At 47.8% G+C, this 143385-nt stretch overlaps 6 protein-coding genes across 7 annotated transcripts in view; 1 reads left to right on the forward strand and 5 right to left on the reverse strand.

Moving 5' to 3' along the window:
- Window positions 1-275: 275 nt before the first annotated feature.
- EXOG (exo/endonuclease G) lies at window positions 276-25156 on the reverse strand (the record flags this gene model as incomplete). Of its 2 annotated transcripts, XM_079713660.1 has the most annotated exons (6): window positions 276-856; window positions 11992-12106; window positions 15348-15424; window positions 17150-17289; window positions 23044-23193; window positions 24979-25156. In XM_079713660.1, the coding sequence occupies 6 exons, from the start codon at window positions 25139-25141 to the stop codon at window positions 395-397; spliced, it is 1107 nt and encodes a 368-aa protein (XP_079569786.1). In that variant the 3' UTR covers window positions 276-394. The 2 variants fall into 2 exon arrangements, with proteins under 2 accessions (XP_079569786.1, XP_079569787.1); XM_079713661.1 differs by lacking the exon at window positions 23044-23193 and having other exon boundaries at window positions 24979-25141.
- Window positions 17707-22682, forward strand: LOC307059824 (large ribosomal subunit protein eL29-like; the record flags this gene model as incomplete). Its single annotated transcript, XM_079714058.1, has 3 exons — window positions 17707-17710; window positions 21825-22060; window positions 22388-22682. 3 exons carry the CDS (start codon window positions 17707-17709, stop codon window positions 22640-22642), a joined length of 495 nt encoding a protein of 164 aa, XP_079570184.1. The 3' UTR covers window positions 22643-22682.
- A 13348-nt stretch (window positions 25157-38504) lies between the features above and the next one.
- Window positions 38505-63120, reverse strand: ACVR2B (activin A receptor type 2B; the record flags this gene model as incomplete). Its single annotated transcript, XM_079713950.1, has 11 exons — window positions 38505-38811; window positions 40163-40293; window positions 40388-40526; window positions 41155-41269; window positions 42706-42854; window positions 43180-43323; window positions 43820-43963; window positions 44046-44197; window positions 44352-44461; window positions 44773-44980; window positions 63069-63120. 11 exons carry the CDS (start codon window positions 63118-63120, stop codon window positions 38617-38619), a joined length of 1539 nt encoding a protein of 512 aa, XP_079570076.1. The 3' UTR covers window positions 38505-38616.
- Window positions 63121-73354: 10234 nt separating this feature from the next.
- XYLB (xylulokinase) lies at window positions 73355-116300 on the reverse strand (the record flags this gene model as incomplete). Its single annotated transcript, XM_079712135.1, has 19 exons — window positions 116089-116300; window positions 114774-114856; window positions 111680-111749; window positions 109815-109895; window positions 107374-107460; window positions 106606-106734; window positions 105712-105777; window positions 103961-104033; window positions 101833-101951; window positions 98407-98488; window positions 94662-94702; window positions 93962-94077; window positions 93062-93177; window positions 92336-92409; window positions 87678-87774; window positions 82929-82987; window positions 81354-81441; window positions 78784-78878; window positions 73355-73432 (listed from the first exon to the last, which is right to left on the reverse strand). The coding sequence occupies exons 1-19, from the start codon at window positions 116143-116145 to the stop codon at window positions 73355-73357; spliced, it is 1611 nt and encodes a 536-aa protein (XP_079568261.1). The 5' UTR covers window positions 116146-116300.
- An 11304-nt stretch (window positions 116301-127604) lies between these two features.
- SLC22A13 (solute carrier family 22 member 13) lies at window positions 127605-142374 on the reverse strand (the record flags this gene model as incomplete). Its single annotated transcript, XM_079712616.1, is given in 6 exon segments — window positions 127605-127797; window positions 128044-128119; window positions 128122-128146; window positions 134537-134553; window positions 134556-134918; window positions 142203-142374. Coding segments are annotated over 6 exon segments (846 nt in total).
- Window positions 142375-142984: 610 nt separating this feature from the next.
- OXSR1 (oxidative stress responsive kinase 1) overlaps window positions 142985-143385 on the reverse strand; it is a gene marked incomplete at both ends in the record, with an annotated part of 100545 nt that continues 100144 nt past the window's right edge. Inside the window, one exon of the mRNA XM_079712296.1 lies at window positions 142985-143059. Coding sequence (XP_079568422.1) covers window positions 142985-143059 — 75 coding nt within the window. The remainder of the gene's footprint in view (window positions 143060-143385) is intronic.

Genomic DNA, 143385 nt, shown 5'->3' on the forward strand with positions numbered 1-143385 from the left:
CTAAGACCAGCTCAAGTCCAAGGGAAAGAACACATACAATCTTGGGTTCCAAGAAGGCTGAGCAGATACATCAAAGACACTGTACGATTTGGAGGCAGAAAATATAACGCCTTCACATACAATACATCCAGAGGGACACGCACACAGCGTCATCCCGCAGACACAGCCCTCCTGTTAACTTGACACAAGACCAGCCCGTGAGCTGCAGGCGTTAACAGTTTCCTTAGTTTCCCACGTCAAATAAAATACCAACCAAAACACTTGACATCTTTTGGGGAGAAATTTAGTCTGAAATTTAGGATTCCATCATTTTAAAACAAAGCCACTAAAATACAGGATCTGAAGAGGCCACACCTGCTTCATTACAGATGACATCACGCTTCTGAGATGTGAACTACGAGGGCTTTCTCTCCAGGACTCCTGACTGCTCCTGAGCTTTGAGTTCTTGCAGTTTCTTCTCGTAGCGAGTCATGAAGTCCTCATCAGGTTCAATGCCTGCATTCCGCAAATTTTCCATGACCTTTTCCAGTCTGGGTACTGATCGGGCTCCCTCAATCTTTCTTGTGCTCAGGTACAGAGTGAACTCCCTGAAATCCAGGAGCTTACACGTGTCCACCGAGCAGATGTTCCTGATGTCACTAGTCCTATCCAGATGAGGGAAAAACACCAGACCTGACAACTTCTCCAGCTCCTGCAGGCTCACCTGGAACTCACTTAATTGGGGCTGGAAGCCAATGGCCTTGTTGGGCACCACGAAGGCCCCTAGTGCCAGGGGCTCAGCAGACCTCGGGCTTCTGCGTGCCAGGATCACCTTGTAGAGGTGGGAGGGCACCGCCACATTGTCCTCGCCGATCACCTAAAAGCAAAGCAGCCATATTTGCGATATTAATTTGCACTAGCAGGTCCCAAATTTTTCCTGAAAAGCTTTAAGATGCATTTCTGAAAATGTACTTAAGAACTACCCCACCCCACCCCCAGTGGATTTAAATTCAGCTGCCAAAGGTAATAATAAACCAAGACACAGATTCACAGAGAAGATGAGCATTTAAAAGGTAGATTCTGATCGTCTTTAAAGCAATGCCACCCCAAAGAGCAGGGGTCCCATTCTCTGCTCTGTTTGTAGGACAAAGGAATGCCAGGAGTGGGTCCTGGGTTTTTTAATGGACAAGAAAAGCTGTTGCCTTTTCCTTGTCTCATAATCAGAACTTTTGGGGCTCCTAACATTCAAAGGTCAAAACGGCCAGCTTGGGGAACTCCCAGCTCTAGAAATAAAAATATGGCCCCTGGGCTTCCCTGGTGGCGCAGTGGTTGAGAGTCCGCCTGCCGATGCAGGGGATACGGGTTCGTGCCCCGGTCTGGGAAGATCCCACATGCCGCGGAGCGGCTGGGCCCGTGAGCCATGGCCGCTGAGCCTGCGCGTCCGGAGCCTGTGCTCTGCAACGGGAGTGGCCACAACAGTGAGAGGCCCGCGTACCGCAAAAAAAAAAAAAAAAAAAAAAAAATATGGCCTTAGTTTACCAAATTCACTAGGGAGCTAAACAAACAGCCTTTCAAGAAGCAGCCAGACACACCACATCAGTATTACCATCTCCAGTATCACCTAGACTGTGGTTCATTTTTTAAATTACATTAGGTAAATGTAAATGCTGTTTGCTCAGAGTTCCGTACACTCTTGGGTCTGCTATCAAACACAGAACCCCTGAATGTGTCATCAAATCAAACACTTTGGAAAGGTATCCACACAGCAAAGAAGCCAGAGCCAGGGTCAGGCCTGAAAACAACTTGGCTGCCTGTGTAGGTTGGCTGTAATAATGAAATAACACTGTTATGAAACCTTTTCAAATTTCCTTCCAATTGGCTTAGAAGCCATTATCTGTTTTCTGGAAAAGAAAAAAATGAACGCCCATTTCCTTAATGGTCTCCAATAAAATGACACAATCCAGCTACAATATGCTTGTGGTACTACTGCTCCTCCCGGGCCGGCCCTTCCTTGGCAAGAGGCCTCCCTTCCAGGCCAAACCCACTTGCTGTGGGAGGCCCCGCTGGGAGCCCAGATAAGGCAGAAGGATGAGAGCTACAGAGGATTCTTTTCTGCTTTTCCCAAGCTCCTACCCACATGGCGCACAGCCTAACAACTCCGAGGCCATCTGCTGCCTAACACGCAGGGAAGTCCCACCACCAAGGCCAACTGCAGGGCTGCAGGGAAGACCCATCATTCCACAGGAATGGTCTCTATAACTGTCTTGGAAGTTAGTGAAAGTGGTTGGTCAGGGTGCAGTTTAGAGTAAGGTTTATGAAACTACACAACCTACAGACACAAAATCCCCCGCTGCTGCCCAAGAAGTCTTTTATGCATGCTCTTCAGGACCAAAAAACACACTGAAGGTGAGCTCGATGGAGTACACAACTAGCCCACAGATCACCAAGAGATGTTAACTCAACACTGCGACTCAGAGGTCCTGTGCCCGGCACTGCTGGAAATACTGAAAGGAATAATCTTGAAAGTAAATGCAGCTGGTGCTGCTCTCAAGAAGCTTCCCATCCGGGAGAGAAGTCAACATCCACAGCCTTCACTGCAGGCAGAATGTGGTGAGACGCCGATACAGAGCATCAGCAGCAGCGCTGAGGGGGTGGGTGCAGGGGAAGTCAGGGACCGGAACTGAGGGTGTGGCTGCACCTGAGCCATAGTTTACAAGGTGGGGGGCGGGGGGGTGGTGGCGGTTAAATGGGCTTCAGGTGGTCCAGGCACTAACTAGCTGGGGAGCCAACAGTTAAGCAAATCCTTGGTGCCCCCTGGTGGACATCCTCCATCACTGCAGCACAGATCTCAGACTCCAACTGTCAGGAGACCAGTCACTTGATTACTTTCTCTCCTCATGGACTCTTTGGCTACAAATGAAAACTCTCAAAAATAATTAATTGGGGCTTCCCTGGTGGTGCAGTGGTTGAGAGTCCGCCTGCCAATGCAGGGGACACGGGTTCGAGCCCTGGTCTGGGAAGATCCCACATGCCACGGAGTGGTTAGGCCCGTGAGCCATGGCTGCTGAGTCTGTGCATCTGGAGCCTGTGCTCCGCAACGGGAGAGGCCACAACAGTGAGAGGCCCATGTACCGCAAAAAAAAAAATTAAAAAAATAAATAATTAATTGGTTAGGCCATGTGCTGCCAACCAGAGCTTCTAACCAGGTTTATTAAATTCCAGCCAAAAGTAAAGAAGCTTGACATTTGAAGATTCATGGCTTTACCTCATGGAAATGTACCATTTCTATTAGATTTTCAAAAACTCTCACATAGCTAGAGGACCTCTAATATTACTTTTGAGAAACCTCATGGACACAGAAATTCCTAATAAGAACCACAAAGTGTGACTTCCACCCATGACAGTCTCATAATATTTCAACAAAGGGGGCGTAAAACACTATTCCCAGAAATAAAGAGAATAATGGAAACCTTAGCCACTATCTTCTCTGGTTCAGTCTGCTTTGTTCTCAGGAAGTAAACGTCTTTAATCTGCCTAATATAGGAACCAGTCCTATTTGGAAATTCAGAACCCTCATTGTTTCTTCCTTGAATTTAAAACTTAAAAAAAAATCCTGAAATATTTTAAAGCTATCTTCTTCTCTGTAAACAACTCAACCTACATAATAAATTCTTCCCACTTTCAGGAAAACTGGAAGACTTTCAGAAAATGCTTCTAGAAACTAGGGTACTGAAGCAGAATGGTTCAGCAGATTGAAACCCCACAGACCTGAGGCTTTGCGCAAAGTTGCAATTCACAGCCACTGGTATCTTCTTTTTTCATTCATAAAATGGGTAATAACAATCCCCAAGCAGTCTATCTCATAGAATAGTTCTGAAGATACAAAGACACGTTAAAAAAAAAAAAAAAGATTTTGAAATCTGCAAGGCCTATGTAAAAAAGCTATTTTTGTAGTGGATGTCATTCAAAAGACAAAAATGCAATTGCATTGGTACAAAAGATGGTTCTGCAGAGGGACAGTGGGGAAACATGGGATCAAGCAAAATTAGACCAGTTCAAGGTGGACAATAGGGTTTCAGGAGAAGAAAACAGGTTGGACCCAAATGATGCCCTAAACAAAGGACTCGAGGGCTTAACGTGAACCAAGTTTTTAGTATCAGTAAATCAGCAATAATCCTTTTCATATAACATTTAGGTATAAAAATACTTTACAAAGGAAATCCTTGCTGCTGTTAAATTACCAAACAGCACTCAACTCTTGTCAAGGCTGTAACAAAAGCTGGGAATCACTAGAAAATACAACATATATAACAATCATAAAGCTGGCACTCGCTCGCGACCTGAAATTAGTTTCCGTACGTGCTGGCCTGCGCTTGTTCCCTACTATCCAAGAGACAGAGATGACAATTTGCTCCCCCATCCCACCCCCAACTCCACACACACAGAGCTGGGCCTTCATGCTGACTCAGTGCCAGAAGAGACTGGCCGCAAACAACACCCAGGTTAAGCCTGCCCTCTGTCACGTCATATCTGCAGCAAATGTGCCTTAAGTGAAATAGCAAGCAGCATCGTGAGGAAAAAATATGTACCTGCAAGACTCAGATAGATGTAATGTATCTGGTTACGTTCCCCTGGTAAGACAGAAAAAAAAAAGAAATTCCAAAAATAAAACTGTTGGACCCATCAAGAGATGAAGCCCTTAAAATAAGGGTCATGCCAATCGAGTGAAATTCACAGTGTGATACACAGGGAATCTCTACCTGAGAGGCTGGAGGAACAAAAAGGGAGGGAGTCACAGGGGTGGGGAGTCAACAGGGGTGTGGCAGCCCTGTGTGCTACCTGTAAAGCCTCTGAGGGAGCTCAAACCCTGGGAGACGGTGCTTCTCACACTAGGCACCTGTCCTGCATAGGGGTGGGAGATGCCAACCAGTGAAACAAGCACAACTTCCCAGACTCTCAATTCTACTGGGCAATTTAGGATGGGGGTCAGGAAATATTTAACACATAAAAGAATTTATTTCAATTAAAACAAATAGATATGGAAATGAAGATTGCATAAAGATAAAAGAGGAGATTTCAAAAAAAATTCCTGATCACTACAGCTGATACCTCAAGATCCCTGGAAGCATATTTTCGATTTCCTCCCCCTCCAGGAACTGTGGAAGTTTGGAAAATAAGGCTGTAGAAGGAAAACACAGACTGTTAAGTACTTCTAACATCACCACCACCACCACTACTGAGCTGTCAAATCTGAAGCTCACTTTCCTGCCAGGTCAATTATAATGTTCAGGCCAGGATCTTCAGGTATGTTTTCACTTGTCTTGATTCAATCTTTTCTAGAAATAGGCACATGGATGACCTAAGCTATAATAAAGGGGGTGATTCTGATTAGAGCTGTCAGATGACTCACTCTGATAAAATCACTGCTACCAATCTTCCCTCAGGCTCACATTTACTCAAATCCTATGATGCTGTGATTCTTTCCTACATATTCTAGCAGACGTTTCTACCTGGCTATAAGGAATCCTCCTCTTGGCCCATTTTCTGTTCTTATTTTTGCAGGCTAGCAAATATCACTTGTAACTGCTCTCCACCCACATCATGTTTTACCTCCTGGCCTTAAGCTTCTATATATGAAGAGCACAGCAATCCCTTCACTGTCGACTTTTGAGAGCTTAAAGAACAATACTACGAATGACTGGCAATTCTCATACAAGTAGAGAGACTCACCTTTGGATTTCCCCCTTGACAATTACTAGCAATGTGACTTGGACATGACCCCTCAAAACCTCAATTTCCTTACCTATAAAAGAAGATAACCACTGCTTGTTTGTAAGAGCTGTTTGTGAGGACTGACTGGGATGGCGTGAACAAAGCTACCTACACACCGGGTGGTATATACGGCCCTCGATAAACACCAGCTCATCCGCTTCACTTCCTCCAAAGTAGACACATATATGTAAATTAATACCTCGCTTTTGTTAGCTACATCCTAAAATAAGGTTCAGAGTATAGTTGTAAACAAGAAGTAAATATTGAATGGCTGGATTTAAGAAAACAAAACATGAATTGCCACACATAATTGCAAGATATTCCCCGGGAAACAGGAATTCATGATTCAAATACATATTAATTCCTTGAGAGGAAGAGACCCACCTCGAGGGCTGGGCAATGCTGTGTCCCCTTTCTCAGCATCACTAAAGGACATGGTTTTATCCACAATGATTTTGTTATGAATTGCTAGAAAATAACCTGAATTTTTAGCTGGGCATTCAAGGTTTCTACCACCTGGTGCAAACCTTCCCTTTTATTATTAATTTTTTTCAAGACAACTTTTTATTGAAGTATAGTTGATTTATAATGTTATAATATTGTATTAGTTTCAGGTTTATGGCAAAGTCATTTAGTTTTATACATACACACACATATATATTCTTTTTCAGATTCTTTTCCATTACAGTTATTACTAGGTATTTAAGATATTTAATATAGTTGCCTGTGCCATACAGTAGGTCCTTGTTGTTTATCCTTTCATTTTCGTCTTCTTCCCTATACAAGTGCTCTAATCCAACTGTCTGAGGGACTTACTATTTCTCGGCACACATCCTACCTTTTCCTACCCCTTCCCCTTGCCTAGCTTTGCCTCCCATGTCTGTTTTCCTTAACCAAATTCACCCAAGTTTATACGTGTATATATTTGTACGCATATATATAATATTTTTGGCCCAACTAAATTCCTAAAATGGTGAGCTCTGAGACAATGTTTCCAATTTAATTTACTAAAGGATCCTATTTTGCTTTCATGCTAATAAATATACTAAAGATTTTTAAATTTAAAATTCCACCTGAAGTCAACTTTGATGCCAAATCTAACAAAAGCTATAATAGAAATTGTTAGTGAAAAATATAAATACGTATATAAAAGTAGATGTCACTTTGATATGATTCCAAGAAAGATGAAAAACTACATACCCATCGAGGGATATAGATTCTTACCAACAATTCAACTTTATGTACACACACATAACACACAGTTATCTGCTTCCTTTACGACCAGGGTCTACAAATCGCCTTCTCAAAAAGCACTGGAAGGACTTCCCTGGTGGCGCAGTGGTTGAGAATCCGCCTGCCAATGCAGGGGACACGGGTTTGAGCCCTGGTCTGGGAAGATCCCACATGCCGCGGAGCAACTAAGCCCATGTGCCACAACTACTGAGCCTGTGCTCTAGAGTCTGCGAGCCACAATTACTGAGCCCGCGTACCACAACTACTGAAGCCCACACGCCTAGAGCCCGTGCTCTGCAAGAGAAGCAGCCACAATGAGAAGCACATGTGCAACAAAGAGTAGCCCCATTCACCGCAGCTAGAGAAAAGCCTGCACACAGCAACGAAGACCCAATGCAGCCAAAAATAAATAAATAAAATTAAAAATTTAAAAAGCATAGGGGGCTTCTCTGGTGGCGCAGTGGTTGGGAGTCCGCCTGCCGATGCAGGGGACGCGGGTTCGTGCCCCGGTCCGCGAGGATCCCACATGCCGCGGAGCGGCTGGGCCCGTGAGCCATGGCCGCTGAGCCTGCGCGTCCAGAGCCTGTGCTCCAACGGGAGAGGCTACAACAGTGAGAGGCTCGCGTACCGCAAAAAAAAAAAAAAAAAAAGCATAGGAATATTAAAGATGGAGAAAAAAGGCCTTCCCAACAGTGTGCCACTAAAGGCAATAGAATTCACATACTATATTTTTTGGGGCTCTCTCCACCCACTAAAAATGGCTAAAAATAAATGTGGTGAACATACATGACAAGCCAAACAGTAGGCCGAGTACTCAAGAATCAACTTGTCCAGATCTCGGTTTCTAAATACCAATCCCCATTAAAATGAACCAAGAGATATGGATGATTCCAGAGTTTGCCCAAGATGAGTCTGGAACATCCTGTTATGCCAGAAAGTAGGAAGTGCAGAGAAACTTAGTGGAGTCCTCCTCAATATTACAGGTGTTCAGAGCTTCTGCAAAATCTGAGTACAAGTTATTAAGTAAAAGAACTGATAAAAGTTGTTGACTCAAAGAAATTAAGAGAGAGAGATGACTCCCAGGATGTGAAATAGAGGAAAGAAGGGAGAAAGTAATCAAGAATGTAGTTTGAAGCATGTCATTTACAATTCCATATACAATCCTCCCACATGAGGGATGCTTAAAGATTTGCCAGTGTGAGCATGAATAGGTCCTATTAATTAATATAGACATGGAAAACTAATGATATAGGTTCAGAGGCCCAGAATCTGAAAGAAAAGGCCTAAGACCAATAATTCTTTAAAATAAAAACAAAAAAACAAGACTGTTACTCAAAGTATACTCTTCAGGAAGCTCATCTTGACTGCCCTCACACATTCACCATTACGACACTAATTAGGGTGAGAAGAGCTGACAGGTCTCTTTTAAAACTCTCTTCAAGGCTACTTGAACAAGCCTGAATATCATTCACGGATCAACGATTTAGGAGAAGTAAGGTTAAGTCTTTTTAGTGGCTAGTTTTACATATTCCAGTGTAATAAGAATTCTGGTCTAGAAAAGATATACTAAAAGGTATATACATATATATTTGTTTCATTCTGAATTAACTGCAAATTTAAAATGTGTAAGGATGGCACATGGAACACATGCACACCCTTCACCCAGATTCATCAACTCAACATTTTGCTCAATTCCCTTTATCACTCTCTTTTTCTATTTTTTCCCCTAACCCTTTTGAAAGTAAGTCATAGACACATCTTTCAGGATGCATCTCCTAGGAGCAAAGACATTCACTTACATAATCACAGTACAATGATCAAAATCAGGAAATTTAACACTGATAAAACATAATTATCTAATCCATAGACCTCAAATGTTACCAATTGTCTGAAAAAAGTCTTATTTAGCAACTTTTGTTTTTCTGATCTAGGATCCGATCTAAGATAACACAATGCATTTTGTTTTCAGCCGTTTTAGTCTTTAGTTTTTAGTCTCCATTAACCTGGAACAGTTAATTTCTCAGCCTTTGTCTTTGACAACACTAACATTTTTGAAGAATGTAAGTCAGCCATTTCACGGAATGTCCCTCAGTTGGGGTTTGCCTGATACTTCTGCATGATGAGACTCAACATTATGCATTTTGGGCAGAAATATCACAGAAGTGATACTGTATCCTTAGTGCATCACAGCAGCAAGTACAATTTATCAGTAAGTCCCATACACGCAATATTAACTCTGATCACTCCGTTAAGGCGGGGGGTTCTCTACTGTGAAGTTACCATTTCTTGCTTTGTCATCAATAAGTAATTTGTGGAGGGATTCTTTTAGATTATATAAATGTCCTATTCCTCATAAAACTTCCACTCTCTAGTTTTAACATCCACTGATGATTGTTTGAAACACATTACCATGATGGCTACAAAATGATTTTTCTCTTTCATTCTTACAAACTTATTAGTTGACAGTCCGTGGTACACAGAAGCTTCTCCTTACACCCATGTGTTTACTTATGTATTGATATGGATTCCTATTTATTAGTTCTATAATCCATTTTATTTTGATATCAAATAGTTCCAGACACGTTAAGTTAGAAGTCCATAAAGCTGATTCCTGTGTTCTTCTGACATGACCTCACCATTTGTTTGAGCACTTACTTGCTTCCTGGCACAAGATGTTCCAGTTTGTACTTTCCCTGCACCATCCCTGGAATCAGCTATTTCTGCAAGTGCTGGGTGCTTTCAGCAGGAGGTGGTTTTTTAGAAACCAAGATCTGGTCTCAGGGTACACTCATTGTTAAGAGCATATCACTGCTTCTAGGCGCTTTTAGCAGACTGATAATAAAAATTATATCCGACTTAAGAAAAACTATATACTTCCCACAACAGCATGTGGCCAAAACATATTTAACAGAAATATTCACACACACAAAAAAAAGCTGTTTCGTGAAATGTTCTTAACTACTGGTTAACTGTCCCTTTTAAACCTTGTATACATTTTTCTTCTACTACACAGTAAGCTAGTCATACAAATCTTTCAATTTTATGAAAACAAAGCCCACACAGAACTGTAATTTGATCATTTAAGGTGTAGAATTGAAAGCTGGGAGAACCTATTTTCCAAAAGTAAGAGTAAAGAGGATTTACCAAAGCTCAAGAATAATTAGTATTCGAAAAATAAGAGAACACAGGGAGCTTTAAGGCATTTTTTCCTTCTAGTATTACAAAAAATACGAAAATTAGCAAGTTGATGACAGGAGAGAGATTACTCTGCTTGGAATACTAACTCCGTTGCCACTCCTTCACTCCTACAAGAACCCCTGGAATACTCTGAGGGTGTGAGCACCTGTGTGAACACTTGGAGACTTACACATCACTGCTCATCAGAGCCAGACAGGCTGATAATAAGCCAGTCAAGTAGGACAGAATACACCCTAAAATTGTTTTCGTTTTCCTAACTGTTTCTCAGTTCAATTTTATCACAGACCCCCTTAAGTAACCATGTAACCTAAGCAGCATTTACTAAATATCTACTAGATGTTCCCCCCAAACACACCTCCTCTTTGACTTTCCAGGAAGTCCTTCAATCCCTCTCCTTTCACTGACTCTATCACCTTTCTTCCTCCTCACCTCACTTCATTCCCGACCCTCTGTAGATCTCACAGTACATCAGTTCAGCCACCCTCTTGGCAGAATCCTTTTTTTTGTTGTTGTTAATTGGGGTATAGTCATTTTACAATGTTGTGTTAGTTTCTACTGTACAGTGGAGTTCCCTGTGCTATACAGCAGGTTCTCACTAGTTTTTTTTTTTGTTTTTTTTTTTTGCGGTATGCAGGCCTCTCACTGTTGTGGCCCCTCCCGTTGTGGAGCACAGGCTCCGGACGTGGAGGCCCAGCGGCCATGGCTCACGGGCCCAGCCGCTCCGCGGCATGTGGGATCCTCCCGGACTGGGGCACGAACCCACGTCCCCTGCATCGGCAGGCGGACTCCCAACCACTGCACCACCAGGGAAGCCCTTATCTATTTTATACATATTAGTGTATATATGTCAGTCCCAATATCCCAATTCATCCTACCCTCCTTTTACCCCCTTGGTGTCCATATCTTGGCAGAATCATTAATCTCATAACAGGCATAACAGAAGCTGTCTACAGCTCTCACATCACTAATTATACTCTCTTATATCTTCAATCTCCCCTTCCTTTAGTTCATAAAGTTCTCAAATATCGTGCGTGTAAAAAAAAAACTTCACCTTTTAAAAAAAATCCAAGCATCTAAAAGAAAAGCTTTTCCTCCCATTTACTCAACTAACTGCAATCTGGATGTCTTCCTGAATTTTTTCCTCTTCTTCACCCAAAAAGCGAATCTGTGATGACTCTTTCCTGCATTCCTCTACTCCTCCTCACTCCATCTGCCTGAGTTCAGCCCGTGTCTGTAACGATACCCAAACCCCATAATTCTGCTATTGATCTTAAGTGTCCTGCACTCACACCGTGCTGGAGTCCCCGTGCTTCCCTCCTGACTCAGTTCACTCTTACTCACCCATCAAGATCTAGCTCAAAAATCTCCTCCTTGGGGGACTTCCCTGGTGGTCCAGTGGTTAAGACTCTGTGCTTCCAATGCAGGGGGTAAGGGTTCGATCCCTGGTCAAGAAACTAAGATCCCACATGCAGCGGGGCCAGAAAAAACATCTCCTCCTCTGTGAAGTCTTCCTGACCCCCACAAATAGGGTTGGTCAGTTCGTTCCAACACCACTTCATCTATGCATTTATACATCAGATCACACTTTAACATAATTAACTGATAACATGTCTATTTCCCCTTCTAAACTGTGAGCGCCTTGAAGTCAATGCTTGCTTTATTTAACCCATCATTTTATCCGCTATGCTTAACATTCCAACAGGTGCTCAATACATCCTGGTGAATAAATGAAATTAAAAAGTAGAATAAAGAATGAGATTATAATCTCATGCAAATAACATAAGCTTGAATATTAAAACACGTTCCTACCTGGTAACTAACTGTTTTCCTTCCATTGTTTCCAGTCTGAGGTAAGGTCAGCGGTCCAGATACTATCCAGACATCCTCAAACCTCTCCGTCAGTTCTCGACAGTACATTTCTATTCTGAGAAACAAAGCAAAAAGATGTGTGATATTCTCACACATAAATGTAGAAAAAGCAGTAAACCATACCAAGTCCTTAGGAGAGGTACCAAGAATATTAAATTAGAGAAATCAATGTAAAGAGAATATGGCACAAAACACTATAAGCATATAAGCAATGTTCTTCCCAGTGTGCTTACTGCATGGAAAAACTTTAAAAATACATGCATTTATACAACTACCTACATTTTCCTGTGTGTACATTCAATGTACAGTTTATAACTGAAATTTTGTTTCCTCTCATATTTTTCTATGCCCTAGTTCTCAAATAAACTTTTTTCAAGAATTACATATCATTTCAAAAAGTTGATATATCTTTATGTAACTACTCCTACTGTAGGACAATTGGGTTTATCCTGACATTTCTTAAATAATGCAACATTGTATTAATTCCTTAGAATAAATTTCAAGAGCCAGAATTACTTTATTGAATATTTTAATGATGCTTGATTATATGTAAAACTAGTATTTTTAATGAGATTGTACAAATTTACTCTATAAACTCCAAAATACGACACAGCAGTTTCACAAGAATCTTTACAACACTGGGAATAATCATTTAAAAACTGTTCTTGCTAATTTATTAGATAAAAATGGCAAGTAGTTTTATTTTCTATTTTTATTTTTTTAAATAAATTTATTTATTTTTATTTTTGGCGGTGTTGGGTCTGTTGCTGTGCGTGGGCTTTTCTCTAGTTGTGGCAAGCAGGGGCTACTCTTCGTTGCGGTGCACGGGCTTCTCACTGGGTGGCTTCTCTTGTTGCAGAGCACAGGATCTAGGTGCACGGACTTCAGTAGTTGAGGCACTCGGGCTCAGGAGTTGTGGCTCGTGGACTCTAGAGCACAGGCTCAGTAGTTGTGGCACACAGGGTCACTTGCTCCACGGCATGTGGGATCTTCCCAGAGCAGGGTTCGAACCCGTGTCCCCTGCATTGGCAGGTGGATTCTTAACCACTGCGCCACCAGGGAAGCCCTGGCAAGTAGTTTTAATATGCACTTTGTTATACTGCAGTTGGAAGCAATTTATGAGAGGTAACAATGCATGATATCATTCCTCAGTTTCTGTATCTAAAAAGTAAAATCAACATTTCATCTTATAGCATATACGCCCAATTAAAAGTAAAGTTTTGGGCTTCCCTGGTGGCGCAGTGGTTGAGAGTCCGCCTGCCGATGCAGGGGACACGGGTTTGTGCCCCGGTCCGGGAAGATCCCATATGCCGCGGAGCGGCTGGGCCCGTGAGCCATGGCTGCTGAGCCTGTGCGTCTGGAGCCCGTGCTCCGCAACGGGAGAGGCCACAACCGTGAGAGGCCCGTGTACCACAAAAAAAAAAAAAAAAAAAAAAAGTAAAGTTTTCCTCCAAAAAACATATCTCTTGAAAAAGGAAAATGTTAAATGCTTCCGAAGGTATGTAATCAGTCAGAATATGGAAAGAAAACTCTATAGGACAAACATCCCAGATCTTCAACCAATAATTTGCGGGGGCAGGAAGAAGAGGAGAAGCCTACAGATTAAAACGGACTGAAGAGATATATTACCCAAATCTATGTGTGGACTGTGTTAGAATCAATCAAAAAAAAAAAAAAAAAAAAAAGGTAAAAACCGGCAGGGAAATTTGAACACTGATTATAAAATTGTTAATAAGGAATTACTGAATTACTGTTACATTTTTAGGGGCAATGGCAGTACTGTGGTTATATTTTTAAAGAATTCTTATCTTCTAAAAATATATATCAAAATATTTGTGGATAAAATAATACATCTGTGACCTGCTTAAAATAATCTGCGTGGGGGAAAGGAGGGTATGTAGATGAAACAAATGTGGGCCATGACTGATAATTGTTGAAGTCTTTTTTAGTGTGGGGTGCTCTCTTCATTATTTCAAACCACACAGTAATGTCTGGGGAAAATGCAATAGCATGAAATATTTGTACCAGTTTTAAATGCTTAAAAGATCCCCTGAAAGAACTGCATGAAAGCATCAGAAAAATACAGAATGCCCAGATGATTTTATACAGTAGTCCCCGCATCCACAGAGAATACGTTCCAAGACCCTCAGTGAATTTCTGAAACTGCAGACAGTGCCAAATCCTATATACACTATGTTTTTTCCTATACATATATACTTATGATAAAGTTTAATTTATAAATTAGGTATAGTAAGAGATTAACACAATAACTAATAATAAAATAGAACAATTATAACAATATACTGTAATAAAAGTTATATGGGTGTGGTCTCTCTCTCTCAAAATATCTTATTGTACAAATTTAATGACTTTTCCATCTAAACTAAGCACTTATGCTTAGTGGCCATAACTTTGGCAGCTCGAGATGCAACAGCAAAACTAGCATGAGTTTCTTTTTTCTTCTTCACAGTTTCACAGATAGAAGATTCCTTTTTACCACAGATCACAACCATCTCAGCATACAATTTTTTTTCTTTCTTAAGTCAACAACTTTTACCTTTTCACTTAAGGGAAGCACTTTACAGCTTCTCTTCAGCAAATCCAAGTTGCCAGCATCACTACTCTTGCGTTTGCGGGCCATTATTAAGTAAAGTAAGGGTTACTTGAACACAAGCACTATGAAAGCGAGACAATTACTGACCAATGCGGGGAATACGCTGTACAAAGGGAGGATTCACATCCCCGGGAGGACACGGCAGGAGGCGCTAGATTTTATCAGGTTACTCAGCAACGTGCCAATTTAAAACTTATGAATTGTTAATTTTTGGAATTTGCCACTTAATATTTTTGGACTGTGGATGATGAGTAACAAACAGCAAAAAGCAAAACCATGGATAATGGGGGACTACTGTAGACAGCTTCTATCAAAAACTGGTAATGGTTATGTTCAACGGTACCAAAACTGTTCTTAAAAAGCTCAGCAACTCTTTAAATACAAGTGGAGAAAATACAGTATCCTCTGCCTATAAACACAGTGTTCTACTGCCTCAGTAGTAATATTTTTAGTAGTTTCTTCCAGAACTTGACTTCTGACCAGAGGAAACATGACCAAAATGGCTAGCTATGTTTTGAAGTCTATACTTCCAAATCTAGCAAAGAAAACTAGTCCAAAATATTTATCTTCAGTAGTTTTAACATTTGAAAAAACAAAGGCAGAAACAGGTGCTAGGCACACATTCTCCTGTCACATCACTCATCTCCCACAGAATCACATTTTAAAAACTCTCACCCCTCACCTGTTCCAATAACCAGCATTATTATCAAAATTCTGAGGCACGATATTAGAAAGGTAAAAGGTTTCAGCCATGGCTTTCTGTGAAAAGAAATAAAAATAGTAACTTGCACTGAAATACCCTTCCCTTTGAGAGAGATTTTACAAAGCAGAGATAACCAGTTCCTTATTCATACCTTAGCTCCAGGCAATTACAGCAACTATCTGTTTAGATAAATGAAAGCCACAGCTACTCCATGACAGAAAGCTCAATAATAATTATTCAGAATAAGGACTATAACAAAAGAAGTAGTTTGGTGTGCTGCTTTTCTTCACAATCTATAAAATTCAAACCAATAATGTAGACTCTATGAACGAAAAATTTCCAGTATAAAGCTAAAAGGTGAATTCTAGTGCTAAGCCTCTGGCAGAGGGTTTCTCAACAAAGGGCAGCTTTCAAGAGCACAGTAGTATTTAAGTAGTACAGTGCAAACACATTAGTTCAAGAGTGGCACAAAAAAGTCCTAATCTTCTGAATTTCTAGCCACCATGTGTTCATTCCTCTCACACTTCTGACCTGTAAACCCAAGGCTCTGTCATTGGATCTCCTTTCATTGATCTACACTGCCAAGGCCACCAAATACCCTCTTGTCAAACCGTGGTTCTCAGCCTTGGATGCACATTGAAATAACCTAGGGAGCTTCAAAAATATCGATGCCTAGGTCCCAACCCCTAGAATTTCTGATTTAACTGCTCTGGCTTACAGGTCTGGGCATCAGGATTTTTTAAAACTTCCCAAGGTAGTTACAATGAGTATCCAAGGTTAAGAACCACTATCTTAATGATAATAATCACCAATTCATGCAATAAATGCCAATGTCAGAAAAGACATTTCTCGCCTTTTTTTGGCAGAGAAATTATCCTAAATTAAAGGAGGCTAGAGAGACATGACAACTAAATGTAATATGTGATTCATGATTAGATACTGAATCCAAAAAAAAGTTGTAAAGGACATAATTGGGAAAATTTGGCAAATCTGAATGAGAACTGTATACTGGATATTATTGTACAAATATACAAAAATACACTTGCACACATTTCTTGGTATAATGATACACTTGACATATATTCAAATATCCTCATCTTTAGACAATACAATCTCCCAAGCAATCTACTTAGGCATGAAGTGTTACAATGTCTGCAATTCACTGTCCATGGTTTAAAAAAATGCATATATAAAATATATGCATCAAAATGTTTTTGCTGTACTATCCTCAACTTTTCTACAAGTCAAAATATTTTTCCTGTGTTCTTTTTTCAGCTTTTCTACAGGTCTGAAATTTTTCAAGATAAAAATGAGTGAGTAGCTTTAGTTCCTATTGGCTTTCCAATTCCCTTTTGCATAGCATTTAGTTTTCCTCAACCTGTTTAAAAATGTCTGAGCATCGGGCTTCCCTGGTGGCGCAGTGGTTGAGAGTCTGCCTGCCGGTGCAGGGGACACGGGTTCGTGCCCCGGTTGGGGAAGATCCCACATGCCGCGGAGCGGCTGGGCCCGTGAGCCATGGCCGCTGGGCCTGCATATCCGGAGCCTGTGCTCTGCAACGGGAGAGGCCACAACAGTGAGAGGCCCACGTACCGCAAAAAAAAAAAAAAAAAAAGTCTGAGCATCTGAGCAAAGAAAGGAAGTGAAGTCAGGAAGAAAAATACAAAATAGGGTATGAAAATTCTCAAGTGTTAGGGTTTGGCTCCTAGGTTTTTAATTTCCAAGTCCCACGGTACACATAATACCAGACCTGTGTTCCCATCCCTCCCAAAAAATATGCCTACAGATGAGAATTTGTTATCTCCTGCTGGAGCCATGTGGCCTCGTGACCACCCACTGCCAACATAGTCCTCGTTGAAGGCACTGAAGGTTGGAGGGACGCTGGGATCTGGCTTGAATTTACAATGTTTTCTGTCTGCATCACCTGAAGAAAAACACACAAAATGGTAAGTTACCAGTGGACAAATATCCCTCAAGATTCTCTAAGCAAGGCAAGCTGCTTGCTGCTGGCTGGTATCTCTTTGAGCAGCTAGTACTTAGTGACAGCACGCATATCTCAAGTTCCTGGGATAGTTCGGCTACTTCACCTGAATTTAGCAAGGACTAGTCCAGGAAAGAATGTTTTTCATACAGTGCAGCTATCTCATCTCATATACTTTTGTTTCTGGCCTTTCAAGTTAAGTGGAAAAATCCCTTGGATAGTATCTATGTAAAAGCAATGACCAATCAAGTAGCTGAGCTGTATAAAAAGCTTAGTTACTAAATACACTCTTGCTTTTTAAAAAAGACCCCCACGGGGACTTCCTTGGAGGTCCAATGGCTAAGACTCCGTGTGGGGGGCATGGGTGCGATCCCTGCTCGGCAAATTAAGATCCCACATGCCGCGTGGCACGGCCAAAAAAAAAAAAGGCCCCCATGTACTGTATGTTGTACAACGGTATTTGACAAGTTTATACGTACTGAAATAACGGATATATATAGACACAAAACAATTTGTTCTGGGCAGGCACAGCCTAGAGGAGGGAGAGAGTGCCTCTGATATCTTGCTTATTGCCTCTTAAGCCATGACAAAACAAACATTTAGGTTATGAGATCAATCCAGAAACTCCTGACACAAAATATCTGAGCACCACACGGGAGAGACAAAATCTCAATCTTACTTATATTCTGATACCTTCAGCATAGTTTGCCACCGTGGACATGAGCGAATCCTAGAGACAAAATCTCAATTTTACTTATATTCTGATACCTTCAGAATAGTTTGCCACCGTGGACATCAGCGAATCCTAACACTATGTTTTCCACTGTCATTAGGACAGGCCTTGTTAAACTATAAAAATTATGAGGACAAATGGAATATACTCAGGCTGCTTCTCAAAAAAGTGTAAAATGATTAATGAAGTTACTGATTCTAATGTCATTTCATTCAATCAAGAAAAAAATTAAATTATCAGACCCCAAGGTTCAGAGTAAAGTATCTAATGTCTAGCTTAGAATCACCCCATATAAAAAATAATAACTGTAAACAGAGAATTCCTAGTAAACTTCTGTAAGTGTCATTACCATTGGAATCGCTTCCTGGTATGTCTGGTTTTCTTTATCTGGTGCTCACTGCCCTTGAAAAATCATTTGGGGGTGGGGGGGGACTTCCCTGGTGGCGCAGTGGTTAAGAATCCGCCTGCCAATGCAGGGGACACGGATTCGAGCCCTGGTCCGGGAAGATCCCACATGCTGCGGAGCAACTAAGTCCATGCGCCACAACTACTGAGCCTGCGCTCTAGAGCCCGAGAGCCACAACTACTGAGCCCGTGCGCCTAGAGCCCATGCTCCGCAACAAGAGAAGCCACCGCAATGAGAAGCCCGTGCACCGCAACGAAGAGTAGCCCCCGCTCACCACAACTAGAGAAAGCCCACATGCAACAACAAAGACCCAACGCAGCCAAAAATAAATTAAAAAAAAAAAAAAAAGAAAAAGAAAAAGAAAAATCATTTGTGGGAATTTCCAAAATCCTAGGATGAAGATGCCTTCCTGAAGAGAGGATGTAAACTTACTTCTGTCTGGTGTCTGGAGGCATTAGCAGTGGAGGACCACAGTAAAGCAAGCTCAGGGTTTAAGGTTCCTTGATCTGTACAGGCTACATGGCTTTGGGCTACAAGTCTGCATGACAGCCAGTCTGTGGCCTCAACTTCTCTAGAACAAACTTTTTATTTTCCTTTTTGATCCTTGTCTGCTCAGTGCCAAGGCAACCTTCCGTGTAGTTCCCTATGGTGGGCAGGCAAGTAAGTTCTGGTTCACCCATCCCCGAGGGTGCAGCTCTCTGGGGTTCCAGGTTAATGTGGGAAGGGTCTCCTGTAAGATAATCCACCTTGGGTGAGCCCTAGGTCTTGCCTTCAGTCCCCCTCACTCCATAAGGCTGCAAAACCAAAGGCAATGTGGCTTTGGTTTACCAGGTTTACCAGGGCCACCCTTACCCTTCTGGATTCTGGCGTTCCCAAATATTGGCCTGGCAAAGAAAGCTCTACTATCATGTTGCCTCTTCATGTTTTGTTTGTTTGTTTGTTTGTTTTTAAAGCCAGGATCAGAAGCCAGGAATCTGGTTTCTGAGACCTTTTTTTTTTTTTTTTTTTTGCTGCGCTGGGTCTTCGTTGGGGCACATGGGCTTCTCTCTAGTTGCGGTGTACGGGCTCCACTGCGTGTGGGCTTAGCTGCCCCGCGGCATGTAGGATCTTAGTTCCCCAACCAGGGATCAAACCTGGTTCCCCTGCATTTGAAGGCAGATTCTTAACCACTGGACCACCAGGGAAGTCCCTCTTCACGTTTTTTTTTTAAGTGATTTTTTTTCTATATACTTTTTATATACTGCTAATAACATTTCTTGTTGTTTTTAGCAGGAGAGTTAATCTAAATAACTTAGTCTGTCATATAACTAAAACAGAAGATGCTTTACACTAAAATAAGTAAATCACAGGTATATTGCTTGTTTTCAAATATTAATTAGCTCTATTTTACCTCCTCAAAATTACACAGCTCACGTGATTTACAATATGAAACAGTGCTTTTCTTATACGCCTCTGAAAATGATAACTTAACAGCAAGATAAAATTAGTAAAGCTGAAATTCCATATTGGGAAAATTTTTGTATTTAAAGGAAATTTATCAGTCTTGAGACTAAATCAAGTGAGTTTCTCTTGATGTAAATTCATAATCAATTTCACCTGCTATGATAAAGTTTGGGCTTACATCAGTTTCCTTCTAGCAGCAAGCATATTCCAAGCCTCCTGCTATTCTGCTGGTTAATGTGTACTCTATAAAGGCACACACTCATCTTAATATCAGCATTTTTAATATATTTAAGCATAGCATGCACTGTAAAGCAATGGAGAAATAATTTGTGGGCCATATAGCAAATTAACAGGCAAATAAGAGAATGGGAATAAAACAACTATGACAAAAAGTAATATCATTAATATAAAAAAGAACTCCTACAAAATTCAAAAAAGAATATCCCTGGGACTTCCCTGGTGGTCCAGTGGGTAAGACTCCATGCTCCCAATGCAGGGGGCCCAGGTTCGATCCCTGGTCAGGGAACTAGATCCTGCATGCATGCTGCAACTAAGAGTCTGCATGCTGCAACTAAGAGCCCACATGCCACAACTAAAGATCCTGCATGCCTCAACTAAGACCTGACGCAGCCAAAATAAATAAATAAATAAATATTTTTAAAAAAGAATATCCCTATTGAAAATCGTAAAGAAAAATTCACAAAGAAAGAATAATTCACAAAATATTAACCCTCACTGGTAATCAATAAACGCAAATAAAATCAACTAATAAATTGGTAAAGCTCAATAATGCTCATTAGGTGTGAGGGCTGGGAGAGACAGGACAAATAATGATGGTGGGAGTGTAAATTGAAGTAGGCTACCTAGAAACCAATCTGACATTGAATAGCAAGATCTGGTCATCTTAATTACAGGAACACACCAAGAAACTTGAGGACACGTGAACAGGCTCACACACCTGCCTGCCTCTCCAGTCTCATTTCACATCACGTTCTCCCTTGCTCCAGCCACACTGGCCTTCTTTGAGTCCCATAACCGAACCAAACTCTTCACATTGGGGCCTTTAAAGATGCAACTGTGCTTCTCTTTCCCTGCCTGGAACGCTCTTCTCCATACCCCCGCTGCCCACCCAACTCCTCTGCCTGAGTGACTGCCATCCACTCTTCAGGCCACTTTCTCAAAGCCTCACTAATCAGCATCAGGTTCTCCTGTTATCTCTCATCGTATTCTTTACTGTTCCTTAATTATACTATCCCAACTTGCAATCATTTTTCCTTCAGAACAGTTATTGCCAACTGTAATTATAAATTTATGATTATTTGATAGGTCCACCCACCCCCTCCCCAATTCAAAGTGCCTTGGGGGTAGAGACCATCTACTCTGGTCACTGATATAACCCCAAAGCTCAGCACAGTGCCATGCACAAGTAGGCACTTAAAAAGCATTTGTGGGGCTTCCCTGGTGGCGCAGTGGTTGAGAGTCCGCCTGCCGATGCAGGGAACACGGGTTCGTGCCCTGGTCCGGGAGGATCCCACATGCTGTGGAGCGGCTGGGCCCGTGAGCCATGGCCGCTGGGCCTGCGCATCCAGAGCCTGTGCTCCGCAACGGGAGAGGCCGCAACAGCGAGAGGCCCGCGTACCGTGGGAAAAAAAAAAAAAGCATTTGTGGGCTTCCCTGGTGGCGCAGTAGTTGAGAGTCCGCCTGTCGATGCAGGGGACACAGGTTCATGCCCCAGTCTGGGAAGATCCCACATGCTGTGGAGCGGCTGGGCCCGTGAGCCATGGCAGCTGAGCCTGCGCATCCGGAGCCTGTGCTCCGCAACGGGAGAGGCCACAACAGCGAGAGGCCCGCGTACCGCGCAAAAAAAAAAAAAAAAAAAAAAGCATTTGTGGGCAGACCCCAGTGCAGACCTGGCCAAGTCCAAGAACCACACCATGCACAACCAGTCCCAAAAGCAGCACAGAAACGGCATCAAGGAACCCCGATCACAATATGACTCTCTTAAGGGGGAGGACCCCAAGTTCCCGAGGAACATGCGCTTTGCCAAGAAGCACAACAAGAAGGGCCTGAAGAAGATGCAGGCCAACAACGCCAAGGCCATAAGTGCACGTGCTGAGGCTATAAAGGCTCTCGTAAAGGGACTTCCCTGGTGGCGAAGAGGTTAAGAATCTGCCTGCCAATGCAGGGGACAAGGGTTCGAGCCCGTGTCCGGGAAGATCCCACATGCCGCAGAGCAACTAAGCCCGTGTGCCACAACTACTGAACCTGTGCTCTAGAGCCCGCGAGCCACAAGTACTGAGCCCGCTAGCTTAGAGTCCATGCTCCACAACAAGAGAAGCCACCACAATGATGAGTAGCCCCCGCTCGCCACAACTAAAGAAAGCCTGCGCGCAGCAACAAAGACCCAACACAGCCAAAAATAAATAATAAATAAATTAACTTAAAAAAAAAAAAAAAAGGCTCTCATAAAGCCCAAGGAGGTCAAGCCCAAGATCCCAACAGGCGGCAGCCGCAAGCTCAGTCAACTTGCCTACATTGCTCACCCCAAGCTTGGGAAACGTGCTCATGCCCACATCGCCAAGGATTTCAGGCTCTGCCGGCCAAAGTCCCAGGCCAAGGCTCAAACCAAGGCCAAGGCTGTAGGTGCAGCTGCTGCTCCAGCTCTAGCTCAGGCTCCCAAAGGTGCCCAGAACCCCACAAAGGCTCTGGAGTAGAGACCTTTGTCTGCCAATGTGAGGACAGAAGGACTGGTGTGACCCCTGGCTGCTGTCTGCACGGGGCTGGTGTCTTCCTGTGCTATTTGTACAAATAAACCTGAGGCAGGAAAAAAAAAAAAAGCATTTGTGGACGTAATGAATGAGTGGTGCTCATTGCAACAATATTTATGACAAAGCCTCCAATTCATGTGTCAAGATACAGATCCTCTCAACCCGAGACAGCCTGGAAGGGTCTAGGGTGCCCTGGTTGCAGGCAGGGTCCATTATCTAGTGAGCCATACAAACACCATCATTTTCTAAATGTGCTGTAAAGTAGAAATGGTTGAAATTATTAATAATCCTCCTTGTTTTAAATTTGGAAACGTCTTTCGTCAACGCCTTTGCTTCTAACCACCTACCCGTTATCTTGCTCTTGGATATATGTTCAAGAACCCATCTAGGCACCCGCTTTGACTGATCATAAGACAAGGCGTGGTTAGTGTAGCACCTCGTCTCTGTTCCAGTTAAAGGGAATCCAAATTGTTCTAAGAGAGCCCTTTCTGAAGAACCTAAAAATGAAAAACATGGGAAAAAATAACAGTTAGTGACTATTACTAGGAATAAAAAATTATAAGGAAGGGGGTAAGACAAAGGACTGACTCAACAATTTAATCAACCAGGTGATCTCATTTTTGCAATTACTTATAAAGAAAAGAGACAGTAGGCAAAATACTGGTTTTGCCTATAATCAGTTGTATAGTTCTATCCAGATAAACTGTAGCTATTTCATTAACTGTTCTTTTTTTTAATTAAAAAAATTTTTTTTTAACTTTTCCAATTTATTTTCTAATTTATTTATTTTCTTATTGATTGATTGATTGCTGTGTTGGGTCTTCTTTCCTGCCCGCGGGCTTTCTCTAGTTGCAGTGAGGTGCGCAGGCTTCTCAATGAGGTGGCTTCTCTTGTTGCTAGAGCGCAGGCTCAGTAGTTGTGGCACACAGGATTAGCTGCCCCGCGGCATGTGGGATCTTCTTCGACCAGGGCTACGAACCCGTGTCCCCGGCATTGGCAGGCGGATTCTTAACCACTGTGCCACCAGGGAAGTACCTCATTAACTGTTAAATAAGGACCTGATCTTGCTGGTCTTTCACATCAAATTTTCAAATCTCTGCCCCACAAAGTACAGAGTATACAAAAGCAGCAAAGGAAAAACTCCTGTCATTACTAGTCACTGATATGATTGAATGCGAGACAGCCTACCTACTCATTATGTTCTAAGAGTTAATGTGGGGACAAAAGCACAGCCTTTAAAATTTTTTTAAAAGACCATCGTTCAGGGGCTTCCCTGGTGATGCAGTGGTTTAGAGTCCGCCTGCCAATGCAGGGGACACGGGTTCAAGCCCTGGTCCGGGAAGATCCCACATGCCGTGGAGCAACTAAGCCCGTGCGCCCCAGCTGCTGAGCCTGTGACCCCGCGTGCTACAACTACTGAAGCCCGTGAGCCTAGAGCCGGTGCTCTGCAACAAGAGAAGCCACCGCAGTGAGAAGTCCGCGCACCGCAACGAAAAGGAGCCCCCGCTCGCCGCAACTAGAGAAAGCCCGTGTGGAGGAACGAAGGCCCAAAGCAGCCAAAAAAAAAACCATCGTTCATTGACACTCTTCCTCAATGTTCTGGTACTGAAGCAGAGATGTGTGCTGCAGCAAGACAGTGGTAAAACTGGTATTGCTTCTCCTAGTGGGAGAAACCAAGCACGCACGGAACAGGGAGTCGGTTTCTAAATAATTCTCTCTTGATGCGCTCTCCAGGCTTCAACCCACCAGAGTTGCTCTCTTCCCAAATGCCAAGTATCAGGAGGAGCGAGTTAAATTAATGTATCCGAGACAGAAAGAAACGAACATGAGCTCATTTACTTTGTCAAATATAAGGTACACCTGGTAACCTGCGGATTTACATACTTTGAAGAAAGGCCAGCAGGTATTCTTCATTTGAACTACGATAAATTGAGGGCAGTTAACTGATCTGCTAAAACTATGTGTTCATTCGTTCATTCATCCACACGTACTGGATGCCAATTATGTACCAGGTACCGGGCTGGTGGAGAACAAAACTGACACCGTCGGAGCGCTTATGGAGCTAACAATCTAGGGGAGGACATACGGGGTAGTAGATCCCCAGGGGGAAGGAAGTACACGGAGCAGGCAGGTGAGACGCAACGCGGAGAGAGGAAGCCGAGTCGGGAGACCGCACGGCAGACGACCAAGGGCCTGGCGAGTGGAGATAGCGCGCGTCCACGGTTACGGCTCCTGCCCGAGGTAGCAGCCCGGGCCCGAGACCTGGGGGCCCACACACTCACCGTCCGGCTCCCTCACCGCCAACGCTGGCTCAGCGTCCTGACTCCGGAGGAACTGCACGACAGTTAGCCCGGTTCCCACAGCGCCCGCGACGGCTCCAGCCACGAAGCCACTCAAAAAGCGTCGGGAGCCTCGGAAGCGGGATGCAAAAGTCTTCGCGGCCATCTTGCCCGAGACGCTAGCCTTTTGCCTTAGCGCATGCGCACTCCAGGTCAGCCGCCTGAAAGCCAGTCCCAACCGCGGGACCAAGACACGCATGCGCTACCCGGAGTTGCTGGCCCTGAGCCTCTCAGGAGACGCCGGAGGGCAGAGCGCAAGCGCGCGCCCCCTGGTGACAAACCTGGAGGCCCAGGCGCGTCCCGGCTACACCCCTAGTACCCTGGACCGGGAGATGGGTGAGAGCATGACGCCTTGAAGGCTCAGTATGTGCACATACAGTCCTGAGAAGAAAATACTCTTAGTCCCGTTTAATAGGTGAGTAAACCACTTGCGCATGCTTACGCTAAGGTCCTCAGAACCGAGATTCCAACTTAGGTCTGATTCTAAAACCTGTGCCACATTGGATGTCCTCATGACACGTGGCTTTGAAATCGCATGGTACACAAATCGTAACTTCTGAAGATAGCTTTGCATCTCCTAAAGAGTTTCTTGACAAGACAGTACTCCATGGTGGTTTAGGACCCTGAATCAGAGCACAGGGGTTTGGATCCCCACTCAACCACTTTCTACCTTTCTGTTTCCTCTTTTTAAAACGGGAATAATAATAGTAATAATAATAATACTTATTAGACCATAGGGTTCTTGTGAGGATTAAAGGAGATTAACCATGTAAAGCATTTAGGGAAGAACCTGGGGCATGTCGTTAAGTGCTCTGTTAATATTAGCAATTTTTATTTAGGCAGCTCTACTTTATCTTGATAGAATATGAAATCCGGATTGCTGAATGCCTGCTGTCAAAGGAAGGATATATGTTTTTTTTTTTTTTGCTGTACGCGGGCCTCTCACTGTTGTGGCCTCTCCCGTTGCTGAGCACAGGCTCCGGACGCGCAGGCTCAGCGGCCATGGCTCACGGGCCCAGCCGCTCCGCAGCATGTGGGATCTTCCCAGACCGGGGCACAAACCCGTGTCCCCTGCATCGGCAGGCGGACTCTCAACCACTGCGCCACCAGGGAAGCCCAAGGATATATGTTTTATGCACTCCCACTCACAAATAAATAGGTCTTCTTCATTTTGCAGCATAATCTCCAGCATTCCATGTGGATTTAGTTCACTAAGCAGGAGGCCATTTCTAACAACCAACTTAAATGTATACGTTGTTTTGGGCTTCCCTGGTGGCGCAGTGGTTGAGAGTCCGCCTGCCGATGCAGGGGACACGGCTTCGTGCCCCGGTGCGGGAGGATCCCACATGCCGCGGAGCGGCTGGGCCCGTGAGCCATGGCCGCTGAGCCTGCGCGTCCGGAGCCTGTGCTCCGCAACGGGAGAGGCCACAGCAGGGAGAGGCCCGCGTACCGCAAAAAAAAAAAAAATGTATACGTTGTTTTGACAGCTTCATGGCTCCATGCGCCCTCCCAGGAATACCTGTCATGAAGTCATTTTGTATGATCCCCAGGGCTTCTGACACTAACTGGTTGAGCTAAGTCAACCAGAGTCTTCCTAAGGAGTTTCGATCTGGAACTTTCTCCAGATAGCAAAGCTGTGACATATGGAACTCCCGCTCTGTCTACAGCCTTTTTCTTGCTAAGTAGACAAAGAGTAGATGCATCTGGTCTTGCACAGAACACCAGTGGAACAAATGCTGAGACACGGGTGAAGGCGTGCCATGCTGACCCCAGCTTCCAAGGCTCCTGAAGAAGCCCAGACACATCCTGCCTTTACCCAAGGCTTGGCTGGCCACTTGCCCCAGGATCCTTCCAGCAAAGCCCCCTTTTTGTTTAATGGTGTCTGGCATGTGCAGTCAAGAGTCCAGACAAATACAACCAGGCAACACTGTTATCTGTAGGTTTCAAAGCTGCTTTGACAGCTTCCATCAGAATTTACTAAATACATACATTCACTTAAGAGGTAGTTCTTAAGGCCCTCCTAAGTGCCATGCACTGTGCTAAGCACCAGAAAGAGAGAGAAATGGTGGGTGACTCTTCCTCTCCCACATCCTGTACTTGGAAACAACAGTGAACCCCACACTGGGCCCCAAGAGTCAAGAATTAGAAGTAAAGGCTGCCTGACTCTGGGTAGGGTACCTCCTCTGGGCCTGTTTGTCCACCTTTAAAATGAAGGACCAGTAGTTTTAAAACTATCATCAGGGGAACCCTAGTATTCCATAGGGGTGCTTGAGAATTAAGGGAAGGAGTGGGAGGGCAGGCTGAATGGCCCCTGAGCCCTCTTCTACTTGCTAACTTGGGCAAGCCCGCTTTTATGAACCGGCTCTGTGTCCAATTTTTTTTTTTTTAACTGAAAGAATCCCTTTGCTGAAGAGAAAGCAACCAGATGGTCCCTGCAGTCCGACCTTCCAGTGTTGCTAGCGCTAAGGTCTTCGTTCAAAAATGTTAGCCTTTTGTCTTCCTCTCCTTCTCATCAAGGGCACTAATAAAAGGTGAACTTTCTAACTCTGAGAGGACAAAATGGATCAAAAACTGGACAACTGGTTCCTAAATAGAGGGCCCCTTCATCAAAAATTGTTCCAAAGAGATCCAAGCAGGTTATTTAATCTTCATAATAAACAGTGAATAAAAAGGCATTGACACCACCAGGAGGATTCAAAGCAATTGTTTCTCCACTTAGCAAATATTAGTCAGAGGCCAAAAAAAATCTTTTATATTACTGCAGAAAGCAGTGAGGTGATTTCTGCGTCTTTCCTGTTTTATTAGGTAGTAGAGACTATAATTATTTTATTAGCAGGGAACCATGTTTTCATCTAGTGAGGTAACTCAGGAGCTCCCAAATGGGAGATCTGGCTTGCTGATTCAGATCTGGGGTGGTGCTCCATCACTGTATTTTTTTAACAGCTCAGCAAGTGACCCAGCTACTCAGCCATGTTTGGAAATGGCAGCGCTTGTATTCTCAGTAGTCCTGAATATAACTTATTTTCTAGGTTTCTTTGCTGCACTTACAAAAATATTGCTCAGGGTTGTCTGCAAAGTATAGGATTGGGGAGCAGGGTTGTGTGTGTGGGGTTCTTGGGGATTTGGAAAATAACACCCCTGTCCTGCAGGAACATACCCAAAGTCCCAGGACAGTCCATTAAGGAGAAGCCCACAGTGTCTCCAACTAAGTCCCGAGCTTCTGAAGGGCAGAACTGGAGACCTGTGCTTAGTCCACCCACAGGACCTTGGCAGCCTAGGTATCGGCCATTAACTGCATGTCGTCCAAGCAGGAATTCACGGAGGTGCTCAAGTTGGCCCTGTAAGTGGGAGAACACAACCCCCTGCCATGTGATTAAGAGAGACAACAGGACTTTTTTATTATTATTATTATTTTATTTTCATATACAAAAAGATAAAACTTGAAACAGTTCTAGATTTTTCCTCCTATCTGTTGGGGTGTGGCTGCTTCTTCACACAGGGGGAAAAAACTACATTCACATCGGTTTATTTGAGGACCCAGTGCAGAGTTCAAGCAGCAAAACCCCAACTTAGCAGATCTAATTCCAAACTTGACACTCATTTCTAAAATTACCACAGTAAAAAGGAACAAAGATCCACTGCAAATGAATGAACTATGATACAATGTTCTCTCCAAAATGTCTTCATTTTGCAACTGTAATTACATGGATGTCTGCTTTAGGCCATTTTAGATGTGTGCGGGTGTATAATATATATGTGTGTGTGTGTTTTATATATATATATATATATATATATATATACACACATATATATATATATATATATATATATATATATATATATATAAATCAGCACACTTTTCAAATCCAGACAGGGTAACAGCAACAAGCTTAACTCTGTGTGTGTGTATATATATATATATATAATAATTTTTTTTAAACATGATACTTTAGTATAACTTTTGTTAATTCAGTAGTACAATCTATTTCTGTTCTACAAAATTTTTATTTTATAGCTACAAGAGTGAAACGTGACCTATTACATTTACATCTCACATATCCTGGCATACAAACAGTACTTACTGAATTTGAGCCAAAAACTAGAAGTCTTTAGTTTTAGCACTTGAAGAGCTTCTTCACTTCTACAGGCTTAAATCATATCCTAGTCACATTTCCAGAGTTTTCAAATGATTCATCATTGTAAACCGCAAGAAACAGGTGAATCCAAACTTTTAATTACAGCTTTATATACAAGTTAGATAACACAGCTCAAAAAGACTTTGCTATCCATCCTAAACCCAACACACACATTCTCCACTAAGTTATTAGACAAGTCTTAGGATTTTCCTTCTTTTCCTTGCAAATACTACACACATTTAGAAGGAGCTGGTAAAACTGACATTTAAGATGGCAAATGAGAGGTGACATCTGTTGGTTCCAGAATTGGTCCTGCAAATGTTGTACTCTGCTGTGTTCTTTAACTGTGTGTCTGTTACATGCAGAAGCTCTTTTCACAAGAATTGACATCAAACTCAATGTAAGTTAAATTTACAGTACTGTATGAAGTTCTTTAGATTCAAGGACAAATGTGGAAAAAATATTAACACGTGAAAAATTCGGCCTTTGATGCTACCATTAAGATCATGTCAAATTCATAAGCAGATTCTTTTGTACAGTTGAAAAACGGCATTGTGTGGATTTGTGGCGTGGAACTGAAATCTAGAAGTATGTTTCTCATCTGCGGTAACCCTCACCCCCAATTCTCAAGTACCACCCAATTCTCTTTGCATTTTTACAGAATTCCAGGGGAAAAAAAAAAAAAGGGAGGAAAAAGACGCTGGCATTTTAACAACTCCTCCCCTCACAGGAGGTCTTCACACTCTCAGATGAGGTCTCCTAAGAATCTCTGTACGGTCACTGGCTCTCAGATGGCGTTTGACAATGACTTGGACACTTTGCAAATCAAATCCCAGATGTTGCCTAACCTTTCCTACTCTCATCTCTGTCATTGCTGGTAAAATTTCGATGAGCGTGTTTTTCCCTTATGGAGAAATTATTTGGCTCAACATACACTTAACTCGTGGCAGGGCTCTGAGAAAACCCCAGGTGGGCTAAAGCCCTTGTAGAGACTGAAGTAAACAGCGCCTGAACAGAGTAGAGACCGAACACTTCGAGGGCTGAGTTGGGACCCAGTGGGGACACACTGACCCTGGTGTCCCACGGTCAGCAGGCCAGGCCAGGTGGGCAGCCCACACTCGTAGGGCTGAGTTACCACTTAAATGTTGGTCTGCCATCTATGCCCCGGCGACAAAAATTCAGATGTGGTGACTGCTGGTTAATTAAACTTTCTGAACTGGTAAAAAAGGCTCTTTAAAAAATATATATATATTTATTTAAAATACATCAAAATGACAAACAGCCATAACCCGCAAGGCCTAATTTCACAGCAACATATGCTACAGACATCTTCCCGAAATGCACTGTGGTGGAGAGGGGGCGGGGGTTTTCAATCCTGCCATTTAAGGGAATGTTCTTCATTTGAGCTTTAGTGACTGGAAATGTGTTACAAAGAGCTCATTTTGGGAACTCGTTTGTGTACAAGGCCAACCAGTTGAATCACTCTGCCTATTCAGACAGCAGAATACTGAAAATGGCAGAATTCAAAGTGGAGCGCGGAAAGCACCCTTCAGATGGCACTCGAGACCCATCCCACCGCAGGGCCATGAAGAGCTTGCCAGAAGCCCCTTCTGCAATCCTTGGGAAGAGTTTTACTTTAAAACAAATAAGTACCCATACTCGGCAGGGTTCCTGCGTGTGTATGTCACGAGCCTGCAGTTTCGAGAGGACCCAGATGGTGACACTGTTCAACACAAGGTCTGAGGTAACTGGTTCTTAACACACCTGGAGCACAGAACTGCATCCAGAAAATACAGCTGGGAAAAAGGAAAAAGCTGGGGTTTCGGGCTAGAAAAGACAAGTAGAAAAAAGCTTACAGCAGTTGCTTTTGGGGGGAGGCAGGCGACAAAAACAAAGGCACAACAGAATTACATTCCAAGACATGTGGCTGGAGAGCAGAGAAATGTTCTTTGATGGGGAACAGGAAAAAGGCGGATGGTTGGTGCCCAGAGTGCTCCTGGATCTGCCGAAACTCAATGCATTCAAGTATAAAAGGGGGAGCGTAAAACTTTACTCTCGATCAGACCGAATAAAAGCACAGCTGGTTTCACATGACACAGTAGGGACTCTCCTGACAATTTTGTCCCAATCAGAACACCTCCGAACGCAGCAGCTGAAGCCAGCAGGCAGGGGCTGGGGAACAGGCCTTCAGCCATTACGGCTACAGAGTATGAGCTACATGACTCTATACTTGAGTACAGATGAGTATACATGATGTATACTTCCTATACATCCCCAACAAAAAGGCTTACTCAATAACCATCCCCTCTCTACCCAAAAAATCAAAAGGCTAACATGAAGACTGCCTTCCAGATTATGGCAGTGATGCTGACCTTTGTAGGAAGAGCAGGAAAACCTTGTAGATACTGGGAAAATGCCCTGCTGGTAGAGGATTCTGAGCCTCCCCCACAGGCTCCTGGCTTACTCGCTAGACTAAAGTGGCGAGCCAACGCAGCCCCTCTCGCCTCCAAACAGCCCTCACAGGGAAGATAACATGTGGCTGGCAGCTCTCCGTATAATCTGATCACCATGTCCACACACCACCCTCCCCCTTTCCGAATAATTACTCCATTGGGAATTCTGTCCTGAAAACTGGATAATTTGGTCCTAGATAAGTCAGTCTGGCAGATTTCTCCAATCACCAAATCCTCTTTTCACATGTTCGTAGCCTGAATCTTATTCTAGTCCCAACCCACCCCAATCTGCACCCATGCAATTTCTGTTCCCCAAAACACCTTCACACTACTACACCCATGAGAGTAACTTAGAAACTAATTATTCACCTCAGAACCCTTTGTTCAAAAGAAACCTCAGGAGGAAGCACGACTGTGAAGCACACTGCAGGCTCCACTTGCCTCTCCCAGCCCCTCTCCTCCAGGTCTGCAAGGAGCACCCCTGTCCTGCACAGACTGTCCCACACAGACAGCCACGAGTGGAGTTTTGGTCAAACGAGACCCAAAGATGGTCTGTAATCTGCCAGTGTATCAACGAGAATCCGCAGGAGCACTAAGTGACAGCGCCACACCACTTACACTCCAGTGTATGTTTATCTTGAAAGGTAAAGCTCATTACTCTGATGAGAAAATCATTCTTATTCGAAACTCACTAGACTTTATAAAAATAATCTGTGGTATAAAACAATCTCCACACTGTGCAGAAGAAATCTGTCAGGTGATATAACTAAATATATATGTAGTGCTATAGATTTTTTAAAGTAAAATTTCAAGTGTTGTAACTCTATTATATAACCTATACTTTTATTTACAATGCTACCTAACAACATTCCAATGCAAACATGATTCGGAGAATCAGGGAATGAGCCCACGCCCAACCAACAGCAGAAATTCCCAGGACTCAAGACGGAACTCATCCATTTGCAAAAAACCCATCCTCACCTGCGTGAAAAGCATTAGCTAATGCGTTGTATTTTTTATAACTGTCAGCTTAAAAATGTAAACTTTGCAAATGAATGAAACGCTTTTCTGTAGATGTCCAGAAGAAACCACGTTTGTAGAATCCACTGCATACACACATGTCCGTGTGTATATTTCTTTAGTGTCCTGTAACTGGCTTGCAGTAGTTCTCAGAATTGTCTAGGCCCCAGACAATCCAAAGACACTCCTGGAGAAGAAAGGGCAGCACAGGGCCCATCTCCACATGCTGGCGTTTAGAGAATATGCATTTTAATTCATGAGGAGAAAACACTTGTGTTATCGCTACAAGCTGCCATAGGAGCAAATAAAATATCACTGCTTTTGGCACTACAGGGATACATGGAGTACCACAATCAAAAAGTCCTGCTTCATTCATACCTGGAAGATACCGTCACAAAAATGTAAAAGCTTGGTAAAAATTGTAAAAATTTAAATAGTGGTAAATCCTTTAAGTTCAAAATCTTGTCCAAACCAAAGTTTACAGTGGACCCAAAATAAGTTTAAAATAGGAATATTCAAAATATCCCACTAGATAATTTGGACTTTTACTTGATGATAATGTATAGGTCTCCTGGACCCACTACAGTCGTCCCTCTGTATGGGGGAGGAGTGTGGCAGGGGGATGGGAATCCAAAATCCACTGAGGCAGAGGCCTCTTACATAAAATGGTGTAGCATTTGCATATAACCTCCACAGCTCCTCCCCTATACTTGAAATCACCTCTAGGTTACTTATAATACCAAACACAATATAAATACTATGTAAATAGTTGTAAATACAATGTAAATACTATGTAAAGAGTTGCCAGTAGGTGGCAAATTCAAGTTTTGATTTTTGGAACTTTCTGTAATTTTTTCCCCCCAAATATTTTTGATACAAGGTGGTTAAACCCGCGAATGAGGAGCCCGTGGATGCAGAGGGCCGACTGTAATTGTTTTTAGTGTGGCTGAGTCAAATAAATTAATTTCCAAGGGAGAGGGTGCATTTGAAACTTCAATTTCTTTTTGCTACAAAACTAAAATCATCTTTTAAAACTTCCCCAAGCCTCCTAAAGGTCTGGGATACATTCATACATGAATTGCTGGTTACAAATTAACTGTCAGGAATCTTACTTAAAGAACTATGCCTATAACCCTGAATTCATTGTTTACAAATCTAGAGTGAGAAAATAAACAAACAGTTCATCAACTGAATTACTGGGTCTGTTTCTTTGCCTAAAACATCACTCCTGATTGAGACTTAAACTCATCATTACTAGGCTGAACACATTAGCTGCTGAGCATTTTATTAGTTCAGCTTTTGTAAACAGCCATTGACCTAGGAGAATTCAAATCACCCAAAAGAGGAGAAAAAGCCATCTTGTCCTCTTTCCTTTTCTGGCTGCTTGCGGGAGGGCGGGGGGGTGCGTGTAGAGAGTCAATTCCCTGTGCTTCTTGGAAAAATGTGGTCTGAGGGCCCCTGAACTGTGAACCAGGCAGGGCTGGCCATCTCTCCAAAGATTCAGAACCCAACCGGCCATTGAAATAGCTGGGACTGACACACTGAGTAAACGGAGTTCTGGAAAACGCTTTCCAACTTAGATATTTTTCTAGTGAGCCAAGTTCTCCGGAATAATGCCTGGCTGTTCAACTTCTAGTACCACTTCTAAAAACTTACATACATACGCTCACTAGATTACTAAAAAAACATCAAATCCTTGTATTACCAATAGATGCTGGGAACTTCACACTGCATTCTAAAAAGAGGCAGAATTCCATTTGCAAGAGGGTCATCTAGTCCTCCCACCCTGGATGGAACAGCTGCCTCCCTGCCCTCATGGCTCAGAGCACAGGGGCCACATGATGGGCTTTCTGCGCCACACATAGCACATGGTGGACCCTCAATACACGGCTGGGCTTGCCACCAAGGAAACACCACACATGCAACCCAAGCACCCAGTGCAGAGGGGCAGGGCAGCAGCCAGCAAGAACGGGGCCAACTGGAGAGAAAGGGGACACAGAACTGCAGGGTCACCTGCTCAGCTCCCTAAAGCATGACAGGAGGGTTAGCCTGGCCCCAGGGGCAGGGGAAGGACCACCTCAGTGGCCTGGAGATGGCAGATCTTTCCCTTGGCTGAGAACGTGTGAACTGGGGGCTCAAGAATCCTGAGGATGTTCGAGGCTGGACAAGGTCCTTCGTGTTCTGGACACGTGCCACCACATCCAGACAGAGTGAATCCTGAGTCAGAAGCAGCTGGCGCACACAGGGAAGCTTCCCCAGCAGGACTGACCCCTCCGGGCACCTACTGAAAGCCAACAGGACAGGAAGGCCATCTGAACACCAGGCTGATGGCGCTCACCACATTTATGCACAGCTGGGTCTCCCTTCCTCCTAAGAAGGGTCCATTCTCAGCCCTCACACCCCAAGTAATCAACCAAAGAAGGACTCCTGATAGGGACCAACGGCCCCAGGCAAAAGCCCAGCTTATGCCAGCCCCAGCACGAGCTAACGACTACATCCATGGCCTTCTCTGGCTGCCCGTCATGAAGAGTCCTCTGCAGGACACTGTGGCATGGTGGCCTTGGTCCCCACGTGTCTCCTCCCTCCCATGCTCACTCCTGGATCTCTCTGGCTCAGGAGATCTCCCCACAGTGATCAAACAGAACACACTCTCCCCCAAGTCCACCCCACAGCCAGAAGCCTGCCCGGACGACAGTACACTAGGAAGAAAGGGGCAGGGATCCCGGGCCACTTCTGTCCCCTGACTTGGCCACCCTCTCACCCTGGATGAGGCAGGGAAAGCAATATCAGACTCCCTCCCTGCCCCCCGGTCTTCCAGAGAGCTTGGCGGGTGGCGGGGGTGGGGGGTGCGGGGAATGTAGCAGTGATCTGAGCTCGCTGGAAGTGGAGGCTACAAGAAATCTTTGTGAAGAAGAGCACAGGCAGAGGCCCCCAACCCCATCGACACAAATCAGAGCTCTGGATGGTTGACTCCCCGGAGAAGAAGACATGACAGTAAACGTAACTTTATCAGAGGCGTAAGACCCACCCAGGTCCCAGCAGCATGCCCGGGAGAGAGATGCCCACCTTCTCCTGGCCACGAGCAGTCAGGGACACTCAGCCTAGCACGCGGGGAAAGGGCCGCCGGAAGCCCTCTGCCCGGCCACACCACGCGGGGCCATCTCTGGACACTTCATTCTGGTGCCAAGGCCCCAAAGGGAGTGACAGTGGCTGAGCACTGGGTCAGCAAAGTGGGAGTGCCCCCAGACAAAAGGCCTGCCCTGTCCGTCCTGCATCCTGCCCCGCAGGTCCCACAGCAGGGCCAAAACGTGCTCCCAGAAGAATCAAGCCAGCACACAAAAGAAAAACTGCCCAGAGGAAATCTAAAACCAAACAGAGGCTGGCGGTTAGTGTTCCACACTGGCTGGGATCAGGGATCTAATCATTCCTATGGTAAATTAGCTACATTTGTTACTGGTTTATTCTATTAGTTTCTTCTGAGGGTTGAAAAGTAGAGACTCCCAGCACTGCCTAAGGAGAAAGCTGGAGAAATCAGATATGGCACTTTTCAATAAATTATTTTAAAGCTTCTGAAAGACGTAAGTGGAAAAGAAAAGCAACTGCTGTAAGGCCTGTTTTTCTGTTAAAAATTATTCCGAGGGAAGAAAAATACCACAGCAAAAAATAGCTTAAAAAGGAAAAGTCAGAAGACAAATAACTTACCAAAAAACAAAAACCTGTCCCTGTGGCCACCTTGGCCAGCCCACATTTTGACCCATGAAGCAAAAACTGAGCTCTGAGAGGGAAGCAAACTCGTCTCCTACCACACCCCGTGCCCAAACACGCAGAGGAGGACACGGCCCAGGGGGCCAGAACCCCCGCGGCAGTGCACTGAGCCCTCACCACCAAGCCGTGCCGTCACAGACCGGCCCCGAGCAGTGCGGACCCAGAGGCCTACAGATCAATTCCGCTGTCACTGCTGCCAATGAGCTTAAGAAATTAAGTCTGGAGTAAAATTACCTCACGTGGGTCTAAAGGCTACAGTTTTGCCAAGTTAAAGTGGGGTCACCTGTCATCCTGAACAATGACCAATCAAGTCGAGGGAAACACTTGAACTTCCAAGTAACTCAGGAGGAGGCTCCCCCCTCCCCTTCTCACGCCAGTCAACCTCTCCCCATCGCCCACCAACTCGCCTACCCGCAAGGTGAAGAGATCCAGTTTTTAAATAAAATGGTCTAAAGAAACGGGAAGGAAAAGTCTTCACAAATAAGAGTGATGAATGCCCAGACTTGGCCCAGACAGCCAACCTACAGTTGGTGACAATTATTTACAAGGGGGTGTTATCAAAGAAAAATGGTAGCACTCCCTAGAAGACTCACAACTTTTCTTCTTTTTCTCTATTTCTTTTAAACTTTGTCATAAAAGCCAACTTACATTAAAATATACTTACTACAAGACAACACAACTAATAAAATATATAATAAAACTTACACAAGTAGAAAATTCTGAGGTATTTCTGGTTTGAGGTGGTCTGTGGTCGTGAAGTTTTAATTCTCTTACTCTTCAAAATTTAAACCTCGGAAGCCACATAGCAAAGCGTGTGTGGATGTGTGGATGTGTGTGTTTTGTTTTTTTAAAAAATTTGCATGTTTCATAAATTAAAAAAAAATTCAAATGTTGAAACAGCAGCATTAGGAACATTCACTGACGAGAGCAAGGTTATGGCAAAACAGAGAAACTGTTTTTTGAATATGCACCTCTTTAAAGGGTCTGGAGAAAGCTGTGTTCACGAGCCACAGAAAGGGACAATAACGTCACCACACAGGGCAGAGCCAGCACTGCAGGACTCCGGGGGTCTCCAGAAAGGCAGGCCTTCTTGGCAGGCCCAACCCAGGAAACTCTCCCGCCCTGGCTGTGCAGAGCGCCCCCTGTGGCCATTTCCCTGAACTGCTCCAGGAGGAAGCATTGTACATATTTCAACTTTTCCTCATTAAAGATATTTACAGTATCATGTCTTATGAAGAATGTACTCACTAAACCGTGATTTATACCCTTACCTAACCTTAAAATCAGGGCAGAAAAAATGTTTCGTCCTATGCCCAAGCCCAAGTGTGTGGAAAAAACTGGTCAGGGCCAACAGATGGGTCAGAGCCACACCTGATTTCAGACTTTCTCCAAACCCTGCTCTTACCGTTAACGCTTGGCCTCCACACGCTCCCTCCCCTCGATTCCTGGTTACCTGAGAAGTAGTCTCATAGCAAAGGATGTTGCTCCGAACGTGCCCGGGTCCAGTGTAGCTCTGCACCAAACCCCACCCCCAGCTGTCCTCCCCTCCAACTCCGGTCCAAACCATCCTCATCCTCAGCCCAGTTTTTCCTCGGTCAGGACAACACCCGTTAATCCGTGAAAGACACATCTGCTGTTTCTTAAACTCACTGTCTAAAAAGGGAGAAAAACACAGTAAAAGGCGGGGTGGGGGTGGGGTGGGGTGGGGGGTGGAGGACGAGGGCAGAGGGAAACTCCTCTTTTGAGGAAGATGTGTTCTTATGTAACAGTCTTCAAAGGTTCCTCTAGGTAGAGTTTGCAGCATTAAGTTTCCTAAGACAGGAGATGGGTTTCTTTGTGTCACAGATTCTGAGACAACAAACAAAGAGAAAGAGGGAAAAATGAACCCCGACGGGCGGGAGGTGGCCGAGGCTCTTCAGCACGGCGCTGGTTCTGCATTCACAGCTCAGCACCTCAGCGCCTGCTGACGTGTCCGCTGTTTGCGATACAGTAGAGCAATGTGCTGGTAAAAACTGATCCAATCCAAAAAATAATATTAATAATAATAATAATAATAATTATAATAATAATAAAAAGTCAAGGTAAAATAGCAGCTGCATTTTACGTGTTTGTTGGTATTACGGGATTTCCAAAACAAAACACAACTTTTTTTTTTTTCCTTTCCTCTTCAGATCCACTGAGTCTGGAGATCCACTCACGTCCTGGGCTTAGATGCTCGACTCCTTCGGGGGCAGGTCCACATTGGTGACGGAGGTCACCAGGGAGACAAGACAGTCCGAGGTAGTGCCATTGACAGACCTCCGGATCAGGGACACCCGCTCCTCCACACAGCCCGCGGACAGACGAGCCTCTGCGTCGTGGTCCCAGCACTCCTCGATGGTCACGCAGAGCTGGGCCAGGCCCTGCACACCAGCGGGAGAGAGGAAACAGATGCCCTTGCCGGTGGCCCTCACTGAGGACAAGCAAACCTGACAGTGTTCCTGAGGACCGGGGAGAGCCACGAGCCCACCTGCAGGGGTCTGAAGGAGACTCCCCTTCCGACAGTCGCCAGACTGAGGCCACGGGCCTCCTCCACAGCGCTGCAAAGGGTCCACTGAACCTCAACGTGGGAAGCAGGGCAACCCAGGGCCCGCCGGGGGTAGACACGGCTGCTGCCGCGGAGCAGTGATATTCAAACGAAATCTTATTAGGCCAAGCCCAAACCACATAAGGGCCCAAAGTGCAGTCACAGTGGGAAAAGAGGAAGGCTTCATCCCACCCTGTCCCCCACAGCCCTGGACACCTCCCCAGAGTCCAGGGAACGTGGCGCGACACCCTGTACTGGAACCAACTGTATGCAGCTGGGAAAGGCAGCAGGATGGGCAAAATGCCCACACCCTGGAGCAATCCGGCCTGCTCAGCACCAGGACACACTCAGACCTCTCTGGATCTGCTCCCCATCAGGGAACTGGACTGGCAACCCCAGTTTCTCTGCCCTGGGAGACTGAGGAGGTCTGAGGCAGAAGGTAAGTTCCTGGCCCAGCTTCCTTCTCCTGATGCCTAAGTTTTCTCCATTTGTGGCTCTGGGCTCCAGGGAGCAGCATGGCAGCTGAACTTGGCCTCCACAGCTCGACCTCAGACCATATGGTGAGAGCGCTAGCTCCCACTGGCCCCAAGGGTGCCCCTCTTCTGAATTAACCCTGGGGTAGCAGGGGAAAGGACTCAGTGGAGCTGGAGGCAAATATCCTTCCAAGAAAGGTAATGATTTACATAGCTGGGGTCTTTTGTACGGTATATTCAGACTGGAGGGGCCCAGAGGCCACAGAGCTAAGCCATATTAAGCACTTACGTGATAGGTGTCCTGCCTGGTGATGTATGGTAACTCCTTAAATCTATTACTACCCTGAGGAGACAAAGGCTCAGAGAAATAAAGCAATTTGCCGGAAGTCACCCAGCTACTGACCGGCAGATCCAGGATTCCAACCCACATGTGTCAGGCCCAGGGCCAGTGGGCTCCACTGCACCAGTGCTCCACGGGGGCAACCAGGGCTCCGACGGAGCTGTCAGGCCCCATTGCTCTCTGCGGCCAAAACCAGAGCCGCCTCCCTGCAGAGCACTAACCTCCCCAGACGCTCCCCTGGTGGAAGGGAGGCACTGCACTAAGTGGCCTCTGACCAGGCAGGGGTGGAGGGGCTGTCCCGCTGCCTGAGGCCCCTCTCTCTGACCCTGCCACACATGGGAGGGGCTGCCCTCTCTGCCCCCAAGGCCCCTCACCGGGTGTTTCAGCCAGTGATCCTTGATGGCAGGCCGCATCTTCTTGTGCACGACCACCTCCTGCAGCTCCTCCAGTGACGGGTGCTGGCCAATCTCTTCCTCAAAAGGCAGCATGTACTCATCCACAGGCCCTGGGGGCAGAGAGAGAGCCCGGCGGGGTCACCCTAACACCCAACCACACACACACCCCACACCCAGAATGCTCAGGGCTCCCGTCCCGCTCACCATCGGCAGCTTTGCAGCGGGACACGAGCTCCCACAGCACCAGGCCCATGGCGTACATGTCGATGCGCAAAAAGGCATCTCTCTGGAAGTTGATGGCTCCCTCGAGCACCTCAGGGGCCATGTACCGCCGTGTGCCCACCTGCACGGGGACAGGGGAGGGTCTGTGGTCACCAACCACGCACAAATGCACTCACAGCTGGACACAGGAGCTACAGCCACGTGCAGAGCAGGGCCATCAACAGTGACGGCCGTCTCTGACGCACCACATCCCCGGGGGGCCCCGGGGTCACGAAGTAATGACGACTGTAAAGTGTCATTCGAGACAGCAGTCATCTACCATGAACTGCTGCCTCCATCAGCACCACAAGGGGCCACACAGATGATGTGTACTTCACTGAGACGCACGCCGAAAGCAAAAGGGGGAGAATACTTTAAGATAGTAATAGCCGTTGTTTTAGGATGATTTGCTTAGGCTTAACCTTAGGTTACTTTTTCTAGGTTTCTGGTTTGGATTCTCAGTATACTCTTGTTTATCTTATTTTTATCTTGTTTAATAATTACAACTGAAAAAGGAAGGGAAGTCTGTTTCTCACTGGCTGGCCCAGGAGACCACACCACCCTCCAGGCCTCGCTCTCTCCACTGGTGAAATGAGAGCGTTGCTCCTGGAGTTCTCAGACAGCTCTGAGCTTCCCCCTGCCAGCTGAGCCCCAGAAGGGCAGCGTCCACCCCTGTGCCCCCACGTCTCGCACCCCCTGAGGCTCGTCACCTGCCCATGAGTGTCCCCCGGAGGTTTCCCTGGCTCAAACCGAACAGCCAGGCCAAAGTCAGCCAGCACGGCCGTGAGGTCACTCTTCAGCAATACATTCTTGCTCTTAAAGTCCCTGTGGAGACAGTGGACTGAGACAGAGTCGAACATGTGGTCCAACTGACCCTCCTCCTGGCTTCCCACCTTGACTCCCAGAGACCCCAGGCCAGGCCATCCCACCCGTGGGGAGCAGGGTCTGCGCCAGGGTGGAGTTCCACGAAGCCACACGGGCAGGCAGCTTTAGGACGCCTCCCTCCACTGGTGTGAGAACCCAGAACTGCACTCCCGCCAGAGCTGCAACACCGACCCCAGCCTGGTGCCCAGCATCGAAGGCCAGCCCTCACGTTCTTAGAGGGCTTGAGGAGGGGGCATAGCAGCCAGGGATGCGAGTTTTCCGGGAAGAATTTACACTATTTGGGATGTGAGTGAAAAGAGAAGTTTCAGTGAACTGGCCTGGGTTCTGAGCAGGCCCCCGAGGCTCGAGCCGCTACGGGAGCGGCGGAGCAGGTGCTGAGGTTGCGCTCAGCCCAGCCCCTCCCTAGCAGGTCCTCAATCTCCCCGCGCCTGTCTCAGCCTTGCTGTGAGGGCTAAACCGATGGAGGAATGTTTAGGGCCACCCCTGGCACACTTACTATGCACTACCGTTAGGTGGAACCATATGGAAGAGTCGACATTCAACCGTTTTTGACCTACAACAATGGCAATTTCATACAGTCAACCTCCTATGTCATTCATGTTATTACCATCGGGGCCCTTCAGCTTTGAACCCTGGAATTCGAGGCTCACTCCCTCCCTCACAGCCACAGAACCACACTACACTAGGTCTACTTCTCTGCGCCACTGTTCCTTCACCTGTAAGACAGGCAGAGAAAAACAGTACCTATCTCACAGGGCAGTAATGAGGCTGAAATGACTTGGTGTTTCTAAGTGCTTAGAGCAGTGCCTGCCACTGTGATGAGGAGGTAGCACAGTGGCTCTCAAAGCACCATCCAAGGACCCCAGTGAATCCCTGAGACTGTTTCAGGGGATCTGCAAGGTCAGCATTCTTTTCATAATAATCTGTCATTTGCCTTTTTTGAAGCTCATTCTCCCAGAGTATAGAGTTTTCCAGAGGCTACACACACATGTCATCACTCTGACAGTTAATGGAATATGTGTGCTCTAATACAGCAAATATCAACAGACATAATAACCCACAAGAGTGTAAAGGGATCCTAACCAAAAAGTTTGAGACCTGCTAAATCAACTCTCAGTCAGCAGTCGGCACTTCCTCCTGCGGCCACTGGAGGGCACCAGAGAACTGACTTGCGAGGCCACAGCCTGCAGGGGACACCGGCAGAAGGCCGGGGAAGAGTCAGGTGGGCCCAGGGTTTTGTGCGGTTGCCTCTGACACACCACGGAGCAGCTAACCACGTTTATGAAACTGAGACCCCCCCAGGCCCTGCTCTCACCCTCCAACCCTCTCTGCAGCTCCAGGCCAAGCGCAGAGAGGGCAACTACTAACCCAGGTACCTGTGGGCAATAGACGGTTTGTGGCCCTCGCCACGGCACCAGGGCACATCCTCGTGCAGGTATGAGAGGCCTCTTGACATTGTCTCTGCCACGTGACACAGTTCATTCCATGTGATGATGTTCCCCTTGAGGTAATCCGTGAGGGAGCCCTAGAGGGAACAGCACAGACTCTGGGCACAGGAGGACAGGATCCAGCCCAGCCCCGGGAGGGCCATCTCCATGGACCATTGGCTGGGCTTCCCACCCCCGACCCCGGGATGCTGGAATTCATGAGGCCAGGAGGGGTTGGGAAGGGGGTGTCGTCAGAGAGTGATAATCATGAAGTCACTGCTCCCATTCGTAAGAACTGATCCCAGGGCGAGGGGTTCTTATTGCAGACCCTCATGTCCACACCCATGACGGGCGACCTCAGGGGAAGGCCAGTGGGGCCCACGGTCACCTCCCGTGGGAGCAGGGTCCACAAGGTGTGCTCACCTTGTCGTGGAAGGCCGTGATGAGCCACAGCTCCACCTCCAGGTTTGAGCCTCGCTTCTCAGCGGCAATGAACTGCAGCAGATTCTCATGCTTCATGCCAGGTGTGCTGAAGATCTCCCGTTCACTCTGCCACGACTGCTTGTCCTGAGGCAGGGATGCGGCTGAACCCCACCGCAGCCACGCCACCCTGCAGCTTCCCACTACCCCCAACCTCAGCCTCCGTAAGGGAGGTGGAGCAGGACTGAGCCGGGCCCAGGACCACAGACCAACAGTGACCCTGAGATCACTAAGGCCAGCACCTGATTTACAAAGGGGGCCACTGAGATCCAGAGACAGAATTGAGGAGCCCAGGACCACCCAACCAGTGAGAAGCAGAGCAGGCCTGGCTTTGCCAAGTGTCCCAGGCAACTGCTAGGGGTAGCCTGGTGTCTAGGGCCTCTAAGCAGAACCTGATGGCAAAACAAAACCCTGAAAACCAGACTGGATTGAGGTTTTGCACATCAATGCTTTGCAAAGCCCTACCCTAGGCCCATGGTGAACGTCACCACCCCCAATGGGGCCCACTCCTCTCTCATTCCAGCTGTACAGGATGTGGACTGCCCTGGGGCAGAGAGCTTGGGCCCCGCAGGCACACACGCACCTGGAGTGGGAAGATCTTGACAGCCACGAAGTCGTTCATGAGCTGTGCCTTCCAGACACAGCCAAAGCGCCCCCGAGCCTTGATCTCCAGCAGCTGCAGTGGCTTCAGGCCCACCAGAGGGGATGGGGGTGGAGGTCCAGGGTCCTGGGGGGATCGAGGGCTTAACAGGATCTGGCCTGGCCTCCCCACCTCTACCCTGCCCGGCCCCAAGCCAGCCCCATCTCACCTCATGGATGTCCACGTGGCCATAGGGGGGCTTGCGATGCCGGTACATCCAGAATGCCAGCAGGACAATGAGGGAGAGGCCCCCGATGGGCAGCAGCGAGTAGGCCAGCACAGTGAGCAGGGTAGGGGCTGTCGGAGGTGGCTCGTACGTGACTGGGGGACACACGGAGCCCGGCGTCACACAGCCCGCCTACCCGCACACCTCCAGGGCCAGACCAGAGAGCCCTGTGGCTACTCCCCACCCCACGGAGGAGCCGAGCGTTCGGTGGGGGGCCTAGGCCGGCCCACATCGCTCCCCCAACCTCACCTTCCGGGCCGCCTGCCTCGGGCAGGTGGGTGAAGCGCTCGTTGCAGAAGTTGCCTTCGCAGCAGCAGAAGTACACCTGGGGGTTCTCCTCGGTGGCCACGCACTCCTGCCTGGAGGAATAGTTTCCCATCCGCTCCTCAGGTGAGGGACAGACTCCCCGGGGTAGCCCAGCCAAACCCCTCCCCACAGAGGACCCCACAGGGAACCAGGCGGGGGGCGGGGGGAGAGTGTGAGCCCACTTCCCCTAAAGTGGGACCCAGGATCAGGAGGGACAACAGAGGGTGGACATGCACCCAGAGCCCTCCTGGGGACCTCGCAACGGGGGCAGGGACCCAGCACCACCCCTGCTCGCCCAGGCTACCACGAGAGCCCGTGTGTCCCTGCCTCAGCTCCAGACACCCAGCCCCAGGGGCACTGGCACCTGTCGTAGCAGTTGAAATCGTCCAGCCAGCAGCCCTTCTTGACGAGCTCGATGGTGCCTGAGCTGTTGCGCCAGGAGGCGTAGCAGTGCAGCCGCTTGTCCTGCTCGCCCTCGCAGCGCTCCAGGCCGCTCTGGTTGGTGCGCTCGAGCTCCCAGTTGGCGTTGTAATAGATGCACTCCCGCGTCTCAGCCTCCCCGCGCCCGGAACCTGTGCCCGGGGGAGAGAGCTGCTGCCGAGTAGCCCCAGGCCCACGAGGGAGGCAGGGGGCCAGACTGACAGCCAGATGCACAGTGGGGGGCTCCTGGGTGGGGAGGGCTGCTTCCCTGCAGCAGCAGCAATGAATGGAGGGGCCCTCTAAACCCCAAGGCACGGTCAGAATCACTGTGTCATCCGGGTGGGGCGGGAGGGTGGTGCTAAAAATGCACATCCCTGGGACGTCCCTGGTGGCGCAGTGGCTAAGACTCCACGCTCCCAGTGCAGGGGGCCCGGGTTCTATCCCTGGTCAGGGAACCAGATCCCACATGCATGCCGCAACCAAGAGTTCACATGCCACAACTAAGGAGCCCACGTGCTGCAACTAAGGAGCCTGCCTGCTGCAACTAAGACCCCGCCCAACCAAATAAACTTTTTTTAAAAATGCATATTCCTGGGCCCTGCCCAGACCCATCCATTTGGAGTGGGGGCAGGATCTACGTTTTTTGTTTTTTGGGTTTTTTAAAATTTTATTCATTTATTTATTTGGTTGCGCCGGGTCTTAGTTGCAGCAGGCAGGCTCCTTAGCTGTGGCATGAGAACTCTTAGTTGCAGCATGCATGTGGGATCTAGTTCCCTGACCAAGGATCGAACCCGGGCCCCCTGCATTGGGAGCACGGAGTCTTAACCACTGCGCCACTAGGGAAGTCCCTGGATCTATGTTTTTAACCACCCCCCCTCTGTCTCGGGTGGTTCTGATGCAGACCTCAGGGACCACGTCTGAGAAACTAGGAGGGCGGCTTCCTGCCGCTGTCTCTGCCTTGTCTCAGAGCAGCTCCACTAGTGAGAGGCAGGGCTGAGGGGATGGGGTGGATCTCGGAGACCAAAGGCTAAGTGAGCACCAGCGGCAGGGCCTAGGCTGGTGCCGACAATGCCCACAGGCTCCTGCCCACCTGCAGCAGCATTCGGCGGCTGTGCTCTGCAAAGTCCCCAGTCCAGAGGGCTCAGGGGCCCCACTGCATCCATAGCAGCAATTCTAGTGGGGTTCCCGGGAGACTTGACCTGTGGGGCAGACCCCCAAGCTGGGCTTCTGGGCTTAGCACAAGTTACCACCTCTGGCTGCAAGATGCTCCCAACTTTCTCCTTTGTATTTTGGCTCTTCTCTCTCTACTTCCACAGGCCTTTGTGCTTCTTCCATCACCTAATTTATCACCCTTGACTAATTGCCTGTTGTTGTTTAAAGGATTATTTCAGACATTCAAAAAGTATAAAAATAATGTAACCAGGGCTTCCCTGGTGGTGCAGTGGTTGAGAGTCCGCCTGCCGATGCAGGGGACACGGGTTCGTGCCCCGGTCCGGGAAGATCCCACATGCCGCGGAGCAGCTGGGCCCGTGAGGCATGGCCGCTGAGCCTGCGCGTCCGGAGCCTGTGCTCCGCAGCGGGAGAGGCCACAACAGTGAGAGGCCCGTGCACCGCAAAAAAAGGCAAAAAAAAAAAAAAAAAAAAGTAACCAAAGATAACTCCCCAGAGAAAATAACATAATGAACACTCATGTAAGAAACAAAACAGGGACTTCCCTGGTGGCGCAGTGGTTGGGAATCCGCCTGCCAATGCAGGGGACACGGGTTTGATCCCTGGTCGGGGAAGATCCCACATGCCACTGAGCAACTAAGCCTGTGCGCCACAACTACTGAGCCTGCGCTCTAGAGCCCGCGAGCCACAACTGCTGAGACTGCGTGCCACAACTGCTGAAGCCTGTGCATCTGGAGACCATGCTCCCCAACGGGAGAGACCACCGTGATGAGAAGCCCGCGCAGCACAACGAAGAGTGGCCCCTGCTCGCCGCAGCTAGAGAGCCCACACGCAGCAACGAAGGCCCAACACAGCCAAAAATAAAAAAAAGAAATAATTTTTTAAAAAAAGAAAGAAAGAGACAAATCATTACAAATGTGCCTGACAACTGCTTTTTAAATGTCAGGCTTCCCCCACAGGACTGCAAAGCTGATGCTTTAACTGCAGAAGCCTTTACTGTCTTGAGTGCTAGAACCAGTTCCAGACACAGACCGGATAGATGGATGGATGTATGGAAGGAAGGAAGGACCAACGGTCAGACAGAAGGACAGAGTTATCTCCTGGCTACAGCAGGATCCTGAAGGGAGGGGAAAACAGGAGGGGTGGCCTCAGCCTGAAGCCCAAGCCCTAGGGTCTTCAGGGGAGCTTCCATCTCTGCTCAGACAACAAGCCCCTGCCCCCTATATAAGGCAAGGAGCCCGAACAAGAGAGGCCACCAGACATCAGGAATGGCCCAAGGCTGGCCCAGCTCCTCTCTCCAAGCTGCTGATCAGGCAGAGACCCCTCTGGCCACTACCGTGTGGCCAGGACCCAGGTGGTCAGGGCTGGGAAGTCCAAATCTCAAGGCTCCAGGTAGGACCCAAGGGTTCAGGATGATACTGGACCCCCACCTGACAAGATCCTCCTACAGACCAACTGGAAACAAAAGGTGCCCTTGACCCCATTCAAGTCCTGGTTCTGATGCTTACTGGCAAGTGATCCAGCCACCCGTGCCTCCGTTTCCCCACTCATGAAAAGGGGATGATAACAGAACCTACTTGGCTGTTCCAAGAGCGAGATGAGTTAATGCATTTTAACGCTGGTTAGCACAATGCCTGGCATGTTGGCTGTTATATTAGAGCCTGACACGCCCTGCTGCCTATGCCATTTTGTCACAGCACAAGCCCCCTGCCCTGTCAGGTTGGGAGTGTGCATACCCAACCTGCAAGAGCTTTGCATTCAGAGCCCCAGGGGGACCAGGGGAGACTTGGAGACTCCATGCCCCCCCTCACCACACCCAGGCTCTGCTGCCAGCTGGAGAGGGATTCCCCCTCCTCCCTGGCACTCCGCTTCTGCACACACTCAGCTATTTATAGCCTCTGGCAACAATCCAACCACAAGGCCGCCTCCGCCTTTTAACAGACACAGGGTTCCTGCCCACACTCACAGAGCCGGGGACCCCTGCAGAGGAGGCTCCCTGATCCCAGCCCACTCGCCCATCCCGGCAGCGAGGAAGCTGTGCCCCCTCTCACGTGCTGCCTCAGAGCCCTGCGGGGAACCCCCCAGACGCCTGGGCAAGGGGCTCACTCTACCCCTGAGCGCCAGCCAACCCAACCGGTAGCCTCCAAAGGAACCAGGTATACAAGTGTCAGTGTCCCCAGCAGGCAGTCCTTATGTTCCAAAGGGCCTACACCTCGGCAGAAAGATGCCCCCAGTGCTCCCCTAGCCCCCAGTCCAAACAGAACAGAGAAACCCCGCTCCTGGACACGCACCACCACCAAAAGAAAGAATACATGCAGATTCCACTCAGAACCCACATTCCAGGAGCGGGATGAACCTAAATGATGGGCTTTGACACTTGAGGTCTATTTCCCAGGCCAGCTGACTTTGGATGTACCCAACTTGCACTGGGGAGACAAGGGGGGAAAATCCAGTGGGGAGAGGAAGAGGGATGAAGAGGTGAGGCAGAGCTTTGGTGGGAGGGTTTGGAGCTAGAGGGGCCACGCCTCCCCTGGGGTCCCCCGAGCTCTGGCCTTGGGATGCGTCTAGCTCAGCCAACATCTCCCAGAGGTAGCGCGGACCCCAGTAGCCAGTGGGCCACTGCACCCTGCCCCTGGCTCCTGGAGGCCCCTCGGCAGCCCCCGCCTCCCTGTGGGCGCAGCCCACCTACACTGTAGAGTGGTGAGAATGTGATGCCAGCCGCCACCACATCCACCTCAGGCCCCTTGCACCAGCGCACCCCCCCAGGAGCCGCCACGCCTGAGAGGGGGCCGCGCAAGGCGAGCCCGGCCTTCTCCCTCATGATCCAGCCTCTAGGTCTGCCCAGAGAGGAGGGGCAGCCCCTGCCACACACAGTGGCCAGGCTTTCTTCCCGGGAGGCCCTGCTTCAGGCTCCCCAGCCCTGCCCCCTCAGGGGGTCCTGCCATCAGCTGAGCACCTGCTGTCCCCGCAGGTTCCTCCAGAGGAGCCAAGGGTCCTGAAGGTGAGGGCTCCCTGCCACAGTGTCTGTATCCAAGTTTATGACTCCACCTCCCCCAATCCATGCAGGAGCATCTTCACCATCTTCCCACGACCAGAGTGAGGATGGCCCATGTTGGGGGGTTCAAGGGAACCTAAATGGAGGTGAGGGGGTGGGCGAAGGGGAGGGTTAGAGCACGAGAGAGATAGACATAGACACACACACACACACACACACACGTGCATGGACACGCAATGGTGGAATGGCACATACATACAAGAGGCAGAAAAGAACCCTAAACGTGCCTACGTTTATCTTTGAACTTCTTTCACACAAGAGGATAACTCTACCCAAGCTATTTATTAAGTGTCAAAACCAGGTTTTGAAACCAGGCAGCCTGGCTCTAGAGTACATGCCTGTTACATGCTCTGTGACGCCTTTATTCTCGGTGCTACAGAACAGTCCACTGTATGGCCTGACCACAACCTAAGTGTCCATCCTCCTGTTGGACCTTTAGGTCATTTACAACATTTGCTGACTTAAGCACTGCCACTGTAAACCCTCCTGAATCCTCTTTTGCATGTTTTCCGGTGCTCATGAGCGTGCATTTCTCTAGGAAATACAGCCACACGTTAGAGACATGGGACATAAGGATGGGCATCTCCAACTCACTGGATACAGTCACACTGGTCTCCCAAGTGGATGTACCAATTTATGTGCCCAACAAACTCCAGCCCCACTGACCCGCACCGTCAGCCCCTGATGTGTGCTCACCTGGTCAGGGTGAAATCATACATCATGGTTTTGATCCACATTTCCTGATTGCTTGTGAGAATGATCATGTTTGTGTTCACCAGTCCCTTCTGAGAACTGCCTGTTCGCATCCATTCCCATTTTTCTGCTGGGCTGCTTCTCCTTTGGGTTATAGAAATTTTTAACATATTCCAATAAAACTTTTCTTCCTATATAGTAACCCCCTTCATTTGTTTGCTCTTTGCCAGAAAGTCTACTTTATGTGACACTAACATAGCTATATGACATTTCTTGTAGTATTTTCCCAGTTTATCTTTTTCCAACTTTTATTTTAAGTCTTTCTGTATCTTTTTTTATCCCAACTCAATCTAATACTATCTTTGATCCTAGAATTGACTCCTGTTACATTTATGATTACCACTATGTTTAAATTTGTTTTTTCTCTACTGCTACCACCTTGGATTATCTTTTTAAATTCCATTATTTCAGCCACTCTGGTCTGGAAGTAATGCACCCTATTTCCATCCTATTATAAGCTAGCCTTTAAGTTTTAATATGTACATTTATGCTAAAAGCCTGAAGTTAATCAACATCTCTTCCATCCCTCATTGGAACTTAATTGTTCTAACTCCAATTACCTCCTTCCAACTTACATTAAATTAGTTTAACATATCTGTGTTCCACATTTAATCAATTGTTCTTCTTATCCGCCTCCCAAAGCAGATATTATTTGTGTTTTATAAAGTCAGCATTTTCTTTTTTTTTTTTAATTTAATTTAATTTTATTTTTGGCTGCATTGGGTCTTTGTTGCTGCGAGCAGGCTTTTCTCTGGTTGCAGTGAGCGGGGGCTACTCTTCGTTGCGGTGCGTGGGCTTCTCACTGCAGTGGCTTCTCTTGTTGCAGAGCACGGGCTCTAGGCGTGCAGGCTTCAGTAGTTGTGGCACACAGGCTCAGTAGTTGTGGCTCGCGGGCTCTAGAGCGCAGGCTCAGTAGTTGTGGCGCACGGGCTTAGTTGCTCTGTGGCATGTGGGATCTTCCCACACCAGGGTTCGAACCTGTGTCCCCTGCATTGGCAGGCGGATTCTTAACTACTGCACCACCAGGGAAGCCCAACATTTTCTTATTAGTCCATACATTCTCCAGCTTGTCTGCTCACCCTTCCTAGAAGGAAGATCTCCACTCTTCCTTCTAGGACCGCTGTCCTTCCTGAAGAACATCTTCCTTCAGTAAAGATCTTTTGGTACAGGAGCCTTCGTTCATCTTTCTGAAAATGTTAGTTTGTTCCTTTTCCTCACTGACAGTTTAGAAGAACGTAAGCTTTTAGGTTGAGTTATTTTCTCTCAGCATTTTGAAAATATTATTCCAGTGTCTTCTGGCTTCCACCATTATTGCTGAAACGTCTATTAGTTTAACCTTGTACATACTCTGTCTTTTCCGTCTGGCTGCTTTCTTAGATCTGCTTCTTGCAGTTTCACTATGAGCTATGTGTCTAAGTCCATGTTTAAATTTCTTTGTACTGCTTGGAAGAATATGATTTTAATCTGATGATTCATGTCTTTCATCAATTCTGAAAAATTCTTGGCTTTTATCAATTTGAATATTGCATCTCCCTATTCTATGATTCTGAAATTCCTATTACAAGTATCAGACCATTCCCAGTCTCTTAACTCTGCTTTCGTATTTTTCAATTCTGTGTCTAAGCACCATTACAGATAATTCCACAGGTCTAAATTCCAATTCATTTATTTTCTCTTTAGCTGGGTCTAATCTGCTGTTTAGTTCTTCTATTTAATTTATAAATTCAATTAATCTATTTTTTTATTTCTAGAAGTTCTATTTTTTTTTTTCTGGCTGCATTGGGTCTCCACTGCTGCGTGTGGGCTTTCTCTAGTTGTGGCGAGTGGGGGCTACTCTTCTTTGCAGTGTGCAGGCTTCTCACTGTGGTGGCTTCTCTTGCTGCGGAGCACAGGCTCTAGGGCACGCAGGCTTCAGTAGTTGTGGCACGCAGGCTCAGTAGTTGTGGCTCACATACTTAGTTGCTCCGCGGAATGTGGTATATCTCCCCGGATAGGGATCGAACCCAGGTCCCCTGCACTGGCAGGCAGATTCCTATCCACTGCGCCACCAGGGAAGTCCCTAGAAGTTTTATTTTTAAAAAAACCTTCTTGGTCAATTTTGATACTTCTGTTCTTTGTCATACTTCCAAATCCCTCACTTCTAATTCCATAATTTAACTTCCTGAACATCTATTTCTGCCACTTGTTACTTCTGATGATTTCACTCATGGTATCTTGTTTCCCTGTGTGTTTTGGAATTTTGGATTCTGTTTTTGGATACAGAGCTTGTGTTCAGTGGGGGCCTTTTCTGTGGGAATAAAAAGTGAAGCCAAGTTTGAGGGGGCAAACTTCCAGAGATAATTTATATTTTTGCTTCTGCCAAATTCTGCCAAATTCTCTAGGACATTACCAATCTGGAATCCCTTTAATTACTTAACTCCCAGGAAACACAGATGGTATAAACTCCAACTCCAAGCTCATGGAAGCACAGATCTATGGTTACAAATTCTCAAGTGAAACTACCCACCCCCCACCAACCAACAATTTTATTATCTATTCCCTTTATCAGCAAAAGAATGTTCCCTCTAGTCCATACTTTCACTGAATGAATAACGCTGTGGAAGTCTTATCATGTGAGAGCCTCAGTCTCAATTCCACATCTTATCTCCTGTGCCTCACACACTGCTACTAAACCCACATCTCTAAATTATGGAGAGAGGCAAAGTCCTGCAGGAAAAAGCAGCTTTAACCAGTGAAGCAGTACAGCTCTAGCTTCCAGCCCACTCCTGCTTGTCCCTTACTTTGTTATACATGCAATCATGCATATACATTTAAAAAGGATATTTGTTATACTTTATCCAGCATTTCTATGTGTCTTGTATGAAGAGGTTTTTCAGCTGTTTTGTTCACTATTATTGCCAGAAATGGAAGTTCAGGAGCAATCTCCAAAGGTGACGAAAGGAGCTCTATCAGCCTAGGAACAAGGAATCAAGCTAGGTCACCTCAAGTCACTTCCAACCTCGAACTTTGTAAATGATTCCTTGGCACCATCCACGGAACAAGGTGTGGGTCCAGGGCCATTCTCTGAAACACCTGCCTTTCTCCAGGGCCCATCATTCCTGAAGGACAGTGGTGAGAGAGCTTCCAGGTAAAGGGCAAGGATTATACACAAATGTTATCTTTGCTCTCTCCTGTAACCCCACTAAAACCACAGCAAAGAAAAGGTTTTTAAGGCATAAACCCATAAGGACAAAAAGAACAGCAAAGCACCACAGAAATGAAGTTCTGAAGTTGGAAAGCAAATATACACAAGTGGCCACTGATCACACAGACTCCTAATCTGGCTGTGGAGAAAGCTGAGAAGCAACATGATTTCTACCATCTAACATCTTCATCCCACTTCAGAGTTTGTCTTCTTTTGGCTCCCCCTCACCTCTACATCTTTGGGGTCCCAACCCAAAAAGAGGGGCTCACTATACCCACCCTCTCTTTAGAACTCCAATTCCTGTCTTCCTAGCCCAAGGCTATCAAATGCAAGGCTCAGTTTCTCAGTTGCCCGTATGGAACTGAAAACAGAGTCAAATGTAAAAGTCACCACCCAGGGCCTCTGTTCTCACACACATCCTGGACTGGTAGGTGTCAGCATTGAGAGATAGCTGTACAATGCTTTCAACCAGAGGTGTTTGCTCAGTTTGTCCATCTTTTCAGGTGCCTTCAGAAAAAAATGGTCCTGATCATCAAAAGAGGAAATCTCCATAGCTACTTTTAACCCAGGTTTTAGATATATTTTCAGGACCATATATAATACACAAAGGGGATACTTCTACACAAACACAACAACTGAGATACCAGTGTAGAGATAAGACTACCCAGAGAAAGTGTTAATCGAGAAGAACACTGACCCCAAAGCAGAGCCCTGAAAAAAGTAACTTCCATTCCAAAGTGTAATTCAAGAGGAAAGTTCACTTTCAGCCAACTTTATTATTTCAGACTCTTATGAACTGAATTGTGTCCCCCTCCAAAATTCATAATCACTGATGTGACTGTCCTAGGAAATAAGGTCTCTAAAGTGGCAATTAAGGCCAATAAGGCCATATGGGTGGGGCCCTAACCTAACAAGACTGATGTCCTTATAAGAAGAAGAAGAGACACCGGGAGTGTACACACCCAGAGAGAAGGCTGCGTGAGGACACAGCAAGAAGGCAGCTATCTGCAAGCCAAGGAGAAAGGACTCACCAAGAACCAATCCTGACAGCACCTTGGTCTTGGACTTCAAGCCTCCAGAACTGTGAAAACTAATTTCTGTTCTGTAAGCCACCCAGTCCGTGGTATTCCACGGTATAGAAGCCTAAGCCGATTAATACACAGACAGTGCACATCACCTGTACAATGTGGGAAAGCTGACTGGGACATCATTTACACTGCAAACAGTACCCTTAACCCACTTCCACCTAACTCCACGAGCAGGGCCTGACATGTGAGCTTACACAAGGAATCCCAGTAAAATGGTAGTGAAAGAGTAGAGAGCACGCTGAAGAAGGGACTAGGAAAGCAGGGGCTTTGGAGAACAAGTCATCTCAAATTGTCTTCTTTAATTCTTCAGCCAGTCAAGGCAGAAGATCATGCAAGGGAACAAGGCACACGCTCAGCCAGGAATTGAAGCTCACCAGAACCCTTTCTGGTGTGAAAAGCCTCTCACCAGACTCTAAAATAATTCTTTTACAAGCTTCTCTCATACCTCCTACCACCATTATGATCACACGTGACATCAGGATCCTTCCATGCCCAGAGCCTGTCAAACGCACAGGGTGCACCAGTAGAGCCCTGCTCCCCACAACCTTCAGCAAGAGCCTCAGTCTGAGAGGTGGGGGCAGCATGGAGCCTAGCTAGTGAGCACACACAGACACACACATGCACATCCAGCCCAAACCCAGACCATATCCTGGCTAGTCCACTGCCACCTCCCCTTTGTCGGCACAGTAACCAGGAGCCTCAGACACGGGAAGCAGCCTCTCTGGCGCTCCTCAGATACCAGGTCAGTGGAAGTGAGCACCCTCCCTGTCCGGGCACCCTTCATCAGGTGGGCTATTTCCAACCTCTATAATCTAACATTACACAGGACACACACACCACTACCATCACCACCATCACCACGACACAGTATAACCATGTATAATCGTTTCTCGATATCTATCAAAATTTAAAATACATATGTCCTGGGGCTTCCCTGGCGGCACGGTGGTTAAGAATCCGCCTGCCAATGCAGGGGACATGGGTTCGAGCCCTGGTCCGGGAAGATCCCACATGCCGCGAAGCAACTAAGCCCGTGCGCCACAACTACTGAGCCTGCGCTCTAGAGCCTGCAAGCCACAACTATGGAAGCCCGCATGCCACAACGCACCTAGAGCCTGTGCTCCGCAACAAGAGAAGCCACGGCAATGAGAAGCCCACGCACTGCGATGAAGAGTAGCCCCCGCTCACCTCAACTAGAGGAAGTCCAAGCACAGCAATGAAGACCCAGCGCAGCCAAAAATAAATAAATAAAAGTAAATAAATAAATAAAAAGACTGAGGTAGATCCATATACATTAAAAAGATTGCCAGAACAGATCTCTGAGTTTAAAAAGCCATGACAGAGACTTCCCTGGCAGTCCAGTGGTTAAGACTCTGCGCTTCCAATGCAGGGTTCATGGGTTCAACCTCTGGTTGGGGGAACTAAGATCCCACATGCCACACGGCACAGCTAAAGAAAAAAGGCCATGACATGCGAGAACACGGACGCAAGTCACAAAACATGGTGAGCATAAGATGGACATAAAGCAGTTCATCCTGTAACGTTCCATTCATTTAAAGCACAATGACAGGCCAAAATAACGTATGCCGTTAGAAGTCGAGATAGTGGTTACCCTTAGGGGTTTAGGGGTAGAGACTGGAATGGAGCAAGAGAGGGCTTGCTTGGGGAGAGGCCGGTAACTTTCTGATTCTCGATCTGGATGCTGATTACATCAGCATATTCAGTTTGTGAAAATTCCTCAAGCTGTCACTTATGATAATTACACTATCCTATACATATTTTATATGTCAGTTAAGTGTTTGAAAAAGAGTAATACCATTTTAGGTTAAAAAAAAAAGCTTTATTTCTCTAAGTACTTCTATAGATACATATGTCAAACGTCTAGAAGATATCCACCAACCTGAGAAGGCTCACTTCTGGAGGAGGACTCAGCGGACCAGACTGGTAAAAGAGACACCGGTTTTATCTGTAATATCTAAATTTCTGCAACTGAATCCATGTGTATTACTTGTAAAACTAAAAATTAATAAAATTTTAAATGGGAAAAGAAGTTATGGCCAATGTGACCACCACTCAACTATATGCCAGGGTGGCTAACCAGGAGACCCCTGGATGAGGGCAGACTTGGGAGTGGTTTTTCAGGGTAGGGGAGACAGGACCGCATTGCCCTGGCTCTCCTCCCCCACGCAGTCCTGCAGGACCCACTCTCAGGTAGCGGGTTCACAGGAGGGGCCGGCCAGGTGGGAAGGGAAACCCGAATTCACCTAACTTTTCTGCCCCTCTATTTTCTAAGCCCCAGCAGCAGATGAACCCTGATCCCCTCTGCCCTCAGGGTACAAAGGGCTCTACTTATGAGACCTGGACCACAGGGCTCTCCTCTAACTCCCACCCACACTCCCACCCAAGCCAGCAGTTCCAAGGAAGGCCCTGGTCTGCCTGGCTTGTGAGCACCTGAAGGGAATGTAAAACTTGGGTAAGAAGGAAATTCCCAAACAGGATATAAAGTAAGGGTTTCTTAACCCATGATTGCCAGCCCAAGGCTCTGAGAACTCATGCATGCTTTCTGAATCAATGAGGGGGAAGGGGGAAGGAGGGCTGTCAATGACACTGGACGTCAAGAGGCATTGTCCTCATACCTAAAAACACTGTGCACCACTACGCAAGCCAGAAGGAAAAAACATCTTGGCATCAACACTCAAGAGCGTCAGCTTCCAAGTCAGCCTCCTGTTTTCACTGGTTCAGGTCTAGGAGGTAAGCAGGGGCCCCTCCCTCTCCTCAGATGGACAGACAACAGCTGTCTGGTCACATCTTCCGAAATGCTGGGCCCAAGCCCCAGGAAGCAGCCTCCTCCATCCTCCAGCCAAGGGCTTGGGTTTCCAAGCAGCCTTCCTTTTCCTTCCCCAGAACTAATTTTAGCCTCCTTGGTTGTCAGAGTGGAACTGAAATAGTCGGCAGAGAAACGTTTGCAAACAAGAACATGCGCTCAACTCACAGAACGCCTCGCTCCAGCCCAGAAACCAGGCAGAGGAGAAGTCCCACTGAGTGGCAGGCCCAGCCCCTAGAAGGGCCCTGGGAGGAGGACTCACATGCGCCCACTGGGGCACGCTTCCTTTCCAATCCCCCCGTCCCAGCAATCACGTGCCCATGAATGAAAACACCCAGCTAGGGCTGCCAGTCCCTGAGAGAGTTTGAAAAAGGAGCATGTATGTGTACAGCCAGACTGGGATAACCAGGGCAAAGCATGGGGCTGTCCAAATGCGGGAAGCCATGACTGATCCTGGGCCAGGGGAGGCACAGCTGACCCCCAAACAATCTCAGCCTGCATTACCAGTTGGTTTCCAGTACCTACCATTGTCTCAGACAAAAACAGCACTGAGAAACTTTAAAAACAGACTCAGAAGAGGGCAGCGGCCTCTACTCTCCCCCATCCCCGCCCCCACTCAACCACCTAGGCATCCAGGAGCAGCACCACCAGGACCTCAAGGCCCAGGCACCTCTGGGGCTGGGATGGCAGGCCTCTGAGTCTGGTGGAGAAAGGCCAAAAAGGAAGCCCCAAACAAGGGGGTGGGTGTCTATTCAGGAACAAAGAACAGGTGACAGAATGGAAGGGAAGGGAAAAAAAATAAAGAATTCTGAGATGGCAACAAAGTCCACTTTGGAAAGACTCCAAAAGAGATGGAAGCAGAGTCTCAACCCCAGCAAACAAACAAACAAACAAAAAAACTTTAAAATAAGCACTTCACACACCAGCGACATGGAGAACTTGGAAACTGAAGCTTTTGGGAGTGCTTCCTCCTACTCTAAGAAGCGTCTGTAATCCGTTGCCAGTTCAGCAAACTGTGTTTTGCCGAGTTCAAGATCAGAGAGGAGACCCCATAAAGCTCCCCAGCCGAGCCACGAGTAGGTTGGGGAGGAGCGGAGGACGAACACGGGCTGCCAGCCTGCCAAGCACAACCAACAGGCTCCGGTAGAGATCAACCCCCGGGTCTGGGCCCGCGCGGTGCGGGCGCAGTCCCGTCTCCCGCAGTGCAGTCCACCGCACCTCCCCGCGGCCCGGGTGGAGCCGCGCACCCGTACCTTTGGGGAGAGGCGGCGCCCCCGCCCCAGGGTCCACGGGCTCAGAGCTCCAGGCCCAGGGCGGCGCCGCCTCCCCAGGGCGCCCGGCGGCCAGCCCGCTTGCTGGGCTCGCCGGGGAGGGCATGCCCGGCGCTCCGCTAGGCCCACGTCGGCTGCCAGGTGCGCGCACAGGGGCGCCGCGCGGCGCAGAGGCCCCGGCCCCTCAGGCGAGGCGCGCCGCGAAGCTGGCGGCGCGGTCAGGGTGGTGGGCGGGGGCGGCAGGCAGGCTGCCCGGCCACCCACAATCGCCGCCTCCCTGAAACCCGAACCACTTCTGAGAAAACTCAAGGACGCCAGGATTCTTTCCTCGGTGGCCAGCAGGACTCCCGAACCACGAGTTCGAACCAAACCCTGAGGCTGAAGCAGGAATCTCCTAGGCTTTGAGAATCCAACCTCCCACCCTGAATCCGATGGGGGGGGTGTGTGCGGCGGTGGGTGGTATTAGCCATTAACCCCACCGCCCACAACTCTCTCTCCCTTTAAAGGCATGAGAACATTCTAGATCAGGTTCTCAACCAGGTGATCTGTGCCCCCTCCACTCAGAGCATTTTCGTTTTTCGCGATTGGAAGTGCTATTAGCATTTAGAGGGTAGAGGCCAAGGGACACTGCTAAACATCCTACAATGCACAAGATGCCCTCCACCCCCCCCCACACACACCAAAGAATCATGGGGTCCAAATTGTCAACAGCGTCAAGGTTTAGAAACGCTGCTCTAGAATGAGGTCTACCCAGCCAGGATCCTGCCTGAGGGCTGTCTACCCAGTGTCATTCTCAAAAGTATTACCCAGACCAGCTCACCCCGACCTAAGCCCCCAGATCCCAGGCCCTGGTAACAGGTCAGTATCTGCAAGTAGATCTAAACTCTGACCTGATGTCTCTTGGTCCTCACTTGCACTACCCTAAGCTCCCAGGTAGGAATACACAGGCACTCAGGGGAGGGCTTCCTGAAGGAAGGGGCGGGGATGGGGGGTGGGGGGGTGGATCAGGGGTGGCATGTGAACACTGCGCAGGGTCACAAAAAGCAGAAGTAAAGGAGAAGTCATGCCCAGTGGCTAGAACAGGGTAGGTAGAGGCAGCAGTGTGGGAACTTGCCCAGTGCACAGCCCCTGGCCAGGACTGGTACAATGGGCAGGGCAGCCAGGGCAGACAGGCCTTCATGGAGTCCAATTCAGGGGGCTGTAATTAGCTGGTATCAGTACAAACAGCGAGTGTGCACAAAGTATGCGCATACTCTCACATGGGTTCTCTTTCTTATTTGCATTTATTTTCTGGGGGGGAAGGGTCCACAGCTTTCATCAGATTTTCAAAGGGGCCCATGGTGTAGGATGGGCACTCCTCACTGGGCTCCCTAGAAAGGAATTTCCTTAGGCGAAGTGCCAGGGGAAGTCCAGGTGCTATTTGGGAATGGAGATGCCCAGAAAGACCCTGCAGAGTAGTGCACCACAGCAGCCCACCCAAGCTGTGGGAGGCCATGGGGTTCCAGATCTTATGTCTTCACCCAGGTGGAGAGCCAGGGAGTCCGGGTGAGTTTCTTACATCATCTACCTTGGAAGCATCTCTTAAGAGCTGAGGAGGGTGCCCACTCCTCCCAAAGGGCAGCCCAGCCAGCCAGACAGGGCAGAGTCTGGAATTCTTAGCAGGTACAAGGACAGGTAGCAGAGGACACCCTTCCCCGGGGAAGGGCACCAACAGCCCATGACTCTGTGGTCCGTGTCCTTGACACCTACCACTACACTGGGCCTGAGGGTCACTTCACTCATTCCACACACAATTCTCCGCTGAGGAAATGGACAGTATCTTTGAGTCAGATAGAAGCCCACCTATGAGGACAGCTTGGAGCAGTCAAGGCCTGTACTTCCCACTGTGACAGACAGGAATCAGTTCCTCCTCCCCAGCCAGTGGCTCCTGACATTTCACTCAGAACACTCTCCAACCCACAGGCCCTGATCTAAACCCCAAGTACAGAGACAGATGTCAGGAGTTCTTACGGGATACATAGATGTGTGTTTGGGATATCCACTGCAAGGCAAGAGCCAAATGACTTGTTTCCCAAGGACACTGGGCCAGGCACAGAATACAGAAGACGTGCAAAACTAACTAACACTGATCTTGTAACAAGTACCCTGTACCATTATTGCAGCATCAATTCTGCCTTTTCTTTTAGGCCTGCACCATCCAATACGGTAGCCACTAGCCAAATGAGACTACTGAGCATCTGAAATGTGCAAAGTCTGAATTGAGATGTTCTGTAAGTATAAAATACACAGTGGATTTTTATGACAGTACAAAAATTGGAGAATGTCTGTTTTAATGTTGATTACAAGTTGAAATGATTATTTTATATACATTAGGTTAAATAAAATATACCATTAAAGTTTATTTGACCTTGTCACGGACTGAATGCGTCCCCTCAAAATTCGTACGTTGAAACCCTAATGCCCAATGTGATGGTATTTGGAGATGGGGCCTTTGCAAAGGGTTAGACTGGTTCATGAGGGTGGAGCCCCCATGATGGGGTTAGTGGAAGAGGAAAAAAAACCCCACAATCCCCTCACCTCCCCACCCCAAGCACCAGGTAAGCCCATGTGAGGATGCAGTGAGAAGGCAGCCATCTGCAAGCCAGGAAGAGGACCCTCACCAAAACCTGACCACGCTGGCACACTGACCTCAGACTTCCAGCCTCCAGACTGTGAGAAAATAAGTTGTTGTTTAAGTCACACACTCAGCCCAAGGAGACTAAGACACACCTGTTTCTTTTTCCTTTTATTAACATAACTACCAGAAAAATTTAAAGTTATATGTGTGGTTCACACTATATTTCCGTTGGACAGTGCTGTTCTAGATCTTCCTTCTACAAGGGCACTGTGTGCTGCGGGGGGGGGGGGTGTACTTCTAAACAGCAAGCCAGGAACTTGAAGGAAGGGTATCAAGGAAGTCAAAGGAACAGGAGGGCCAGCTCTGCTCCTACCTGGGCCTGTCGAGGCTCTTCCCATAGTTCTTCACAAGTCAGGGCAGTGGCCACCAAAGGACTAGCTGGTGTCACCACTAGAAACACCCAGTGACCCCCACTTTCCTCCAGGGCAGGAACACAGGTTGGTGGACTCTGTCCTAACTCTGGCTGCCCCACGTTGCAAGATGCACTGCTGAGCACTGCCCAAGCCAGGGAAGAGGAGGGAAATACAGTCCTTCCAGGGGCCCAATCCCACCCTGCCCCGCATAATCAGGGAGGGACCTGAGACTGGCCAAGCCAGACAGAGATAATTAGGGACAGGGTTTTGGTCTGAGGCTGTCCTTGTCCTGGGAGGAGGCCCCCTCTGCAGACATGGTCTTGGAAAAGCCCAGCACCTCCAGGAGGGATCCACAGACAGTCAGGTGAGCTGCTGCGTGCCTAGTAAGTCGTCTGGCTGCAGCCCTTCCCTCTAGAGGCCGATGCCTCCCTTTCACTTCAGAGATCTCATTCTTGGGGAAAAGCAGCTCAAAGCAGCACTTAAAAGGCAGAGAAAGGAACAGGTTCAACACCACCAACTCCCAGCATCTACGACACAGGAAACAGCTCCAAAAGATCCATGACACCCCTTCCATATTGTGCCCAGGTACCAATAACGGGTCTCTATCCTCTGGTCGCTGCACTCAGGCTACGCAGCTCCAAAGCCTCACTCGGAGAACTCACTTGCCTTCGGTGCAGACAGCTAAACCCTGCTACACTGCAAAGGAGGCGCGTAGAGTGGGAGTGGGGATGAGTTGGAGATGCGCGTTCCCCACCCACGCAGCAGCCGGGGGATCCCAGCCCCGCCCCTGCACGCCCGACCCCGCCCTTCGCGGGTTTCCCAGACTCTACGCTGCTGCCACCGCGGGCGTCTGGGGACCCGCGCTGCATGTGTAATGGGGGCTGGGAACAAAGACGCGCAGGACCAGGCTCCCGGGCTGCCGCACACCGGCCTCTGAGACCACCCCGGGCTGCTCCCTGGAGCTTTAATTGCGCGGCTCCCCACGCTTCCCAAGGCTGCCCGGAGCCGTCCGAAGCCGAGCGCGGAGCCCGTCCCTGCGCGCACACTGGAGTAGGGCGCGTCCCAGCACCGCTAGAAGAGGAAAATCAGTGCTTCGGCCTGGGGGAAAAGCGGTCTCCCAGCGGAACTCCGCGTTTATACACCCGCAACCACACACCCTCAAACACCCGCACGCGAGCCAAGAGCTGGCCGCGAGGGTCACCCACCCCCGCCACGTGCTTCCCGGAGGCCAGAACGAACAGGGACCTGTTGGTTTGTCTTCTCGCCCCACCTCCCCTCCCAGGAGCCCAAAACAAAGCAGTCCCTCGGGGTGGCCGCACCTCGCGTCTCGGGGCGCCGCAGGGAAAGCGGGCGCAGGTAGGAGCTGGCGCCAACGGCGCGCCTCCGGGGTAATACCACGCAGACGCTGGTGGGATGGGGTGCAAGGGACTCCTCCGGGCTGTGTGAAGCGGCCCGCGTCGCTTCGCTACACCTAGTGGCTCTGAGGGTCAAGCAATCCTGCCCCCAGCCGCTGCTGCACCTACAGTCCCGCTACCCCCCGTATTAGATCTGCCCGCCCCGCTTGGCCACCCTCCTCATGCTTGGGATTTTCTCTCACGCTCCCTCGGTTCCACGCACCCGTGTAGCCTGAACCCCGACCCTGGGGTCGCCTCCGCGAACCGGAGCCCTGCAGGCCGCCGCACAGGCAAGATCATCTCCCCAAGATCAGCGAGCAGGGCGCCCCGCGCGCCCCCCGTCCCCGCCCCGGGAGATGCAAGCTGGGTGCAGGTGGCGCGGCGAGGAGGCCGCGGGCCCGCCCTTTGTTGGTAAACACCGCACGGCGCCAGAAGCCGCCCCGCGCCCCCCACGCCGCGCCCCGTCCTTACCGGCGCACAGCGATCCCCAGAGGAGGGCGAGGGCCGCCCAGGGCGCCGTCATGTTCCGCGGCGCCGCCCCGCGGACACCCGGAGCCCGCGGGCAGGGCCGCGCGGCGCTCCCGGGGCGCGCAGGGCCCGGCGGCGGCTGCGCTCTTCTTCCCCCTCCCTCCTTCGGTCTTGTTCCCCGCGCGCTTCCCGAGCCTTCGTCCCCGGGCAGCGTGCAGGCTCCAAGGGCCGGACGGCGGGGCCGGGCTCAGGGCCACTGCGGACGACGCAGGCTTCGGCCCGGGCTCCGGGGCGACGCGGGGGCCGGGGGGCGGCGGCGGGGCGCAGGCCGGGGCGCGCCCGACTCAGGCATAGCGCGGCGGGGCTGGGCCCGGGTCCGGGGCGTAGGGGCCGAGTCCGGAGGGGCCATGAACGGGGGGAGGGGTGGGGGGAGGGGAGCTGAACTGAGTCCAAAATGGCTCCTGAGCCGCGGCCGCGGAGCCGAGCCAGCGGGGAAACCCGGATGTTGGATACAAAGAGGCGGGCGAGCTGGGAGGGGAGCGGGGGGAGGCGGGCCCTCCGGCCGCGTGGTCCGCGCCCCCCTCAGGGGCGGGGCCCCAGAGAAACAACAACACGGAGGCCCCGCCCCACGCCCGCGCCGTGCCCGAGGCGCGTGCAAACCGCAGGACTGGTGGGCGAGGCAGGGCGAGCTGGCAGAGATCGCGGTTTGGGCCCGTGACTCCGGGACCCCGGGACCGCGGGACCCCGGGACCCCAGGGCCGCGGCACCGGGATTCTTGCTTCGCGCGCTGGATGGAGCCCAAACTCCCGAACGCAGCCTGCCATGCGACCCCTGAGTGCTGGGCCGCCCCCGGACTCTGGCCTGAATTCCCCTCTGCGCCACCGTTTCCCCACTTGAGATGGGGGTCACAGTGAACCACAGGAGTCGTGTCTTTATTGATGGGTGAACTACTCGGCAGAAAAAAAGTCTGATTTCTCTGAAATGACAAGGTCCCCCACGTCTGCAACCCAACCCCCCGCCCACACACACACAAAGGCACAGCTGGGGATCTTGGAATTGGACCCATCCAAGTGAGAGAGGGTGCGAGCCCCGCCCCGCAGAGCAGCAGCAGGTGGAAAAAGGCCTCTAGCAACTTGCTTCTTTACCCTTACCCCAAATGTTCTAAGCACTGCCACCCACCTGCCCTCCCCACCCCTGCACTCTTCACCTTCAAAACTTCTCAGTTGCCTCTGGTCCCCGCAGTTGAACTTGTCTAGCGAATGTCTCGGCTATCCTCTTCACTCCCCAGCTTCCTCCTTGGGGGCCTGTTGTTCTCTGTCTCAGATTCCTCCATCCTTACCACAATCAGAGCTTGGAGAGGCCATGCTGAGGCTCCCAGCTCAAGAGGGAAAGCCCCCTCACAGCTCGGGGATGAGGCGCAGAACCCTCGGATACAGAAATTGTCCTCCCGCCTCTCCTGATTTGCCACAGCCTCTCTCAGAGCAGAGCAAGAGCGGCCAGGCAGGAGGTGGTGCCTGGAAGTCTGAGTTGTTTCACTTCTGAGCCTCAGTTTCCTTCTACAGAAAGTGAGGAGGGGACGTCCCTGGTGGTCCAGTGGCTAAGATGCCGCGCTCCCAATGCAGGGGGCCCAGGTTCAATCCCTGGCCACCGAACTAGAGCCCATATGCCGTAACTAAGAGTTCACATGCCGCAACTAAAAAGATCCCGCACGCCACAACTAAAGATTCCACATGCCACAACTAAGACCCAGCACAGCTAAATAAAAAAGTATTTTTTAAAAAAAGTGAGGAGGCTAAATAAATAAGGGGGGAAATGTGAGGAGGCTAGATTCCTTCCATGCTTTGCATTATTTTAAATAGCAGGAATCTTATTCAAACGAAATCTTATGTAAAACTCCACCTTGCAGAATGTTTATTGCCTTGATTGAAGTTGAAACGAGGGTCCACCACCCCCAGTTTCCACAGCACCAGGAACACCTCAAGGACCACACTTTGGAGTCACTGGTAAGACTATAGGAGGCTATACTGACAGACGCATGATGGCAAGGAAAGCAACTATGTCTTTTCTAGGGAAGATAAGTCACTGCTTCCTTCCTACTGGAAGGTAGCGACTATAATCCGTGTGCCAACAATTAAATTGGCTGGTTCTTCTCTTCTACTTCACATCAAGTCGGGTATCACAATAAAGGCTCAGGGTGGTCCAACTTGCCAACACATCTGTGTCTCCCACCCTGACATCTCTGGGAACTCCAAATTTGTATAACCAACTCCCTACTTGACATCTCTATTGGGCAGCCTATCAGGTATCTCGAAATTGCCCTAGCTAAAGCAGAGTTCCTCGTTTACCCCATAAAGCTACTCCTCCAGTTGTCCCTGTCTGAATCAATGGCATAACCAGCCAATTGCTCAAATTGAAAATTTGTGTCATTTTTGATCCCTCCCATATTCAGTCCATCAGCAAGTTGGTTTTAAAAAACACACCCATGGGCTTCAGGAAGCCACAGGAGGATTTGAAGAAGGGGCGAAATGTGAAGGGAGTTCCTTTTTTTTTGCGGTACGCGGGCCTCTCACTGTTGTGGCCTCTCTCGTTGCGGAGCACAGGCTCCGGACGCGCAGGCTCAGCGGCCATGGCTCACGGGCCCAGCCGCTCCGCGGCATGTGGGATTTTGCCGGGTCGGGGCACGAACCCGTGTCCCCTGCATTGGCAGGCGGACTCTCAACCACTGCGCCACCAGGGAAGCCCGTGAGTTCCCTTTTAAAAGATCATTTCAGTTGCTATGTAGAAGATGTATTTTAGCCAGGTGAGAATGAAAGCAGGTGACAAGTCACGATCGCTTTCAGTTCACTGCTGTTGCAGTGGTCCACATGTGAGATGCTGGGCGGTGATAGTATATATGGAAGAGAACTGGCTTGATGCTGGATGTGTTGGGGTTTTTTTGTTTGTTTTTTTAAATTTATTTTTGGTTACGTTGGGTCTTTGTTGCTGTGCATGGGCTTTCTCTAGTTGCTACGAGCGGGGGCTACTCTGCAATGTGGTGCACGGGCTTCTCATTGCGGTGGCGTCTCTTGTTGCAGAGCACGGGCTCTGGGCGCACGGGCTTCAGTAGTTGCAGCATGCAGGCTCAGTAGTTGTGGCTCGCGGACTCTGGAGCGCAGGCTCAGTAATTGTGGCGCACGAGCTTAGTTGCTCTGCAGCATGTGGGATCCTCCTCGACCAGCGATTGAACCCGTGTCCCCTGCATTGGCAAGTGGATTCTTAACCATTGTGCCACCAGGGAAGTCTGATAAACTCTTAAAGTAACCACAATTTTTGTCATTTTATTTGGAGACCTCTTCACTTAAATACACAGAATTGGCCCCAGCCTCTCTCAGCTCCTGAAAGGCCCTTGGTTAGAGATATGCCACAGTGGGTAATTATGAGAAATACAGGGCGATATACATTAGTATATATTAGTGGGTAATTTAGGTACAGCAATGCATTAAACAATTTTAGGGGGTACCATTAATAGGATGGGTGCATGGCTTTTTTGGCAATACAATTCCCCCAAAACGTATCCATTTATTTCCAATCTGTCCCATGTGCCGTCAACATCAAAAGTTATTTCCCAGACATTTCAAACTGTTTTCTTTTCTTCCTTGCCCCCATAGTTCTTCTTCCCACCCTCTCTCTTAACTTAATGGTGGCTACCTTGAGGTCAACTAAATTAATTGTCTTGGATGGAAAGGTAACTGTCTATAACTCTCAAAACAGATTAGGTTATGCTGTGCTAATGGAAAATCCCCAAACCCCAGTGGCTCAAAACAACAAAATTTATTTCTCACTCATACTGCGTGTCCACTGGGGGTCACCAAGCAAGCTGTACTCATTATAATAACTTAGGGGCACAGGCTAATGGAGGCAACATTTTGATACGTGCTTCTTTACTGCAGAGATAGGGGAAGGAGAACCTGGTAAATTACATCCAAGCTCTTAAAACTTCTACCAGATTCCGAGAAGATGGGGGGCTAGGTTGGTGGCTGCATAGCTTTTGAATCTTCCAAAATTCTCACAGAGCAACTACATAGAAGAAAAAAAAAAACCCAGAAAATCCATGTACATTTACAATAAAACTAGGTGACAAGGTTTCCCCCAAAACACCAAAATACAAGCAAATGGAGACAACTACAAACTATCAACAGCAATAAAAGATTCATGGACTAGCATCTGTACAAGGGGAAGCTGAGGAACAGGGTGGAAGAGGTACCTGGGAAAAACAGAATCCCAAAATAGCTAAGAGATATTCATTGGAAAGCATGGCTCAATAACTTTAGAACAGTAGGTGAAACTAGGAGGGTTTTTCTCCAATGCAACAGCAAGTGAATGCAAAGGGACTCTGGTAAGAATAGAAAGAGCTAGAACAGTCTGTCCCTGTGAACTCTTAAAACTGACCAGCCAAGCCTCCCTTTTAGGTCAGGCTCCTCCAAGGAGGAGAAACTTCTGGAAGTGGAACCAAAATCAAGCTGGATAAGATGTTTTACTTCCAGCCATCATGTAGTAGCTGGAATGGTATTTGCCCTTTGGAGCCGTAACAAGAAAACTGGACAAAATATAGGAGGCAACTATTTATTTCTGGACCTTGTACAATCCTCTAATCCCTGGGGGGCGGGGGGGGAAAGACAGTCAAAGTGAGGCTTATGAATGCCCCTGCTTTCTGCCTGGAGACAAATTCCAGTCCACAATGCAGGAAGTGCATCCCAAGCAGAGCCTGGCAACCTTGTCGAGTTGGGGACAGAGAGAGAGGTTGGAACTCGGGAGATGGGGAAGGCTGCAGCAAACTGAAGGGCAGAGTCCAGAGTGGAGGGAGCTGCAGAGAGAAAGCTGGAGGTCTTGCAGAGGAGTCTCCTTGGGACTTTTGCTGAATTCTAGGTTTCACATACATAGAATGAAAACTCCATGAGGTGAGGGAAGCAAGCAAGCAAGCTGAATAGCTCCAAGACTGGCACAGGATAGTTTTTAGTTCTAACCAGCCAAAGTGGAAAGTCCTCACTGAACACCCAGGACACTGAGAGTAAAGACTCAGAGGGTTACTCCATGGCAGTGGAGCTAAACTAGCCCTAGAATCAAGGCTACTGTAAGCCCACACTACCAAGCCTTGAAATGATCAAGCTGATCTATAAGTAACCTAAATACCTACCAGACAACAGGCCAACACTTTTTAAAGGAATTTAACAAATCTGGCACTGTATAATAAAAAAATTTAATTAAAAAAATTTTTAATTACTAGATATGAGAGGAGACAGGAAAATATGACCCATCAGGAGAAAAATCAGTCAATAGAAACAGAAATGACATAGATGATGTCATTATCAGTCAAGGATTTTTTTAAAGCTATTATAAATATGCTGAAAGATTTCTGGGAAAAGTGAACGTAATGAAGAGAGAATATATCTCAGAAATGGACTTTCTAGAGAGAAAATAACTAGTGTCTTTCTAAAAAAAGATTAATTAGGTGGAATTGTCATTTTTTTCCTAATGCGTGATCTCATCTTCATTACTTCTTTTTTGTTCACTAGTTTATTATTATTACTGCTTTTTGAGTTGTATTTTTAATTCATTTAACTCTTACACTTTTATTTGTATCAATGTTACTGCATTTTAAAGCTATACTTCACCTATCACTGCTTTAATTATATCCCAGAGATTTCATTATGTCTTTTTTTTTTTTTTTGGCTGCACCACGCGGCTTGCAGGATCTTACTTCCCTGACTAGGGATCGAACCCAGGTCCTGGCAGTGAAAGCACTGAGTCCTAACCACTGGACCGCCAGGGAATTTGTTTTTTTTTTTTTTTTTTTTGCGGTACGCGGGCCTCTCACTGTTGTGGCCTCTCCCGTTGCGGAGCACAGGCTCCGGACACGCAGGCTCAGTGGTCATGGCTCACGGGCCCAGCCACTCCGCGGCATGTGGAATCTTCCCGGACCGGGGCACAAACCCGTGTCCCCTGCATCGGCAGGCGGACTCTCAACCACTGTGCCACCAGGGAAGCCCGCTCAATCATTTTTTTAGACACTCTGTAATTTTGGTTTATAGTTTCCCTTTGCCCTAGTACTTTCATAGAAAGTATGGATGGGACTTTAAAAAATATTTTATTAATTTCTCATTCTATTCTATTATGATTAAAGAAGATGGTATTATTTCTGTTTTGTGGAAATTATAGAAGTTTTCTCTGTGGTATATAGCAAATGTTCATTTTTTTGGTGAGTGAGAATAATAGGTATATTCTCTATTATTTATTTATTACTCCTTATTATAAGGTGCAAAGTAATCTCTTCAGAAGACATATAGATTCTGTTGGAATCTACAGGTGGGAATCAAAGAATTTCATTTAAAGCTGACAAGCCAAATCATTGAGACTGTAACATTCATAACTCGTATATCTTCACTGTGAATCGTGGCTTTTAGCATTACAGTGTCCTTCTTTGTCTTGTCTTTTTCCCGAATTCTACCTTGTCAGATATTGAAATTGTAAGCTTTGCTTTTTATAATTTGTATTTGCCTGGTATATTTTTGTTCACCCCTTTACTTTTTAGCCTTTCTGGATCACTTATTTTAGGTGTGTCTCTTGTAAATAATAGACGGTAAGATGTTAGTTTGTAAGCCAAGCTGAACTTTTTTTTAAATGATGAGTTTTCATTTACTAATACGACTCGTATGCTCGTCCTTATTACAGTCACTCTGTATATGATGCTACATTTACTCCCTTTTTCCTTATTTAAGCGTTGATATTTGGTTTGTCAACTTGAAATGGTATTCTTTGACTTGCACATATTGCCTTTGCAACAGAGCTCTTTGTACTGTCTTTTTCCTTCTTTTTGATTTATTTAGTTATGTTACTTCTACTGTGTCAAAGCACATGCCATTTGATACTCTTCTTCCACCCTTATCCCCACTTTCATGTTGGTCTTAGATCTAAAACTATTCAAGGCTCACTATGAGTCCTTTTGCTGAAGTTTCCCCAATTATCTCCTAGCTGGATGAAGCTTGTTTTAGTAGAATCCTAAGGGGGTTATGAGTACAATATTTCCTGAGCTCTTTTTAAACATCCTTGATACTTAAAGGGCAGCTTAGCTGGACACAAAACAATTGGTTCATATTTTTTCTTTGAGTTTCTTGAAAATGTTGCTCCATTGCTACTTGCTTTTTGAAAAGTTTGTTGCCAACCTCATCTTTCCTGTGTAAGAGACTAGGCCTTTTGGCCTAGAGAATATTCCCCCTCACCTTCAAAGTGTAATAGTTTGCTAGGATGTGTCTCAGTTGATCATTCTGGGTCAATTTTCCAAGTAACAAGATAGGCCCTTTCAAGATATAGATTCAGGAACTTCCCTGGTGGTCCAGTGGCTAAGACTCCACGCTCCCAATGCAGGGGGCCCAAGTTCTATCCCTAGTCAGAACATGCCGCAACTAAGACCAAACGCAGCCAAATAAATAAATAAATAAACATACTTTAAAAAAAGATATGGATTCAGGTCTTTTGTTTTCAGGAATTTCTCTTGGGTTAGTTTTAAATATTAACTCTGCTCCATTGTCTTATATTTTTGCTTCAAGAGCTCCAACTTTAACTGTGTTAGTTTTTCTTTGCCTGTCTTCTTTGTCTATCATTTTCTTTCTGGGCCTTTCCAGCTCTTCCTTTATATTGTTTTTGCTGTCTTAGCTTTTTAAATTCCTATCTTCTATATGCTTTATGGTACTTGCAGTCGTTCCTATTTTCATTTGGGTATGTTGTAATGTAGTCTTCATTATCTAGGGTGATTTTACCTTTTTGTTCAAATTCTTTCCCAAGTTTGGTCAGTTCTCTTTCCATATACGCTGTTGCTTTTTCATTTTTACTCTGAGTTTCTGAATTTCTGATCTGTGGTATTCTTTCACATCCACCATTGTTTTTTATTTTAAAGTTCATGTTGGAGGGTTGTTATAGTTTACCCTCTTTGTTCCTTTTTATTTGGTGTATTTCATTAGCTTGAAAAGTTATGATTCTCACTTTGTTTTCTTCCGTATTTGTATAAATAGTGAGTTCCTTTTTCTATTTATGTTGACGTCCTTGTAATAATGGGCAACTCTATGGGGGCAGGGGTAAAATGGGGAATGGATTGAGTGGCTTTCTGTTTCTTGATAGAAAAGAGACCTTTTACTGTTGGCCAATAATGTAATTTCTTTAATAAGTAATGTCTAGGTGGTGGTGGTGGGGAGAGTTGTCTGTTTTCTTCTGAATCTTTTTTTTTTTTTTTTGGTGGTATCGGGTCTTAGTCGCAGCCTGTAGGATCCTTCATTGTGGCACGTGGGCTTCTCCCTAGTTGTGGCGTGCGGGCTCTAGAGTATGCAGGCTCAGTAGTTATGGTGCAAGGGCTCTAGAGTGCACAGGCTCAGTAGTTGTGGCGCACGGGCTTAGTTGCCCCGTGGCATGTGGGATCTTAGTTCCCTGACCAGGGATCAAACCCACATCCCCTGCATTGGAAGGCGGATTTTTAACCACTGGACCACCATGGAAGTTCCTCTTCTGAATCTTTGACCTGCTGTTGATAGGCTGTTATCTTCAACTTCTTATTTCCCTTTTTAAGCCCGAAAGGGACACCACTCCCTTTCAAGATGACTTCATCTTTCTCACAAGTGATATCTCTGGTCCTACTTATTTTCTAAACCCCTTCCCTTGACTTCCCACTAGGGTAGTCTCTGTCTCTGCTCTGATACACTAGGTCTCAAAGCTGTTGCAGCATTTTTCTACTCTGGGTGAGATCACAAGTAGTTTGGTTTAACTGAAGTCCCAATATAGGTGTGGGCCTGCAGCAGAAGAAAAATCTGGAGGATTTTGCAGGAGGCAGACTTTCTATGGAGGCTTCTGCAATAATTTGAGCAAGGAATGAAGTAAAACAGGGAGGGATGGAGAGAAAGGAACTGCTTTAAGAGTTACCAAAGGAATAACAAAAACCACTTGGTGACTGATTTGATGTGGGAAAGCAGATATCTGAGTTCTGGGTTTGGGTTCCTGAATAAATGAATGAATGAATGGTTGGTGGTGCCAATTCACTGAAACAGGAACTCTGGAGGAGGAGGTTTGGGGAGGGGCAAGGGAAGATAAGCGGAGTCTGGGGCTTCCCTGGTGGCACAGTGGTTAAGAATCTGCCTGCCAATGCAGGGGACACGGGTTTGAGCCCTGGTCCGGGAAAATCCCACATGCCACAGAGCAACTAAGCCCGTGCACAACAACTACTGAGCTTGCGCTCTAGAGCCCGTGAGCCACAACTCCTGAGCCCATGTGCCACAACTACTGAAGCCCGCGTGCCTAGAGCCCGTGCTCCACAAGAAGAGAAGCCACCGCAATGAGAAGCCCACTCACCACAACAAAGAGCAGCCCCCACTCTCCACAACTAGAGAAAGCTCAAGCGTGGCAACAAAGACCCGAAGCAGCCAAAAATAAATAAATTAAAATAAATAAAAATTTTAAAAAATGACTCAAAATTAAAAAAAAAAAAAAAAGGATAAGTGGAGTCTGAAGTACCCCTGTGAGAATGCTGGCTGACTCCAAGGAGAGTTCTGGCTGGAAACATAGAGCTGGGTGTTATTAGTATATAAGTAGCAGTTGAAGCCCAAGGCTAGATGAAATCATCCAACAAGAGAGGACAAAACTGGAGGGAGAGAGGAATGAGAACAGAGATTTGGGGCCCAGCAATCATTAAGGAGTAGACAGAGCAGAAGTAACAGTAAAGAAGAAAGAATGAATGATAGATCAGGAAAGTAGGAGAAAAGTTGGAGAGTATAGCTATCAGAAAGAAGACAAGGAGAAAAATAATTACTGCAATGGATTAAGACATATAAAGTATGTTAAATGTATCCTATTGATACTAAAAATCTAGTTGCTGTTAGAGGATGCTTGGCAATCAACTCATCATCCTGAAAACTAGTGAATAAAGAGGAAAGAATCTATTTATTTTGCTTTGTCTCTCCCATTCTGCTGATTTAGGTCCCGAAAGGGGAGAAGTCACAATTTTTATTGGACATATCCCAGGCTCAGTGTTATCTTGCCTCCTGGGATAAAAGAGAGGAAGAGAGATGCTTTCCTGCCCTGGGCACAAGGGCACAGGGACACAAGCTGTGTTCAGGAGCATGTGCTAAGGTGGGCTTTAAGGTGGTCCTGGGCAGGCTGGAGCACCGCAAGGAGTCAGGTGGGCAGGCAGAGCTGCTTAGAACAGGGAAGAGGTTCCCTGCTGTCCAACGCCACGTCTCCAAGTGGAATGAGTGAGACTGGGCCTGTGGAATTCACTCCGGAGGCCCCCGGGTCTGGGTCAGGATTCTCTGCTCAAGCATGGCATACCGCTGGAGGAGGGCGTCATAGACCTGGAGGGGTGGAAAGAGCAGTTTAGGATGGCAAAGGGAAGGTGCTCTTACATCTCTTTGCAACTTGCAATTTAAAAAATTCTACATCCCATGTACTTGCAATTTAAATTTTTTGCGGGCAGAAAAAAGAAAGTGTCAATTCACAAAAGAGGAAATGCTAGTAGTTCTCAAACCTATAGTTTAAGATCTTTAAAAAATGCAAATTATGACAAGAAACCAGTTTTTGTCATCAAATCTACAAAATTTTTAAAAATTCTGATGAAGGTACCTGGAAATGGCTGTTTCATTGCACAGTTGGTAGAAGTTGGTGGTGCAACCCTTTTGTAAATCAATTCAACTTTATATTTGTATTAAGGGGCTTGAAAGTGCCCATTGCTTTTGACCTAGTTATTCTACTTCTGCAAAGCTCTCCTAAGGAAGTAATCCTAAGTGTAGGGTGCTAGGCCCACCAAAGGTCCTCTTAGACACCACTAAACGTTCAGACTCATAAGACTACCATGGGCCACACCTTGGCCCTCAAAAGGATACACTGGAGAAACACGCGTGTTGGCACAGTGGCTGCAGGAGACCATGAACAGTTTGCACAGGTGTCCAGGAAAGGGTATCTCTGCCTCCCTTCCTTCTTCCCTCCTTGCCCCCCAGGTTACAGCTCAGGTGCAAGGAGATGAAATCCACATCTTACAGGTGCAAGAACCACCCTGGCTTTGAAACCTCACGCCCCACAGGAGTATCCCTTGTTAACAACTCCATAGACAAGAGCCATGCCCGTGAGAAGTCACTGCACTCAGGGAGCCCTAAGTATGACTTCCCCTTAGGTATTTATGTTTTCCCATTCCAGATGCAGTTTCCTAACTCAAGGCCATTTTGACATAGCAATGTTGCCTGGTAACACTGTTGACATTCCACTTTTATTGAGTCTCAAAGGAAGCAGAGCTAGAACATTAACCAAAAGTCAAATTCTCATGCAGAATAGGCAAAGGTTTTGTTAACCCTTTACCCACATAGGGTTAATTATAATAATTGAAAAACTAGAAGCAACTGCTCTAAGACATGGAAAATGCTCGAGAAAATATGGTTCATTAGCCAGATAGAATATTATGCAGTCATTAAAAATAACATGGGGCTTCCCTGGTGGTGCAGTGGTTGGGAGTCCGCCTGCCGGTGCGGGGGACGCGGGTTCGTGCCCTGGTCCGGGAGGATCCCGTGTGCCGCGGAGCGGCTGGGCCCGTGGGCCGTGGCCGCTGGGCCTGCGCGTCCGGAGCCTGTGCTTCGCAGCGGGAGAGGCTGCAGCAGTGAGAGGCCCGTGTACCGCAAAAAAAAAATTAAATAAAATAAATAATAATAACATGTATGTCCCTGTGCACCTCTGCAAATTGCATGATGATTAGTGTCAGTCCATTCTGGGTGCTATAACAAAAATACCATAGATTGAGTAGCTTATAAACAACAGAAACTTGTTTATCACACTTTTGGAGGCTGGGAAGTCCAAGATCAAGATGCCAGTAGATTCTGTCTGGTGAGAGCCTGATTCCTAGACAGTCATCTTCTTGTTGTGTCCTCACATGGGGGAAAGGGCCAGAGATCCCTCTGGGGTCTCTTTTGTAATGACACTAATCCCATCCTGAGTGCTCCAGCCTCATGACCTAATCACATTCATAAATTCCCACCTCCTAATACCATCACTTTGGGGGTAAAGATTTCAATTCATGAATTTTTTAAATTAATTTTTAAAAAACCCAGTGGAGGCTAACACAACATTGTAAAGCAAACATACTCCAATAAAAATTAATTTAAAAAAATGAATTTTGGAGAAGTCCAAACAGTCTGTAGCAATTAGGAATTTATTTTTTTATGTGCCATTATCTCCCATTATATCCCAAACACACAAGAGATGGTGTGTTTGGATTCCTAGAGCTTAGCATAGTGCTAGGCACACAGTAAGAACTTAATAAATAGCTGTTAAATAAATGACTATGTGCAAACCAAAAAAAAAAAAAGTATTTATACCTTTAAGAATATAAATTCTTAGCATAGTAAAAGTTTGTAGTAAAGAAATGTTTTAAAAAAATGGTAATAATATAACATGTAAAGATGTCAAACATGAATATTTATGACAATGTAAACACAAATAATATAATAAATTGTACACTGTGAAAAAGAAAAGAATATAAATACTTACACTGTAATGTAGAATTTTTAAAGCAGGCTATAAAATTATATATACAGTGTGCTATGTAATAAAATAAAACCAAAACCAAAACCAAAACCAAAACCAAAAAACCAACAAGGGAAAAAGGACCAGAAAGAAACACAATCCCACATTCTTCCTCTTCATTCTTTTTGTTTAAAGCTGTTTTCATCTGTAGCTCTGTAAGCCTTGCACTTTAGGTCAGCACATGTGGTCTTACAGACAAGCAACACAAGGCTGGCCAAGGGACCCAGATTTCCTTGGGACTCACATATACCACCAGGAGGTCATGCCAATCCCATTCCTTCTTAATTTGGTTTAATTGGCTCCAAAGTCAAGGCCTTTAGTAACTGATTATGCAACTAGGGCCTACCCTTGGTGCAGTTGGAGCAGCTCTGCCTGTGAACTCAGACCTAAGAGGGCTGTGACATTCTCTCCAAGGAGGAAATTGTAACATTCAGTAGAGCCTACAGGGAAAACACTCTTACTGTTTTGAGTTTCCACTTGAGCACACAGGTGCCACAGAAAGCAAACAGGATGTTGTCCTGCTCTCAAGGTATTTACAATCCAGTCCTCAAATAGGTCACTTATGCCAACAATCACAGACTGTCCCTTCTTGCCACCTGGTGTTGAGAAGGATTCCGAGGTTACACTTGGGTTTAATGGTAAAGAGTTCCATGAGCTATTAGTGACTTTGGTCATGGGCAAGCCAGGGAGAGTGGCGGTACACACACACTGAGTATCTCCCTCCTGTAATGAGGCAGCTACAGCTGTTTGTTGCCCTAAAGCTTACCCTCACTACCTTCTTCCTTGCTGGCCTCCTTCTAGAGAGGATGAAAGAGCCAGACTCCACTTCAGCCTTTCTTACAACCAAGGTTGACAGTATAACCAAGTGGTAGTCTCCTGGGGGAGTTGAGGGAAACAGACCAGTATGTTTCTCCCTGAAAAGCAGGAGTGTGTGAGGAGAGACTCCTTGCCTAATGCCACACTCTGATTTCTGCCTATGAATACAGTTGAGGGGGAACGTGATGTTAGGAGAAGCTGCATACATCCTGTGGCCATGTGGAGCATACCTAGTACAGCACTATCCAATACGTAGCCACAAGCCACATGCGGTCCTGAGCGCTTGAAATGTGACGGGTGCTATCAGTAGGAAATGCACACCAGATTTCAAATCTCAGCCAAAACAAAAAAAAAAGTAAACTATCACATTAGCAACTTTTCTTATTGATTACATGTTGAAATGACAATATTTTGGACATATTGGGTTAAATTAAATACATTAAAATTAGCTACTTATTTTACTTTTTTTTTCAAAATGAGACTACTAGAAAATTTAAATGACATATGTGGCTCTCATGATGTTCTCACTGTCCACTGCTGATCTGGAGAACTTCGGAAAACCTCACCGGTAGCCCTGACACTGTTGAACCACTGAACCAACACGGCAACACCGTCAGACTTCCTGTTGTATAGTAAACCCATGATAGGGACTTCCCTGGTTGTCCCGTGGTTAAAACTTCGAGCTTCCACTGCAGGGGTCGCAGGTTCAATCCCTGGCTGGGGAGCTAATTAAGATCCCGCATGCCGCGAGGCATGGCCAAAAAAATAAATAAATAAATAAAGCCATGATAGGCAAGGATTCTCCTTAACCCTCACAATTAGCAGGTTAAAAGTAGACCAGACAGATGTCCCCACTTCCCAGATGAAGAACCAGAGGTTCAGAGATGAGGAGTGCAACTCTAGGTCATGTGAAGGTCACACGGAGAGGGAGAGGCACAATAAGAATGAGAACCCAAAGGCCCTTTATCTCAAGGTAGGATCTTTCTACTTCATTGAACTCCCTCTTAAACAGAAGGGCACACAACAGAAAGTAATAGAAGCCTGGGCAGACCCATGTGTGTGGGTTATCTAGTCACCTGGATAGCATGAGCTTCTGCTTCCAAGATAAGCTGCAAGACAATTCTCCAGGGTGTTTCTATATGTCTTGTGACAGCTTTTGTTCCAGACTATCTTTTTAAGGGTGTCTGTATAGCAAACAGCCTTGGAAGATAGGGAGAGGGAAAATTTGTTTGCTGACCAGGATGATAAAGATGTCTCCTTTGGACAGGTTTGCTCGCAGCTCCTTTATAATGAGCAGGGTCCCTCATTTGTGACACAGACACAGTGTGTGCACAGTATCCACCTGGGTCCACTCCACACCGCCCGATGGCACTTCAGGGCCAAGAAGAACTGATGCAAACATGAAGCTTATGCTGCCTGCTGTACTGTGAGTAATAAAGCCCTCTGTCTGTGTCACCCCCTGCTCCTGGACTGCAAGAACCTTCTGCAAACAGGAAGGGTGGTGAAATGGATGCTATGGCATACCACCCGGATTGCCCTGCAGGAACAGAGAACTTATTCTCTCAGCCCTCAGCTGACAGCCTCCTTTGTGGATTGCTCTGGCTATAGAGAGCTGCCTTACCCCATCCTGGGGTGGCCTGCATGCAATAACTGATTGACGTGGGGTATAAAGGCCCGTCCCCCTCATCACAACTGGGTAAAACTCGAAAGAGTCATCCCAGCTTCAGAACTTCCTATAGGATTGACTGAGGGCTCCACTGAGATCGCTCACTTCCTGCCTCTGCCCAGCCCTGCCTCTTCCTTTTTCCTTCAACAGATGCAGATCCCAAGAGTGCCCCCTAATAAATCTCCTGCATCCTAATCAACAACTCAGGGTCTGCTTTCCAGGGAACCCAACCTGTAACAAGTGGGGTCTGCCTTCCCTCTGACTGAGCGACCACACAGTTGTCTTGGATCCAGATTTCAGATCTGAATGGTAGAAACCCAGCACGTCTTATGCTTAAGTGACAGAGTCTTTCAGTGGCCTCTGTAACCCTGTGAATTAGAAGGGCGCACCCCAAGGCATCTGAGCAAGGAAGATATGCCCAGTGAGCCATCTGATCCCTGGGGCTATAAGATCAGCCGTATCTCTGAATCTCAGAGACAACCTGTCTTCTTTTGCTCTGTTTCCTTGACAATTAAAAAAAAAAAGTAGATTTCCCCTTTAGTTGAGCACATCAGCTATCATGTAGGTGATAAAGAAAAACTTACCTTTTGGAAAAAAGAACGTAGTTGATTTTCACGACGCAAATGCCACGAATGAACTCTGATGGTCTCTTACCTGAGACGCTCCCGGGGTTGGGGCAGCAGCTAATCTGGGATTTGGGGCTAACTTCACAACCTCTGAAAAGGGCACATCTGTTCCAGCTGCAAGGCCTAGAAGGGAAAGCTCATTTCACGTCACTGCATGTTGCAAATGAAGGCGTTACCCAGAAATAGCATTTTATCTCTGGAGTGATAAAATGTTCTAAAACTGGATTATGGTGATGGTTGTACAACTCAGTAAAGTTAACTAAAAATCACTGAACTGTACGCTTAAGTATGGGTGATTTTTATGTTATATAAATTGGGCCTCCATAAAACCATCTTTGAAAAAAAGAGAGAAAGAGAAGAAAAGTTTCAAGTGCAGGCCTCTTCTCAGCAGGGCCTTCTTTGTCTGAAGCATATGTCGGGAGGCAGCTAACCTCTGACCCCTGACAGAGGGGAGGGTCCGCCCGCCTCTCCTCCCTCACGCGGCTCCACTCTCCGCAACGCTCACTGCATTCCAGCCACCCCAACTGCTCTCAATTCCTTCTGCTCAGAGCCTTTTCATTGTGTGGAATGTTCTTCTCTCTTCTCAGAAAAGCTGCCGCTAGGAACATCTCTTCCAGCCCTCAGCACCATCCGCTTTCCTCAGGGCACATCTCACTACTTCTGCCACAGATTTGTTTAAGGTCCGTGCCTTCTCGAGCAGGAAGCTCTCAGAGGCCAGGACTGGGTCTCCACTGGAGCCCTGGTGCCTGGCACACTGCCCACATACAGGAGGCACTCAATAAATGCCCACCAAGCCAAAGAGTGGCAGGGCTGGAAAAGAGAGAAGGTTGTCATAGGTGGGCAGGAAACAGTAAGGGATTTCCAGGCAATTAAAGGAGAAGTATCAGACTGAAGGGAAACTCAAGACCACCCAGAGGGGAGGAGGGCCCACTGAAGATGTGAGGCCCAGTTTTCTCTCTGAAGAATGCTGGAATATCCCAGCCCAGAGCTGTGTGGATGAGGGGACACAGGGGGGGTGGGGTAGCCACCAGAGAGACTACTTGAAAGACTCCTGTCCCCCACTACTCACTCACAGACTGGCTTTGCATGACTGGCTTTCATCCCTGGACCCAGCTGGAGAGAATGGATGTCCACATAAAGTGGGAACTGGTGTGCTAGGACCTAGCTCAGGTTTTAGTTTTGGAGGGCAGAGCAGGGCAGTACCTCCAGGTAATGTCTGACAACTAAATAGGCATGGAAAAGGAAAAATAAGAAAGAAACACAGCACAGCACAGCAGCGGAGGCCCCAAACGGTAGTTCCTTTTCTGCTTCGGCAAAAGGAGGAGTATAAAGTAAACCCCAGACTCCTCATGGGCAACGCTGAAGGCTGGAAGCTTATGGAATGGTGTTTTCAAAGTCCCGAGGAAAATATTTTAGAGTCCTTTGTCCAGCCAAGGTAGCGTTCTTTGGGCGGGTGAAACCAAGCCCTTGCTGGACATGCAAGCCCTCAGAAAATTATCACCTACTGAATTTCCTCTTAATTATGTATTCTGGCTGTATATTCCAACAAAACTAGCATAGAAATGAAGGAAAAAGAAACAGCAGAGAGTCAAAAAAAAAAAAAAAAAAGACAAACTCATACGTAAGTGCAAATAAAAGCCAACATGTTGTAAAGTTTGATTAAAAACATAACAGCCTAGAAATAAACTTCCCGTTCCCTGGTGGCCTAGTGGTTAGGACTCTATGCTTTCACTGCTGTGGCCTGGGTTCAATCCCTGGTCGGAGAACTGAGATCCTGCAAGCCGTAAGAAAAAAAGAAAGAAAGAAAGAAAGAAATTGCCCAATGATCTTGATACAAGCGGTGGCACAAGGTAGGGCAAGGTGGATAGAGTGGAGAGGGAGGGGAATGAAAGAGTAGGAGTTTAATTATTAAGAGAAGGCTATGGTCCCTGATTAATTCTCAATGTTGAAAGAAAACATACAAGTTTAAATAGGTGTGTTAAAAAGTTAAGGATAAATGTGTGAAGAATGCAACCGCTAGAGGGAAAGGACAAAGCCCTTGAGTTACATGGGTGGCCAGAGGAGTGGCCTGAGCAGGCAGAGGACAGGGCAAGTCGACCACATGGGTGGAAGAACACCCTCGTGGGCCTGTGCTGCTCCCGCAGTTTCAGGGAGGCCTCCATCAGAGCCTTGGTTCCCCACTACCCCCAAGGAGCTGTCCAGGGTCCTGGACTGCTTGGCTCTGAAGCCTCCGCCTTTGTCTCAACTTCTGCTCTTGTTGAAAAGACGGCTCTGGACTTTATCTACCCCTTCCTGCCCACCAGCTGTCCAGACCCATGCCCAAGTGCCCTCAACCAATGTCCCTGGGCTGAGTCTGACTCTGACCAGGCCTCATTTAGTTAGGACCCTGCCTCTCTTTCCCAGTTTAAGTAAAGCACAAAGGAACAGGGTTTTGGGTTGGTTCCCCCCTGCTGGGAGGGGAGGAAAGTGAATCTAAAGACCCCAAGCCTCCCATGTCCCTAAAGACTGGGAACATCCCAATCTCCCCTTTCCACTGTCCTCAGCCCAGCCAGTGCCCCAACCGCTTCCAGAGGCATCTGGCGCCATCCATTGACCTACCATGGAAAGCTCGGTAAGCAGAGCCCACACAGGCTGAGTTGGCTGTGTCTATGACATACACTGGGGTGCCAAACACATCTGCCAGCACCTGGGAAGGACAGAAGTTCTTACTGTGGTGAGTCATTCCTCAGAGGGAGCATGCACACAGACATGCATTTTCTGGGCTCTCTTTTCTAATATGTCTTCTGATACCTTCCATTCCACCTCTACTGCCTTAAAGGAAGTACACTTGGCCATGCCGCCCTGGTGATAATAGGGTCAGGGTGGCCTGGGAGAAGTCTCTAGTGAAGGGCCACAGCTCTCTGGGTTGTCCCTGCATTGTTTAACCACTTTATCAAAGATGAGGAGGAAGATTTAGTATGCTTAGCAACAAACCATCAAGGTGGAGATGGCTAGGTCTCAGACTAATATTAACAAGGCCAAACAAACCCAAACTAACAAATGCATGTCTTATAGGAATAAAGATAAAGTCTTCCATGTAGGTCCCCAAAATAAATTGCATAAATTTAGAATAGAGGATGTGTACTAAGGGGGGCTCACATGGAAAAGACGTGGGGGTTTTAGTTAACCAGAGGTATTGTTGATGCCCCATCTGGATCCCCTTGCTGGACCGGTGTGCACCCTCACCCAGATGCTGTGAGTGTTGGCTGCTAATGGCTCACAGCCGCCCCTCCTCAGAAGAATTGCTCTTTACTGAACAGAGGCTGCCTCTCACAGGAGGTTATTCGTATCTCTTCCCACGACAGCCAGTTGGCCCTCTTACCCCAGGGTGGAAGCAAGTCTGCGGCATAGTTCATGGACCATATCTCCCCACGGGATGGAGCTGAAGCTGACTCCAACCAAAACCACATCCTTGCCTATCCTCCTTCCCCTGCCCTACCTGGATCCCTCGCTCCCTTTCTCCTGGGAGCACTCTCCCAACAAATCACTCGTAGAATAATTTCCATTGCAGGCTCTGCTTCTAGAGAATCTTACCTAAGACAGGTATACGATTGTACAAGTCAACAGTTGATTCAGTTACTCCAACAGCTAAGGCAGCCTCGGGCTATACCCCAAAATTCTCAGTCCCAATAAGACAGTAACAGCCCCATGATTTGGGGCTAACAGCTTGATTGTCAGATATCTGCAGGTTGATTCTACTTTGGGTCATATATGTCTAGCATAATGAAGGACCAGAAAGACAGTGACAAATCCTGGCAACTGTATTATAAGAGGAATGGCTGGGAAAATCAGAGATGTTTAAATTGGAAGGGGGAAACCTTGAGGAAGATAAGAACATTGGCATTAGATGTCAGAAGGTTTGCCATGAAGGACAGGCACTTTCTGTGTGACTCCAGAGGCCAGTGCTGGTATCAGAGAGTGGAGTTGTACAGGGCAGTGGTTTTCACTTGAGCGTAAGATAGAATCTGCCTGCCATGTGTGCTGTAAAGAGCTGGCTTCCTGGGAAAGAATGAGCTGTAAGCTCCCCATCCCTGCAGGAGTGGGAACAGAGGCAGTGTTACTGCTGAGTGTCTGGCTCTTAGAAGTATTAGACGTGGAAGAGGCCCTAGCTCAGGGCTTGCTACCGGCACTTACCTGCAAGATGTCTCTGTTGTGAGATGCTCCTCCAGTGGCCAAAATCTTTGTCTTAGGCACTGTAAGGAAAAAGAAAACAAAAAACAAAAAACGGCTGTGACAATTCCCCCAAGGCAGAAAAGGCTGTTTTCCAGAGTTCTTCTACCACAAAGAGCTAGTGTCAGGCCAATGCCTCTTGCTTATCACACAGGACTGCGGGGGAGATCTAAAGCTGGTTCTGTCCACGCATGTCCAACATGAAACCTGCTTGTGAGGCTGCTTCCTCATCCACCTCTTGGGGATGCAACTGAAGAGGGTACACAGGACGGTTCTAAGGTTCTGGCAATGTTCTATTTCTTAACCAGAGTGCTCTGTGAACAGGTGTTTGATTTATTAATATGTTTCACAATTAGCTGTATGAAGCATATATTCTACTGTATGCATATTTTTCACAGTAAAAAATAATAAACCACAGTCTAGTAAAAGACATATAGTTCCACTTCGGGTTAAAATGTAGATGGTCAAGAAAGAACATCCCCTGTGCTGTGACAAGGAGAGAATGCTGAATAAACAAACAAAAACATATTTTTATTTAACGCTATCAAAAAGTTGTAAATGCAGGGACTTCCGGCGGTCCAGTGGTTAAGACTCCGCGCTTCCACTATAGGGAGCACATGTTCGATCCCTGGTCAACTGGGGATCCCGCATGCCACGTGGCCAAAAAAAAAAAGTTGTAAATGCAAAGAAGTATAAATAAATTAAATCCTAGAATGAGATGAGCCCTTAAGCGCTAACTTGCTGTACCTGCAGTACAAGACAGATGGCACAGTGATCCTCCAGAGGCACATGAACTTAGCCAGGACAGAAAAACCGGCCAAGCATTAGGTGGTGTCATTGTGGGAGAGGCGTCCCAAAGGCAGAGCTAGTCCTCCTCACCCCCACCTCTCCCCCATGGACCGTGTAAGTGGTGATGAAGAAGCTGGGGGCAGGGCAGAAAAACAGAGAGCTCTGTGATCTCATAGTGCTTAGATCCCTATATTCCTGTGTCACGGGACTCTTTTACAATGAAGAGGCATTCATTTATTATGCAGGTATTTAAAAACAAATAAATGTTATAAGGCTCTGCTGCCACTTCTCAGCCTCTCCCATCTTCACCCTCAGCCATTAAGAGAGTACCCGGGGACTTCCCTGGTGGTGCAGTGTTTAAGAATCCACCTGCCAATGCAGGGGACACGGGTTCGAGCCCTGGTCCAGGAAGATCCCACATGCTGCGGAGCAACTAAGCCCGTGGGCCACAACTACTAAGCCTGCACGCTAATGCCTGTGAACCACAACTACTGAAGCCCACGTGCCTAGAGCCCGTGCTCTGCAACAAGAGAAGCCACCGCAATGAGAAGCCCGTGCACCGCAATGAAGAGCAGCCCCCACTCGCCGCAACTAGAGAAAGCCTGCACGCAGCAACAAAGACCCAACGCAGCCAAAAATAAATAAATAAATAAATAAATAAATAATTTTAAAAAAGAGAGTGTACCTGGGCTGGGAAAAGGGGAAGGAATGTCAGCGGCTAAGGAGACAATCCAGGACATGGGAAGATGTTCCAGTGTGATTCCATGTTGGAAAATCAAAACATGCTCCATTCACGACTGCAAGAAAAGTCAGCTGGGCATGATGTAAAGCACCATGAAGACTTTGACACACTTTTAGGTTTATATGTCCTCTTTGTAGGTACCAAGGGAATAGGACTCTGGCTTTATAAAAAATAAACTCATAATGGAGACTGGAAGAAAACGGTCCTAGATGGCAGGAGTGGCTGGGGAGAGGGGATGGGATTATAGGTAGTTTTCTTTCCTTCATTTTCCAAACTTGCTATTATAAGGTTTTTCTGCTCTTATAAGTTAACCTAAACAAAATGAAATATACATCGAAATATAAGCTGAAAAGGGACGATGGCTTTAGCCCCGCCCAGCTGGGTGCATATGTCTCACGGTGCCCAAACATCAAGAAAGTGATCATTCCTTAAAGAAAGCAGAGGTAACCCTGTGGTTCAGAACCCAGAGTCTGGAACCAGACTGGCTTGGTTCAGAAGCTCTGAGGTGATGTAACACTCTGAGTCTTGGTCTCCTACTTTGTGAAGCAGGAGTAATACTGGTACCCACCCCAGAGACACTGTTGTTAATAAACATAATGTGCTCAGGAACCAGGCTGGGCACACAGTAGGTGCTCAATAAATGTTGGCAGCTATTATTATCATGATCATCAGTGTTACTTCAAATGTCTTTTTATTCTTCTTAGATGTTATTAAAACGAGATTATGACAGTTCAGGAATGAAACTCTAGGGAATTCCCTCGTGGTCCAGTGGTTAGGACTCTGTGCTTTCACTGACAGGACCTGGGGTTCAATCCCTGGTCGGGGAACTAAGATCCCATGATCTCAGACTTCCCTGGTGGCAGAGTGGTTAAGAATCCTCCTGCCAATGCAGGGGACACGGGTTCGAGCCCTGGTCCGGGAAGATCCCACAAGCCGTGGAGCAACTAAGCCCGTGAGCCACAACTACTGAGCCTGCTCTCTAGAGCCCATGAGCCACAACTACTGAGCCCGCGTGCCACAACTACTGAAGACGGTGCACCTAGAGCCCGTGCTCTGCAACAAGAAGCCACCGCAATGAGAAACCTGTGCACTGCAACGAAGAGTAGCCCCCACTCACCACAAATAGAGAAAGCCCGCGCGCAGCAACGAAGACCCAACGCAGCCAAAAATAAATAAATAAATTTATTTTTTTAAAAAAAGATCCCACGATGCCACAAGCCATGCAGCCACTGGGAGCATGATGCCTACAGTTCGTGCAGCCCTTTTGCCCTTTTAGGTTCAAGCGCATTCATTCATGTGATCTTGTTTGAGAGGAACCCAGCAGAGCTGGCAGGACAGGTTTGATTCGGCCCTTAAGCTTGCTAAGAGGATAAGTAACCTTATGCTGTTTTGCACAAGAATCGCTTCAGAGGCTGGGAACGATGACGTGATCACACTAGCCCCCTGGAGCCCAGGAGGGCCCCTCCGCCCTCACTGCTTCTCCCCTCACGCTGGGCCGGTGGAGACAGCCCCCCAGCCGCCCAAAGTGCCCCCTCCTGACGACCGGAAAACCCTTCCTGCCAGTCATTCACGCCCACCTCAGCACCATCTCTGCCCTGCTAACCTGGGCTCGCTTCTCAGGGACCTTGGAAGCCTTTGGAGACCTTTGGGGAATTTCTTTTTACACTCTGGGTGGGGGGGATGGAGAGGAGTGGGACTGTTTATAAAGTTCATTCTATTTAAAAATTTTTGTTGAACTATAACATACATCCTAACAAATGTACATACATACCATAAGCTGACAGCTTGACACATTTTCACAACTAAACACACCTGTGTAACCTAAGAAACAGAGCCTCACCCAGCACCCCAGAGGCCCTCCATGCCCCACGAAAGGTAACTACTAACGATCCAGACTTCCAACAACAGCAGATAGTTTTGTTTGCTTTTGAATCTGATGTCCACGGAATCTGCCACGCGTATTTTGGGTTTGGCTTCTTTTGCTCAGCGTTTTCATTTGTGAGATTCATCCATTTTGTTGCGCGTGGCTAAGGCTGGTTCATTTTCATTTCTGTGTAGGATCATGTCGCCTGAACACCCCACAAGGCATCTATCTTACCATCGATGGGCACTGTGTTGTTTCCAGCATGGGGTGCTAAGCACAGGGCCACTGGCAGTGTCCTCCTGCACGTCTTTAGTGAACACATGTCCACATCTCTCTCTCGCATCCACCGGGAAGTGAAGCTGCTGGGTGGACGTGTATGCAGCTTTAGTAGATGCTGCCTAACACGTTTTCAAAAAGGTTTACCTAGTGCTTATTTTTGAAGTATCCTTTTACTTATTTGGTTCAAAGGCATAAAACATATACTACATAGGATTGTCCGTAAAAGTATCATGAGGAGGCCTTCAAGCTAAGAGGATTCAGGGGTTTTCTACCTTCTCTTGACCACAGCTGGCCCAGAGGGACAATACATCTTGGAAATCTGGACTCTCTGGTCGGCGGGTCCAACCTCCTTCAGACGCGCCCCCTGCCCCCCGCCAGACCACTGCAGCGCCATCCAAAAGGGGAACTTGCTGACCTCCTAAAGCTGCCCACACTCCACAGCTCACGTTCTCAGACGTCCCTTCCTTCCCCGTGGGCCTCCCCTGGCCCTGGCTCTGCCCTCCCCATTGCAGGTCTCTCAGTTCTGACAGTGGCTCTACGTCCCCTCTCTTCCCTGTTCAAGCTGAAATGCCCAGAGCTGTGCCCCACAGGCAGACGGGGCCTGCCCAGGCTAGAAGGTGTAGGTCCAGTGATGGCCCCAGCCCAGACCTTTCCCACCTGCGTTGCCCACGTCCTCGGGATCCAGAGCTTAGGACATTTAGTCTGCAGGTTGGAGCTTAGGGTTACAGAAGGATCTCCCTCCCAAGTCCTATAGCTCCTGGCCAAGGAGGTGAGGCTCCTGGGGACGGAGCAGAGATGCAGGAACAACCTGCCTCCTAGTCTATGCCTGTCCACAGTGCCAGTTGATCGCTTTCTCACCCCACCACCAGGAGCCAGGCTCCATGTCCCTCCTGCATGAACAAGGCCCTTGTAATGGAGCCTTAACAGACACTGTCCACTAGGCCTGGCCTGAAGGCCAGGAAGGGTCTCAAGCACCTCAGGGTATGAGCAGAACCCTTAGCGCCCACCCCAGAACACAGCCCGCCAGCAGCTCACTTACTGACTCGATAGCCCAGGCCCTCAGCATGAATCTTCTTGGCCATGAACTGTCCTTCGATCAGTGCTCGAATCTCCACGTCCCAGGGGAATGCTGAGACCTGATTCCAGGAGAAAGTGGGCAGAGTGAAGAACTCTCATTGTCCACTCACTGTGTGTATGTGTGTGTGTCTGTGTGTATGTGTGTGGTGTGTATGTATGTGGTGTATGCGTGTGTGTGGTGTGTTTTTAACAGTAGCCCAGATTCAGAGCTCATGACTCAGGCCTCCACTGGAGCTCACCCATAGTTGTGCTCTTGAACCACTAACTTGTTTGTCACACACTCACACGCACACACACGTGCTCACGGCCTCCCGCGTGTATCACTTTGGGGAGTCAGAGGATGGGAGAGCTCAGTTTCAGGCTGCCGAGGGGTCCAGTTCTGCCTCTGCCATTCAGCTCTATGACCTTGAATAAGTTAATGTAAATCTTACTGAGCCTCATTTTCTTTCTTTTTTTTTTTTAACATCTTTATTGGACTATAATTGTTTACAATGGTGTGTTAGTTTCTGTTGTATAACAAAGTGAATCAGCTATACATATACATATATCCCCATACCTCCTCCCTCTTGAGTCTCTCATCTTCTTTCTTAACAGAACTGAGGTAATGGGAGCATCTATGTTTCAGGGTTGTTAAAAAGCAGATAGCAGAGCCTGGTCAATGTAGCTGATGCTCAGGAAGGGAGAGCTTGTGCTGAGAACCCACCACTGTGGCGCGCCCTTTGCCCTTCCAGCTAAAGCTGAATGGCACCAACTCCAGCCTCACCCTGCTCCCCAGCCCCTGAGACCAGCGACTGACGCACCGCTCCCTCCCTCAGGAACTGCTCCAACCCAACTCACCTACTTTCAGTTCCTAAACTTCTCCCTCTGCCAGGACTCTGCCCAAGCTTCCCATGTGGGATCCCTCTCATCCTTCAAGTCTGCACCTAAAGGCCACCTCCTCAGGGAGGCCCACCTGGTCACCCTATCCAAGGCAAGTCCCTGGCACACGCCCTGCTTTCCCCTACGTCACTTTGTTCCTTCCCATCTGAGCCACATCACACACCGTAATCATGTGTGTGTTCGTTTACCTGTTTATATCCTCCTAGACACTGGGCTCCGTGGAGCAGGGACCCTGTTTGTCTTGTTTGCACCAATCATACATATCTGTTGATTGAAGAAATGATCGAAGAAAACTCCCTTCTTGATAAACCCAGATAGATTTACACAAAAGAGAACAGGCATGTCTTCTTTCTATGAGCAACAGAAACCAAACTGACCCCCACCAGAAGACTGAGATGAACTCCCTATACTTTAGACAAAGCTTTCCATCTACAATACAATATGTAATGCCATCATCGGCATATAATCCAACACCAACTCTGTTACACTTATTAGACAGAGTGACTTACTGAAATTCCCCAGACACCTTTTAGGATCAGAAAAGTCTCTCAGGTCCAATCCAAAATGTGGTGATGACTCTGGTAACCATCTCACAGAAAAGTCAATTCCAAGCAGCAAGTATCAACCAAATCCCTCCTGGGAAAGGTCACGTGGTGGAGGGCAAATAAAATAGTGGCTTTAGGGCCAGAAAGGACTGGGTTTGACCGCCTCCACCACCTAGGCCCTGGTGCCTTGGGTGAGATATTCAGTTTCTCCATCTGTAAAGGGGATGAAAATACCTAATTCACAGAGTTGCTTTGAGAGGTAAATGAGGAAGATAAAGAAACCCACATACATAGTGCCTGGAACTAAACTGTGCTCAATAAACATCAGCAAATGTTAGTGTCTCCTGTGCCAGAGGCTCTTTCAATCAGGAGGAAATTCATCATCTGGAGATGGGAGGTGTAGGATAAGGCTCACCAAGGAAACAGGCTCCAAGATGCTTAATGACAATCAGTGGGAGCACACGTTAGCTCAGGGAGAACCCTTAGGTGTTCCACATTCCTCTCTGTGAGAAAGTACAGCATCTGTCTTATATCTTGCTGATGCCCCAGCATCGAGAGTACACCCTAGCACATCAAAAGTATTGTTTTATTATGACAAACCCACAGTCAACATAATACTCAACAGTGAAACGGTGAAAGCCTTCCCACTAAATTCAGGAACAAGATAAGGATGCCCACTCTCACTATGTCTATTCAACATAGTATTGGAAGTCCTAACCACAGCAATCGGACAAGAAAAAGAAATAAAACTGGAAGGGAAGAGGTAAAACTGTCACTATTTGCAGATGACATGATACTTTATATAGAGAACCCTAAAGACTCCACACAAAAACTATTAGAACTAATAAATGAATTCAGCATGGTAGGAGGATACAAGTTTGTTGGTTTTTTGGGGGTTTTTTTTGGCTGCACCAGGTCTTAGGTGCAGCACGCAGGATCTTCATTGCTGCATGCAGGATCTTTAGTTGCAGCATGTGGAATCTAGTTCCCTGACCAGGGATCAAACCTGGGCCCCCTGCATTGGGAGCAAGGAGTCTTAGCCACTGGACCACCAGGGAAGTCCCAGGATACAAGATTAATACATAGAAATCTGCTACACTAATAATGAAATATCAGAAAGAGAAAGTAAACGAACAATCCCATTTAAAATGGCATAAAAAATAGAACCTAGGAATAAATTTAACCAAGGAGCTTAAAGACCTATATGCTGAGAACTATAAAACATTACTAAAGGAAAACAAAGATGATTCAAAGAAATGGAAAGATATCCCATGCTTTTGGATTGGAAGAATTAACATTGTTAAAATGGCCATACTACCCAAAGCAATCTACAGATTTAATGCAATCCCTATCAAAATACCCATAACATCTTTTCACAAAACTAGAACAGTCTCAAAATTTATATGGAACCACAAAACACCCAAAATTGCCAAAACAATTTTGAGGGAAAAGAACAAGGGTGGAAGTATAACCCTTCGGACTTCAGACTATACTACAAAGCTACAGTAAAAGAGCATGGTATTGGCACAAAAACAGATATATAGATCAATGGAACAGAATAGAGAGCTCAGAAATAAACCTACGCACCTACAGTAAATTAATCCATGACAAATGAGGCAAGAATATACAATGGAGAAAAGATAGTCTCTTCAACAAGTGGTGTTGGGAAAGCTAGACAGCCATATGTAAATCAATGAAGTTAGAACACTGCCTCACACCATACACAAAAATAAACTCAAAATGGCTTACAGACCTAAATATAAGACATGACGCCATAAAACTCCTAGAAGAGAACATAGGCAAAATATTCTCTGACATAAATCATACCAATGTTTTCTCAGCTTGGTCTCCCAAGGCAAAAGAAATAAAAGCAAAAATAAACAAAGGGGATCTAATCAAACTTAAAAGCTTTTGCACAGCACAGAAAACCATCAACAAAATGAAAAGACAACCTGTGGACTGGGAGAAAATATTTACAGATGATGAGACTGACAAGAGGTTAATATTCAAAATATACAAACAGCTCATACAACTCAATATTGAAAAAACAAACACCCAATCAAAAAATGGGTAGAAGACCTAAATAGGCATTTTTCCAAAGAATACATACAAATGGCCAACAGACACATGAAAAGATGCTCAACATCACTAATTATCACACCAGTCAGAATGGCCATCATCAAAAAGTCAACAAATAATAAATGCTAGAGAGGGTGTGGAGAAAAGGGAATCCTCCTACTGTTGCTGGGAATGTAAATTGGTGCAGCCACTATGAAGAACAGTATGGAGGGTCCTTAAAAAACTAAAAATAGAGCTACCATATGATCCAGCAATCCCACTCCTGGGCATATACCAGGGAAAACTGTAATTGGAAAAAATACGTGAAGCCCCAACGTTCATGGCAGCATTATTTACAATAGCCAAGACATGGAAACAATCCAAGTGCCCATCAGCAGATGACTGGCTTAAGAAGATATGGTATATATACAACAGAATATATATTTTTAAAAATATCTTTTGGCCACGCCACACGGCATATGGGATCTTATTCCCCAACCAAGGATCGAACCCATGCACAACCGCATTGGAAGCCGAGAGTCTTAACCACTGGACCCAGGTAAGTCCCTATACAACAGAGTATTAGCCATAAAAAAGAATGAAATGTTGCCATTTGCAGCAACATGGATGGACCTAGAGAGTGGTATACTTAGTGAAGTAAGTCAGAGAAAGATAAATATCATATGATATCATTTATATGAGGAATCTAAAAATACAAATGAATCTATATACAAAACAGAAACAGACTTGCAGACATAGAAAACAAACTAATGGTTACTGGCGGGGGAGGGTGGTGGCAAATTAGGAGTATGGGATTAGATACAAACTACTTACTATATATAAAATAGATAAGCAACAAGGATTTACAGTGTAGCACAGGGAATTATATTCAATATCTTGTAATAATTTATGATGGAATATAGTCTGAAAAAAAACTGAATCATTTTGCTGTACATCTGAAGCCAACACAATATTGTAAATCAACAATATTTCAATTTAAAGAAAAAAATTTTAAATACTTGTTTTATCAATGGCTGAGTAAATGAATGAGGTCCCTAAAACTAGCATAATTTGATAGGCATTTGTTAAATAGTCAAAAATGGAGCCATTGTAGCTCCAATACCAATAACACACGTACCTCATGGTTTTCTGCACTAAACCTATGACGCCCAATAATTTCAGGGGTGATCTCCATTACATCAAAATAAAAACCTGAAACAAGACCAGGAAGAGATTAGTTGTCAGTGGTCAAAAACAAACGATCAGCTTCTCAATAGCCTTAGAAAAAAGCAGGGTGAAATGACCCTATATCCCTGTTCCCCATGACCCCCTATTCCCTGGAGACCTGTGAATAGTCTCAGGTCCTTCTCTCCAGCAGGACGGAGGGCGAATGGAAAGGCCTAGGCTAGCTTTTCGTGGAGACAGCTCTTTCAGCTCTCATGTGGCCGCCCAGGCCAGGAGACAGCTAGCTGTCCAACTAACCCTAAAATACCAGCATGGGTTTGACCAAGGGAGGCACATCCCCTCCCTGCTCAAAAGGCCTGCCCCAATGCTGGGCACTTCTCCTAACAAGACCTCGTGTCTGGGGCAGAAAGCTGCATGTGGGCATGCACCAGGGCAGAGTAGGCACTGTGGCTGCCATCTCTGATGCTGTCACCAGGGGCTTTGAGGGGCACAGAAGATGCAGCTCTGGCCTGATCTGTCACTCCCCACCTCACTCAGATCATGGGGTCTCACGCTAGTTTTAAGGCCCATGGAGCAGAAGTGCAGACAGTCAGGGCTCCCCTTGGCTTCTCCCTGGCCCTGCCACTCCCCGCAGCAGCTGCTGCCCCCTCACAGACCCAGGCATCCCCAAACAGCCTACCCAGGTTTCCGTTGTTCCCCATCTCTGTGGACTGCAGCGCCTTAGAGAACTCGCTCCAGGAACTGGAAGCCAACTCATCGCGGATCTTCTCTCTCATGAGGGAGCCGTTTTTAAAGCTGCAGAAGTGCACACAACCCTGAGGGAGGGACCTGGTGCTGGCTGACTGTACCCACGGGCTTTGGTGAAGAGTCCCATGTAGAGGGGCTGCAGGTCAGGCTGGACCACAACCCCAGCCAGTGCACAGCAGGGATCTAAGGTTCCTCCTCAGGTATCAGACCCAGCGCATGTCCCTGGGAGTCAGCAGGAAATGCACTTGTCGTGGGCTCTGTTTACAGGGGAGGTTGCCACAAAGGAGCCCCAGGGAGAGACACAGCTGTGGTTTCAGCACGTTGTACCACCTGGACAAGGGGCAGGGCTGGCCAGATTTACTAGACCTACATATTCTCCAGTGGTTCAAGGCTAAAAACCCTCCCTCAGTAGCTTCCAGCAGGTCCCCAAATGCCTGTTTGGAGGGTGCAGAACAGACCCCTTCCATGAGAACTGTCAGGAAGCAGGATGTCCTTGCTACCACTGGTTGAAGGTCCACCATGTGCCAGACATAGCATAACAACACTATGAAGTAACCCTCTTATTCTCCGCATTTTATGAGCAAAGTGTGGCTCAGATATGCTACGGGGTCTGCCTCAGGCCACACAGGACACAGGTGTTGGGGATGGGATCTGTATCTGGGTTTGGGAGAGACTTCAGGTCCTGGGTGCTTCCCCACCCAGCTCTGCTCTCAGCAAGACCCAGTGAGTCCCTGGGGTCTCAGCTGCCCCCAGAGCCTGCGCAGTGGAATGACCTGGGGGGCTCCACATGGTGCCAGACCTGCCCGCACCTCCTCCGCCCCACCCAACCTACCACAGGAGCGCCATGTAGTGCTGGGGGTCAACCGGGTTGCAGAAGATGTGGCCTTCCAGGGTGGGCGTGGGCTCCTGGAGCCAGAGAAATAGGGTGTCGCTGGTGCCCAGGCTGACCTGCAGAGAGACAGGCAGAGGTGAAGCGGCTCCATCTCGCCAGCTCCACACGCCCTGACCCCCATCGCTTCACTCCTCAGGCTGCAGACCTCGGATTAAATGTCACCTCCTCAGAGAAACCTCTGCTGACCCTCCCACACCAAAGTCCAAAGCCAGCTCCCCAGATTCAGGCTCCCATGGATCCTGCGGGCCGATCCTCTAGAACTTACTACAACTACCTCTAACTCGTGGTTTGGGTGACAACGGGTTTCCCACTAGAAGCAGAAGGGTCTGGGTTATGTCTTCATCACCTAGGGAGCTCACAGTCCTCTAGCCCGAGGTCTGACCCTTCTGCCACTGTGCTGACCACGACCGGCCACTGTCAAGGCAGGCAGGGGACCTGTCTGTTCAGCAAAGGCAACTGACCTTCTAAGAGAGGACCTGTGGGCAGGTCCTGGGGCCTGGGTCTCCCAATCCCCTCCCTCAGCTGCCTTTTGACCCTGGAAGCCCCTCTGATAGGCAGCAAAGATGCTGCTGAGACCCAGCACCCTCGTCCCCTGGGGCAGAAAGCTGACCCTGCCTGAGGGAGTGAGTGGTCACCTTACCGCAATGTCACCTTCCTCCAGCCTCATGCCTGCCAGCGATGCTGAGAACGGGAGGGGAGCCTGTGGTTAGCAGGAGGTCACAGGAGAGCCACAAGGCAAACCAGTCACCCCCCACCCCGCCAGATGGGAGTGCAGTCCCCATCTCCCACCCCAGTCCACAAGGTAAGGGAGATGCAGGAACAGGGTGAGCCAAGGGCTCAGGACGCCCCAAGGGCTGAGAGGCTTTCCCCCACCTCAGTGGTATGGAAAGGGGCAAGGTAAGTTGACCGTCCCCTTTATGTGAGGCCCATGACAGTGATGTTTATCTGCCTTCCTCACTGATACGCCCTGGAACTGAAAGAAGGTCTGCCATGTAGCAGCAGGCCTAAACGTTGAGTGAATGAATGAATGAAGGAGAAACGTGGGCAGGAACAGGTGTACTCAAACACTGCTGCTGAGGTACGATCAGCAGAGTGCCAGAGTCCTGGATTCAGGAATCCTACCTCTGAGAGCTTATCCTATAGGCCGCAGGGGTCCCCAGCCCCCTACCGGTCTGCACAGCAGGAGGTGAGTGGTGGGCTAGCGAGCGGAACTTCATCTGCCACTCGCGTTACCGCCTGATCCATCTCCCCCCCAACCCCCGTCCGTGGAAAAACTATCTTCCATGAAACTGGTCCCCGGTGCCAAAAGGGTTGGGGACCGCTGCTATAGGGCCAAGGGACAAGATGATGTTTGCATGGCCTAAACAGTAGAAGCCACGCCTACCTCCATCTCCCAGCCCCATCTGAGGGACACTGGCAAAGTAAATGCCAGAACAATGGAAACCTAAACAACCACTAATGATGTTGCACAAAAATATTGCCTTGGTTGGTTAAAATAAACTGTTTATTAATGGGCATAGGAAAAGAAGGTTGGAAGGATAGCCCTCAAAATTTTAACTGTGGTTATCTCTGGGTTAAGAGATTACGGATGATTGTTTTTTACACCCTTCCTTTGGTTTGTCGGTACTTAAAATTTTTTTCTGCAATGAAGAGGTATCCCTTGTGTATAAGAAAAAAAAGCATAAGACTAATGCATTACTTAAGGCAGCAGCAAAGTGAAGATCAGACTTAGGGAGGGACCGGCTGAGGGCTACCTGCCTGGTATCTCCAACATTCAGCCTGAAACCGCAGTCCAAAAGGACAGTTTAGGAAGCTGCTTCTTTGTTGTTCCCTCTGAAACATGCCCAGAAGCTCATGCTTCTGTGGTTCAAAAGCAGGCCCATTATTCTCCCTGACATTCTTCCAGTTGATAGAGTAGGTGTAAGAATATACATTTTTCTAACCAGACTCAGAAACTTAGGAAACAAACTTACGGTTACCAAAGGGGAAAGGTGGGGGCAGGAGGGAGGGAAATACTGGGAGGTTGGGATTAACATATACACACTAATACATATAAAACAATCAACAAGGACCTACTGTCTAGCACAGAGAACTCTACTCAGTACTCTGTAATAACCTATATGAGAAAGCCATCTGGAAAAGAATAGATATATGTATAACTAAATCACTTTGCTGGACACCTGAAAGTAACACACTGTATATCAACAATGCTCCAATATAAAAAAACAATGCATTTGTTTCTAACGAGACTTGATGAAGTTACTTTCATTTTGAAAGGCAAACAAACATGGCCCACAAAGCATAGAATTGTCCTGAATCGGCGCTTGTGCACCATCTGTTCCTTTCTGAGGGTGACTCAGCTTTTAGGGCAGAGAGGAACTGGGGCCTGGCATCCTCCAGGAGCCGGGGCACCAGAACATGCCCACCAGAGGCCGGAGCCTCCTCTCAAATCAGGCGCCCAGGGGACAGAGCGACAGGCTTCAAGCAGTGCTCCTGCAGGAATTTGGCCACTGTCTACCAGCCTCTATCTCACCTCATCTCAGACCAGGAACACGAGGGTCCCTTCTCCAAAACCTGCTCTGAGTTTGGGTTTGTGCCTTGACAACAGGGCTCCGTGTGAAGTTCTACAGAATCTGTGCAGGGACAGGGAGGTGCTCGCCTGGCTCCTGGGGGTTCCCTGCAGATGCCAGAATGGAGGCCACCCCAGAAGGGAGGGGGCACAGCCAGGACACTGATGCAACCACAGGGGTGGCGGGGACATCCTCGCTGTGCCCTCAGCTCCAAAGCAGACAGGCCTAAAGCAGACCTAGGAGCACCACAAGTGTTACTCATAGTGGTGGCAGAAATAGTAGTAACGGCGACTTAAATGTTTTTTCCCAGGCACAAAAATACACATAGATGGGCTTCCCTGGTGGCGCAGTGGTTGAGAGTCCGCCTGCTGATGCAGGGAACACGGGTTTCTGCCCCGGTCTGGGAAGATCCCACATGCTGCGGAGTGGCTAGGCCCGTGAGCCATGGCTGCGAAAAACACATAAGATACTGCAGAAAATACGGCACATAAAATCATCATTATGATGATGAATGAATTTTAACAAGACCTTCAGCTCCATTTCTAGGCACACAGCTCCACTCCTAGACACGTGTGCCTCTTTTTATTTTATTTTTGCCGTCCACATCCTCATCTGTACAACCAGTAGGAGGTAAGCACAGGGAAGCTCACGGGTATGGAAACCAGGAAAAGGGCTGAAGTCAGACCCCGGCCTCCACCAAACCCTTTCATATGTACCTGTGACTCACTTCCTTAGAGAAGGAATGGCTGCTTAGGATGGCAACTTGGGGTAGAGTTGCCAGACAAAATATAAGATGCTCAGTCACATTTCAGGTTCAGAGAAACAATATCTGGGACACACTTACACTGAAAAATCATTTGTTATCTGAAATTCAAACATTGCCTGGGACATACTCATCCTACCTAATCATTTGTCCTTCCTCTGAATTCAAGTTTAACTGGGGGTCCTGTATTTGTATTTACTCTACCCAGCAACCCTGATTTGGTGGCCCATTAGGAAAAGGGCTGCAGAGGTGGGGTGAGAGGCAGCAGTCTGGTGGTACTCATTGTGGCCACTTGGCCTTTCTTTAGAGACCTGTCAGCCCCTCCGGGGGGGGGCCTCAGGAACCCCCACAGGAGAAGAAAAGGAGGAAGAGGAGACAAGGGGCTGGGACAAAGTCATACCTATAGGTCAAATGATGGGGCAGAGACTCAAAGCTGGGTCCCAAAGGAAGGGTTGGGGGAACTGAGATGTTTAGCTTGGAACAGAAGAGGCAGGTGAGCAAAATCCCACCCTTGGACGTGTTGAAACTGGAGGAGATTTTGAACTGCTGCTAATTCTGAGGCTGAGGGTCTGGCACTCTGGCAGCAGCCACCAGGCCCAGGCAGGCGTGTAAATAGGCTGTATCTATTCTGTCCTTGAATTTGTCTTTTCATCACTTTTCTTCGTTTTTCCCGTTTGTCTTTTCCCAAACTGATAATGTTGTAAATATTTGTTTTAAATTAGAAATTTAATAATAATTAATGGCTGTTGCTAAAACAAAGAAAAGAAAAGAAAAGGCAGGTGAGGGAGGGTGGGCACTGTCTTCCTCAATCGCTGATCAGGTTTCACCTGGAGGAGCAGCACTCAGTGGCTCTTGTGGGCGGAGCCAGAGCCAAGGTGGGGCAGGTACCAGGCGTGAGAGTTCAGACCAGCAGGCGGGCAGGCACCAAGGGAGGGAGGGCCCGCCACGGACAGGCTTCCCCAAGACGCCCCAAGAAGCCGGCTGGCATTCTCCAATGTCCCACAAGGACCAAGGCGGGCTACTGGGAGGGTGAAATCCCATGAGGTACTCACCTGGGTTGTCCCCAGTGAAGGCCACCACTTTGCATCCTGGAGGAAACCCATAGCGCTGGACGAAGTAGGAAGAAATGGCCCCCTGAGGAGAGAAGGCACCACGCTCTGCTGAGGCAAACCTCACCTGCTCGACACAACTGTCGACACATCTGTCCACACCTCGGGCCACAGGAGGGCTACAGGCCAGGGTGGGGCCTACAGTCGCATCACACCTGGGACGTCCCTCCTGTTCACAAAACACCAGAGGAGCCCAGCACAGGGCTGCAACCACGCACGTGAGGTCATCCCACTTCCTTGAAGCCCACTTAATTTTGAGATTCAAGGCAACTAGAACAGACCAGTTCCCATTGTGGACTTGCTCTGTAAGCTCCAAATTATGGATGTAGCATTAAAAATAAAGAAATAACAGGAGGAAATCATTAAGCAAACTCACAGAAGTGGATAATGCCTTGCACACACGCTCTATCAGTCAGATTAAGAGTCATTGGACACGTTTGTGCAGAGGTCAACGTTCTAAAGAAAATAAAGCAAGGAAAGGCAGTGTGGAGGAGGTGCTTCCACCAGGAACCACAGCTCTCAGGGCCCCTCCAAGACCGCCTGTGGGATCAGAGGGCAGGGATAACTTCTGGACAGACCTGCAGTCGTTAGAGGGCATAGTTAGGAAAAGCAAGCGTTCTCCCCCCTTTCCCTGTCTTGGTTCCAAAAGTGTAAAATAAATGATGGGATTTCCTGGTGTCTGGGAAGAACATTTTACTCCATCCAGCCAACTTTCGGATTTACATCAGAATAAAGCCATCTCCTGGGAGATAACTGTCTTGGCCTCCGTTGCCTCACAAAACAGAGCCTGAGTCAGGGCTTGTGCAGGTGGCTGATTTGGGGAAGTAACCCCAGGAAATGAGAAGGGGACAGGGAAGAATGAAAAAGGGAAGGGGGGAAAGCCCATCCCAGGGTCCTCTGTGGAGCTGGTCATGGCTGTGAGCTGCGTCTGAGGAGCTGCATGAAATGCATGGGGGGGGACTGTCTACCTGGGGGTGGAACAGGGAGCAGCTCTCCGTAGCTCCCCACCAGTGAAGGGCACACGTGGGGTGCTAACTCCCTGAACCTCCAGGCTGGCAGAGCACAACTGTGGAGTCCCAGAAGGCTCCGGGCAGAAGTGAGGCAAATGAGATGCAGCTCAGGCAGGATTCTGCTAGGCGACACCTGCGTGAAGCCACAACAGCTGGCAAAAAAGTGGGCTGGGAGGATGCAAGGTGGGAAGCATCTGCTACACTGTATCTCCAAATATTTTCCTGCAGAAAAGGAGAGAAAGCCATTTGGGCACCACCTTCAGAAAAAGGGATGACATTTACGATAGCCTGGAGATGGAAACAACCTAAGTGTCCATCATCGGATGAATGGATAAAGAAGATGTGGCACATATATACAATGGAATATTACTCAGCCATAAAAAGAAACGAAATTGAGCTATTTGTAATGAGGTGGATAGACCTAGAGTCTGTCATACAGAGTGAAGTAAGTCAGAAAGAGAAAGACAAATACCGTATGCTAACACATATATATGGAATCTAAGAAAAAAAAATGTCATGAAGAACCTAGGGGTAAGACGGGAACAAAGACACAGACCTACTAGAGAATGGATTTGAGGATATGGGGAGGGGGAAGGGTAAGCTGTGACAAAGCGAGAGAGAGGCATGGACATATATACACTACCAAACATAAGGTAGATAGCTAGTGGGAAGCAGCCGCATAGCACAGGGAGATCAGCTCGGTGCTTTGTGACTACCTAGAGGGGTGGGATAGGGAGGGTGGGAGGGAGGGAGACGCAAGAGGGAAGAGATATGGGAACATATGTATATGTATAGCTGATTCACTTTGTTATAAAGCAGAAAGTAACACACCATTGTAAAGCAATTATACTCCAATAAAGATGTTAAAAAAAAAAGAAAAAGGGATGACAGAAAACATGGATTTTGCTTGTTTCCCCCCATCACGTGGGTACCTATGTTACAAATGAAAATACACTTTTCACAACCAGTTCTTTTCCATTCCTCAAGCTGCTGGTGTCTGCACGGGCTACCTCTTGGAGGCATGTGTTCCTGGTATAAGGTAAACAAAGCCGGTTGCCGTGGACAACACACCGCTCTCCATCTCACTTGAAACTAAAAGCCGTGTGTGGAATACCAGTCCCAGAGGCTTGGCTGTTTTCTGTTAGCCCTTCCTTTTTCTTTCTGCTGTGCATCAGCCTGCCTGGGTCCTGAACTGTCTGCTTCTACAGGGCAGGACACCCTTAATTTACGCTCTGTGCGCTGGCCTCACGGCACCCTCTGGATGATGACGATTTGGCTTTGAGATTCTGCTCATGGTGGCAAAGGCTGTTTTCAGCAGGTCGCTGTTCATCTCAGAAAGTGCTTCTGTGGTTGGGACTCCACACGTGAGGAGGGAGGCACTCGTGATAGCCTGCTTCTCCTGGTGGCCCACCCCTCCCAGCTCTGTGACTCTCCCTGGGACTCAGGGGCCCTTGTCCTTCCTTCACAGCCAATGCTCTGCACCACCCAGGGGTTCTGCTTGTTCTGGCTGTGGGGCACACGCTCCCCGCCAAAGGGCCGAGTGCAGGGCCCAACCAAGAACTTAGCCGGCCAACTAGGGGAAACCAGGGCGTGGACAGCCAGTGTCTATTCCGAATGTGGGTGCCACACTGATGGTTAACAGTTTTTTGTTTTTAATATATTTATTTATTTATTTATGGCTGCATTGGGTCTTTGTTGCTGCACACAGGCTTTCTCTAATTGCGGTGAGTGGGGGCTACTCTTTGTTGCAGTGCACAGGCTTCTCGTTGTGGTGGCTCCTCTTGCTGCAGAGCACAGGCTCTAGGAGTGCGGGCTTCAGTAGTTGTGGCTCGCAGGCTCAGTAGTTGTGGCTCGCGGGCTCTAGAGCACAGGCTCAGCAGTTGTGGTGCACGGGCTTAGTTGCTCTGCAGCATGTGGGATCTCTGGGACCAGGGCTCAAACCCATGTTCCCTGCACCACCAAGGAAGTCCTTGGTTAAAGCTTTTTAATTGAATTGTTTGGTTTTTTGCTGTTAAGTTGTATGAGTTCTTTATATATGTATTGGATATTAACCCTTTATCAGATATATAGTTTGCAAATATTTTCTCTCATTTGATAGGTTGCCTTTTCACTTTGTTGACCGTTTCCTTTGCTGCATACAAGATTTTTACTTTGATGTAGTTATTGCACCTGAGTACAAGACACTGATACAGCCATTTCGCTCTGAATCACGTCAAATACTTATCTTGTACTAGACAAAGCCACATGTGTGTGTGCCCGTGTGTAAATGGATGGGTGTGCGTGTGTGTGTGTATACTACACAGCTTCCCCAGTAGCTGCCAGCTCTCCAGTGAGTCGCATCACTGGGCAGGGAACCTACCACAACCGAGCATGACGGCACCGGCAGGCCAAGCTTCTCCTCTAAATGAGGTGCACAGGCACCAAGGCAAGCCTGCGACCAGACTTTGTCCTGGATCCGCAACAAATTCATTCCAGAACCTAAGGAAGGAAGGATACAAGAAAGAGAAACCTTAAAAAAGAACCTTTTGTAAAAATGCACAAATCTGGCCGAGAGTGGATCACTCTTGCAGCAAACGTGTACCTGGAGCTCTTTCCCGATGGAACGTATACAACGTGCCTGGGTAACTCTGGAACCAGAGAGCCAGAGGTCAGCAGGGCCCTTAGGAACACATGCCTCCGCCCCCACAAACATTCCTCACAGGCTTAAATCCCACAGTTAGCCTGGAAATCCATTGCTCTAAGACCTGGCTGGGAGATGGGAGCTCCCACCAATATCACCTAGGATGGCTCTGCGTGTCCCCTGGGGTTCCAGGCTAGAGGCAGCCCCGGCACTGATGTGGGTCAGCTCTCAGGGATTTCCCAGTCACATCTAACGTTTCGAGGAAAGCTCTCAGACGCCTCTAAACTTCCTCATGCTCGTCACTAAGATCAGCTGTCTTCCCTAAAACGAGCTACTTCTCCCAAGGTTCTCCTGAGGATGGGGATTGGGGAGAACCCAGAGCTCAGGTGGACAGCCCTCCTCCTCTATGGGCCCAGGTGGAGGCAGGCAGGTGGGTTGGGTGCCGCTAGAGCCCCGTGCCCATATGAGATGGTCAGACTGCTGGTAAATTAAGAGGTGACTTCTGGACAGTGAGGGGAGTGGGTGGAGACCCAGCTGAGGATGAAGCTCAGGAATGTCTACAGCAACAACGTAACCTTCCCCAGCAGCACTTAGCAGCTGGCTGGGGTGAGTACGGAGGACACAGGTGGATACAGGCTATTCCATGGGTAGGGCTCTGCTGGTCTGAGCTCCACGGAGCTGGGTTCCTGTGTGGGACGAAGCTTTTCTTCTGCAGATTGTGAGTGAAGCTTCGGGACCACTCCTTAGTCACCCTACTTGCCCTGAAAACTAGACTAGCGTCTGGTACACGACAGCACTCACACACTTCAGCTGAGCTCCCAGAGACTCAGGGCGACTCGAGGCTCTTCCGAGGCCACTCTCCCAGGCCTGGGCTCTTCCTCTGCATTCTCTTCTCTCCATGCTAGTCTCACCCAAGCGCTCCTTCAGCAACCTCCTCCCAGCTCTCCTTCTTCACTGGCATCGTTTGCATTTATTTATTTGTTTGTTTGTTTATTTATCAGAGTATAGTTGCTTTACAATGTTGTGTTAGTTTCTACCATTCAGCACAGTGAATCAGCTATACATATACACATATCCCCTCTTTTTTGGATTTCCTTCTCATTTAGGTCACCACAGAGCACTGGGTAGAGTTCCCAGTGCTATACAGAAGGTTCTCATTAGTTATCTGTTTTATACATAGTACCTGTATTTATTTTTGTTAGGGTTTTGATTCCAGAAGCTCACCACTCTCATGAGTTCCCCAAATGTGGACAAAAACTTCAATAAGTAACTCCTTGTGGGAGCCAGGCTCCAAGATGATCCCTATTCATCCCCTAGTGTCCACGCTGTTTGAGGTCCCCTCTCCCTGTTCCTGTAGGTCTGTGTGACCAGGGACAGGGATGTACATCACTCCCAAGATCATGTGAAAGACTCTGCAGCTTCTGCTTGGCTGCTGCCTCCTCTCACCCCTCGCTTGGGGTGAATCCAGCTCCCATATGGGGGAGGGGCTTACGTGGCAAGGAACTGAGGCCTCTGGCTCACAGTCACGTGCGTGGCCTGGAAGTGGATCCTCCAGCCCCTGTCAAGCCTTTAAGTGACCGCAGTGCTGGCGGCCAGCTTGACTGCCACCTCCTAAGAGACCCTAGGCCAGAACCATCCAGAGAAGCCACTCCCTGATTACTGACCTTCAGAAACTCTGTGAGATAATAAACATTTATGACTCTCAGCTGCTAAGCGCTGGGCCCATTTGTTACACCGCAAAAGTAATACACTCCCTTCTTGGCAACAGACGGTAGGGCTGGAAGACTGGCACCCACCCGGGTGCATGGGGCTCACGCTGCCCGCATGCCCGCTAAACAGACCCACACCATGGACTCCGAAGACTTACCGTCACTGTAGTCAATAGGAGAGTAAGACCCAAGGAACAGAGAAGCAGCAAAACTACTGACCAAGGAAATTCTCTGCAGAAGAGAGAAACACAGTGAGATTTATGACTCACTTCCATAAACAACTGACTACTTCTAAGACACACACAACAGGACAAGAGTTTTAAACTGGGGAGGGAAGTAGAAATTTTGAGCAAGATGCCCCAGCAATGTGAGGGACTGAGTATCCCTCAGTCCTTCAGGGCATTTTGAGTGGCTGGAACACCAAGCAGTGACTCCTTAGGAAAGCCCCTTGCTCTACAGTTTCTGACAAGCCATAAAACTGTCAAGTTCAAAATGGAAAAAAAAAAAGGGGAGTTCCCTGGTGGGAAGGATTCCGGGTTTTCACTGCCTGGGATCTGGGTTCCATCCTTGGTCAGGGAACTAAGATCCTGCAAGCTGCGAGGCACTGCCAAAAATAAAAACCAACAACAAACAAACCAACTACAAAACTTTATAAAAAAGCCACGCTTAGGGAAGCAGGTTTCCACCCAGAATCCATATGCCAGGGAGTGTGGTGCCCTGATTTCCCTCCTCCATGTCTGTGGTCTTTATATCTAGTCACAGAGGAAGTGGGATGCATGGCCACAGGATTCAGAAACAACAAACACAATCTCAAGGGTTCAGAATGAGAAGGGAAAGCCGGCCCCTCAGAAGCCAGAGGCGCCAAACATGAACGGGAGGAATTGATAATGGATTCTAAATGTCACCCTGAGGGTCTCTGCTTCCACATGGGAATCACGGGCCCTTGGACCAGGGGAGAGAATGCCATCACCTCCTGTCCCCAGTTGGGCCACCTTTGTTCTACACATAGAATTCAGAGAATTTTTATCACCCCCTCCACCCAAAACCTTCATTAACGGCTAAAGCTGCAGAGTAATCTGGAACCTTGAATCATTAAATTAAAACCTGCATGTTAACGTCCAAGATTTAAAAGGCAATTTGGGTTAACACAAGCTGATCATTTTCTAATTACTCAGAGAGGATAATCACTAGCCAGGATGTTGAGCTGCTTCTCAGGCAGCATTAAGTGCTGGCTTTCAGCAACTGTGGATCAAGGAATGAACCTGGGTTCCTGGCTCTGGTTGAAGGGCCACAGCTGGAGACATTGGTCCAGCCTTACAAATTTCCTAAGAAAACAATGACCCCACACCAATCAAATGCAGGTAACCATCCTGCATTAACCATAGAAATTGAGTAGACAGCCTAAGGGCACCCAGATCTCCTACTCAGGTGGTCCCGGGAAGCCACCAGTCCCCCTGCTCCCACCCTGCCCTGACCTCCACCCTTCTGGTCAGGAGAGCCCCGGAATTCTCTTTCCCACAATTCCGTTCTTTCCCTCCTCTTTGGAAAAAGTCTGACAATGAGAATAAAAGCAAATTGGATATATATCATTTTTAATGTCTGCTAATCAATGTTTTTAGCCCATGCACATGAGATTTATTTATGCTAAGTTATAAAAGGAATTCAACTGTGACTTTCAATCAAAGAGGAATGTTTAGGGACTTCCCTGGTGGTCCAGTGGTTAAGACTTTGCCTTCCAATACAGGGGGTGTGGGTTCGATCCCTGGTTGGAGAGCTAAGATCCCACATGCCTCGTGGCCAAAAAACCAAAAACAGAAGCAATACTGTAACAAATTCAAAAAAGACTTTAAAAATGGTCCACATCAAAAAAAAAAATCTTAAAAAAAAAAAAGAGGAACATTCAACCAACCTCTGTGTGTGAGTAGGCCTCGGGGTTCTGCTGGTAAAGCTTTGCAATTTGGTTTCCTGTAAATCGCTGGAAAAAGAGTGCAAATTCTTAAAAACCCAAATCCTACAGGGAATGATCAACTTCATAAAGTAAAGTTCGTGCAGCATGCTCTGAAGATGAGTCAGCATAATGAGAGCTTAAGGCCTCAAACCTGAAAATGTTTGATGTCTGCTGAGCATCCTTAGTAATAAACCTCGTTCCTCACACAGGAGGGTGTCTGCTCTGACCAAGGGCACCCATGCAGGGGACTCAGGTATTATCCCCACCCACATTCTTCTTCCTTAAGGCAACCCAAGTGGGGCTGGTCCTATCCCCCAAACCTCTGCTCCAGGGAGTATCGAATTACTCCAGCTGGGCCAACAGCAGCCACCCTATGGGATGGGGTAGGACCATGGATGAAGCCAACAGGAAAGAGGCACTCTTATTTTTTTTTTTACTTTCCCAGGAGCTGCACTAAGCATCTTACAAGCACTGACTCTTTTCAGCTCCCAAACTACCCAAAATGGAAGTGCTATTTTTATCTCCAGGTTAAAGAGGTTGCAACTGAGGTGCCATCATCACCCGCATACACAGCACAGCCTGGGTCACACGTCAGCTCTGACCTGGGAGGGCTGAGGCGCAACAGGAGGTCTGCCCGTGCTTGCTGAGTGGCACACGTGGCCTTGCTCAGAATCAGGGGCCAGAGTGCCCAGTCCTGGCTCCACAGGGGTGACACCCACACAGCCTTACGTGATCCCCACAGGGACAGGCCACCAGCCATGTCCTCCCAGACACCCAGGGAGAAGGCACCAGAGCCAGCAACCAGACCTTCCTCCTGGCCCAGCCCGTCCCCAGCCCGTGGCGGGCGTCACCCACCTCATAGGCGCGGGACCCGGTGAGGCAGCTGAGAGCCTGGGCCCCACCCACGGTGGCCTCCAGCTGGCGGCACTGGGCTGTGGTGCTCGAGTCCATCCACACCGGGCAGTCACTGATGGAGAAACAGGCCTGGAAAGAAGGGGCGGAGGCACAGGCATGAGCTCCACCCACTGACTCTGGGGGCCGCCCTGGCGCTGGCAGTCACGCCCATCACAGCAGCTGTGGACGCCGCTTCCCTGGATGTGACCTTGGAAGACGCATGGGCAAGCCCTTCATGTCCAAACCTCGGCCCGGCCTAGCGGGGTCTCTCCCCAGAAAGCTCAAGGTGGAAGGTTCTGGCGAGGACACCTGAGCACCACAGGCAACACCAGAGATGGGCGGTGAAGGGCCCAAGCTGCAGCAAAGGGCAGCTTGGCAGGGGGCCTGTGGAGCCTGGGAGAAAAGGAGACGCCAGAGCCTACCTTCCCAGCATCACCAGGAGGCATCACGTCCCAGGGGGAGATTCCTGAGGGAGGAACTCGTAACAGAGTCCTGCTGGGCTGGAGGGGACCAGTGTGATGTGGGCTGTTAGCACCTGAGCCTCTGTCCAGACAGCAGGGATGTCTGTGGCAGGCAGGCAGGGAAGACCACACTCACAGGACTGCTGCCCAAGCCAACTTCCCACACCCTTGACGATGCACAAAAGCCCCAGGCTTCAGGGCCCACAGGATTGGGGGCCCTTCTCCCCACTACGGAAGTTTCTCAGACTCCCACAGCACGGCCAGTTACCTGCAGCTGCTCATGCAACAGGAGGTCCGGTGACAAGCTTGTCAGCACCTGGCTGGCCCCAGCCTTCCAGTACACGCTTCCATGTTGCTGCCGAGGGAAAACCCAAGCCCATGTTCACGTGGCCGTGGCCACACACCTGTGTCAGCCTCCTGGAGACCCAGAAAGACCCCAGACCACACGCCAAAGAACTGGACTCCAAGCCTGCCCTGCCACTTGTAAGTCACAGGGGTCATCACCTTTATGAGACTTGGTTTTCATTTCTATAATATGGGGAGGAACTCTGCCCTGTCCACCTCAAAACTTGTAGGAAGCGTCCAAGAAAGAACTGTTGGTCTGGATTTTGGTGGCTTTGTAAAACCGTATTTAAATATATTGCTCATAATACTACCTGACATTCACTCATTCATTCACTTACCCATTATTCATTCAACAAACGTTGACGCATCACCCAGATCGTGCCAGGCATGGGACAGATGACTAGGGTAGTATTGTCGCTACTCTGCAGGATACTGGAGTTGAGTCAGGGAAAAGGACACAAAACGGACAAAACCCTATTAAGTGCAGTGGCCGGGCTGTGAGCACACAGAGGAGGGGCATCTAGCCAGCTGGGGGTGCAGGTGGGTAGAAGTGGACGTGATAATTAGGGAAGGATCCCAGAGTTGAGGGTGGAGGTGCTCCACGCAGAGAGTAACCACAGCTGAGAGAGGCTGGCAGGTGCACGGAAGGGGCCTGAGGCTCGGGCGGGGGGCAGTAGGGACTGGAGGGGGAGGTGACAGCCTGAGCCTTGACATCCATGCTCGGGAGGCTGGGGTTTATCTTGGGGTGGTGAGAACTCTGGATTGGCAGGGGAGTGACATGGCCAGGGCTGAATGTATGAAAGGGCTTGTGGGAGTCATGGAGAAGGTAGGTTGGAGGAAGGGAGGAGAAGCAGAGGCCCAGAGAAAAATGATGGGTACTAGGCCTGGGGCAACAGAGGCAGAGTTGGAGAAGAAGTGGCAGACTCAAGAGTCATGTACAGGGCTTCCCTGGTGGCGCAGTGGTTGAGAGTCTGCCTGCCGATGCAGGGGACACGGGTTCGTGCCTCGGTCCGGGAAGATCCCACATGCCGCGGAGTGGTTGGGCCCGTGAGCCGTGGCCGCTGAGCCTGCACGTCCGGAGCCTGTGCTCCGCAACGGGAGAGGCCACAACAGTGAGAGGCCCGCGTACCACCAAAAAAAAAAAAAGAGTCATGTACAAATCAGCAGCACGAGGGGACCCCCTGCATGTAGGGGTGGGAAGATGGAGGGGTCAGGAATGACAGCTGGGTTGTGGCCCCGGTGGAGAACTCCCCAAGAAAGGGCACCGGAGGAGGACATCAGGGGAAAGACAGTGTGCTCAGTCTGGGACATGATAAGTTTGGTGTATTCCTGGGACATCCGGCCAAGGGGGCGGAGGGGATGTCTGGGAGGGAGAGGGTGTCCAGGCCTGGGGTTCAGGTGAGAGTTGTGGCCAAGATCACCAGGAACGCTGTTTAGTGTAACAAGGACACAATCAATACACTCCTGTTAGGTCAGGGGAAGAAGAGGCATCTTCAGAAGCATCAGTAAGCACTCTCTAATGAGGATGTGAAGACACACTAATCCAGCATGGAGCAAAGTGATTCGGAGGATAACACTGGACTTGAATCCTGACTCCTCCTAGCAGCTATGTGACCTTGGGCCAGTGACATCACCACTTGGTGCCTCTGTTTCCCCATGTAAATGGCAGTGATAATAAAAGCAGCTAAAACTTAAAGGTTTTTTTGCCCTGTCCTATGTATTTAACATTCACATTGACCCTACGGCACGTGAGAGTATGGAGGCACCAGAAAGCTGGACGACGTGCCCCAGGTTGCTGCTGGTAAATGGCAGAGCTAGGGATCAAACCCAGAGCCCCTGCGCTAACCACTGCATGATACCACCTGGTACAATCGTTATGAGGATTAAGTTAGTGCATGTAAGATGCTCAGTACTGCACCTGCCATACACTAAGTGCTCCATGTTCTTTGTCACCATTATTACTAATATCTCTACTACTAAAACTGCTATCATTATTAGCATGATTTCTGACTTTGCTTTTACTTCCAAGAAACAGAAAAGCAATTTTGTGCCCTCAAACAGTCATAGTACATTCATGTCAAATGCTTCCTCTTCCCCTTAGAGGACCTCTATCCAGTGCCTCCTCACCCTGTATCCTATTTTTATAACACTTAATTGTAAGAACTGTCTCAAACCCTTTTGCAAGGAGGCAAGTGATATATCCACCAAGGTGAAACAGCTATACGGATTGTCACTGCAACACAATGTGTGCTGTGGCTTTCAAGAACGAGCACCTTCCCTCGAGGGAAGCTGTCACCTCAGCACCTGCACCACTGCCCAGGACAGACGCCCTTATGCCATAGATGGAGGCTGCAGCGAACAAACCTGGCCCGCCCCAGACAAGGCGAGGACTTGAGAGAAGTCAAAGCCCGAAGCCTTCATCTTCTCCAAGATGATATCCAAAGCCTGAGAAGAAACACAGAATCCACCGTGACTGTCCTGAACCACGGAACCAGGCTAACACACAAGCCTTGATTCGGACTGTAAGTGCCTGCCCTTCCAGCGGAGGCAGAGAAGGAACAGAGAACTCGGGATTTGGAAGCACTAGAATAAATACATCAACTAAACGAGTAGGCATCAAGCCAACAAAAAAGTGAGCTATGCTAAAAATATCTTAAATAAATGGAATCAGGAACCAGCACTCCTCAAATTTTGCTTCTCCAATTGGTGACTTCCAGGCACACAGGAAGAGCAAAAACGAGGTGGCTCAAATTTTGGTTCTTTTATCTGCATTTTCAACCCACCATATTAGTGATATAACTTCACTGCAATGGAGAAGCAAAGAGCAAAGCAGAGGGTCCCATGAGAACAGGGCTCCAGGCCCAGCCTCCTGTGTCTGGGAGTACAGGTTGGAGGGAGTAGGTAAAGATGGTGACCATTTGTCCCAACCCCCTATTTCCCCCTCCACCGTCTGGTTGGAACTGCCTTTCTGGCAAGACCCCATGTGTGGGATGGATGGTGCCACCCAGCAGCGCTTGACACTTCCCCGGGAATTAGATACGGATCCCAGGCTGTGTTTTCTTCAGGGTACAGAAGCCACTGCAGCTTTGGCCTGACCCTCCCACCCCCATCCTATGCCGGGAGGGCTCTTTCACAGTCCTGGCTGCGGCTGCCAACTTGGCCCTGCTTGCCAAACCTCAGGCAGGGAGTGGAGCAGAGCTGGGAAAGGGACTGGCAAAGCTAGAACAGGTCCAGTTCTGGAGGCCGCTCAGGAGTAGCAATTATCCTGGTCCCAACCCCAAGCCCGGCTCTCTACTCACTTGCCACCTCCCCAAGTTAAGGCCTTGCCCATCCGAAGCCCCTGACATCCTCAGTGGGACCTCCGGACAGCGACTCTTGCTGGTTACCCCCACTGCCACTGCCCTGTGGTCCGGCTCAGCCCCCTGAAGTATTTCCCCGGCAGCCTGTGTGGCGGAAGTTCATCCTTTACCCCCAATCCTCCAGTACAAGTCAGGGTCAGGCCGATAAAAAAGAAATCATCCTTGTTACAATAACAGAAAGAAGTTAGTACAGGGAATCGGTTAAACAGGTACTGGAGGACTGAAAAAGCTTTGGCCAGACACATTCAGTGCTGCCTTTGGCTGGCCTCTAGTTTCAGGGTCTCAGGTCCCCTGCGGCCCATGAGGCAGCCCTTGGCTCCTATCATACCTGCCTGTGCTGTCCACAAACCCTGGCCCTGTGGCCCCGTGGGTCACCCGGATCTGGCAACAGGCATCTTCCTTTCTCCCTGGTCCTGAGTGGGCAGGCCTGGCTTGGGATGGATCTGAGCCTGACTGGGCAGGTCACAAGCCACCATTCTGAAGGCCCCTGCTCCTGGAGTTAAAGAGTCTGGCAACTGAGCACTAAGAGAAGAGCCCAAGGGCCACGTTTGGGTCTCAGGGTTCAAGGGTGGCCACAGGGCCTGAAATCAGAGCGTTTGGGAAACGTTTGCTCTGTGGCATTTTAAAGATGGTCACTGGCAGGACTTTCCAGCTGCTCTGGCTTCAGGACCTGGAAGCCCTTTGTGAGCCCTCTCAGCTCAGGAGTACTGAGGCTGCGTCTGGCCCTAGGACCATGCAGATTCCACTTCCCCAGGAGGACCTCTCAACAGAGGCTCTCATGAGCTGCCACCTTTGGGCTTCCTAGCAAATCGCCAAGTCTGCTGGTAAGATGGGCTGGGAGAGGAGAGGGACAGGAATTCCTGTACCTACCTGGACCCACATCAGGACTGGAGAAGTCACTGTCAGCCCATCCTCGTGAACATGAACTCCACCCTGAGTCCTACAAGCAGAAGAGAGAATGTGGGATAGAGCCTCAGGTGGGGGCCCGGTGATGGCAGACCCTGGATCCCTCCCACAGAAGGAGAAGCACCCTCCCACCTCCGCAGCCTTGTGTGGGAACTCTAGATTGAACAGGGAAGATGCTGGGCAAGATGGAGAGAGAAGGCATGGAAATTGCCCGGTGTGGCCCAGAGGTGGCAATTCTCGGAAAGCACCGGCAAAAACAAGCCTTCTCAGTATAAGGGGTTCACCCTGCAAGGCAGCCACTTGGAGCAGTGGGCATGAAGGGACTGGAAAAATTTGGGGTTGGATTAGAAGCCCTTCTAAATCCACTTCATAATCTCGGAGTGAGGAGGCCTTTTAAACAATGACTCAAAACCAAGAAGCAACAGAAAAAGAGACTGAGAAATTCAATGACATAAAAAACAAAAACTCAAATATGGCAACAACAGCAATAACCCAAGCAGAAGAAAAGAAATAATTAAAATTCGAACACGAGTCAATGAAAATGAAAAGAGAAAATCAACGAAACCAAAAGCTGAACCTTTGGAAAGATCAATAAAATTGATAAATCTCTAGCCAGGCTCATCAAGAGAAAAAAGAGAGAAGACACAAATTCCCAACATCAGAAATGATAGAAAGGTCATCACTACTGATCCCATAGGCATCAAAGGACAATAAAGGAATATTATGAACAACTCTATGGCCACAAACCTGATAGGTTAGATGAAATGGACCAGTTCCTTGAAAGACACAAACTACCAAAACTCTAACACGGGTGGCCTGCAGTTATATAAAATATGAAAGCAAGGGCTTCCCTGGTGGCGCAGTGGTTAAGAATCTGCCTGCCAATGCAGGGGACACGGGTTCGAGCCCTGGTCCGGGAAGATCCCACATGCCGCGGAACAACTAAGCTCGTGCACCACAACTACTGAGCCTGCACTCTAGAGTCCGCAAGCCACAACTACTGAGCCCACGTGCCACAACTACTGAAGCCCCCGTGCCTAGAGCCCATGCTCCGCAACAAGAGAAGCCACCGCAATGAGAAGCCCACGCACCACAACAAAGAGTAGCCCCAGCTTGCTGCAACTAGAGAAAGTCTGTGTGCAGTAATGAAGACCCAATGCAGCCAAAAATAAATAAATAAAATAAATTAAAAAATATATATATGAAAGCAAGGTGGCTTCCAACCTCAGCTCAAAGGAGACACATCAGCTGGGGAAGAAATAGATGGCAATACAAGGTGATGGGCAGTGAGAGGGAAAGGCCAGCACAGAAGGCTTCAAGAAGGAAGTGACATCTAAAATAGACACGGAGGGAAACCTCTACCAGGACCTCTCTGAGACACCTCAAAATCAACAAATCCACAGCTGTTATGGACTGAATTGTGTCCCCCAAAATTCATAAGTTGAAGGACTTCCCTGGTGATCCAGTGGTTAAGACTCCATGCTTCCACTGCTGGGTGCACGGGTTCGACCCCTGGTAGGGGAACTAAGATCTCACATGCCACACAGCTCGGCCAAAAAAAAGAGAAAATTTCTTGAACTGAATAAAAAATGAAAATACAACACATCAACTTAAAAAAAAAGATTAGGACATAAATAACATAACTGGGAGCACCAGGGGTGCACTCACACAGAGAGACAACCATGTGAGAGGCAGCAAGAAGGCAGCCATCTGGAAACCAAGGAGAGAGACCTCAGAGGAAAGCAAGGCTGCCAGCACCTTGAAATTGGACTTCCAGACGCCAGACCCATGAGAACATAAATGTCTGTTATTTAAACCACCCAGTCTGTGGTATTTTGTTCTGGCAGCCCTACCAAACTAATACAAAATCTAAACTCATGATCTTTCTTCTGGAAACCAATTCTCTTTCATAGTCTACCATCCACCCTGAATGCCAGCCAGAAGCCTCACCTTCATATCTCACATTCAATTCTGTACCAAGACCTGTCAATTTTACCACCCAGCTCTCTCTCCTCCAGTCAACATCATTTCTCATCCAGATGATCTTGAAAAACCTCCTCAGTAGTTTTCCAACCTGTATTCTGGCCACATCCCACCTGCTTTCCCACTGCACCAGAGAGATCTTTTCAAAACACAAATAAAACCATGTCATACTTCCCTGGCCCCGCCCCCCCCATTCCTGTGGCCCTTCAGTGGGTGACCATAGCTTTTAGGATAAAGACAAACTCTATTCCATGGCCTATATGGCCCAACCCAGCTTCCACTTCCCTCTGCTCCCCAGCCACTTGACCTTCTTCAGTTCCATTAATGAGCAGTGTTCCTTGCCACAGGGCCTTTGCACATGCTGTTCCTTCTGCGTGGAAAGCTCTCTACCTTCTATCACCTGGCTAACCCCACTCATTCAGATCCTGGCTTAAGCACTACTTCCTTAGGAACATTCCCTAAACTACTCTCACAAGTCTAGGTCACATTCCTTTACAATAAGCACTTGAAGAAGTGAGTTTCTTTCCTTCAATGGCCTTCTCTGAGTTTATAAACAAACATTCTTTTGTTTTTTTTGTCTTTAATCAATCAGTCTTTGATTGATATCAATCCCCGCCCCCCAACTCAATGGGAAGCTCTGGGAAAGCAAGGACAATGTCTCTTTTTTGTTCACCATCCCAGCGCCCAGCACAGTGTTTGGTACAAAGTAAGTCTCAACTGATACCTACTATACATATATAAAGCAATGAGTGGAATTCGAAAGGAATGCAGGAGCGTGCATTCTAGGCATAGAAGAAAGATGCTGAGAGATTTATTAAGACAACCCCTCCTGCAGTTTGAGGAAACCAGAACAGTGTGGTTTATAAATGTAAAAGGTTGAAGGAGGGGGAGTTCCCTGGTGGTCCAGTGGTTAGCACTCACGCTTTCACTTGGTGGGGGGGTGCCCAGGTTCAATCCCTGGTGGGGGAACTACAGTCCCGCAAGCTGCACACGGTACAGCCAAAAAAAAAAAAAAAAGGTTCGGGGAGGACCTCAAAACCAACCCCCAACACACACATGCACACCAGGTACATACCCAAATTCTAGAAGGCCTCTGTCAAAATGCACACTGTCCTCATAGAAGACATTCAGCTCTGCATCAACTGCAACAACTTTTACCTGGAAGGCATTAAAAAAAAACAATGTATAGAATTTTCCTCAGCTTCTACACTGGTCCAGGGATATGAACATCACCAAGTGAAGCCCAGCCCCCTAGAAGTGGTTCAGTCTGGAGACTTCCTTGAGGCTGGGGTGCATCATTGTAACCATGGGAACAGAGGCCTCATCTGGGGACATATCCAAAGACTTAGTAAAATGGAGAAGCTGAGGCTCAGCAGAAACACCCACGTAGCTCAGGGAATTTTTGCCCTCCAAACAGCCAAAGCCAAGATGCTCTAGAGGTAGATGTCCACAGATGAGCAGGTTCCTGTGCCAGGCAAGGAGGTCTGAGAAAGTCCTAGAGGGGAAGGCATGGGAGGCAAGGTTTTGAGATGTCTCTTGGAGGTCCACGCCTGCAGAGATCTGAGAGGCAAGGTCCCTGGTCTGTTCCCACAGGCCATGGTCAAGGACCAGAGACACATGCCCCAATGGAGCAGACCTCCAAACTCAAGGATACAACTCCTTTCCTGGACAGATGGAGAAACTGAGGCCTAGCAGGACAACCTGACTTATCCAAGGTCCCACAGGACTTTGATCAGGGATTGGCCTTGCTCCCTTGACCCATCCGAGGAGGGGGATTTCACTGCAACTGTGTTGATTTCCCAAGTTAAGGAGGAGCCAGCCCCTTGGCACCCCAAGCCCAGTTTGAAGACAAATTTTGACTCTGCTTGCCTGTCTGACTGGCCCTGAGAGCAGCACAGCTGGGCACGCTGACCCGAGCACGCTGGTGCCAACCAAGGGCTGTCATAGGGCAGAACAAAGTTCAGGTGTACACTGTGCCCATTTCACTTAAAAAAGAAGAAAAAAAGCTTCTAGCGGTGATCTGGTTGCAGTTCACTGGTTCTGCCTGCGTGTCTACCGTCTGTCTGGTCCTCTGTTTACAGTAGCTGAGCTCCTTCGGGTCCCTGTCAATCTGTGCCCATGACGGCGTGCGAGCCCTTCGGGTCCCCCCCAAGTCTTCCGGGCATTTCCCCGCCACGTGCCCGTGGGTCCCTCGGGAGAGTGGGGGTGGGCGCCCTTTCTGGAAGTTCCGGGGTCCAGGCCGGGCGGAGGCGCTGGGTCCCCGGGAAGCCCGAGAGGGAGGCGCGCCCGCGGCGCGGCCCAGGGTTCCAGGCGCCCGGCTCCCCCGACAGCCTGCCCGGCGTCTCGGAAGAAGTGGCCCCGCCCGGCCGGCCCCGGGCCCGCGCCGATACCTGCTGCGTGCTGAAGTCCCAGCCCAGGCAGCAGCGGCGACCGGCGCACTCGGCCATGGCCGCGGAGGTTCCAGGAGGCGTGTCGCTCTGTCGGTCCTTCCCGCTGCCGGACTGCCGCCGCGCCCCAACGCTCCGATGCGCCGGGGTCCGCCCCTCGCCCCGCCCGGCCGGACTCCGGGACCCGAGGCCCCCGCGGCCTTGCGCTCTGGCGCCGCCTGCTGGTGAACAGAAAGGGAACGCACCGCGGCTCGGCCTCCGCCTGCGCTTCGCACCTGGGCGACCGACGTGTGTCCCCTGCGCAGCCCGCTCCCGCCAATCCCGCCCCGCCCCGCTTCCCATCCAAATGAGTTCCCTGCACAGGCCCGGCCCTAATGCTGCCTGCCTTCTCTCGGAGGACGCCTGGGCCAGAGGATTCAACCTTAAGCCGGCTTGTCCCTGTCTCTCTGGGGGCCCTGAGCCTGGGGACCTCCATGGCCGTCCCTCTCAAGTACTGCAGCAGCTGTCCACTCATGGTGGTGAGTTAGGGGGCACAGGGAAATGTGCCCTGGGGTTGGAGGCACGGGGCTCCAGCAGGCCCTGTCCTGACCCAGTAGATCTGAGTAGTTCCCCAGCTCTGACGTGTGCTGCATCCCACCTCTGCATATATCCCCAGTCTGACGTGTGCCGCATCCCACCTCTGCATTTATCCCCAGTCTGACGTGTGCCGCATCCCACCTCTGCATTTAAAGTCAGAGCTCCTGAGCCACCTCGCCCCCACTTCTCCCGGAGGGGGCTCCTTCGTTCATTCCTGCGGTCAGCTGGTATTCCAGGCACGGTGAAGGGGGATGAGAACCAAAAGCAGACTCACTCCTTTTCTTCCTGGAGCTGAGGACCCCTTCTCTTCCCCTCATTCCACCTAGTGTGTCCCGCAGAAGCCTTCCCAACACCCACCCAGGTGAAATGCTCCGCCCAGGAGCCCCCAGCCCAGCAGAGCCCCTGATGCAATGGTCTTATTACCCATATCTCTCTTGCTGAACTTGAGCTGCTTGGAACCCAGATCCTCTTCTTAGCCCAAGGTCCCAAGGTCAGTGGCAGGGCTAGACCCAAAGCTAGTGAGTTTGGGTGCAGAACTTACATGTTTTTTTTTTCTTTTTTTCTTTTTTTTTTTTTTTTTTGCAGTACGCGGGCCTCTCACTGCTGTGGCCTCTCCCGTTGCAGAGCACAGGCTCCGCACGCGCAGGCTCAGCGGCCATGGCTCACGGGCCCAGCCGCTCCACGGCATGTGGGATCTTTCCGGACCAGGGCACGAACCCATGTCCCCTGCATCGGCAGGCAGACTCTCAACCACTGCACCACCAGGGAAGCCCCCACTAAACAAGACAATTTGCTGGGCAGCCTTGTGAGAAGGCCCGTGGCAAAATATAAAAGTCTCTTGAAGGCTGAGGCAGCTGGCTGTTTCTCAAGCTGCCTCACAGGAAGACCTACTCTTGGTCAGCGGTGCCTTCCTCTATGGGTTGTGGCATCTCTACCTCATTCTGGTGACTGGTGACTCATTCTTTCTCGATGTAACAGCACTTTCACTGTGGCCACAAAGACTAGAGGTCTGAGAGCTCATTTGCCTGTTTAAGGAGACTGTACACCCACGATCTGATCCTTTAGCAAGGAATAAGAATGGAAATCTTAATTCCAAGTTATCAACCCATCTCATACTGTCTTCCCTGTTGACGCCCTGAAAAGGCCCAGCCAGTAGTAGAGGGGTTTCAGGGAACCCTTGGGAAATGCTGCCATGGCCTGAGGCTGGCCTTTTGCTTATCAGCTCCAACCTTGAACCTGGCTCCCTGCACCAGGGATTTAGGAACAAAGCAGAAACTGCCCTGGAGGTGTCTCTTCACTACTCAGGCCACTACCAGATGGAGGGTGGCTCCATTCTCTGAGTTAGGAAACATAGGAGGAGAGGCAGGTGTTGGGGGAAGATGGTGAGTTTCGGGAGGACATGGTAGGTTTGCGGGGCCTGTGGGATGTCTGAGTGGAGACGTTGAACAGGCAGTTGGTTACGAGGTCTCCAGCTCAGTAAAGAGGTCAGGGCTGAAGACAATGATTTGGGAGTTACCATCTCCCAATGGGGATGGGCTAGAGTGCACAGAAAGGAGTTGAGTGGGACAGATGGAGACCCACCCAGAGGGAACCGAAAAGGATAGTCCCAGTGCAAGAAGAAACCTTGAGAGAGGGGTGAGGTAGAAGCCAAAGGAAGAACCTTCCTGTGAGGTGGGGCTCGACAGCGTCAAATGCTGTGTGGAAACCTGTCCCTCCGTTTAGCAGTGAGGAGCCAGGTTATTGAAACCTCAGCAAGAGCACAGCCCCACAGGCATTAGTTTTGTTTTGCTTTGGTTCTTTTTGGCCACGCCACATGGCTTGTGGGATCCTAGTTCCCCAACCAGGGACCAAACCCTCGCCCTTGGCAATGAAAGCACGGAGTCCCAACCACTGGACCCCCAGAGAATTCCCTAGGCATTAGTTTTTAAGTACTTTTTAAAAATTCAGCACTGTTTTTACAGTTTATTCAGTTATATGTATTCTGTGGTTCCCAGGTGCTCTGGGAAGCTGCAGGGAACCCATAGGGGTGCAACGGGGTATTTTTACTTTTCAAGGGAAACACAGTTATACTCAACCTCTGTCAGGCACCAGGGGAACTGCTAACAAGGTAGTTGACGGTTCCAACATTGGATTGTGCTACATTCCTTTCTAGGATAAAGCATCGTATCTTTGCAAAACTGTGTCACGGTGATAAGCAAGTCCTGCAGGAAAATCAAAGCGAAGCAAAATAAGGGCAGCAGTGTCCAGTCTGATCCCAACCTTTGAGGAGTTGTGCAGTGACCAACAGGCACACAATATCCCTTTAGTGAGTAATTCTGATTATTTAAGAATGAAATATATTATTTTCTCCCCCAATTTATGTGTATTATTTTCTTCAAAGAGCTATTAAGTTGTTAGGACTTAAGTATATATTAAGCTGTTTGGACCTCACTACTTAATAAACAGAGAACTGTTAGCCTTTTCTTTTGGCCAAGGAGCCCTGTGACAAAATTGTTGAGATTCTAAGGATGCCATGAAGTGAAAACATGTGGGAACCCCTGATCTACTTGGTTGCTTCTAACAGCTCTATCATATTCATTAGTGTGCTGACTCCAGATTTTACTGTCCAGGCTGCCACTGAGACACACCGGGGTGGACTCCAGTTCCCCACTAATGCAAACAGCACAGTATGGAACACCCTCATCCATGGTCCTATGGACCTGTGTGAGGGAATTTGGGGGGGTGGTTTATATCCAAGAGTAGGGTTTATACTGTGTGCGTAACTAGTTTGATCAGAGTGCTGGATTACTCCTAAGGATGGCTGTGCTGCACTATACTCCCACCTGGAATGCACAAGAGTTCGTGTATCTCCACGTGTATCTCGTGTATCTCCTATATATGGTACCTGGCATTTACACCACCCTTTTTGATTTTGCCAGTGTAATAGGTGAGGAGTGGTTTCTCATTATTGCTTTAATTTGCATTTCTCCCATTACTGACGAATTTGAGCATCTCTTCATATACACTCACTAGCCATTTAGGATTTCCCATTCAGTGAATTCCCTGCTTATTTTCTTTGCCCATTTTTCAGTTGGGAATTTTTTATGGATTGCAGGAGTTTCTTATATTTCAAGATATAAGTTCCCAATCAGTCTTAGATGTTGCAGGTATCTTCTCCCAATATGTCATTTATCTGCTAACTACGTCCATCTTGCCCTTTGTGGACTGGAAATCTTTAATTTGAATATAATAAAATCCATCAGTTTTTCTTCTTATTGTCTAGGCTATTTGATCTTGTTTAAGAAGTGTTTCTCCACTCCCAAGCTACAAAGCTATTTTCTGACATTTTCTACAAAGATATTAGTGTACATTTTCTTCTGTTAGCAAGGTCTTTGATTGAATCGAGTTTTCTTTGAAGCTAGGTGTTTGTCAACTGAATATACTACATCATAACACAGAAGTCAGTGAAAACTAATCTATCTGAGGGTAAGCACTAGATATAAACTTTTCAGAGAAAGAAAAAACTTTCATTTAGTAAATATAATAATGAGAACTCATTGTAAAATAGGAAAATGGAGACAAACATAAATTCAGTTCCTATACTCTGGTCGCCAATGAAACAACACCAAACTATCTCTTCATTCTTTGAAGTCTGCATCCACAACATGGATTTTTCTCAAAGTTAACCTTTTTCTTTGAGAAAAATCCTGCTTTCTGGATAAAGATGCACTGTTTTCAAATTCCAATATATTTTATCCTGTTTGTGTAAAAATAGCAGACTAGTTTTTATCCAACCCACCTAAAGCTGTGTTCATTAGTACTGATGCTACTGAAACTGTTCAGGCTGATATATATCCTTCTAAATGAGTAGTTTTAAGACTGAAAAGTTAGGAGTGTACTGGTAGCTTTAATTCCTATCCCTTCCACTTCTAGGACAAAGATAAAATCGCTGAATCAATCAAAAGTAATCAGAAATTGGGAAATGAAATAGACAAATCAGGGACTTCCCTGGCGGTCCAGTGGTTAAGACTTGGTGCTTTCACTGCCACGGCCTCAGTTCGGGGAAGTAAGATGACATGGCCAAAAAAAAAAAGACCAATCAATTATAATTCAGGTTCACTAATTTATTATATCTGTCTGAAATTTTTTAGAAGATGTCATCTTGAGATATGTCAGAAATTAAATAATTCTCTCTGTTCTATCTCAAAGGTAGTACAAATTTTTTGTAAGATCAGTGGGAAGCTGTTATTTTTTTTGAATTTTATTTTATTTACTTTTTTATACAGCAGGTTCTTATTAGTTTTCCATTTTATACATATTAGTGTATATATGTCAATCCCAATCTCTCAGTGGAAGCTGTTATGGTTGAAAATAAATGTTGGAACTATAGCCCTTAGCAGGGCAAACGTCATACGGTTTTGTTTATCCAAGTCTGAGGGTGAGGGGTGTCCTGCCTCCAGTTAAATAAGTAACTCATGCAGCTGGGATTAAGATTTTTAAAAGCTGATTTTGTGTTTATGTCTGGAGAAAACTTTGATGGACTTTGATGTTTCAGCAGATTCTAAAGAGCTCTGAGGAGAAAAGTTCTTATTTTCACCAGAGTATGCATAGGCCTGCTGTTTCTGTGTTTGTACTCACTTCAGAAGCAAATTTGATTTAGGAAAATTAAATGTTGGTGTGGATATCTTGCAATTTTCTGGTTTTACTGCATTTGTCCCTTGGGGTCTGAATTTCCCCTACTCCATGAGTGTTTAAAGCAGATAACTAAATCCTGTAGTTCTGTATACGTGAAAGGAGGGTCTGGAAAATATACTCCCAGTTATTAACAATTATCTGTTGGAGTGGGATTTAGAAACTGGTGGTTAGGGGGTGACTTTTGCATTTTAATTCACTCTGTATTGTTGAACTTTTAGACTAAAAGAATAAGGAGAAAGAAAACAAGCAAACATAATAGCAATAATGGGATGGATCTCAAGCTGCTTAGGACTTTTAACTCGTTCTCTTAAATAATCAGTGGGTCAAAGAGTCAAAATACAACATGCTCTTTAGAAAGCAGGAAAATGAAAACATCCCTATCAGAACTTTTGGGACACACATACTCAGAGATAAATGCATATTCTTGAACTCTTTCATTAAAGAGTGAAAAGAAATAACTAACCCCATGCAGTGGGTAGAACTGTGTGTCTCCAGAATGTTCAAGTTAAGTCCCAGTACTTGTGAACGTGACCTTATGTGGAAATAAGGTCTTTGCAGATGTAAAAAAATTTAAATGACTTTGTACTGGGTGGGCCCTAATCCAATGACTGGTATCCCTATAGGAAAAGAGAAATTTAGTCATATATACAGATACACACCCAAGGACTCAGGGCAACTACCAGAAGCTAGAAGAGGCATGAAAGGATTCTTCCCTAGACTCTCCGGAGGGAATATTGACCCTACAGTAATCTTGATTTTTGGATTGTAGCCTAGAGAACTGCGAAAAAGCAAATTTCCATTTTAAACCACCCAGTTGGTGGTACTTTTTTCAGCAGCCCTAGGAAACTAATATACCCCATTCATTCAGGGGCTATAGAAATTACTCAGCATTTTGATGAACTTCCCTCTATGTATAAAGCAATGCCTGAATTTTACATAACCACTGAAGTTCCATAAACTGCTTACTTCCCTAAACATTATGTCACGGACAGCTTTTCATGTCAGTAAATATAGAGCTTTATCATAAATTGTATTAATTATTTAATCTGAACAACAGTGTCTCTTCGTAATGACTTAAAGTTTGTTTTCAAAAATTTTGTATTTTTAATGTAACAAAGCTGCAATCAACATCCTTGTGTACACATATTTTCATATTTGGATAATTATCTTCTCCTTTGGGTAAATCTTGGAGGATTCCTGATTCAACAGGTAAACAGAGTCTAAATATTTGCACATCTTGCCAAACTCCACTCCAGGAAAGCTGCATGATGTGCCCTTCTACCCTCGCAGTGCAGGAGAGCACCTTGCTCTCTGCTCCTTCACCGCTCTGCCCTCTGCTAATCTCTCTTTTTAAAAACTAACATCCTGGGCTTCCCTGGTGGCGCAGTGGTTGGGAGTCCGCCTGCCGATGCAGGGGACACGGGTTTGTGCCCCGGTCCGGGAGGATCCCACATGCCGCAGAGCGGCTGGGCCCGTGAGCCATGGCTGCTGAGCCTGCGTGTCCGGAGCCTGTGCTCCGCAACAGGAGAGGCCACAACAGTGAGAGGCCCGCGTACCACAAAAAAAAACAAAAAAACCCCCAAAAAACCCCTAACATCCTTATTGATATATAAGTCACACACCACACAATTAACCTATTCAGAATACAGCACGCGATCAATGGTTTCGAGTGTATTCACAGAATTGTGCAACCTTTGTCACAGCCAATTTTAGGATATTTTCATGACCCCCCAAAAAATCCCATTGTTCACTCTTTCCCATTCTCCCCAAACCCTGGCAACCACTCATCTGCTTTCTGTCTCTATGGCTTTGCCTATTCTGGATGTTTAAGTTAAATGGAATTATACAACAGGTGGCCTCTCGTGACTGGTTTATTTTACTCAGCATACTTTTTTCGAGAATCATTCTCATTGTAGTGAAGCTGAGCCCCCTAAAACCAAGTTCCCTTGCCAGGTTTATGATTAATCTCTCTCTATTCAAAACTTTATTCCTTTTCCTTGTCCTCTCTGACCTCAGCCCCTTTCTTGTCCCCTCTGACCTTAATCTTGTGCTAATTGAACACTAATCAACCAGAGGCATCTGATGACCAAAACTGCTGTTGTTGATAACATGATAACATCATCCATGTACTAAAATTGCTGTTGTAGACATCATCATTAATGTATGAAATCAGGTTGTTTCTCCAGGGCAAGATGAACTCACAGGCCCCTGAGCCATGGACCATCTTGATCAGAGAATTGTAAACCAGAAACATCCTGACCCCTTGAAAGTATGATTTTTAAAATGTCACAGAAGGGGCTTCCCTGGTGACGCAGTGGTTAAGAATCCGCCTGCCAATGCAGGGGACACGGGTTCAAGCCCTGGTCTGGGAAGATCCCACATGCCGTGGAGCAACTAAGTCTGTGTGCCACAGCTACTGTGCTTGTGCTCTGGAGCCCACGTGCCACAACTACTGAAGCCCATGCACAACTAAGATCCAAAGGAGAAAAAAAAAAAAAACCTCTTAGAAAAATAGAAATAGTAAGGCACTTCCTTAATCTGAGTAAGGCTATCTACAACACATTTACAACAAACATCCCACTTAATGTTGAAATGTTTGCTTTCTCTAAAATGAGGAGTTAGACAAGGATGCCAGTTCATACTACTTCTTTACCATAATGTACTGGAGGAACTAACTAGTCCAGTAAGGCAAGAAAAAGAAATATAAGACATAAACATTGGAAATGAAGAGATAATCTATTTAACAAGGCTGTGGATATAAAATGAATATACAAAGGTCAATTGCATTTTTATATACCAGCAGCTAATGGAAAATGAAATTAAAAACCAAAACCAAAAGATAGCTTTTAAAATAGCTTTAAAAATATCAGGTACCCAGGAGTAAAGAAAGAATACAAGACCCCCTATGGAGAAAACCATAACACTATAAACTAAAACTTCACCAAAGGACTTGAAGGAAGACCTAAATAAGTGGAGAGAAGATCTAGCACATTCTTGGATGGGAAGACTCAACATTGTAAATTGTTCTATGGATTTGCCATAGTCCCAATCAGAACCCCAACAGGTGTTTTTCATTTTTGTTGTGGAACTTAATGACCAGACTCTTAAGATTTATATGGAAACGCAGAGGGCCAAGAGAAACCAAGACCTTTTTTTTTGGCTATGCTGTGTTGCATGTGGGATCTTAGTTTTCCGACCAGGGATCGAACCCACGCCCCCTGCCTTGGAAGCCCAGAGTCTTAACCACTGGACCGCCAGGGAAGTCCCCCAAGACCCTCTTAAAGAAAAACAATGTGGGAGAAATTGCTCCTTTGGACATCAAGACTTCAGTGTACCACAGTACCCAAGATCATTGTCACAAGAAGACAAACAGGCCAATGAAAAAAAAAGAGAACCCAGGATCAAGTCTACATACACAATCACTTGATTTATGATGACACTGAGAACAGTGGGGAAAAAGACCATCTTTCCAACGAGGAATCATGGAAAAATTAGGCATCCATATTTTTAAAAATATGAAACTGTAAAAAAAATTTTAGAGTCAAATGGCAAATCAAAGAGGTAGAAGCTATTTGCAACCACAAAACTGACAACAGACTCGTCAAGAACCTATAAAGTACCCCTGCAAGTCTGTAAGAACAAGAGCAGACAACCCCAAAGATGGCCAAGAGGGACTTCTCTGGTGGTCCAGTGGGTAAGACTCTGCGCTCTGAATGCAGGGGCCCCGCATGCATGCCGCAACTAAGAAGCCCACATGCCATGACTAAAAACAAAGAAAAAAAGATCCCGGGACTTCCCTGGTGGGGCAGTGGTTAAGAATCCGCCTGTCAATGAAGGGGACACAGGTTCGAGCCCTGGTCCGGGAAGATCCCACATGCCGTGGAGCAACTAAGCCTGTGAGCCACAACTACTGAGCCTGTGGTCTAGAGCCCGTGAGCCACAACTACTGAAGCCTGAGCGCCTAGAGCCCGTGCTCCGCAACGAGAAGCCCACGCACTGCAACGAAGAGTAGCCCCCGCTCACCACAACTAGAGAAAGACTGCGCGCAGCAACGAAGACCCAACGCAGCCAAAAATAAATATATAATAAGTAAATAAATTAAAAAAGAAAAGATCCCACATGCCAGAACAAAGATCCTGCGTGCCGAAACTAAGTCCCAGTACGGCCTAAGTAAATAAATAAATAAATATAAAAAAGAAAGAAAGAAAAAAGCAAAAATGGCCAAGAGGGACTTCCCTGGCAGTCCAGTGGTTAAGACTCTGCACTTCCAATGCAGGGGGCGTAGGGGGCACAGGTTCGATCCCTGGTGGGGGAACTATGATCCCACATGCCGTGCGGCGTGGCCAGAAAAAAAAAATGGCCAAGAAACTTGACCAAGTACTTCACAAAACAGGGAATCCAAGGGGCCAATAGATTTATGGAAATGGAAGTCACGTGTGTAGTTTTAAGTTTTCTGCCAGTCACGTTAAAAAAAGTTTTAAAAAATAGGTACAATTAGGGCTTCCCTGGTGGCGCAGTGGTTGAGAGTCCGCCTGCCGTTGCAGGGGACACGGGTTCGTGCCCCGGTCCGGGAAGATCCCACATGCCGCGGAGAGGCTGGGCCCGTGAGCCATGGCCGCTGAGCCTGCGCATCCGGAGCCTGTGCTCCGCAACAGGAGAGGCCACAACAGTGAGAGGCCCGCGTACCACAAAAAAAAAAAAAAAAAAAAGGTACAATTAATTTTAGTATTAACTCAATATATCTAAAATGTTATCATTTTTACACATGATATAAAAAATACTGGTGACATATTTTTTGGGTTTGGTTTGGTTTTTGTACTAAGTCTTTGAAATCCAGTGTGTTTTTTACACTCACAACACATCTCAACTCCGACTACCCACATTTCAAGCTCTCAACAGCCGTATCTGGCTAGTGGCTAGCCTATGGTCTGTTAAAGTATACAATGCCAAACTCTAGGTAATATTAGCCATTGATCAGATAAGCAAACTAGGTCCTATCTGGAACTGACTGACAAATCCTGGCCGCATAAGGAATATCTAAGTCAAGTAGGGGTGTACTAGGTCTTACCGACAGTCACACCTTGTGGCCATGCTGCCGCATCAGTTTTCTGTCCTGACCCATCTCCTCCTACTGTTCCCTGCAGTACTGGCTGAATCCTTCCAGCAAAGTAATATGAGATGAGGTGTTTAAACATAGCTAATATGTTGGCCATCAGAGCTCATAGACAGGCCTCCCACAGAAAGAGCAAGGGAGGCCTTTAAAGTATCCTTTCGTCCTGTGAGCAGAAAATTTTCGAGACCCCTTTTTCTGGGCCCTTCAAACCCCTCTTTGAAGGCAATCCTGGGAAACTGGGTAAAGAACAGAGAAATAAGAAAATGATATTTTAATACATTTAGAATGGATAAACAAGGTCCTACTGTATAGCACAAGGAACTATATCCAATCTCCTGAGATAAACCATAATGGAAAAGAACATTAAAAAAAAAAGAATGTAAGGACTTCCCTGGCAGTCCAGTGGTTAAGACGCTGTGCTTCCCTGCAGGGGGCCCAGGTTTGATCCCTGATTGGGGGAACTAAGATCCCACATGCCACGCAGCATGGCCAAAAAAAACCAACAAAAAAAGAATGTGTGTATGTGTATAGCTGAGTCACTTTGCTGTACAGGAGAAATTAGCATAACATTGTAAATCAACTATACTTCAATTTAAAAAAAAGAGAAAATGATATTTTAAGAGGAAGGCCTGGCACCAGCTTCTTGCTGTCCTGAAGCTTGGGAGCACATGCCCAAAGCAGTGTACTTGGGCCAGGGTACCGGAAGCTGTGCCCTGCTACCCTGCTCTCCAATTCTGCCCGGGAGACCCTGGGCTCCATGAAGGCGGACATTGTTTTCTCTCCTCCCCGCAGAAGCTCCAGCGGTTAGTACCTCCCTGCAAGCTAATAATGATCTTCCAAATAAACTGAGCAGGGAGAGAAGAGCCCGCCCCTACCCTCAGGAACTCTCCTCTCAGGGAGAGAGGAGGTGGAGCCCAGGGCCTGGCCCAAAGATTTCCAGGTCTGACCAGTGGATGAGGAGTCCTGGGCCCTGCCTCGGGGAGCCCCCATGCTGGCTGATTTCTGAACTGGCAGGATGTGCAGTCTTATCAAGTGTTAAACTCATTTATTCATTGACTACCCGGTACAGGGAGTGCTGGTGCCATCACGTTAGGTGCGGGGAGTTGAGTGGGCCCCACAGGTAGCGTGGGAGCGTGGCCACCCAGACCCCAAGGCCTCATTCTGCAGCTGATGGCACGGGGCCCAGATACCCACGTAGGGTGACGCTGCTGAAGTTATATCCAACGACGGCCGTGGCCACAGCAAAGCTCAGGGCCGTGTAGAGCTCAGGGCCGGGCACAAAGGCTGCGGCCATGCCAAGGATGGTGAAGAGTAGCAGCTGCACCAGGATAGTGGCCTTGCGGCCAATCCTGGGGTAAGAAAGGGGCAGGTTGAGGAGGGAGTCTGTCTGAGGGGAAGGAGGGAGACCCAGCCCCCGGCCCTGCCCTGGGTGCTCTGTCTGCGGGAGGGTGCAGGGCCCCACCTGGGAGCCCCATTGCGGGGAGACAGGGCCTTACCTGGGGACCAGTGAGAGGGGCACGTGGTGGGGAGGAACCAGACCCTGGGCCAGGAACCCAAGAGCGTGCTGGGTTGGGGGAGCTGGTCAAGGTTCTTACCAGTCACAGAGGGGCCCGACGATGAGCGCCCCAGTGAGAAGCCGAGCCAGGTCCACCAACTGGGAGGTGTCCTTCGACGCTTCTGACCACAGACCAGGTTCAGCTGAGGCAGACACATGCAGATGTGAGTCTAGGGGCAGCGAGGGCGAGTCCTTTACCAGCCAGCCCACCCACCACAAACCTCTCAGGACAGAGATGGGGCAGGCAAGGCATCCCAGGGCACCAGCGTGAACTCAGGGTGCACAACACGATACTTAGAGGTGTAAAGGGAAACACTGTGACCCTCAACATCTGCTTCATATCAAACTACCAGCTCCAGATGGTTCATGCAATTCTTTTCAGTGACATCGTATCTGTGTGAAGTTGTGTTTTTGGCAGTTACTATGAAAAAAAGCAAGCACCATGTGAAACTCAATGTGGAACAGAAAATGAGGGTGGCGGGGTTCAAGGATCAAGACGTTTTGCATTCCCAATACATCCTATTAGGAAGTAATTGCACGTTAGGATGAAATAAAAGTGTTTTCTTTTGATTCATGTGTATTTTTTTAAAACAGCTACTGAGTTATTAGTACATAAATCCTTCTTAAGTTGTTTGTTTTTGCTTTTGTCATTGTTGTTGTTTTGGGCTGCACTACGTGGCATGTGGGATCTCAGTGGGATCATGTGGGATCCCTTAGAGCAGGGATCGAACCCGTGCCCCCTGCAGTGGAAGCATGGAGTTTTAACCACTGGATCGCCAGGGAAGTCCCCCTTCTTAAATTGTTTGGAACAAATTACTTAATAGGTGGAACTTTTAGGTATTTTTTTGGCCTGGAGATGCCATGTAAAATTATTGACCCACTAAGAATGTACAGTTTGGGAACCTCTGACAGTCATTAACTGCTTCTTCCTGACAAATGGGGCCTCTTTCCCACAACCATGGCACCCCTGTGACCTGCTTGGGCCTTTCCAACTTTTCCCAACTGGCTGCAAAACCCCCCTGAAACTCCCATCATTCACAGGCAGTCAGAATCCTAAGGAGCCCACACACACTCCTTGAGGAAAGAGATTAGGATGGAGGAATGTGCAGGCCTGCACACACGCGGACACACACACAGACACATACACACACGATGTGAGGGGGACAACCCACCTGGAGATTCACAGAGAGAACTTGACAGACTGGGAAACCAAGTGATGAAAATATGGGTGTCCACACAAGTCTGTACACTTGTCTACTGCAATGTGCACATAACAATAAGTGCATGTGACTGATATTCCCCACCTCCATCTGTGGGTCCCGCAGTGAGTTTTATGCCCCTCTGCACATAGCTCAGCTCCATGTTTATGAGGGTATCATGACACATAAGCTGTTCTCCAGAGCTCACAGAGGTAGCTTCACAACAATATTAATGCTTTTTAAAAAAAAAATAATAATAATTAATTAAATTTTTGGCTGCGTTGGGTCTTTATTGCTGCGTGTGGGCTTTCTCTAGTTGCGGCAAGCTGGGGCTACTCTTTGTTGTGGTGCATAGGCTTCTCATTGCGGTGGCTTCTCTTGTTGTGCAGCACAGGCTCTAGGTGCGTGGGCTTCAGTAGTTCTGGCATGTGGGCTCAGTAGTTGTGGCGCACGGGCTTAGTTGCTCCACGGCATGTGGGATCTTCCCAGACCAGGGATCGAACCCGTGTCCCCTTCATTGGCAGGCAGATTCTCAACCACTGCGCCACCAGGGAAGCCCCTGTTAATGCTTTTTGAGCACTGACTCTGGGTTGGGTAGTGCGCCAAATGTTTTACATCCATTATCTCATTTAAAATTTATTTATTTATTTATTTATTTATTATTATTTTTTTGGCTGCGCCGGGTCTTAGCTGTGGCACACGGGATCTTCATTGCAGCATGCAGGATCTTTAGTTATGGCATGCTGACTTCTTAGTTGTGGCATGTGGACTCTTAGTTGTGGCATGCAGACTCTTAGTTACGGCATGCATGCGGGCTCTAGTTCCCTGACCAGGGATTGAACCCGGGCCCCCTGCGTTGGGAGCGTGCAGTCTTACGCACTGGACCACCAGGGAAGTCCCATCTCATATAATTCTGACAACGATCCTTGACTTATTATTATATTCCCCCAGGGGTCCCCAATCCCCGGGCTGCAGACCGGTACCAGTCTACAGCCTGTTAGGAACCAGGCTGCACAGCAAGAGGTGAGCGGCGGCGAGCAAGCGAAGCTTCATCTGCTGCTCCCCATCACTCCCCATCACTCGTGTTACCGCCTGAATCATTCCCCCAACACCCTCCGCCCTGTCTGTGGAAAAACTGTCTTCCACGAAACCGGCCTCTGGTGCCAAAAAGGTAGGAGACTGCTTTATTCGTCTAAGGTAGAAGAGGTTAAACAGCTAGTCCTGGCAGTGACTGAAACTGGATGGCAGTGAGTGAAACTGAGGGAAAGCTAAGGTAATGTTTCCTGAGTGAAGGAATGAGTGAATGAATGAGGGAAGGAACTAATACCTTCGGTCAGATGAGTAGCCAATCTCCATTAGTTAACTAACCTTTAGCAAAAAATTAACCAACTCAGGAGACAGCATTTTGCTCCTAGTTCTGTCCTGAAGGACAACTGTTAATTTTCTTTTTCTTTTTTAAAATTAATTAACTTTATTTTTGGCTGCGCTGGGTCTTCATTGCTACCCTCAGGCTTTCTCTGGTTGTGGTGAGCAGGGGCTACTCTTCATTGCAGTGCGTGGGCTTCTCATTGCGGTGACTTCTCTTGCTGTGGAGCACAGGCTCTAGGGCATGCGGGCTTCGGTAGTTGTGGCACGCGGGCTCAGTAGTTTTGGCTCGCGGGCTCTAGAGCGCAGGCTCAGTAGTTGTTGCGCACAGGCCTAGCTGCTCCGCGGCATGTGGGATCTTCCTGGACCAGGGCTCGAACCCGCGTCCCCTGCATTGGCAGGTGGATTCTTAACCACTGAGCCACCAGGGAAGTCCAACAACTGTTAATTTGATAAGAACTTTAAATATATATCAAATGATGAATGGATTGCCCCTGAGAATGAAGTGCAGCAGGACCAGGTACTTGAACTTGTTGTTCCACCCAGTTCTATCCTGTTTGCTTTTTGTCTAACCACCACAGATTGCTTTGTAGTTAAACACTATTTAAAATAAATAATAATGAACAAAGGTCTGCTGCTGTCAGCCTCTGGAGTCAGAACTGAGTCACTCTGTGTGAATCTGAATCTGTTAGCTGATCTGGTGGTGTCTAGGTTTCCCAAGTACAAAATGGGGATGAAATACATTCCATAGTATCGCCAGATAGGATTAAAGGAATTAACACATATAGCATGCTTAGCACAGTGGCTGTGCTAGGTCAGCAAATGTTAGCTCAGCTGAGGCTGTACTGGCCCCTGTGCCATGAAGCACACAGCTGGTGACACAGGCATCTCAGACACAAGGGGCGGTCATACTCTAAAGGCATGAGTGCTGAGCCATGGGACTCCTCCAAGGCTGCCACCCTTGCTTAGTGGACACCATTCACTACCTCCCTGTAGTTGAGATATCCCTTATCTTATCAAATCCTCATTCTAACTCCATGAAGGCTTATCATTCCCTCTGTTTTGCAGCAAAGACAGAGGCTTGGAGAGGTGCCAAGACCTACCCAAGTTCACGTGCTGGTGTCATGTTGCAGATGGAACAGAGATGAAGAGGGCTCCAACTTGGGACACCAGTTGTCAACCTTCCCAGCCCTAATGCCTACAGTGGAGGGTTCTGTCTGGGGCCTGCCACGATGGCCCACAGCATCCCACCCCCATTTCCTGGAGCAAGACCCATCACATCTCCCTTCCACTGTTCCAAAACCATCAATGACTCCCTTTGGTCTCTAGGAGACAGCCCCAATTCCTCAGCACTGAATCTGAGACCCTTTAAGAGTTGGCTCTTGCCTTTTCTCAACCCCTTTTGTATGTCAGAATTGCTCACAGAGGCCAGGCATTCTCATGCTCCAGACCCTAGAAATGGCTATTCTCTCTGCTTCCCCTTCCCTCCCATTGCTTCCTTCTGTGGTCCCAGGACGGATCACACTGTTGTTGTTGTTCACGGATGGTCTAGTTGCCTCCCTATTCAGAGGTTCGTGTGGACAGGGCTGGGAGTCATTTTCTCTTTTACCAAGGACGGGCACCCAGGAAATGCTGGACAGGTAGGCTGGGAAGGAGAAATGTACTCTGTCCCTCATGAGCACACTGCCTATAAGGAAATATAATTCTTTTCCTCTTAAATTCGGATTGTTTGTATTTCACTTTGCATATGCAGTTGCTGGTTATAATAAGGAAACTTGGGATGTGCCCTCAGAGGAGTCCTCAGTCTGTAGCAGAACCCCTGCTTGTTGACTGGAAACCAAGGTGGATACCTCACACAAGGTAGCCCCAGAGTTTGGGGTTGTCACGTGGTTCAGGGCACAAAGTACCAAAAGTGTACATTGCCCTGAGAGTCGCAGTTCTTGGGAGGGTGGGTCCCTGGGAGCCTGTCAGGGAAAGGCCGGAGGTCCAAGGTCCCACCCCAGGGTCAGCAAAGACTAAGTTGGTGACTGAGGATAAAGAGAGAGGCCCCCAATCCTTGAGAACGTCCCATTCATTCCCATAACCTGCCCAGCCCTATCCCAGGCACACCAAGTTCCTGCTGCTTCCCAGACACATCACCTGCTTCCTGTTGCCAGGCCTTCCTTTTGCTATTCTCTGTCTACAAAGGCCTTCCCCTCTTTCTCCATCAACCTTATTCTGGCCCCTGGTGCCCAGCTCACATACCAACTCCTTCAGGGAGTTGCCTGCCCATTCCCTCCCCAGGAGGAAGCAAATTCTAGCCTTAGAGTCCATCTAGCCCTTTGTCCCTCTACAAGGAGCCCAGATGTTCTCAGAGAAGGTGAATAGGGTGCCTCTGTTCTCTGTTCCTTGTGTAGTTAATACTCAGAAGCTGTTGGCTGAATATAATTGCATGAACAGTCCAGCAAAGGCTGTGCACAAGACCTAGAGTTGGCTCCAAGCACTCTGGAAGTCTGCCTGGGCTCTAAGGATGGTGACATCTGGCCAGATGGGCAGGGAGTTTATGAGCACATGTAGAGGAAGACACCTCCACAACATCTAAGGACCGATGAAGACCAGACCTATCACGGGTGGGATACTGGGGAGATGATGGAGGGGGCACTGAGGGTCAGACTGGCCTAGGCTGGGCTAGATCCAGGGGCTGGCAGAGTTCAAAGGTGACCTACTCCCCCTGTGGGGTGGAATGAGGGGGAGGGTCAGGAAGAAGGTAGGAGGACACATCCTCAGGCTGCCACGGTTCTGGAGGCAGGTATATGGTCACATATTAAGAAGTGAATGTTTAGTCTCGGGGCTCAAATTGCCCTCCACAGAGGTTCAGGATTTGCCACCATTAAGGTGAGAGCTGCACAGATCCCCAACCCCTGCCCCTCAGGTTTCTGGACTATCTGTGCTCTTTCCCATGCCTGCAGGGAACTGGGCAGCAGGTGCCCCGAATGAGAGAGTCCCAGCTCCACCATCAAGTCTTTTTTTTGTTTGTTTTTGTTTGTTTGTTTTTGCAGTACGTGGGCCTCTCACTGCTGTGGCCTCTCCCGTTGCGGAGCACAGGCTCCGGACGCGCAGGCTCAGCGGCCATGGCTCACGGGCCCAGCCGCTCGGCGGCATGTGGGATCTTCCCAGACCGGGGCACGAACCCGTGTCCCCTGAATCGGCAGGCGGACTCTCAATGACTGAGCCACCAGGGAAGCCCCACCATCAAGTCTTTATGTTGCGCTCGCCAAGTCATCTCCCCATTCTGTGCTCAACCCCACTGTCTGGGAAGCAGCCTTTCTTGCTCTGAGGTGGTTGGAGTGGGGAACTTTCTATTGATCTGCCAGGGTCCCTCCTAAGAGAAGGGAGTTAGCAGGAGCAATTGCCCAGTTGTGTGCAGGACAAGTCCTAGAGTCCTGGGTGTCCTTCAGGATCTAAGAGGCAGGCAGGCAGGAAGAGATCTAGAGAGAGAGGCTGAAGGCAGGAAGCTCAAGGCAAGCAAGCAGGAAGGCAGACAAGTGGACAGGGAAGGGGTAGTATCAGAGGGTTAGTTAAATGCGGAAGATAGGTAAGCAGGCAGACATGCAGAGGTGGACGGAAAGACAAAGGCAAATGGACAGGCAGATGGGAACACGGGGGAGAGAGAGAGAGAGGCATGAGGACAGGAGAACAGGAGAGACAAGAAGGAGGGCCACTGGGCAGACAGGCAGAGGGACAGATAAAAGCACAGGCAGAGATGAATGGACAGATGGACAGACACCCTGGACAAAGGAAATGGATGGAGAGGTAGATGAGCCAACAGGCAGAGGACAGAGAGCAAAACAGGCGGATCCACCGTCATTCGGGCATGGGGTGCAGGGGCAGCCACAGAGGCAGCCACACCAGAGACCGAGGGCACGGGGTCGGGCAGATGAGCCGACCAACTCAAAAGAGGTGGAAAGATAGGCCAAAGGGCAGCCTTACCTCATTCTTTAGGGATGGGGGCCTCCTGCAGGATAGACCCAGCCTGCCTCGCAAGGTTGCGTCTCACTGAAGCTGTGGCTGAGGATGTCCTCCAGGCTGGCACCGTCAGGGGGTGGCCGGAACAGGAGGCAGGGCTCAGGGCTGCCTGCAGCATCCACAGGCACGCTCAGCACCGGCTGCTCAGCAGCGCTCAGGGTCAGAGTCCGGTTCTTGACCCAGGCCACTGAACAGTGGTGGGCCTCATCCAGGACCGTGAAGACCTGGGTGAACATGCAGAAGGCAGTCAGGAAGTTGGGGACACTCAGCAGTATCAGCAGCTGTACCTGGAAGCCACCAAAGCTGCCAATGTCAGCCGGGACCTGGGCAAAGGGAGCCACGGTCACTGGTTACCGCCTCCTTAGCTGGGGCCACCAGACAGCTCTGCAGCTCGCTCTGGGGTACTGGCTCCTCGGGGCAGTGGCGGTGTTGTGTTAATGTTTAAAACAGCCTTGCCTGGCCCTACCTGTCACACCTCAGCTCCCCAACTCTGGTCTAGGAATGACAGAATATGATGAAAAAATAGTCCACTCTGACTTGGAGGATCCAAGGATGTTTTATGGACTGTGACAGGCACCACAAGAGGAACTTCTCAGGCCTAGCACACAGCAGTGAGCTTTAGCCAAAGGTGACATGGTACACAGTGACAACACCCCCTCTAACTGCAACATCCTCTACAATTCACAACAGTGCCAACCCCTCCCATTATGATAGAGTCCAAATTCTGAGAGTAATGTCTGCACTACAAGGCAGTTGCTACTACACTACACCGCGGGGGATAAGTCAGTGGAGCGGCAAGGACCCAGCCTGCACATTAACTTGGCCAACAGCCCAATCTGGTCTCAAGACCCTGAAGTTATTTTCTTCCGCAAGGTCTCTAGCATGTGGTGGTATGCAACAGCAGTTAATCCAAGGGTAGTATGAAGGTCAGGAGACCCACCAAGGGCATAAATGCCTTTCCTTTCAGCAGCAGAACCGGTGCATCTTGATCTCTATCTAATCAAGGAAGAAACCATTAACACCCTCCCAAGACAGAAACAAATGCAAAAGCTACCCAAGAGTAGCCCAACCACCCTGAGCAACCTTGGTGAGCACAGAGGGACAAAGGACAAAGCCCAAGCCCCCGCTGTGGAAGCCCCCCCATTTGGGGGTCAGTCCTATAACCCTGCTGGAGTCGAGGTTGGGATGGGGCACGGCATGGGGGCTGGCAGGTCAGGAGACTAACAGAAGGCAGGACCTCTGACAACAGGAACCTCCCAACGATGAAAGCCCCATCCTTTTCCCCTGGGGGAGTCTCACTGCAGGTAGACCCAGGGCTTGGAAGGCATCTAGTTCAATCATAGGAGGTGGGGAATGGCGGGATTAAATAGAGCATTAGGGAAAAATACACGCTTGGGTATCACATTCACATTCACATATTTGCTTGGTAAGCATCGGAAAGCCTTTTTGTTTTGATTTTGAAACACTTTGAGATAAGAGATGGGCAGAGGAGCACGGGTGAAGGGAAGGCAAGGCAGAAAGGTTGTGCAGGGCGGTTCCGGATACACTGTGCCTACATCCGAGGCCTGTTAATCATCAGCATGGAGAGAGGGTCCAGGTAGGGCAGACGCTGGAAGGCAGAGGCAAGGGTCCACAGCCCTGCCTATGGAGAGGACATTCCTCTCTGTCCCCTCCCAAACTCCCCACCAGGCTCCCCACTGTCCCCAGCCCCACTTCTTCTTCCTCACCCACCTCCCTTGCGTGTTCTCGTCCTCAGCATAACCTGCATTGAATTGCCAAGAAAGCAGACGCTACTAGCTGCTGCTGCTCACTTTGGCGTTCACATTATGGGGAAAACTGAGGTGGAGACAGGAGCCTGGGCTCAGTCCTCATCATCTTTTCACTCTCATCAGGGTAAGGATTTCAGCTCTAAGGCTCCAAGGGGACTGGAGGTAGGAGGCAGGAAGCTTGGTCTCCACCACTGATTCACTGTGATCCGCAGTCTGCTCCTTCTATCCCTCTGGCCTCTATTTCTGCATCTGTGTATAAGGAGAGCTTGAACTAGATGCTCTCTAAGGATTCTTCCAATTCTTGGTGTAGGATTCTAAAACACAGAATAGATAAATGATGAGGAGACGCTGATAGAAGAGTGAGACTCAACCAAAGACCTTCCATAGCTGTAACTATGATCCCCAAATGCCACTGGCTTCACTGCACTCCCAATTGCCCCAATCTTAATTTCTTGATTAACTTATCTGTTCTCCTAACCCTCCCCCCGACCCCACCAGTCTGCCAAAGGCTCCCCATGATGCTTCAAAGCCAAAAACTGGCTCCCTTCTTTGAGGGAGTCCTCCCAGGAATACTGTAACCCCAGGGACCTGTGGTCTCACTGACCTGGGAGGATGAGCTCAAAGGAGCATATGTGCTGCTCTCTGGCGTCCCCGAGCAGTCTGGTCACATCCACTGTCCTCTAGGAGACTGCAGGGTAGGACGGGGCTGCCTCTGGCCCTTCAGGGAGAGCCTACAGCCTGTCTCTCCTCTTCCCCTCCTTGTACCTGCCTTCAGTAAAGGGCAAAACTAAGACCAAAGAGAGGTGTAACAAGAGTGTTCCAACCACTGGAGCTAAGTTGAATGGACACACATCCCTGGCAATCAACTGTCCACGGGGTAGAGGGCGGTGTTTGTGTGTATGGTGCGGGGAGGGGAAGGTACTCCCCAAACATCACCTACAAGGATGCACTGGATGGTATCTCCAACCTCTTCCAAATTTGAGAACGACTAGTAGATAAAAACAGAGGATAGGAGTTCTGGTTTCTGGTCCAGGATGTAAACAGCTTGGAAATTGTCACTGTGTTCTAGCAGGTAAAAAGCTGAACAAACTGAAAAATCAACAACTCTTCTGCCAGAGAAGTGAGGTCACAGGGCAAACTGCTATCCCTTGAATTGGAGCTAGACAGGTAAATACAGAGAATTATAACTTCTTGGAGCAGAAATCCACAAACTCAAACTTCCACAGGAACCAGTATCACAGTAGGAAAATCCGACTGTAATTGACAGACTGCTTGGGGGCTCAGGGTAGATAAGGTGAGAACAGCCAACACAGTGTTGGAGAAGAACAGAGATGCAGGACTGAGAATACCTGACTTCAACCTTGACTATAAAGTACTCAAGGCTGTGCGGTACTGGCAAAAGATTACACACATAAATCAATGGAACAGAATAGAGAGCCCAGAAAGAAACTCACAGATTCAATTGATCAAAGAGCAAAGTGCAATACAACACAACAAATGGTGCTGGAACAACTAGACATAATAAAGTGAATTTTTGTTTCCTAGTGCATATAAACGTTATGTTTAGGGACTTCCCTGGTGGCTCAGTGGTTAAGAATCCGCCTGCCGATGCAGGGGACATGGGTTCGAGCCCTGGTCAGAAGATCCCACATGCGGTGGAGCAACTAAGCCTGTGTGCCACAACTACTCAGCCCGCGCTCTAGAGCCCGTGAGCCACAACTACTGAGCCCGTGTGCCACAACTATTGAAGCCTGCGCGCCTAGAGCCGGTGCTCCGCAACAGGAAAAGCCACTGCAATGAGAAGCCCGTGCACAGCAACGAACAGTGGCCCCTGCTTGCTGCAACCAGAGAAAGCCCGTGTGTAGCAATGAAGACCCAACGCAGCCAAAATATAAATAAATAAAATTTTAAAAAAGTTATGTTTATACTGTAGTCTCCTAAGTGTGCAATAGTATTCTAAGAAAACGATGTACATACCTTAATTTAAAAGTACTTTATTGCTAAAATATGCTAACTATCATCTGACAACAAAGGGTTGCCACAAACCTTCAATTTGAAAAAAAAATGCAATAATTGTGGAGCAGAAATAAAGCAAACTGCAATAAAACAAAGTCTGCCTGTATACAAAGAACACTTAAAACTCAACAAGAGAACAACCTGATTAAAAGTGGGCAAAAGACCTAAAGAGACACCTCGCCAAAGAATATATACAGATGGCAAAGAAGCATATGAAAAGATGCTCAACACAGTCATCAAGGAATTACCAATTAAAATAGGATACCACTACACACCTAGCGGAATGGCCCAAATCTAAAACAGTGACGATGCCAAGTGCCAGCGAACACGTGGAGCAACAGGGACTCTCATTCACTGCTGGGAATGCAAAATGGCACAGCCACTTTGGAAGACAGTAGGTGGTTTCCTAAAAAACTAGACCTACTTTTACCATACAATCTGCCATTGGGCTCCTTGGTAATTTACCCAAAGGAGTTGAAGCATACCCACATAAAAACCTGCACACAGATATACAGCACTTTATTCATAACTGTCAAAACTTGGACACAGCCAGGAAGTGAATGGATTAATAAACTGTGGTATATCCAGACACAGAATATTAGCACTAAAAAGAAATGAGCCATCAAGTCACAAAAAGACATGGAGAGACCTTAAATGCATATTACTATGTGAAAGAAGCAGTTTTGCAAAGGCTACATATTGTATGATTCTAACTATATGACATTCTGGAAAAAGCACAACTTTGGAGACACTGAAAGGATCAGTGGTTTCTAGGGACTAGAGGGGAGGGAGGGATGAACAAGAAGGGCACAGAGGATTTTGGGGCAGTGAGACCATTCTCTCTGAGACCATAACGATGGGTACATATCACTGTGCACTTGTCCAAACCCATAAAATATACAACAGCAAGAGTGAACGCAAATGTATACTATGGACTTCGGGTGACAACGAAGTGCCAGTGTAGGTTTATTGATTGTAACACATGTACCACTGCAGTGCAGGATGCTGAGAGTGGGAGAGGCTGTGCGTGTGGGGGAGGTCTGGGGGTATATGGGAACTCTGTGTACTTTCTGTTCAATTTTGCTATGAAACTAAAACTGCGCTAAAAAAATAAAGTCTACTTTAAAAAAGAGAACAACAAAAAATGTGGGGTAGGTGAGCTGACCCACAGGAGGAATCCATGAACTGTTGCACTGAGCATGGCTACTATGAATAGGCAGAGGTGAGGAATCTGGCTTCTGGACAAGACTGGGTCTTGACAGAGATTATGGGCAAGTGGAGAGGCTCTGTTTACTCTTGCCCCTGCTCTTATCCCCACATACATCATGGTCACTTTTGAGTAGCCAGCACCTCCCCTCCGTCCCCACAATAGTCAGAGTCCACGCTTACAACCTGCTCATCTTGAAAGCAAATTCAATCAGCTATGATACCATCAATTTCAAGGGCCCAGGACCTGAGGCCTGAATTACCGGGACCCACACAAAAGCAGTCCTGTCATGGCTCAAAGACCACCTTCTGTTGGGAAGGAGTTATGATCAGGGAGGTTACTTATCCAGGAGGTGGAGGAATACAGAGGGGCCTAGAATCTTACACGAAACCTCACCATTTCAATATCAAAGCCAAATGGGAACAAGTTCAGCCCTGCTCTAAACTTTCCACAACGGATTCCCAAGGGCTTGAATCTGGCATCTTTCCCCCGCCCAATAGCATGAGCAGAATTAAACAGAAAAGATCAATGCAAAGAGTTCCTTATCCCACTCTATCAAATTTCCTTGGGCAGATCTCTCTCTCTTTTGGGATTTCAGTTTCCCCACTTGGTTTTAAGCTGTTCTAATTTGTAGACTAATACACTTTTTAGGGAAAAGTGCACCTTGGCTTTTCTCTATTTGCATGAAAAATTAAAGTTAGTAGTGACCTCCTGACCCACTTCCCACTGGCCCCACCAACAGTCACCAAAGTGAAGCATCCTTACACCACCACAGACAATTTATTCTTTATTGATTAAAAATGAATGAAACATGCAGCAAAGTACAAAGTCAAAAAAATAAAAATAAAAATAAAAGGGAGGGGGAAGTCAAATATTTTACATCTTCCATAATCTAGCATACATCATAAGGAGGAACCTCCATTTATTGATACACCATTATTCTATCCTCCAGATTATTAGAGTATCAGCTGGCTCTATGATTTGGTTCACAACTTAAGCAAAAAACCCAAACAAATCCATTAGTCATTTAGAAAGACCATACATTTCACAAATAGCATTGGCACATGTTACCTTGTGCTAAGTTAGTCCCTCCCCCAGGGACCAGGGAATCCTGGGGATCCAGGGAGAGAGGTGTATCCTGAATCACCCCTCCTGGGAAGGAGCAAGACTGCTCACTAGGTCACGTGCTGTCTCACCTGCAAAGTTCCTGTTCACTCATTTTTTTTCAGCATCACTGCACAAGCCAGCAAAGGGAGTCCACCATACATCAAGCAGAAGAAGAAATAACACTGTCCTGGGGCTTGGTGTCTGACTCCTAATTCCCAGGAGGGCAAAAGATGAATGGAAAAGAAAGAGAAAGCCCCAGCCCACTTCTACTGTCATGCCTGTCCCACTGCAGTTCAAAGGTAATGGCCGGCTGGAGAAATTGAACAGGGAGATGGGTTGCTGCTTACTTCCAGCTTGGGTTCTCGACCACCTCCAAATAAAAACTAGAATAGAGTGATGCCACCACCCTTTGGATTCAGAAATAAGTAGACTATGATGGGCTTATCTGAAACCAAAACACAGACTCTAAGGTAAGCCACTAGTCTTGTGCCAAAAGGGACGCTACATTTTTTCATAACTTATTCCTACCTTCCTGTCCTTGTTCCCCCAACCCTCTTCTAAAAAAAGAAAGAAAAAAACAAGGAAAAAGAAAAGCTAAATATTTGTCCAGTAAGCTGATCAATCTTTTCTGTCTCCAGGCTCAGCAGGCTCCCTCCTTTTACCAATCCTGCTGGGACCTTGGGCTTTGGTGTCCGATCCTCTGATCTCCTTTCCTCCCAACCCCCATCCCAAAGCATCCCCTCCCTTCCTCTCCAACACCCATCCCTTTCCCAACATGCCTTTGTATCCAGGGCAGGTGCAGAAAGCCCATGACTAAAACTACAAGCTCAGAATGAAACAAAAACTATAATAAGTTAGTTGTGGAGAAAGCTTTCAGAAGTGCTCTAAGAGAAAACTAGGTAAAGCAATCCTTTTATTCACAGACCAACAATGCTGGAAAGGGCTCGAGTGATTCTATAAAGATGGGCCGAAGCCCATCTTTGTGTGTCATTTTAAGGCCAGATTGAGGATCCCTTTCATTTACAAAACTTGTTAGGGCTATCTGCAGTTAGACAAAGGCTGACTGTGAAACAGTAGGAAAAAAAGAAAAAATCAACGCCACGGATGATTCACATATTGCATTATGGTGCTCTTTTTTAAACCTAACGAATAATTTATATTATTTCTGTAGAAAATCAAATGAACACTGTCTACTCAAAAATCCTAAAAGTCACGGCACATGTGGTTTCACTTTCCATCTCGGGTCAGGTTCAGCACACAGGGACCCCCTCCAAAGGGTCAGTGCAGGAGAGGGAGCAGAAGGCACGCCTCTCTGGCCCAGTGCGAGTCTCCTTTATTGCTGTAGAAATCTCAGCCTTGCATTTCCTCATGACTTGGAGGCCAGGCAAATTGATTTTCATGGGAGGATCAAGGAGCAGTTTTTCTTCAATTGTTTTAAGATTTGAAAATAAATACTTCTGCAATGATATGAGTTATGATTTTTCCTGTTCAGAAACCACTGCTGGGGAAATTCTCCTTTACAAGCCATTACTTGATCTTTTCTCTAAAAACAGTCCAAAGTTCCACTTTGAAGGATCCGATGGCTGAAGTTCGATTACAGTCAGATGTTTTGCACCAGCTGAAGTTAAGGCTAGCAACCCTTTCTGGAGGGAGTAATGAAGAGGGGTGCCTGAGAGCAGCTTCAGCAAAACGCTTAGAAACATCATGAACAAAACAAGAACACAGTTTAGATTGCCTCCATCTGAGGCTGTGCTTCTTCCTAACAAAGGTTGTTGGAATTCACATCGGATACCAAAAACAAAAAACAAACAAACAAAAAAACCCCACTAAATTAAATTCTCTGGGCTTCAGCTAAACAACCAACTTTTAATTGCTACTTCAGTGGTAAAGGGATATGCCAAGATGCCCAAATCCTGTCAGGTGTGGGAGAACAAGCAGGATGAGGAAGCCCAAGATAGCTGCTACTTTCTACCCAGCACCATCACTGGAGTAAGGCAAGATGAGCTGATACACCTCCCTCCTGGGCCTTGAGGTACCCGGGCCACTTCTCAGATGGAGGAAGACAGGGGACACGTGCAGTAAGTTTACTAACGGAACTCTTTAAAGGGATGCTGGCCACTGGTGATCCAACTTTTCTTTCCCTGTGGGGAAAAGGGGGAATGATGGCAGGAAAAACATAAAGAAAGACCTCTAAAGCTCTTAGCTGGGAGGTTTGTTGCTGGGTTCTTTGGCAGTAGTGAGTTTAGGCCAACAGAAGCAACAGAGATACGCATGTGTGGAATCTCCTTAGGCCACCTCTTCCAAGGCTTTGTTTTAGCTGATGCTGAGCTGGGCAAATCCTATTAGTTTACCATCATCAGGAATATCCGAGCCTTCGACACCAGATGCCTAAGAACCAAACAAAATGAGAAGCTGTGGCTATTTATAAATAAAATTGCAGGCAGCAATGAAAATTGACATGGGGACTGTGGGAAAGAGGGCAGTGGGGGACAGGTCCCTGGGATACAAACAGGAGGCAGATAAAGGTGTAGGTGGAGTCTGGGTACAAAGGTGGAGTCAGATTGACCAGCAATCTCTCTTGAGGATAAATCGTCCAGGGCCTCGGGTAGGAGGCTTCCTGAGAGGGAGAGGGGAAGGGAAGCCAATGAAGGGAGGTATCAGCCCAGGGCACGGGGAGGTTAAACAAATACAATCCACCAGACTTAAATATTCTC

This window comes from Hyperoodon ampullatus (genome assembly GCF_949752795.1).
Source record: "Hyperoodon ampullatus genome assembly, chromosome: 10".
NCBI classification, from domain to species: domain Eukaryota; kingdom Metazoa; phylum Chordata; class Mammalia; order Artiodactyla; family Ziphiidae; genus Hyperoodon; species Hyperoodon ampullatus.